This window comes from Elaeis guineensis, chromosome 8, assembly GCF_000442705.2.
Source record: "Elaeis guineensis isolate ETL-2024a chromosome 8, EG11, whole genome shotgun sequence".
Lineage (NCBI taxonomy): Eukaryota > Viridiplantae > Streptophyta > Magnoliopsida > Arecales > Arecaceae > Elaeis > Elaeis guineensis.
In genome coordinates this window covers 1,294,711-1,438,889 of record NC_026000.2, presented here as the reverse complement: position 1 = coordinate 1,438,889, position 144,179 = coordinate 1,294,711, and the positions used below count along the sequence as shown (strand labels likewise).

At 39.3% G+C, this 144,179-nt stretch overlaps 7 protein-coding genes across 10 annotated transcripts; 1 reads left to right on the top strand and 6 right to left on the bottom strand.

The window, feature by feature from the left end:
• Window positions 1-14,116: 14,116 nt before the first annotated feature.
• Window positions 14,117-36,644, bottom strand: LOC105050841 (calcium-transporting ATPase 5, plasma membrane-type). Its single transcript, XM_073261703.1, is given in 34 exon segments — window positions 14,117-14,596; window positions 15,037-15,128; window positions 15,218-15,325; window positions 15,614-15,748; window positions 15,860-15,905; window positions 16,998-17,098; window positions 17,481-17,618; window positions 17,709-17,807; window positions 17,918-18,034; window positions 19,457-19,621; window positions 22,004-22,063; window positions 22,908-23,075; window positions 23,153-23,263; window positions 25,560-25,658; window positions 25,749-25,814; window positions 26,542-26,676; window positions 26,863-26,946; window positions 27,029-27,045; window positions 27,048-27,070; window positions 27,208-27,263; window positions 27,344-27,452; window positions 27,526-27,608; window positions 27,862-27,945; window positions 29,339-29,410; window positions 29,492-29,569; window positions 29,661-29,744; window positions 29,852-29,922; window positions 32,182-32,251; window positions 33,245-33,334; window positions 33,441-33,572; window positions 33,667-33,779; window positions 34,494-34,536; window positions 34,625-34,741; window positions 36,408-36,644. Coding segments are annotated over 34 exon segments (3,189 nt in total). The 5' UTR covers window positions 36,543-36,644; the 3' UTR covers window positions 14,117-14,508.
• Window positions 36,645-41,582: 4,938 nt separating this feature from the next.
• On the bottom strand, window positions 41,583-49,206 carry LOC105050845 (zinc finger CCCH domain-containing protein 40). Its single transcript, XM_019852413.2, is given in 5 exon segments — window positions 41,583-41,973; window positions 41,976-42,547; window positions 43,830-44,053; window positions 47,243-47,512; window positions 49,046-49,206. Coding segments are annotated over 5 exon segments (1,437 nt in total). The 5' UTR covers window positions 49,151-49,206; the 3' UTR covers window positions 41,583-41,707.
• A 5,010-nt stretch (window positions 49,207-54,216) lies between these two features.
• On the bottom strand, window positions 54,217-54,820 carry LOC109506151 (uncharacterized). The gene has a single exon (XM_019852199.3). It carries the CDS (start codon window positions 54,755-54,757, stop codon window positions 54,554-54,556), a length of 204 nt encoding a protein of 67 aa, XP_019707758.1. The 5' UTR covers window positions 54,758-54,820; the 3' UTR covers window positions 54,217-54,553.
• Window positions 54,821-56,231: 1,411 nt separating this feature from the next.
• On the bottom strand, window positions 56,232-65,456 carry LOC105050842 (metal tolerance protein C4). The gene is given in 14 exon segments (XM_073261843.1): window positions 56,232-56,556; window positions 56,636-56,674; window positions 56,677-56,695; window positions 59,016-59,083; window positions 60,416-60,488; window positions 60,565-60,666; window positions 62,611-62,730; window positions 62,965-63,083; window positions 63,171-63,228; window positions 63,362-63,476; window positions 63,757-63,812; window positions 63,973-64,105; window positions 64,695-64,746; window positions 64,865-65,456. Coding segments are annotated over 14 exon segments (1,641 nt in total). The 5' UTR covers window positions 65,427-65,456; the 3' UTR covers window positions 56,232-56,431.
• Window positions 65,457-67,636: 2,180 nt separating this feature from the next.
• LOC105050847 (serrate RNA effector molecule) lies at window positions 67,637-82,799 on the bottom strand. 2 transcript variants are annotated; one of them, XM_010931029.3, is made up of 12 exons: window positions 82,214-82,799; window positions 82,008-82,099; window positions 78,747-78,801; window positions 75,036-75,110; window positions 74,742-74,816; window positions 74,560-74,607; window positions 74,257-74,325; window positions 73,362-74,168; window positions 73,214-73,262; window positions 71,287-71,558; window positions 71,023-71,208; window positions 67,637-68,063 (listed from the first exon to the last, which is right to left on the bottom strand). In XM_010931029.3, exons 1-12 carry the CDS (start codon window positions 82,645-82,647, stop codon window positions 68,003-68,005), a joined length of 2,223 nt encoding a protein of 740 aa, XP_010929331.1. In that variant the 5' UTR covers window positions 82,648-82,799; the 3' UTR covers window positions 67,637-68,002. The 2 variants fall into 2 exon arrangements, 1 of the variants encoding a protein (XP_010929331.1); XR_833110.3 differs by having other exon boundaries at window positions 67,763-68,063; window positions 73,200-73,262; window positions 82,214-82,798.
• Window positions 82,800-90,600: 7,801 nt separating this feature from the next.
• LOC105050848 (protein TRANSPARENT TESTA 9) lies at window positions 90,601-114,431 on the top strand. Of its 3 annotated transcripts, none has more exons than XM_010931031.3 (21): window positions 90,601-90,817; window positions 94,037-94,088; window positions 94,168-94,244; window positions 94,321-94,454; window positions 94,555-94,651; window positions 94,810-94,867; window positions 99,199-99,307; window positions 99,421-99,544; window positions 101,169-101,355; window positions 101,460-101,788; window positions 104,036-104,124; window positions 104,212-104,282; window positions 105,877-105,987; window positions 106,640-106,705; window positions 107,143-107,280; window positions 109,991-110,096; window positions 110,184-110,255; window positions 110,393-110,439; window positions 111,687-111,834; window positions 111,996-112,162; window positions 113,826-114,431. In XM_010931031.3, the coding sequence occupies exons 1-21, from the start codon at window positions 90,765-90,767 to the stop codon at window positions 114,135-114,137; spliced, it is 2,547 nt and encodes an 848-aa protein (XP_010929333.1). In that variant the 5' UTR covers window positions 90,601-90,764; the 3' UTR covers window positions 114,138-114,431. The 3 variants fall into 3 exon arrangements, with proteins under 3 accessions (XP_010929333.1, XP_073117626.1, XP_073117627.1); XM_073261525.1 differs by having other exon boundaries at window positions 90,620-90,817; window positions 104,233-104,282; window positions 113,826-114,369; XM_073261526.1 differs by lacking the exon at window positions 90,601-90,817 and adding an exon at window positions 92,986-93,011 and having other exon boundaries at window positions 113,826-114,369.
• A 20,931-nt stretch (window positions 114,432-135,362) lies between these two features.
• Window positions 135,363-139,327, bottom strand: LOC105050849 (protein SMAX1-LIKE 4). The gene is given in 5 exon segments (XM_010931034.4): window positions 135,363-136,959; window positions 137,047-137,156; window positions 137,159-137,274; window positions 137,918-138,431; window positions 138,434-139,327. Coding segments are annotated over 5 exon segments (2,982 nt in total). The 5' UTR covers window positions 139,185-139,327; the 3' UTR covers window positions 135,363-135,468.
• Window positions 139,328-144,179: the final 4,852 nt, after the last annotated feature.

The following is a 144,179-nucleotide window of genomic DNA, read 5'->3' as shown; positions in this document are numbered from 1 at the left end:
CCTCCTTTGTCGAGTCTAAATAGTCCTAAGGACTTCACCACAACACAGGAGTTCATTAGAAGATGAAACATTTGTGATGAAAAAAATACCAAAATAACTTTTATTTATTTATAATTCATGTACTAATACAAAAGGAGCACAACCGTCAACAGGCTGACGATTGGCTTTGGGACACTATTCTCAACAATCTCCCACTTGGCCTAAAGCCTATCGGTGCAGTATCTAATACCCATCTTCGACTTGTAGTCGTTGAACTCCTTCACCGCAATGGCTTTAGTGAATGGGTCGGCCAGGTTCTCCTTCCCGTCGATCTTCTGAAGGTCGACGTCACCTCGATCCACGATCTCCCGGATGAGATGGTAGCGGCGCAGAATATGCTTCGTCCGCTGGTGTGCCTTTGGTTCCTTCGCCTGAGCAATGGCTCCAGAGCTGTCGCAGTAGAGCAGAACTGGACCAACAAGGGAGGGTGCTACTCCGAGCTCGGTGATGAATTTCCTCAGCCACACCGCTTCTTTGGCAGCATCTGATGCAGCAATATACTCCGCCTCGCATACTGAATCAGCCACAGTGTGCTGCTTGGAACTCTTCCAGCAGACAGCCCCACCATTAAGGGTAAAAATAAATCCTGACACACTCTTGCTATCATCGCGATCAGACTGGAAACTAGAGTCTGTAAACCCTATAAGTCTCAAGTCCGATTCACCATATATAAGCCACTGGTCCTTAGTATTTCTCAAATACTTCAGGATGGTTTTAACAACCTTCCAGTGATTCTCTCCTGGATCAGATTGGTATCTACTCACTACCCCTAGTGAGTATGCCACATCTGGTCGTGTACATGTCATGGCGTACATGATAGATCCCACTGCCGAAGCATATGGAATCCTACCCATACGCTCTCTCTCTTGAGGTGTTGTCGGACAATCCCTCTTCGAGAGAGAAATTCCATGGCCTATCGGTAGATAGCCTTTCTTGGAATTTTTCATGCTGAACCTTTTCAGCATAGTATCAATGTACGTGGACTGGGATAAGCCAAGCAACTTTTTGGATCTATCTCTATAGATCCTCATCCCTAGGATGTAGGAAGCTTCTCCCAGATCCTTCATGGAGAACTGTGACGATAGCCAAATCTTTATTCCCTGTAATGTAGAGACATCATTTCCGATTAAGAGAATGTCATCTACATACAATACAAGAAATACTACTGCTGGACCATTAGCCCACTTATAAATGCAGGTTCTTCTCCGTTCTTAACGAAGCCATACGTTTTGATCGTCCTATCAAAACGTATGTTCCAACTCCGAGATGCCTGCTTAAGTCCATAAATGGACCTCTGTAGCTTGCACACCTTAGACTCATCTGTGGATGTGAACCCTTCAGGTTGTATCATATACACCTCTTCGTCCAGCTCTCCGTTTAGGAAAGCTGTCTTCACATCCATCTGCCAGATTTCATAGTCCAGATGGGCAGCTATCGCAAGCATAATCTGAATGGATTTGAGCATTGCCACAGGAGAAAACGTCTCGTCATAGTCTATACCATAACGTTGACGATATCCCTTAGCAACCAGACGGGCTTTATAGGTCTCCACCTTTCCGTCTGCACCCCTCTTCCTTTTGAAGACCCACTAACACCCTATGGGTTTTACTCCTTCGGGTGGGTCAACCAATGTCCACACATCGTTGACCTTCATGGACTCCATTTCGAATTTCATGGCCTCTAGCCATTTCTCAGAGTCAGGTCTCTGCATTGCATCCATGTAGGTGATCGGATCCTCATCGTTTTCATCAAGTTCGATAGGATCACCATCTCGGACCAAGAAACCATAGTATCTGTCCGGTTGATGTGGTACTCTACCAGACCGCCTTAAGGGTGCACAATCAATGAGCTCCGGATCTGATCTAATCAAATCCGGTTCAGGTTCAGTAACATGTGTCGGTTTTTCCACCTGTCGAACTTCGTCAAGTTCGACTTTAGAGGCAACAGTTCCTTCACTAAGGAACTCCTTTTCTAAAAAGATTGCCTTAAGGCTGACAAACACCTTTTGCTCATCAGCAAGGTAGAAATAATACCCTTTGGTCTCTTTTGGGTACCCTATAAAATTACACTTGTCAGACCTAGATCCAAGCTTGTCTGTAATTAAACGTTTAACATAAGCCGGACACCCCCAAACCCTAAGGTGCGAGAGTACTGGCTTACGTCCTATCCATATCTCATATGGCATTTTGGCTACAGACTTACTCGAAACTCTATTTAGAAGGTAACAAGCCGATTCGAGCGCATATCCCCAGAGGGAGATCGGCAGACCAGCAAACCCCATCATGGATCGAACCATGTCTAACAGGGTCCGATTCCTCCTTTCAGACACACCATTATGCTGTGGTGTTCCAGGAGGAGTCACTGAGAGAGAATCCCATTCTTCCCTAGATACGTCAGAAACTAATTGGAAAGATATTCACCTCCTCGATCAGATCGAATAGTTTTAATACACTTCCCAGTTTGTTTTTCTACCTCATTTCGGAATAGTTTGAACATTTCAAATGATTCCGACTTATGCTTCATTAAATAGACATACCCATACCTAGATAGGTCGTCTGTGAAGGTTATGAAGTAGAAAAATCCACCTCTTGCACTTGAGCTCATGGGTCCACATACATCAGAATGTACCAGACCTAAGAGTTCACTGGCTCGCTCACCTTTTCCAGTAAAAGGTGACTTGGTCATCTTTCCAAGAAGACAGGACTCACAAGTTGGAAGTGATTCACAATCACTAACTTCAAAAATTTCTTCTTGAGCCAACCTGTTTATCCTGTTCTTATTGATATGACCTAGCCTACAGTGCCAAAGGTAGACTTCTGACACATTATCTATTCTAGAGCGTTTACCGAATTTTTGAACCACATTAACAGGCTGTGATAGTAAGTAAATTCCATTATTTAATTGTCCAACAAATATTGTAACACCATTCAAAATGATATTGCAAATATTTCTTTTTATTAAAAAATCATAACCGTACATGGCCAAAAGGCCTACAGAAATAATATTTAATAAAAAACTTGGACAATAGTGACATTCACTCAGAATTACATTACGAGAATTGATTACAAGACTCATGATTCCTAAAGCTAGAACTGGAACTTTGCTTCCATCTCCAACATTCAGGAACCTCTCGCCTTCATCAAATCTTCTACTGACCTGCAGACCCTGCATCGAATTACCAATATGATAAGGGCTTCCGGTATCCAATACCCAGGCAGTAGTATCACAAATCGAAAAGTTGCAAGGAGTTATCATATAATTACCTTGCTTCTTCTTTGGCCTGTTCGGGTCCAGGGAGGCAATGTATTGAGGACAGTTTCTCTTTCAATGCCCGTGCTTCTTGCAAAAGAAGCACTCCGCCTGGCTCTGGTCATGCTTGCGCTTCTTGGTCTGACCCCGTGCTACTGTCCCAGCATGAGATTGCACCTTCTTATTTTTCTTCTTCTTGTTCTTCTTCCCCTTCCCAAAGGGTTGACGACGAGAAGAAGACCCTCCCACTACATTCACCGACTCCTTATGGAGTTGGTGATCCTTCTCAAAGTTCTGCAGCAACTCCAACAATCCGTGGTAGTTTACTGCAGGCTTTGTCATTCGAAAATGAGTAAGGAATGGGAGGAAGGACTTGGGCAAGGAATTAAGGATCGCATCCTTACCGAGCTGCTCGTGCAGAGGAAAGCCCAATTTGCTTAGGCGCTCAATCATCTCGATCATGTACAGTACATGATCAGTGACTGAGGCCCCATCCCTCATCCGAGCATTGAAAATGGCACAACTAGTTTTGTGCCTTTCAACGTCGTCAGGCGTGCCAAAGGAGTCGTTCAACATTTGAAGCATCTCCTGTGGCTGGGCGTTCTCAAACCTTCGGCTGAACTCGTCATTCATTGCTGCCAGCATAATACATCGAATGGTGGTGCGGTCATTGAGCCACTTCAAGTAAGTGTCTCGGATCGCTTTACTAGCGTTCGGAGCTGGCTCCTCAGGTGCTGGATCCGTTACTACATAAAGGATCCGCTCATGCTCAAGGACGATTTTCAATTTTCGATACCAGCTATCGAAATTGGGTCCCATGAGCTTGTCATTATCTAATAATGACCGGAGCGATAGGGTAGTGGCCATAGCTGCTTAAAGGAAAACGAGACCTCTATTAGTACATAAATTAATACTCAAGACTTGGACTTTAGTTTAAAGTTTTTCCCAATATTTTTACGAACTGGTAGCCTCATCCTCCAATTCGAGGAATTACTTTAATTCCTTAATGGGTACTAGAATCCACACAGACTACACACGAGCCCAACTTTGGTTGGTCAACCCATATGCATCTATGGGTAGGTTCTTAACCAGTTGTTTCTCTAAACAACTTCTAGTAATTTATTTTGCCCCAGAACCTAATCAGTAGGCTTTGGCCTCCACTGAAAAGATCTGGTTAGGTCCAACCATTAACATGACTTAATTTAGTGAATCGGACCAATAAATGATCAGGCCCGACTTTGGCCGGCCAATCTAACCACCATCAGAAAGACTCAATCAAATTATCAATTATGAATAATAATTCCATTAGCCAATGAGCACCAGGCCTTTGGGCCTCCAATGATCATTGAACTAATGGACTCATTATCATTCACTTAATGGGAGGCTATGACTTAGTTATCATTATAACTTAATCATTTTAGGGACCTAATAATTTTGAGGATTTTATTAAAGAATAGTAGAGAAGAAATCATCCAGTCAATTTCAATCCTCCCACTGACTTCACCAAGTCAGATTAAAAAAAGATTTAATTAAAGCTGGCATTAGGAGCACCTAAATCAGTCATACTGATTTACCTAATAACATGGGTGAGCTCTAATCACCAAGTGATCTAATCAAAATCTAACTTACCAGATTGGCCAGGTAAGTGAGATCAGTGGTGGGGATTTGCCATTAACTCGTCAATGATCGAATCAATGCGAGTAGCTCCCGCTTAAGAACCACTGGTCAAAACTGCCGAACTTACCTTAGACACCAACCGGTTCATTAGTTTTAATTTTGATCAACTTAGTAAATAGAGCTCCACCGCGTAGCCATGAATTAAGTCCATCTTGGTCTAGTTAAAGACATGGACCCATTCAACTACAACAATTGAAGTTGAGTCTAGAGTATCCTTGACCTAATCTAATTCAACTTTTGATTAGATTTGACCAATTACTCCAATTTGTCCATTTTTTAAACTAACCTTAGGTCTAACCCAATTATGGACCTAATTCATCTAACCCATTGACCCAAAAGTTTATGCAATTGTCTTAGGTCTTAATTCACAATTCTAGACCTACTAGACAACACTTAATTCTTTTAATTAAGTACTTGGGCTGATGGGTCAGGGTTTGGCATTTCGAAAACAATTTTCAAATTTGAAAGATTTTATTTTCTGTTCACCAAATGTGTTAACTCATTTCACAAACGGGTCAGCACATTTCATAAACAGCAATTCTATTGCTCATTTCATAACAGAAAATAACTCAAAATAAATCATAAATTTTCTTTTAGATCTAATCTAACACATTCATGATAAATTTCTTAATTAAGTCCTTTTGCTGCTTCATCGGCATGGGATATAATTGCATCGGCACCTCTACCGCCATAGGAGACCCCATCGAATGGGAAGAGAGGGCCTTTAAACCCTACTTTTCTCCTATGACCGGACGGCCATGGCAACCAACCCAATTAGATTACTTGCTACTTGGATCATGTATATCTAAATATACAAATTTCAAAATTTAAATTTTGAATTTCAAATTTCAAATTTCAAATTTCAAATTTTAAATTTCAAATTTGAGATTTCAACCAAATTTCAAATTTCGAATTTTCAATCTTTGAATTTTAAATTTCAAATTTCAAATTTCAAATTTCAAATTTCGAATTTCAAATTTCAAATTTCAAATTTGAGATTTCAACCAAATTTTAAATTTCAAATTTTGAATTTTGAATTTCAAATTTCAAATTTTGAATTTCAAATTTCAAATTTGAGATTTCAACCAAATTTCAAATTTCAAATTTTGAATTTCAAATTTGAAACTTCTAACAAATTTCAAATTTCAAATTTCAAATCTTTTTGAATTTCGAATTTTGAATTTTAAATTTCAAATTTAAACTTATAGATTACATCTTAATCTACGCATGCATATGTATATCATATTCTAGAACCTGCTCTGATACCAATTGAAGCGAAAATTTAGTGCAGGGGCAAAATTGTAATTTTAAAACTTTTTCAAAATTACTATTTTACAGCGGAATTATTAATTAATCTTATTAATTAATACTAATTAACCCTACACTAGGATCTAAATATGATACAACAGCATGCATTTAAATTTAAATTCAAATTTGAATCAGTAAACGTTTTACAGTACTGTGTTCAGAACACATCACCTTTTGCGGGTAGTCGATCACCGCAATCTGATCACCGTCGGAGGGCTCTGATCGTCACGTCGTAGCCACCCAACTGTTTGGCCTCTGCGGATCGTCCACACGAAGCTCCCGTCTGATCAGCTCCTCACGAATGCTAGTTCGTGATTTCACCCTTTTGATGGCAGATGTTGATCGAACTCCTTCGATCGATGTGTGCCGACTTCTCGGACGCTCTGGATCGTCTGCACAGTTACTTGAGAGGCTGATGGATCTCTCTCTAAAATTTGGTGGACTCACGACACTCGTGGCACACCAATCTCACTTCCCGAACCCTAGGTAGAAACCCTAGGGTACACACCAAAAACCATGCACCCAATTTTCTCTCTTTTCTTTCTTTTTCTCTCGGAAGGTTTTGGACCTTCACCTTGCGCAGAAGCCTTCCTCACGCCCCAAAGTTTCTCTCCTAATTTTTCTACGCACGTCCCACCTTTCTCCTCTTTTTAAAACAACGTCGAACGTGTCTTATCCGCGTGAGAGGATAAAGACAAGAGGTTACACATTTGAATTCAAATCAAATTTGAATTTAAACGAAAACCAACTTATCCCTATCCTTTTGGGCGTGAGAAGAGAAGGGGCGTGGCTCTTTGTGCGTGGAAAAGTTTCACGAGAAACCTTTTCTCGTGTAAGTAATGTGGCGTACAAAATGGATAAGGATGAAAGGGCAAGTGATAAGTTATCCATTCAAATTCAAACATGCTTTGAATTTGAATGGCTAACTAATTAATTTATCCATCCATATGGCGCACAAATGAGGACGTAGGGAAGGGTTTTACGTGAGAAAAATTTCACGAGAAGTTTCTTCTCGTGAATTCAAATGAGTGCAAGGAAGTTGGGTGACGCAGGGAATTTAAAACAAGGTGGTTTGATTCAAATTGAGCCAACCTAGTTTAAAATAGGTTGAGCACAATTAGACCAAATTAAACCCAACATAATTAGGCTTAATTAGGCTTAATAAAATCCTAATCAAATCAGGAATTAACTAAACCTAACCCCTGATCAAATCAGGGACTAAACCACCTTAGCGATTAGGTCAACATTTAACCTAATCGGATCAATCCAAACTGAATCCAATTCAATTGGACTTGATCCAAAAATAATTACTCAATCAAATTGAGTTAATTAGTGATTAAATCACTAATTAAACCTCTCATAAATGTTGAGTCCAAATCCGATGGGCAATCAGGCATCAGAGACCATCGATATGAAACCCTGATCAAAGAGTTCAAATTTCAAATTCGAAATTCGAAATTCAAAATTTTGACCCCGGTACCCAAAATGTGTGGAACTCATGATTAGAGAATCCTAATTCTCAATCATAGAGTTCCAGATAGATAAGACTCATAATCAGCCATCAGATCAGAAAGGAACCTCTAATGTGTGTGACCCCGCAGGTTCGAACCTAAGCCGGTAGCACAGGAACCAATTTCTGTACTAATCGAAGTGACCATCTAGCAATGGTACCCGACGACCGGATAGGTCGAATAATCGCAATCGCAACATTGAGAACCTACGTGAATATGGTTACCGTATAATTCATTCCTTTTGACCCCTGTGTTTAGGATGACTCAGAGTTAAACTGTCAACCCTGATGATATCATCCGAATCGTGCTCAACTCAATTAGTCCTGTGACTCCTCACTAGGACTACCCTGGCCAAGGTTTTGCTAAATTGAAACACGACTGTACACAGCTCCTAAACTGGAGTGGTCAATCCCATCTTGACACACGCACCGACAAGTCAAGTATTTGACTACACCCAGCAACCTTCCGTCACTGAATTAGAAATTCAGGTAGTCCAGTGCCTAAGTGCAGTGAGTTGCTTGCAAGTCACCGTGGCGGTCTCAGGTCGGAGGGACATTTATACCCATATCCCATCGGAGCAAATCTTGACAGCAGAAATAGCTCCGGAGTTGGTCACGTTCAGTGCAGATGTACCATTACATCTCACCTGTATGCCATACCAGTGTCTCCACACTCTTTGGTTATGAGGACAACCAACCCATATGGCACACAACGACTTATGCTCGATAAATATTGTCGTCCTTGGTAACAACGTATCATTTGGTCGCGAACATGTTTAAGGACTAAACGACAAATCCTCCTTTGTCGAGTCTAAATAGTCCTAAGGACTTCACCACAACACAGGAGTTCATTAAAAGATGAAACATTTGTGATGAAAAAATACCAAAATAACTTTTATTTATTTATAATTCATGTACTAATACAAAAGGAGCACAACCGTCAACAGGCTGACGATTGGCTTTGGGACACTATTCCCAACACTAGACAGCCCCGTAAGTAACAAATATCTCAACTAGATAATTCAGATATTATATAATTTTCAAGAATAATGCTGCAAATAAACATAAGAGTATATTTCATGCTGATTTAATACAAATCTAATATTTTTAAATATTCACATATAATACGATTCGATTCAAAACACTCGTAACTCAACAGCCTTGACTATGACCAACGTTTAACGCCCATTGACGGGGTCCACAGAATACCAGCGCACAACCTCCACTGGCAGGGTCCACAAATACCAGCGCACAACCCCCACTGACAGGGTCCACAAACACCAGCGCACAACCCCCACTGGCAGGGTCCACAAATACCAACATATAATCTCCATTGGCGGGGCCCACTGAAACATAGTTAGGCCGAGAGCATAAATCCGATCTATATCAAAACACTTTGTACCACAATATATATCATAATCTTTCATTAAACAGGTGCATAAATCGATATACCATAACATTTCAAAAGCACTTTTCTTACAAAACATAATTTCATAAATCATGCATAATTTCATAGAATAATTATTTATTTTCAAAATAAATATGAAATATCTCGAGAAGATGATTCATTACTTACCTTTCACGGAGCACTGAATGAATAGATCAACTAACTTCTAGTAGATTCTTCCACGCCTATTATCCAAAATTATATTTTTATATTAATTTAATTCAAAATTCAATCTAAACAGATCCCAAATCAAAATCTCACTTAAAATCAGACTCGTCTCTAAACTCGATCAGAATCATCAGATGAAGCCTTCCACTATGCTAATCCTAGAAGAATAACTTTAGAGAGAGAGAAATCCATCAAGAGAGAGAAACAATCTAGAGAGAGAAAATTCTAGAGAGAGAAAGTAGAGAGAGAAAGTCCAATTCCAGAGAGAGAAAATCAGGGTTTAGTCTGAAAGAAGAAAGAGAAGAGAGAGAAACTCTCTCTCACATCAATTTCAATTTTTATTTATTTATTTATTTATTTACTTATTTATTTGTTCATACATATATATATATATATAAATATATTATTATTATTTTTTATTTTTAATTTTTTTTCTTTTCTTTTCTTTTCTTTTTCTTCTTTTCTTTTTCTTCTTTGTTTTTTCTTTTTTTTCTTTCCTTTTCTTTTTCTCTTTTTCCTTCTTTCTCTTTTCTTTTTCTTCTTTTTCTTTTTCTTCTTTTTCTTCTTTTCTTCTTTTCTTGGTTCTTGATCGGCCGTTCGGGCCATGGCCGCCGCGGCGGAGGCCGACGGCCGACGGGGGCCACTCCCCCGGTCACGGAGGAGCGTGGCCGGCGATCAATTCCGATCGCCGGCGCCGGAAAATCCAAAAAAAAAGCTCAAAAACAGGGTCTCTTTCCCGACGGAAAATCGGCGACTCTCATCGCCGGCAGCCACGCACAGGAGCATGGGAGGAAGGAGAAGAAGGAGGGAAAGAAGAAGGAGACTCACCTCAGCCTCCGGAGACCTTGTCGGCGGCAAACACGGCGAGAAATCAAACGGTGTCCGCGGCCTTCAATTGAGAAAAACGGAGAGAAAGAGAGAGGGAGGAGGAAGATGTTGGATCTTAAGGGAGAGGGGGTCTTCTTATAGGGGATCCTAGGACTCCGAGGGGTCCTAGGAGTTCAATTTTGCCTGGGTTTAGCCGGAGAAGAAGACTCCTATCGGGAGTCTTCTTCCCGATTTTAGAATCCTCTATTTTTTTTTGTTTTTTTTTTTTTTTTGGGCTATAACATTCTTCACCCCTAAAAAGAAATTTCGTCCTCGAAATTTTTCATACCTGTCACCATTGTATTGGAAACCTGTGCATTCTGTAGAGTAAGCGCATTCATTCTTCCCTGGTTTTTAGGAATCTGTCCACCATCCTTATGTTGTCCTTCATGAGTTCTTTTGCCAGCTTGATTTTCGGTATTTAGCGGGCAGCTAGCGATTTTATGATCCATCTGACCACATTTGAAACAAGCACCGGTATTCCAATAGCAATCTTTGTCTGTATGATTTTTGCCACATCTGGAGCACGGCTCACCATCAATCTGTTGAGTCTTATTGTCTACTGTTCCCTTGGCTGATCTTTTGATGTTTTTATTATTCTGCCCTTGTATATCATTTGATCTTGCTCTCTTTCTTTGCCTTCTTTCCCTTTCCATGCGTTCTGCATTGACTTCCCTTTCAATTATCAGTGCTTTGTTTACCACATCTGCATAAGTTGTCAATTCATATGGAACCACTTGTTTTCGAATCTCAGTTCTCAGTCCCATCTCAAACTTGTGAACACGTTCTTGCTCACCATCCACTAATCTCGGAGCAAATTTGGCTAACTCTGTAAATTTTGCTTCATATTCAGTCACACTCATACCCTTTTGCTTCAAATAAATAAACTCTTGCTCTTTCTGGATCCTTATACTCCAAAGAAAATACTGATCATAGAATACAATCCGAAACCTTTCTCAGGTAAGTATTTCGTCGTCTTGTTCATGCTTGCGCTGTAGTCGCTGACACCAGTTGTATGCTTCTCCTTGTAGTAAATAAGCTGCATATCGAATCTTTTCTTCATCAAGACACTCTTGGACAGTGAAGGCCTTCTCCATCTCCATTATCCAGTTATCAGCATCCCAAGGTTCAGTAGTCCCCTTGAAAGCTAGAGGAGCAAGCTTTTTAAATTCTGAAATGTTGTTCCGTTGTACTGGTTGCTCTCCATGTTGTGGTGGTGGATGCTGATGTTGTTGTGTATCTCGTTGTATCTGCTGTTGTTCAAACATTTGCTGCTGTATTTGTTGTTGCGCTTGTACCATCCTGATTAGGGTCTGCATTAACTGAGCCATATCTGGTTCTTGACGTGCTCTCGAAGCACTCCCATTAGGATCTACGACTCCCTCCTCCTGAGAGGTGCCACTGGTCAGATGGGGAGTGCTACCATCCCGTGGTTGTGATATCTCTCTTGCAATTCCTTGAGTAGTTCTTGTCATTCTACGGGGAGGCATGGTAACCTTGTAGTAGTAAAACCTTATTAGATTCATTTATCTATTTGTTAGGATGGGTTTATTATGATGCTCATACTTTAACGTCCCAATATTCCTAATGTTTACCCACCTACACTCATACTATGTCAAATTCTATGTGTCATAATTTATCCACTTATGCTCTGATACCATATTAATTGTCACGCCCCCGACCCGAGATTGTGAATCGAGGGTCGCGGCAACCGCCGCATACTCATGAAGAACTCTCTCCATAAGCATGCAAGGCATCTCATCACGATATCAATGCATCACAGCGGAATAAATTCAAATAATTATTATTCAACTTTAATTCAAGTAATTAAATCAAATGTCTTACATCCAATAAAATTTTACTAACAATAAAACAATAGGTCTAAGTTCAATGAAGTTGACAATGCTAAATCTCGCCTCTAAAAGCTCTGTCCCAATATTTCTTCCCACGTTCGAAATTAATTATCTGAATCTGAAAAATAGAAAGAAAGGTAATGAGCTAGACAGCCCAGTAAGTAACAAATATCTCAACTAGATAATTCAGATATTATATAATTTTCAAGAATAATGCTGCAAATAAACATAAGAGTATATTTCATGCTGATTTAATACAAATCTAATATTTTTAAATATTCACATATAATACGATTCGATTCAAAACACTCGTAACTCAACAGCTTTGACTATAACCAACGTTTAACGCCCATTGACGGGGTCCACAGAATACCAGTGCACAACCCCCACTGGCAGGGTCCATAAATACCAGCGCACAACCCCCACTGATAGGGTCCACAAATACCAGCGCACAACCCCCACTGACAGGGTCCACAAATACCAACGTATAATCCCCATTGGCGGGGCCCACTGAAACATAGTTAGGCCGAGAGCATAAATCCGATCTATATCAAAACACTTTGTACCACAATATATATCATAATCTTTCATTAAACAGGTGCATAAATCGATATACGATAACATTTCAAAAGCACTTTTCTTACAAAACATAATTTCATAAATCATGCATAATTTCAGAGAATAATTATTTATTTTCAGAATGAATATGGAATATCTCGAGAAGATGATTCATTACTTACCTTTACGGAGCACTGAATGAATAGATCGACTAACTTCTAGTAGATTCTTCCACGTCTATTATCCAAAATTATATTTTTATATTAATTTAATTCAAAATTCAATCTAAACAGATCCCAAATCAAAATCTCACTTAAAATCAGACTCGTCTCTAAACTCGATCAGAATCATCAGATGAAGCCTTCCACTACGCTAATCCTAGAGGAATAACTTTAGAGAGAGAGAAATCCATCAAGAGAGAGAAACAACATAGAGAGAGAAAATTTTAGAGAGAGAAAGTAGAGAGAGAAAATTCAATTCCAGAGAGAGAAAATCAGGGTTCAGTCTGAAAGAAGAGAGAGAAACTCTCTCTCTCATCAATTTTAATTTTTATTTATTTATTTATTTACTTATTTATTTGTTCATACATATATATATATATATATATATATATATATATATTATTTTTTATTTTTTATTTTTTTTTCTTTTCTTTTCTTTTCTTTTTCTTCTTTTCTTTTTCTTCTTTTTTTTTTTCTTTTTTTTCTTTCCTTTTCTTTTTCTCTTTTTCCTTCTTTCTCTTTTCTTTTTCTTCTTTTTCTTTTTCTTCTTTTCTTGGTTCTTCCCGTGCCGGAATAGAGGACTCTTGGTCCTCCGGCCTTGATCAGCCGTTCGGGCCATGGCCGCCGCGGCGGAGGCCGACGGCCGACGGGGGCCACTCCCCCGATCACGGAGGAGCGTGGCCGGCGATCAATTCCGATCGCCGACGCCGGAAAATCCAAAAAAAAAGCTCAAAAACAGGGTCTCTTTCCCCATGGAAAATCGACGACTCTCGTCGCCGACAGCCGCGCACAGGAGCATGGGAGGAAGGAGAAGAAGGAGGGAAAGAAGAAGGAGACTCACCTCAGCCTCCGGAGACCTCGTCGGCGGCAAACACGACGAGAAATCAAACGGTGTCCGCGGCCTTCGATTGAGAAAAACGGAGAGAAAGAGAGAGGGAGGAGGAAGATGTTGGGTCTCAAGGGAGAGGGGGTCTTCTTATAGGGGATCCTAGGACTCCGAGGGGTCCTAGGAGTTCGATTTTGCCTGGGTTTAGCCGGAGAAGAAGACTCCTATCGGGAGTCTTCTTTCCGGTTTTAGAATCCTCTGTTTTTTTCTGTTTTTTTTTTTTGGGGGGCTATAACAGTAACTATAGGGCAAGCACTGGGTCTTTAAAGTTACTACGCTGACATAATAATAACCAAAACTATAAACGGATAGGAAATCTGTGACTAGCTCTCATGCAAGCAAAAGAAATATATGTTGTATATATTAGACCATGAGATATATTAGATCTCGCCGTACAAAGGAGTTCCACCAGCTTAAGAGCCAAGTAGAACCATTTGTTCAATTAATATACGTATTATAAACAGAGCTATACTCTTCACTGTAAGATGCAAGAACGTGACAACTACGGTTTAGCAAAAATAACGACATTTTGAACAGCTGCATATCAAATATGGTTATCTCGCTGCCTGTCAGCCCTTTCATCCGCAAGATGAAGAAAAGATATGTAAAGCGGAGTGCATTCTTTTTTCTGGAAATATAAGCTGTTTGTGGCCTTGATTTGTTTCATAAACATATAATATGATGATACAAAATCCAGCCATATTTTTGAATCCTGAAATCAGACCTTAGTGTCGATTCCTCCGGCGTCTGAAAATATCCCTGGAAGGAACCTGAGGAACTGGGATGAACTTCCCAAAAAGAGCCAGAGGCCAACTGAGCAAAGAAAAGATGCAAGAATACCGTGAGTACATGTTTAGAAAAATACAGAGATATTAATATATCATGTGCACTCAGTGACAACCAGTTGGTGAACACTGTTGAGGGCCAAGTTTCAATTCATTGAGAATATTAATATGGGCCTTGATATTATATGTTCATTATTTAGTCGATAACCCTTGTTACATTATCTCCATTAAAACAACTAATAAGATTAGGCAAGCCATAATGTTAACAGCGCTAATGCAATGGTGCTCCATTAGATTGTAATCCATGGTTCTATTCATCATTCTGTACAAATGTCTGAATCGTTAAAACACCAAGGTGCTGACTGAAAAGGTGCTGTTGAAAATTTCAATATGCAAAGACTTAAGAAACAAGAGGCATGACAATTGCTTTCAAGATCACCATGTTGCTGAAAGAATAGCTAGGTATACCTTACAAAAGCTATAGCAATTGAAATCAGCCACAGCTTCCAATTGAGCCTGACGGTTGAAGTAAAATGTCCAAAGAACTCGATAATCAAAACCTGCAGCAAGTTGTAACTACTTGATTGGTTGCGAGTACAAAAGAATACTCTGCAAGCTTGAAAAAAATAACTTATATCAGTTTTCTTACCTGAAGTAGAACAGTTATTCCAACTATCCCCATGAAGAGGTGGTTCTTTGTGACTCCATGGAAAACATTCTTTTCATCTGGTTTTCGAGCATTGAACTCATTGAATATCTGATAGGAAAGGTCATAACTATATCATTAAACCTTCAAGAGACAGTAACACAATCTCAGGCTTATGATGAAGCAGACACCAAGAGAATGATTACAGATATAATCCTATTCTAAACAGCTGATTGGACAAGATTGTGTTGGCCACAATTGGCAGTTTGAGCACGATTATAGTGCCATGAAACAAAAGAAGCTGGAGAACATTCAATAAGACATAAGAATAATTAAACATAGTTAAAATGCTTATCCTTATTTGTTTGTTCAACTCTGAAGGAAAACAGCTAGGCTTACCTGGCATAGGACAAATGTATTAAATACAAAGGTATTCTTCACTTTTTCTGCATGTTCTAGAGTATCATCCTTCATATGCAGGATACTCCTGCCACCAAAGTTGAAAGCAAGGAGGATAGCCACTTGATAAAGAGCCTGCACTTGCTCTTGTTCAACAAATCAGTAAACTGAAGTAGGTCCAGTACACATAAAATTCCACCAAAAGAGTGAAGGATGCACAGTTATATTACCAGAACACGGAAATACCTGTATTATTAAATTTCTCCACATGATATTTGTAATGAGAGGCTCCCTGAGGAAAATAGACGAGATGCCATCATATTAATTAAAAAAAATTGATAATAATATCACCATGTATTATCAGAACTAGGATCTACATATGTAAAAGAAATAAAATATACTTCCTCCTGAAATCAGTTCAGAGGCAACTTTTTCTCTGGTCAAAGTATGAGAAGTTATCAATAACTACATCAAAATCAAAAACAGTATGGCTTGGTAAACTAACATAAGTTAATTACCTAAAGACTGTGCAAGTGAAAATCATATCACCCTGTCTAGCCAGAACCATGAAGGACAGATCTTAAAAAAAAGACAAAGAAAAAAAAAAAAAGATATACGTCCTCCTGAAATGATGTCAGAGGCAACTTACTCTCAGGTCAAAGTTATGAGAATTTATCAATAACTACATCAGAGTCAAAACTGATATGGCTGGATTTATTATCATAAGTTTGCAGTTTTTTCTTGGGTAGAAACTGTGCAAGAGAAAAACTCTCCTTTGTGCATTTTTCAAAATGCCGTTTCAAATAGAAGTAACAGGGGAAACTAATGTTGCAATCTGCAAATCATGTATCTTCCTCATACTTTAAGCTATTTAGCCCAAACAAAAAGCAGACAGCTACTGAGATGTACAAGCTATTCCGAACAGCTTTGCAACTGCCTCCCTTATTGTTTTCTGACATAATTCACCATCTACTACTCATATATCAGTGGCTGATGTCATGCTTTCTTCTAGGAATTTTTGTTTGACAATGTCTAAGCATAAATATCAAAGGTTTGGGAGGAGAAGGTGCATGTTAGTCTTGTCTATTAAATGGGATTACATATTTTAGACTATAAAATTATAAATGCATGGTTTCATATTGGTTCAGCGAATACTAAAGGCATTGATGAAGAATATTCCTTGCATAATTCTACACTTTCTCCACCTGTATGGTCCCTTAAAAGGGAATGCATGCAAAGAGACTTGAAACATTGAGCTTGAGGTAGTCCCAAACAGAATAAAAGCATTAGTGTAAATTACTACAGTAGTACTACCTGTCATCTTGTCCATTAAATCACCATATAAAGCCAGCATATTTATAAACAGAACATGAATTTTTCTAACCTTCGACCAACCGGGGATCTGTTCATAAGTCGGTTTGTTGGAGGTTCGGTTGCCAATGCTAGCGCTCCAAGTGTGTCCATGATGAGGTTGACCCAAAGAAGCTGAGATACACATGAAAAGTGAAGCTCAGTACACAACTAGAGAGGGAATGTTTTTGCAAAAACTATTATATTAATTTTTTCCGCCCAGACAAGATGTACCCAAGCAAGTAGCTTTATTAACATTAATGTATATCTGCTGTGGTCTTTTCATCCTTATGAAAGATAAGCTAGGATACAACTCAATTAGCATCAATTTCAGGCAGCATAGCAGCCATTCTGTATAGCGACTCAAGGAGAATATTGACAAGTGAATTATATTTGGGCAAGATAAAAGAAAATTTGAAGTTGGCGTCAGGTTGCATTTTGTTTTGACCTGTTCCTTTAATCTGAACCACCCCATCCCCCAAAAAAGAAAAATAAAGGCAAAGAATCTTATATCAACCTGCACAGCATTTAAGGGTACATTGCCAGATGAAACTGCTGCAACCACATTTATTACAAGGGCTGCAACATTGACTGTTAGCTGGAATTGGATGAATTTCTGAATATTTGAATAGACAGAACGGCCCCACCAGACAACCTGAAACAAAGACAAAATCATACATCTTCTCATCCCATGCAGCAGCTTGAATCCAAGTTAGCACATTTAGCCCTAAGATTCGTGTCCAACCTTTACTACTGATGCAAAATTATCATCCAATATGATGATGTCTGAGCTTTCTTTTGCAACTTCTGTCCCCTGAATTCCCATTGCAAGACCTATATCTGCCTAAAAAACAAGATATACATCTCGAGTATGTTGCATTAACCAAGTAGCAGTCTTAGCGCTAAGGAAATACAATTATAAATCAAACAAAAAGAAATAGAAGACAACCAAACCTCTTGCAATGCAGGAGCATCGTTTGTGCCATCTCCAGTCACAGCAACTATATGACCTTTTTTTCTTAATGCTTGGACAAGTAAAAGTTTGTCATTGGGAGAAGACCTTCCCATTACCTTTACATAAATTTTCACAAATTAATGAATCACTTTTGTGATAATTATGCAGCTACATACATACAATTCATCTATATTTTTCTTGTTGAATGTATGCAAATTATTCGCATGAAGAGCATCAGAGCCAATATATAAACATATACACACCCAAATGCTCATGCATGCGCACACATGAAAACACACACACCCTACTGGAAATATTAATCATATAGGATTAGCAAAGAATGATTCATGAAGCATGACACACAAATTAAGCCTTAATGTTGTTGTTTCATAAATCCTTAATTCTTAAGCCTTATCTCATCTATATGGTGTTAGCTGTATGAAAGTTCATCAACATCCTAAACATTTTATGGCTGACTCCCAAGTTAATGTTGATCATCCAAGAGTTGTGCCAAATACCATGCAAACTTGGATTTTACAAAGCATAACATGGAGCCATAATGATGTGTTGGTTCAGAGAAATGTCCAGTTTATTGCCTGTGCTTGTGCAATATAAGCAACAGAACCAGTGAATCGTGCTACAAAGATTCCTCTCATGCTTGGAATGGAGTCTAAAGTAAGGGAGAAAGACGACAAGTTTTGTTATAGAGAACTATATCATTGAAGCATGAATTTAAGCCAAAATGCCAAAATTGAAGTGCAATAAACTATAAAGAATTAGATGGCTAGGTTTGAGGGTCTAAGTCCTTCAACGTATGCTCTATCTTGTCATGCAACTAAAATAGGAAGTACAGTGGTTTTTGTGGTTATGTAAACAACAGTACCAAATTTACCAAAACTAGCAAACTAAGAAACTTGTTCTAGATGCCATGCAAAAGAAAGAAGCATGCAGCACTCGTAGAGAAAATTAACTAATTCTAGCAGACCTGGAAATTTCTAGATTCTGCACGAATCGTGCTTGAAAGTATCCATACTTGAAGTGTGCACCAAGATAACTTACAAGAAGTTTGAGCCAAGCATACATTATGAGATTGGGCATATGGACCAATTATGCTCTATTGAACTCAAGAGAAGCATAAAATTTTTGAAACAAGTTATCTTTCTAGTATTTATATAATAATAAAGCTTTTCTTGAAATATATGCCCAAAAACTCAGTGCTGCATGGTGCAGTTATTAGTTTGCCTGTGAAAAATGGTGGTTCAAACCAAGGTTTTAGATCCTGGTAGGACCTCCCGCAGGACATCGGGACAGGGTACCATCCTATGTGTTGGAACAAGACAGTCCTACCAGTGTCCCAATCGGGACATCTTAAGATATCTCCTATCCCAAATGCTGGGATGGGGCGAGACGGCGGCATATCCCATTCCATAGGAAAATCGAGACAGTCCCATCCCACGAGATTTAAAACTTCGGTTCAAACAAACAAGTTAAATTGCAAAAAAACACTCTAAATAGGTACCATGGCTGTCTAAACTTACAGTTATCCTCTCAGCAATTTCTTCCCTTTCTGTTTCACACAAGGCACGGAATGCTTTTCCTTCTATAATGGTTGGTTCAGTGGCATTGTCATACATATCAAGTATCCCACACTCCAAAGCTATGGCTTTTGCTGTTTTAATGTTGTCTCCAGTTACCATGCGTACCTATTAATCCATAAGCAATCCTTCAGACATCAATTGATCAAATGGTATAAAATATAGCTGTAAACCAACAACTGAGAATCAATAAGATCTAAGATCTCTAGAAGAACAAAGAAAAACAAAGTTACTCAACAATGGGGAAACCAAAAATGTTGCAGCACAAATCTAGCATGAAACAAATGACCGTTAGATTAGACCCCAATTGTTACAGAATGCTATCATAAATCCATGATAAAGTCACCAAGCACAGATTGCAACCGTCTTCTCTCACCTGAAACTAATTAACAGCTTCTTAAGACATGCAACTTCCTCTTTTCATGCAAGAAATATGGACATGCGAAATTCAGAGACAAAATATTGTTAGCAGAATAGAATGCATTTTTACACCGCAATCTAAAAATACACACACAAAAAGATTACAGATTTAATCTTTTCGTCCTCTACATATGTTTTTCATTTCTTTTTTTTTTACCACATGGTGTGAACTTTTGCAGATGAATAAATGTGCTTGACAAGCATATAGCAAAGGCTAGAGAGAGCATATTTCCAAAGGCATTCCATTTTAAAATTCTGTCCCAGTTTATCTCCATTAGTGACAATGTTTTGCCTTAAAAATAGAATGTTTTCTAATGGGAGTTGTTTATATGTAACCTGGAAGCAGGACACCAAGCTAAACGCTTGGCATGTGCTCAACATAATCCTAATCCATACTAACCTGATCCACCATATTTCCATGATGTTTTCCTTATTTAAACACGAGCAGTTAAAGAGCAAGAGATTCACAAGGATTATGATATAAGTGTCACCGGCAGTGGAGCCAGGAATTTGCTCGAGAGGGGCAACAAGAACAGCCACTGATCAATGAACATGATGGCAAGACAAAGTTTCATAATTTAATGGAGATAAAGTGACGAGAAATCAACATGATGGATACTTTGTGGAGGGAATCTGTACTCATTGCTTTTTGTTGTGCTAATATTCACATTAGAACATTAATGGATTATAAAAGTAACATTAATTTAATGTGTTTTATTTATCATCCTAGTCATAAAAAAACGCAAAATAATTCATAAATGCAATGTATGTTTATTATATTTGCTAGAAACTGTAATGGAGGCCCCAAAAGTTAAAATGTGGATAAAAGCAAAAGGAGAGATGAAAATGGATCCATAGAGGAAAAGACCTCCATCGAGTCACCTCTCTCTCTCTCTCTCCCCCCATCCATCCATCCACCCACACATGAACAGGTAGTGGGATGGCTCTTGAATTTTTGTTCCTTCAATCCATGTAGAAAGTGGTAAGATTTTTGAAAAAACAAACAGGGAAGGATTATTTCTGTTTTATGGTATCTATGTCTAGTCATATATGCTTACCAGATCTACATAGATACCATCAGAAATTAGGGTATGCTTAGATTCTTTTTTAGGAATAATTACTATCAGCAAATTGGCTATGGCTAAGTATAAGAATAGATAAAGACTACCACAATGACTATAAGTACTATTCCCCATTTTTTTGCTACACATCCAACTGTCCATACTTGTTGAAAAACAATTTCCCAGGAATCCATTGCCCCCAATGCTTTCCCTTTGCAGGTTTCATTACTTCAGCCTTGGAAACATAATTCCCTTTCCATGTAGGCAGCACCTAGCCTGCTCCTGTATGGTAATGTGTTCTTATAAAACAATGGGGGCTCGCATTCCAACTAAAATTGGTAGACATGCATAAGAAAAGATGCCAATTGATTGGGCATTGGAAACTCTTAACCACCTTAATCAAATCATGAACTCTGTGTGTGTGCGCGCGCGCACGCGCGCGTGCGTGCGTGCTTGCTTGCATACAGGCTGAACTTGCAAATGTGATAGACCTAACAACAGATAGCCACCGTTTCTTTTGAAGCTTGTCTCCTCAGTGAATACAGCAAGTTGTGATGACTGATTCCTTGCTCAAAAGCATTACAATTATGCAATTGGCATGAGCCTTAACAGATTACAAATGCCTTATGGCATTAATTTACATGAACAATTAAGGACCTTTCTCCCAAGTCTATTTAGTGATTTTAATCAATAACAGAGGATACAAGAATGACCAGATATTCGGCTCATGTGGTATACCATGTTCAAGCAATTGGCATCAACACACCAAATGACCATATGAACTCAAACCTTATTGACAGAAAAGCATAATGGGACAATGGTATTGAAAAGTCATATGGATAGTTAGACATTAATGAATATCATAGAATCAATTTTTTTTATGCATTCTGTCAAATTAAAGAAAAGTTGTCAAAAGGTTCATATGAACAATTTAAACTGGCACATAGCAAAACAAATTTTGCTTGCATTACTTTGTCAGATTTAAAAGAAAACAAATATCAAAGGATACCTTGACACCTGCTTTGGTGCATAATTTCACAGCTTTCATTACCCCTGGACGACAAGGGTCCTACAACCAAAAACACATGTTGAGCCAAAGAGATGAGAAGTGAAACTACTCATTAAGTATAGCAATACAGATGATCATAAGCAATGGAGTCACTACTTGCTCCTGGAACTTAGAGAGGCAATTTTTGGTGTGGTCACCGAGAAAGGATCAACAAGCATCATCTGGTTGTATGGATAGTATATTAATAATTTCTATTGTTGTGCCTGTCTACAATAATAAAATCATACAGATGTAGAATTTTCAAGATTTAACACTCCAACCACAGGTTTGTGGCCTGATAATTTTTGGTGGTCATCAATTAAATTTCGATATAAGCAAAAAAAAAGGTCACTTCATTATGCTATCAGCCAATTTAGCTCACATATTTTTCTGAAAGACATATTCATAGATTGAACAATCCCACTACTCACCAGATGAGTTATCATCAGCAATAATCATCAAGCAACCAAAACCAACTTGGTTCATAAGCGTGCCAACCGATTAAGTTTTGCTGTTATAGACAAACATAAGTTTTAAGAATTTTTGTATTTACTCTAATATTTTCCTATCATTATTATTTTCTCCAAAATAGATATTTGCAGGAGTTTTAGGTCTCATAAAATTTTCTGATTAGTGTCCAGAAATTTTATTATGAAGTTGCCAATTTCTGTTTAAGCTAAAACCACTCCTTAGTTTTCTTGTTGGTTTTTTGGTATGGAATTGAATAATGAACATGTAATGTTAAAGAATGAACTTCAATAACAAAACAGAGACCTACACCGGGCGGTCTTGAAGTAAATAAATAAAGATACCTCAACGAAACTAGAAAATCAACTGGGAGAAAATTAAATTTCTTCAAACAAACCTTTATCCCCACTATACCAAGCAGAATCAATTCATCATCAGGCAACTCCCAGGTGTCTCTCTGTTCCTCATTTGGAACTTTTCCCAGATCATACAGTCTATATGCAAGCGCAACACAGCGTAGGCTAACTGCTGCCATAGCCTCGATTGACTTCTTAAATTCATTCATCTGCAATGGTTTGTGAGAGTTCGGAAACTAACTTATTATTGTGAAAGGGGCATAAGATTAAACTGAATGATTTCTACCTTGTTTGAGGTCATTGGTTGAACCGAACCATCCAGGGCAAGCCAGTTGGAACAACAGGCCAACACTAATTCAGCCGCCCCCTTCCAATGGATGTGAACCCTAGAGTCTGGCTGCAATTGTAAACCAAAAAAAGGAGATATACACAATTAAAATTAAACATTCGATCACATCAACATGCTCAACAATTCAGCAGCTCCCTTCCAATGGACATGAACCAAGAGTCTGGCTGCAATTATAAACAAACATAAGGATACATGCACAACTAAAATTGAATGTTGGATCACACTAGCATACGCAACAATAGCCATTGTACACATGAACACAATTGTGATGATAAACGTAAGGAAATATAAAACCAACTATACACAATTATAAACAAACAACCAGCTAACACTAATTCAGCATCCCCCTTCCAATGGACTTGAACCCTAGAGTCTGCCTGCAGTTACATACAAATAAAAGAAGATATACACCATTAAAATTGAATGTTGAATCACATCAACATACTGAATAATAGCTAAGCTAATTCTATACGTGAACACACATGATGATAAACAAAAGGAAACAAAACATTAAATATCAAATATCAAAGCCATGAGCACATTGGGAGTTGGGAGTATGCTAGGCGGAAGTGAAAGCATAATTAAGTGGTTTTCTTGCCACAAACTTTACAGCTGATTGATGAAATTTCCAGTCTGACTTAAAGAAAAAGCACCATATAACACTTCATGATTGACATGTATTCACTAGTCATTACTGCAGGATAGTCTAATGACTCTAATCAGACATTGACTACCATTCTTTTTAGCTAATTTTTGCAAATTTGAGCTTTAGAATAGGTTAAGGAGTGGAAGCAGTGAGTAATGATTGTTAAGAAGGTATTCCAAGAATTGCAATATCGCAATCGCTAATGAATAATGCCACTAGCAAGGAGAGACTAGAAGAATATAAGATCCACAATAATATCTCATTCAAGCAGTTAGCCAATTAAAATCACATATAGTAACCAAGGTCAGCAAGCCCCGTTCCATCTATTCCAATTTAGACATATGAATTATGAGTCACCCATTTCAATGTGGGTCACATCCAAACAATGAGCCCCCTTAGGTCTTCTGCTATCATTGCTAAATCAAAACCCCTCTCATTGTTGTTGACCTGTCAAGCTTCCATATGCAAGCACATCCCTCTTCTCTGCTACGTTACTTGTTTCTTCATTGGAACACATCCAATATTAGTAGCATGTACCAAATTTGGACATGAGCTTGCATCAATAACTCCATATCCTCTGGCATTCCTCGTTCTTCTAGTGAGATATCAGAAGGCAACAATATGGGATTGTTTGGCAAGAATTTAAAAGATAGACAGACAAAAACCAATGAGGTCATGGAATATCATCTGTGACGTAAATTATAAATGGTAAATAAGGACCGCCGCCGAACTGGAACCAGACCCCATGCCAGCTGGCCAGCAGTATGGTTTAGTACCGATCTGTACCAGTCCGTGCCGGGCCAAACCAACAGGGCAGAGAAGGGTAGAGGGAGAAGAAACAGAGGAAGAGAGAGAGGCGGGGAGAGAAGGAGAGGGTCTCCGGCGGCCACCAGAGGCCATCCGAGCTCTTGCCGAGCTCGATAAGGACGGAGGGAGGGAAGGAGAGAGAGGGGGAGGTCCTTACCAAGTGTCCAAAGGCTGTCAGAGGCCTCAGGATGGACGGCGATGCCGCCGCGACGTCTTCGACGGCCAGCGAGCCCGTATCGAGGGCCTGAGAGTGGCCGAGGCCAGAGGAGGGTGGAGCCCTCCTCCAGTGCAAAACAGGGGTTCGCGCCTATTTCATCTTTTTTTTTTAATCATTTTGGTTGAAGTTGGCAATGTCTGTTTTTTTTTTAAGACAACCTCTTATCGTGGACTTGTCATATTTGAAAGATAAGAAGCGACCAGAAGAACAGAAGCCAGGAGTTAGTCTTTCCAGCTTCTCCTAAACTCCACTTTTTGACTTCTGCTTCTTTGAGAAGCACTTCTTAAATGATGTTACCAAGCACTTACCTTTTTCAGAAAGCACTTTTTTGACCTTAAAAGCCAAAAAAAACCTTTTTAAAAAAACACCAAACACACTCTTAATACAAAAGGACTATGTTCCAGTCCTGACAATTATGTTTAGATAACATTGGCTACTGGATGTCTGAGACTCTAAGTGCTTCGGTGACATCAATATGTGCTGAATCCAAAAGGCCAACTTTTAAAGAGAGAAAAAATTTATCTCAGAATGACATCTCCAGTAGTATTTGCATGATTTCATCATAAATAAATGTCAAGAAAAAACTAAAAGGTTGACCAGGTATAAGTGATGTAGATAAAATTTTATTTCTAATAAAAATAAAATACAAAAGAATTTATATGACATGTCATTACCAGCTGTACTGCAACACCTCCATGCTTTTTCTCTGAGTTGAAAGGAAAGACATGAAGGATTGACGATTTCGATCTCACATCATTGAACTTCATTCCCAGCTATAAAGTTATCATGCCACTTATAATCAGGATTTGATAGGAAAAAAAAAAAATTATGAGAAAAGCAATTAGAATTGCATAAACTTGCACCTTAACCCCCCAAGAAAGGATGGCCTTTTCAGTGGGTGAGCCAGAAACCTCAATAGCTCCACCATCCTATTTAAGAAAAGTATGTTCAATTAAATGTTTCACATGCTACACAATAATCATTTCACTTAAAGGCATATGACAGAAAGGTTACAACAGAAAATAGGAGCCCCACAAAATTTTTAAGTTCAGAACATCATACAAGAAATAAATAAACCTCCTTTACCAAAAAGAAGGCAACAAAGGGATCCGTATAAATCAGATGTATAACAATCAAGAGAACTTTACAACTATATAATCAACAGTGAAATAGTCAAACACCTCAAAGATACAGGACTCAGTGAAATCTCACAAACATCATAACAAGCATTCTATAATATAGCATTGCAAAATCAACAACAATAACTAGGGTACCATTAACAGACACTGAATATGGAGTCCAGACACTTTCTAGGCAGTTTTTCTGACATTGTTCTGTAAAATACGAAGGCTTTATAGTTCTGTTCCAGAAGACATAAACCAAGTGCATGCAAGAACTACTTAGCAGAAAAATATGAAAATGATCATATTGTGTCTAGAATATCACTTGTATATTACCATATTAGTGGTATTAGTTGATTACAAGTTTCCATCTCTGCCTTTTACTATAAAAAGTATCATCAAAGATGTTTAATCACAGGAGAGCCCAATAAATTTAGTTACACAATAAATTGGGTTAATTACAGTTCTTCCTGCCCATCTGAAATAGTAGCCCAAGTTGTAAGATTAACATTTAAACCAGATAAAAGAGGTTTACCTCAGGTTCAAACACATCACCAGTTGTATTCTGAGCAAGGCCTTCAATCAATAGAGGAGATATATTACGCAACTGTTTAACATCATCTGGAGGATCTAACTTCATTCCACCAGCATATGCTTCTACAATAGTCATCTATAACAAAAGAGTAATCCTCATAGAGTTTAAAGCCAAACATGTAAGGCTTACTTCAAGTTCACATGTTGCAAGGATTTTCATCTCATGATCAAATACTTAAGCAATTAAACTTTTGGAAACAGAAAAAAGTATAATTATTATGAAATAACAAAATTGCACCTATAAAAGTGCAAATTGATGTACCTGATTCAGGGTCAGAGTTCCAGTCTTGTCACTGCAGATTGTTGTTGCTGAACCCATGGTTTCACAAGCTGAAAGCCTACGCACCTGTCGTGCAATATTTTAAATCTCATTCAACCTTATAAGTCTAGAAACATCATTTTTATTAAGAAATATGCAAAATACATGCCAGGGCCTTGTCTGCCTCATCTTTCGCATTGAGTATGCAAGGCTGACAAAATGAGAAAAATTTAAAAGTAAATTTACAAAGAGGAAAAAAGTGGGAATGTGAACTTTCAGTTTAAGGAGAAAGTGGACTTCTCAATACAACAAGATAAAATAATCTTAAGGCATACAGCACATCCTTACGTCAGGGTCACAGCCAGTGGAAGCCCTTCAGGCACCGCAACAACCACAATTGTCATCTATCACAAATGAGAGGAACATAAGCCCCGATAACCAAAATATTACACAATACAAGTATACTACATCCACCAATACATACTGCAACAGTGAAGATCTTAATGGCTCCATTTAGTGCATCTCTTACACCTGTCTGTCCCCTTACAAATTGAACAGTTCCATCAGGATTCTGTGTATGCCCAGTGAAGTGCCTGAAAATTTTTTTGAAAAAAATGTAAAAGCATGTAAATAATCCTAAATTAATTACTCAAAAACTCCAATTACCTAGCCAGGAGGACTACAAGAACCGCAGCAGCAACTGTCAGGCCAACTATACCAATGAAAGTAGCAACACCATTCAAGCGCACCTAATTCAGAGCAAAATAACCATGTAAAGCCATAAAATGCATACTCCACTAAGCTATTCAACAACGCGTAGAAGATATCAAACAGCAAAACCATTAAGCGCACCTATTCCAAGAAAAATAACCATGTAAAGTCATAAAAGGCACAATTCCACTTAGCTATTCACACAACTCACAGAAGATATCATGCACCAAAAGAAAAAAAATAAGCTTTCTACAAAAAAGAACTCATTCCACCAAACCAGGAAAAACAAACCTGCAAAGGAGTTTCTTCACCATTATCCTCGGAAATACTGGCCATCAATAGACCCCATTCAGTATTGACTCCGACAGAGGTTACCTGGATGCAGTTCAAAAAAGGAACAAAAGACTGAAGTGAATAATGTAGTACAAGACATGCCCCCCAATAAAATGAACACATAATGATTTTCCCATAGAATAACAATGTCATTTTTTAGAATCTTGTCAAAACATTACAACATAGTTACCTAATGGCAAGATAACAAACCTGGTCCCATTCATATGGAATAAGCATATATATCCAACTTCACCATTGGCTATAACCAAACCCATTTCCTTTGAAATGGTAACTGTGTTATAAAATCCCAGCTCAAAATTCCAGTCCATCCATTTTGATATTCCCTCCCGATGTAGCCACTTAAACAGAATCCAACACCTTTAACACCAATGTTTCACAATTCCAGATCATCTTAGATGGTTCCCTTCCCCACACCCCCCAAAACCCTTCAGTGCCAGTTCTATTCTTTTGGATACAATTCTTCAAGTGGATTAAAGTTTCAAACAATTCTTAAGACCAAAAGTAGTGTTCCTCTCCTTAACAAACCTATTTATGGTTCTGAATTGGCTAAAATCTCATTATGTAAAGAAAGATTTGATTTTTGTTTTTTTACTACATAAGAAGGCTGAATCTTGAAAGCATCAACCTTGCTTCAAACATGATATCAACTACTACGATTTGATTATACTGAATAATCCAATTACAGAAATAACTAGTTATGAACACATGGTTTGATTTAGGATGTCAATATACATGTAAAGTCTACATTAGTTAATTTATAAACTTATTATTATTCTTTGACCTTCTTTTTATAAATATACTAATAGAATATAAATGTAATTTTCATGAACAGAGTACTCAGTTGAGTAAAATACAGGGACTTTCTTTCCAGGGACAAAACAAAGCAGCCTGCACAACTGATCTGACAAATTTACATGTTTTTAGTAAGGAATGCCCCTTGGAAGCAAGAACAAGACAATGGAATAACCAACAAATTCTTGAATTGAGTATATAAGCTGAAAATCTCAGTAATCTTTAAATGTGTCTTGTTCATCTCTAAAAATAAATATCAAGTTTAAGCACTTTCTGCTGCAGCCATCTTGACCAGCTATATTCATTGCATGAATTTTAATGTATTTCCGATGTTGAGTGTTGATACTTCAGAACTCGTGTATGTGCATGTTGATAATTCAGAACTCATGTATATGCATGCTAAGTCTAGCGCACAAAAATGGTATTCAAGTTTCTAACAACGTGACAATATATTTGAGAAAAAAGAAGGCAGTTTCATGGCTATTGGTTGGTCAGATGGTTTTAAGAAAAATTCAAAACTACCACCGTTTACAACTTTAAGTCTTAGCATACGAAAATGCATATGTTTCTAAGCCAAAGTGATAGGATATATGGCAAACATCAGCATATGTAAAACACTCACCAACATGGTACCATAGCCATCAGCAACCTTACAACCAGACATCAAAAATGGGGCCTTTTGATCTTTGTGAACCTGAAGCAAAGAATCATATTACCATTACTAAATCCATTTTGACATAAAGATCAAGATAGGAAAAAGAATACAAAAACCTACATTCTTGGCTTCTCCGGTCATACTAGATTCATCAATGGCGAGAGAATGGCCAGAAATTAAAATGCCATCAGCAGGAACCTGAAAAACAAATTAGAGTAGCCCAACAAGTTTGAATATGAAAGATGGAGAGGTGAATCTTAGTCTAACTAATATTACTTTCACTAGCTACCTGATCTCCAATTTTAAGAGGAATAACATCACCAACTACAAGATCAAATATTGAAACTTCCATTCTTCTACCACCTCTGATTACCTAGGTATCCCACAGAATAGATATTTAAATGGTTTCAACAAGCAAGCCCCACATTAAGAAAACAAAAAGCAAACTGCAGGAAAAAAAAATCTTGCGATGATGCTCACCTCCAAATGTATGTTCTGCTTCTCCTGGTTCAGATTTTGGAATTGAAGATTTTGTTTATAGTCGCTGATAGCTAAAACATGGGAAGAAAAAAATAAGGTAAAAAGGTTGTGCTTAATAGATGTAAATTAAAGCTGCATGATTAACATCCACCAATTCCAAGCCTAAATAAACTAAGTTCACATACGAATAGTACATTGAATCTTATCTTTGAAAAGGAAAGAAAGAAAGAGAAATACCACGATCCAAAAGCTACTGGTAATCCTGACAATTTTGTTTAGTCTACCAGCAAATAATAATACTCCATCCATAATATCACCTTACATTAATCTATTTAAGGATCAGAACATGTAAGACATACATCATTAGCAAAGAATTTAGAAATAAGTAGCTTTAGAAAGGTTAAACAAATCTAGGCTGCAAAGCATATGTTCAATCTTGTTTTGAGAGGATAGAGGTGGCTTGACAGGTGACTAGAAAACCCACATGGCTTGAAAGAAGCATAAGAGTAATTTCTTTCAGATGCATCCAATCAACCATACAATGAAGCAAAAGATGACCAAGCATTTTCTCAGCTTGCAAAAACAAAGTAGAAAAGTGAGGGAAGATGTCATCCAAACTGATTTAATAAGTTTTCTCATGTGCCAGGATAACCATAAAAGGCACTACATGCTCCACAATTCAGGCAATTAGCTTTTCTTCCCGTAGTTATGAGAACTGTATTGTGCCAGCTGGCCAGACCAGAAACCCAGCAAACTGGACCTAGGTCAGATTCAGTTCAATATTTGAATCATATCTGCAATCAACCTGGGTTTCAACCATTGAAACACACCAAACCCAGCCAGATTGCACTCGACCTTGCAGTTTTGAGTGACCTGCATGATCCTTTTATCTTGAAAAAAAAAAAAGAAAAAATCCCCGGTAAAAATTATTGTAAAACAGGTGAGAGAACTGGATCAAACTCCTGACCTAGTGTAACAGGCTAACTCTCCCAACCAATGAGATACATTGCTGAGTTGAGTCATGATCCTTATTCTCATAACAATTTTAAATTTTTTTTTTCAATGTCTTTGGTCTGACCGATTAACCAGGCAGTTGGACTGGTGACCAGGTGGTTGGACTGGTGACCCAGCCCTTGGTTGTCAAGTGTCCGAATGTTTACTATGTTTTCTCGAATGTTAACTCGAGACATGGCATGGTTGTCAAGTGTCCGAAAGAGTCAGACTTGGATCTTAAAAAAAAAATACTAGGTCATGTCCATATTATATGCATATGTTTACAAATATGTACAGACACTTGTGTCCAATGAATTGTTTGTTAAACCAGTTGCTGCCTTTCTTTAAGAGAGACAGAGAGAGTGGAACAATTGCTTTTCATTAATGTGTAGAATTCATAGAACTTTTGCTAAATGTTATGTTAGAGTGAAAACTTCTGAGTGCCAAAAGTTGATACATAGCTATGATGATATTGCAGTTTGCTGATCTGGTCAAGGAATGTTATGAAGCATCTAGGTTCCAAGTGCCTGGACATGGCAAAATCTAGATTCTGCAATTTTGGGTAACATTGCTTTTCCTATTTTATTTTGGTTGCTGATGGTTTCTATTGCTGCTGAACTCCGAGCTCGAGCTGAGGTCAGTTGGGCCGAAGGGAACTAAGGTCAGTGAGGTCACCGAAGTGCCTAAGTCAACTGCTGACCTGCAAAGAAGTCCACTTGCTGAAGTTTTTCTAGTGGGGGACTCTTGAGAGAGCTCTCATTCTCTCACTCTCCTCTCTTCCATTGTTCATTGAATTCCGGTTGACTGCTGCGGGCCATTAACGCCATGTTCTAGTCATTGTGCGCATCGCGGAAATAGCCACCGACCTCCCTCTGTAAATAGAGAGAGGCAGGGACCCTGGGGTAAGCCTCTCAACCCTCTCAAGAGGTCATATTCGCTCACTCTTCTCTCTTCCACTGTTCATTGAATTCCAGCCAACCTGAGTGTCAGAGTTCCCCATTGGAAAAACTCCAGCAAGTAGACTTCTTTACAGGTTCAGCAGTCAACTCAGGAGCTTCGGCGACCTCACCGACCTCACACTTCACTTGGGCCCAACTGACCTCAGCTCGAGCTCGGAGTTCAGCAGCAAAAGTTTCCAACCAAAAACTAGTTTGTGATACCTTAACAATAATAGAATATAGAACATAAGGACTACATAATGGCATCTTGACAGAATAAGATGCATATGGCTGCAAAGCTTTTTCATCAAGTATAAAAGGAGGGAAGTTTCGACACATACAAACAAAAATGAACAAAACAAGTATATTGGAGATAGGTAAAAAAATTCAAGGCCATACCTGTAACAAGTACAACAACAATAACGGCAAAGGCAATGCTACCACCATCATACCATCCTTCATGTAAACCCTAAGATGATAGACAGAAGCACATGAAAACTTGGGGAAGAAAAAATCTGAAGTCAACATATACCATAGATTCATTCATTGCGACCTTTTTTTCAAACACAAAATGGTTGAAGAAAAGTCCATAATATAGAAAGCACTCAGTATCTTATAACAATCCATATATTCAAGTTTTTAGCACAAATAATTTCAATTATGTTCGTTAAAAGAAGTTCTTCAGAATAAAGAAGTAAAGAAGATAGCATTTGGTTGTTGATTAAAATAGTATAGAGTAAAAAGGATGTCATTAAGGTTACAAAGATAGAACCCAGCAAGGAACATCATGCAGAGGGAAAAGAAAACTGCTATAAGAGAGACCTCAACATCACAAAAATAATCATCAAGAATCTATCATCCTTGAAAAGATGACCAGCTTGATAATTCCCAGATGGAGGGATCCGCAGTGATAGTTTTCTTACTTACATATAATGAAATCACATTTGTCATAGAAGAGAGCTGTTGAGCACTTAAAATATTGAAAGCTTAACATTTTTCAGTTTAAACAATGCGACACATTGTCCTCAGTTTGATTATAAGAATTAAACCAAAAGGAAAAAGACTCATAAATCTATAGTCGTGGCCCAAAAAACATGCCTCATGGAGACTAGAAGGGAAAGCTGAAAAGAAAAGATCTCAGAATATGAAGTAAACAAGTAATAACTCTAAGAAATCTAGTGTTAGCAAGAGAATAAAACCGGCTGTCAGGTTCCGAAATTCCAACAAACCTGACAGACCACTTTAGCAGGCACATTTTGAGGTAGCTAATAAAAGTCTTGGAAATGTTTAAAATCCAATTAGACATGATCTATGCAACAATTTTACACACATAGCAAAACAATAGGGAAGAAAAAGGTGACCTAGATGGTCTTTCTTTTAATTCATAGAACAAATATTCAAATTGTCTCAGAACATCTGGAAATATAGTTACAGAATAAACAAACACCAATCTAAAACTTACCTCTGTCTGTATGCCCAGTGCCAGAGATATAACTGCAGCTACCATCAAGATAATAAGGGTTAAATCTTGGTAGGCTTCCCATATGAAAACCTACAAGCATCAAATGAGGAGGAATAAAATTCAATGGAATGTGAATCCTCTGAAAGGAGGGATGTTTGAAAAATAAAATAATGACTGAAGCTAGGTTAAATCATACCAAAAAATTTCTTCCTTTCTTATGAGGATATGTGTTCGCCCCAAATGTATTCCTTCTATGCAATAATTCCGCATCATCTCCACTAATTCCCTTGTCAATATTGGTCTTCAGCACATCTGACAGCCCTTTAACCTGAGGACACAAATTTTTGCACACCTTTTCTATAGTCAATAGATAACACAACGAAATGTAAAGAGTGAAAATATAAAATCTAAAAGGTACTTGCCCCCCCATATTCTTGTAGAGCGGAAAAACTATGATCCCTATTCATCGCAGTGAGCTGCTCCACTCCAATTTGAAAACCACCAGCAGCAGCTATTGTCTTTCCTCCAATGGTATCTGTTCATCAGATGCAAAAGCATGCATAAAAACATACAAATCAACTTAAAGTTCATGAGCATTATACAAGACAAACATAATAAAGAAAAAAGGCAACAAGAAATTCGGACAACTATAAAACAATGCAATGGCATGATATTTTAACTTTAAAAAGTTAATCAAGACCCATCATTTTAATATCTTAACAAAACAAATGAAGAGGAAAAAAAGACATGATACTCAGATCAAATTAAAGCAGTCTGAGTAGTGCAAAAGTAAAAAAGAAAGAAACAATTAAAGAGGAACAGAAAATAGAAATAGAAAGTGAAATAATAATAGAATAATGAATTCCTAGACCACTTCTGTCACATAAAAATTACACAATCAAGCATTCGTACAAGCATAGGTAAGTGAAATTTGAACCGTTCAAGGTCCTATAAGGTAATTTATCTGGTCAACTTACAAAAGTAACACCAATACTAAGACATTCGTAATTCAAAATGATATCAAATATAATCAAATCAGCAGTTCCTTAACAATGGGATAAGGAATATATTGGTAAAAGAAAGATCAGTAAATACCCTCAAATAAATTCAAGATACAACGAGAAAGTCCAGGACAATGACATGATATAGGTAATTAGACTTCCCAAATTCATTGGCAATGCAAATTCCATTTTACTTCGAAAAGAACAACAAATCATTAATCAAGCAAAAGAATTCAAGAATAGAATACCTGGTGGCTCTCTTTCCCCAGCCTCTTTAAAGAGATATGCTGCCTAAAAGAGTCAAATTTAGGATGAATGCGAACTATCCCAGATTATGCAAAATTCAGGAGTCAGGACCAATTGCTGATGAAATTAATACCCGTATGACTTGAGCATGTGCCCGAATTTTCCTCCTTATATGTTCTTTTTCTTCATCCCTTTTTAGATCCAGTGTGTATCTAAATCGACGAGAAGCATTCAACACGAGGGCAGCTTGCTGCCACAAAAGAAAATAACCATATAATTAATTAATATAATCCACAAGACATCTCATCCATTTGAGGTTTTAACAAGACATAATTGAAAAAATAGGCAATATTTTTTCTAGGCTTAAATATCATATATCAGATAAATTAAAAAGATCAAACATACAGAAGCTTGTCTATTGATGTGAAAATGAGAAAGACAAATATGCTCACCTAAGATGACCAATCTATTTACCATTAGATGGACTACTATATTCTACTCAGATGTCAGAACCTTTGGCATGAACATAGAGATGAAAATACCAATGACTGTAAAGAGTAGCAGCATAATAAAAATCAAAATAACTACGGTATTAGGTTAAACAACATCTCCCCATGTTGGGGGTGGGAAGGATGAATTATCAAGAACACAGTGATATAGACAGAAGTAGACGTGCATAGTAATCTAAATCCTACATTGCATTATCTCAAGCAAACCTGCATAATTATTCTTGCATGATTAGAAATATGCCTATGATCCAGTCTAGATAGGACCTGCTTTGACCTTTACAGCAGAGACCAGCAAGCAGACTAGATGTATCTAGAACATTAGGTGATGCTCAAGATGACTCAAGTTTCTGTTGACTTTGCTAGATATAGTAGAAGGTGGAACTACAACATGCAATGTTTGCGAATGAAAATGGTTAATATTGGATATTTTCAAAATATTACAACCATAAATACAAAACATCGAACATGCCTACCAAACCTAGTAATAACAAAACTCTTCATCTTAGCCAAGAGATGCTCAATAATTCTCAATATTTTCACCAAAAGCATTCTCTCAACTTTATACCACCTCAATGAAAATAAAAGAAAATAGTTTGTGGAGCTGTTGGAAACTTCTGCAAATAATCTTGATTTCCTGTGACTATTTTGCACTATTCTTTCCACAGTCTTTCCTATGAATCCAAATTTTTCCATTTTCTTAATCTATTTTTCTAATTTTTGATAATTTATGATCGAATAGTTTCTTGATATTTCCCCTAACTACTGCCGTATTATACTCTTTTTCCCTCGGCAAATAATCCCAAATTCAGTTGACATCCTTTGTTCAACCAGTTCTTCTGCCATTTCCATTTAACTTCTATTAAATTTTCTAAGGAGGCCTAATTTATCATGCTCTGTCGCAGTCCATCTGCACACATAAAGGGCATTCTCAATCTCAAGGTTTTGCGCCATAAATGTGAAGAACCTTCTCTCCGAATTCCAATGGAAATAACACATTCACTATGTTCTCTATCTGTTGCAAATAACGATCTTCAATATGAAGGTTAATGCAGCTCCTCTCGGTAGCCACCATTCAGTTCTCGTTCGTGAACCACTCCTTGCCTTAGAATTGTTCACGACAACATAAGAATAAGCCCTCCCTAGCATCTAATCTTTTAGCACGTACGCCTTCTCCAAACCAGGACCGGTGAATCAAGACTACAAAGGCCAACATATAATGCAATGAATTCCTTCTCAGTCCTTTTTAATCGAACTCCTTGTCGGTTCGTACTTGTCTCAGTCTCCAGAATCAAGAAGAAATCTCCAACTTCATCAAGGATCTAATTGCGGGGAAATCCATATACACAGCACGCAATCACATCTACGTCTCAATCAAAGCAATGTGCGAGAGAAGGGAAGAGAATATACCCTCCATCCGCAGAGGCGCTCGACGGGGGCGTTCTTGGCCGGGATATCGAAGGCATCGCTGGATGAGCGGACCTCGCTGCCCCCGCACTCCTCGTCGTACTGCCGGAGGTACCGTTCCGGCGATCGGAGCTCCATCCTATCGTCCTACTGCAGGAGAGATGACATCGAGCCCGCCGAATCTGGGCCGCCCGATCAGCATCAGACGTTCGTCTCATATCCCCGACAAGAATTCAAGAAAGAGAGATAGAGGGGAGAGAGAGGCGACCGCGTGTCGTTTATACAGAGTCTCACCTTTAGGGGTGTGGTGGGGGTGGTTGTGGGGGGCGGGGGGCGGTGGTGTGGCGGCGGGAAGTGGAGGCGAGGGTGGGCGGAGGAAACGCCTTCCTTCTTGTCCCCTTCCTCCCTCTTTCCTTCGTCTCTTTCTCTTTCCTCTTCTCTTCTCTTCTTTCTTTTAACACAATCTCTATCTCTCTCTGTCTCTCTCTCTCTCTCTCTCGATTGAGGATGTCTTTTTCTTCATCTTCCCCGAGCTCTCTCTCTCTCTCATCGCGGAGTCTTAGGAGCGAGGGTGGAAGTTTCGCTGCAACTTCCCGCTAACACCAGGACCAGCGAGAACGATGGTAGGTTTATTGGCACCCGCGCAATGCCGTTGCATGTTCGGAGGTGGCGCATAAAATTAGTCCTGTGCGGAAACTGTCATCTGCCGTACGTCCCTTTAATAGACGGGCTGCTTGAAAGCTCGCGTATTGTCTGTCGTTCCCGTGAGGGGAGAAAGTTAATGGCTTGCATGATTATACGGGCGGGAAGTTGCGCCCTCCCGACATTTTGAATTGGATGGATCTGATTGAGAAATAAGAGCTAACGTGCTCCAGTCAAGATGAGAAAAAAATATAGTAGGTAGGAGGTTTCTTCCGTCTCCTGAGGTAACGTTCGTTTTTGTCGTGGGTTTCTCGTGGAACGAAATGGGTTGTGAACGTTCGCTTTTGATAAGCCAACCCAGGTCAACTGCAACATGGACTCGGCTGTGGCCGACGTCTAATTCATGTGCGAGCATAATAATAGTGGTTCCTTAGTCTCCATCGTGGAGGAATTTCTGCATGGACTTCATCTATCACATGAAGTTAATAAAAAAATATGATATCAATATTTTGAATTAAAAAATATTGCAACCATCTCAATAGTAATGTGCTAAGATAGTTGAGCAGTATCATGGTCCGCATTAGAATTTAACACGGAGGGGCTTGGGGAAAAACCGACATCGCAATGAAAAGAGTGGCCTTACATATGCTCATAGAAACCTGCATGCCCTAATTGTTGAAGACATTTAGGTTTGATCTTAGTCATCTTGATTTTTGCCATACTTTATCTGGTGCATTCAAATTCTTATAAACCTGGAAAACAAACAAGAAATAATTTAATATTATGGCCAAAGGTCCACAACTCGTGACCTCCACCAAAGAGAGAACGGTGATAACTTGTATTGACAGTTAGAAATTAAACAGGAGATACTAGACCACATTATTCCAAAGTTGTTTTTTCTGAAAAAAAATGAACGCTAATCCTGAGTGAAGCTACCAATTAAAATAGCACCAAGTTTTCTATATCTATCAGTCCCATGCTGCACTCCAGGCAATGTCTTCTTGTTCTCCACAATGTTGCCCAGCGAATTATATTTTTTGACGTCAATAGCCTTCCATGGTGCAGCACGGAAGCCCGCGTCAATGGAAAGTCAATCTGGAGGTCTAGAGTTCTACGCTCTTTTGATCGGTTAACAACTTCTATATTCTTTTTCATCCTTTATGAGCTTTCCGAGCAGCTTCGTTGATTCACCTTCTTTCCACGGGGCTACTGCAAGTGCCAATATTCTGTTCTTGTACAGAATGTCACGGTATCGAAACTTGTACATTTGGATAACAAATCCTACATTCGGAATATTTCAAGCACAGAACAAAGGAGATAATAGATTCGTATATTTAACGCATCTTGGATTGGACTAGACATTGAAGTTAAATGACAGAGTCGGAAGCAACGGAGAAGTTGCCAAGAGAGCAATAATTGGCAGAATTAGCATCACTTGCCGGTGGAAGCAAGGTCAAGTCTATGATATATTATAGTCTAATTTCATACAATTCAGGACAGATCATATCTAGAATCGGAAATATCTCATATGCTTGTTGCAAATCTAGTGGCAAATGATTCCGCGACCATTGTTGCATGTTTCTGTCTGGGTCATTAAAGTGGATTCCAGACTTTAACATGAGAGGCCGAGAGCAATTTGGATGGCTATCCTTCTCACCGGGGAAGAGGGTGCCGACGGCTACAAAAACTAGTATTCTAATTATGATCAGGAGAGCCTGTGGATGACGATTTATGTAGGTCACGTCACGCGACAGCGTGAGTGATAGCTTGGATGCAACGTCTCAAGCAGCGTCTGTCGGTGGGGTATTGTGTTTGTCATATCCAATAACGACGGATTATTATGGTTGTTACTTGTGGGGTCCAAATACGATTTTAGGATTTTGGCTCGAGTTTATGGTTGTCAGGTCTTTATACATGTGCACCAAATATAATTATCCAATAAATAGTTTGCAATCCGATGATCACACCTCTTTATTAGTAACCAGAGATTTTGATTTGAGTTTTGAATATAATTGTTGGATGGTGCTTTTTCAACAATCTGATTATAGATAATTATAAGTATGTGGGTGGATCAACTCTTCCTTTCTCTCTCTCCAAAGAAAATATTATTGTCATTGTATTACAAAGTGGCAGAAATATGGTTACGTGCATTGTTATTAACCTTTTTCATTAGTCTTACCGGGAAAAAAAAAACACTTTTTCATCTGTCGTCCAATTGAAATATTTCACTTCAAGTCCAATTCTATTCAAATAACAATATTTATTTATACAAGAAATGCCATAATTAAACAATACCACTAGTTGTTTTATCATTATTGCTCACTGTTTCTTATTATAATAGCCATAGTTATAGCATCCACTTTTTATTAAAAAAATCCACTCAACGTCATTTTCTAAGCAAAAAGGTGCTCTTAATTTTCTTATCTTTATGGGGGCAGGAAAAAAAAAACCATCTTCATGATTTCTCAGCTAGTTTGCCCCTTTGAATATATTGGGTACAAATATAATCCAAAAGCACAAACATTTTTTTATTGAGATATTAAATTGTAATTTGCATTTCATTTGAGAACAATTAATAATGATTAGAAGTTAATTTGATAACTTCTCACATAAATATTTATTATTCAAAGATTCAAAAGTATGTGTTTCAAAGGCCAAATAATTATCTAGTTAATAAACATGCCTAAAGTAATGCCTAGTGAATGACGGAGTGATATCCAGAGGATTGTTCTAATAAATAATTAATTTAGCATATATACTTTACATTAATCCTTGAAAAATGAGCTAATGGCTTTAAAATCAATAACAAACCATCCAATCTAAACCATTAAACATAATTTATATTATAAAAGATATCTAAAATTAAAATTTATATATTTCAGCCGTCTTTAATTTGTGTATTTAGTTAGTATAAAAATGAATATATCAATCACACTAGTATTGTAAAACACATGATATAGCACATAAATTTAAAATTTACTTTATAGATCATGATCCATACATTGTGAAACATAAATCGGTTAAAATTTACTAGAATTTGATTTTTATATTATTGTAAATATAGTACCATGTGACTTATATAACACATGGTATATAATATAATACATCATAATATATGATATATATGTGAGTCCCAAAACAATCCTAAGGTTAGTTTGGTGTGAGATTAGATGGTTTAGAATCGAACAGCAATAATTTGAACGAAGATATACCGTCTCCATATCAAACCCTATACTAATACTATTCTATCACAATATTCGTATGCCATATAAGATATGATAACAAAATGTATTGTGTCAATGCAGTAAGAGACTATATACTCATTCAATACCGCAATGATACCATATGGTTGATATGTTATTACATTACAATATCGATTAGTACAACGAATCTTGATTTAAACCATCAAATATTATTTATCATCTTCAAACTGTTTAATACTAAAATTTTTGTGATTTGGGGACCTATAACCTATATCACCAATGGATTGCTGTGTTATCTAAATAGTACATTTTCAACTGCTAGATGTATAAATAGAAACAAAGGAGTCATCACCAAACACAGTCATCCGACATAGCGCACAAGTAAGATTAGTTTCCATCCAGTGGTCTGATTTAGAGCACGTGCAATATCAAGAGAAAATATTCGTTGCAACAGTGATACCACGTCACCGTAATAATAAACTAATCATCAGTCGGAAATAAATGAAATACACAGGATAGTATAAATATAATTCATAAAAATTAATAAAATATATGATAATTGATGAAATATAAAGGCTGTTATTAGTTTATTATAATTTTAACATTATATCACCGTCGCAACCAATATTTTTTTCCAATATCAGCCAACTCATCTGTGACCTGGTTGCCCAAGCAGAATGTGTGAGAGGCCAAGGGATTTAGCAACAATTCAAGGGAACCATGCTCACAGTGGTGTTCAGACCTGTACCTCGAGCTCATTCTTCTCCATGATTTCTACCACCGCTAATCTCGGTTGTAGAATATTCTGATACTGGGCATTATTTAGCAAAGGTAGCCATTAACGCAATATGAACAAAAACGAGGATTTATAGTCATGAATTTTGGGAAGGCCTTAACAGCAAAACTACAATACAAAATCATCAGCAGCACCCTTTCGTTGCAGTATTAACAATATAGAATTATAGCCAGGCAAAGATATCCTGCAATCACGAATGATCTATGGACACCGGACAGGCTCTCGAGAATGACCTACGGGACACTGGGCAGGCTCTTCAAGTACCAGCTTTAACAGCCAAGGAAATTTGAAACGTGGTAGCTCCGAAAATCATGCCACCGAACATCCGCTGCATTTGGCTCACCCTTGCGGTGCAAATGCACCATGGTTCAGATATACGCTCGTCAAGCTTACTGCACTTCGAACAGGAATTTTGCTTCCATGGGTATTTTTACGTGGAAGGGTCCTCCAGACTAACTGGCAATAATATCTCTGGATAGCGAATATAAACAGCCCACAACATCGTTCACCATAATCCTCCCAAATATGATGATCTCATAGAGAAACAGCCAGAACTTAGATTTTGTCATCCATATATAATTCAATATTGCAGAAAGCCTGAATCTATGGATAGCAAAGAGCACGAGTTCAAGGAAAAGAAGAAACACAGCCAAAAAAGGATCTCAGCCCTGAGAAGATGACCCAGATGCACCTGGAGGATACTGTTGCATTGCAGGTGGTGCAGGTGGAGGTGGGGGTGGAGCCATCATTGACTGGTAAGGAGGATACTGTTGTTGATAAGGTGGCCGTGGTGGGGCCATGTACCCATATGGTGGATAATATTGTGGGTACTGGCTCTGAAGATGTGGCGGCAAGACAGGGTATGCTTGCCCTGAGCTATTCGGAGCTCGCAGCAGTCCCTGCTGCTGTGGCTGCTTCTCTGATCCCCCTTGCTATCACTTGCTTCCTGAGACGGGACCAGAGCACCCATTCTCTGGGGATCCATTGAGGGGTAAAAGGTTCGCTCCACCGGGGGTGGTGCTGGAATGTTGAAGTAGTGCAGTGGTGGCTGCTGCTGGTCCTGTGTGCCTGGTGGTTGAGGCTGCTGGTTACTTTGCTGCTGGGATATAACAGCCCTTGGAAGCATCCCTCCATGTGCCATGAGCCCCTGCCTTGCAGCCTCATCATCCGGCACCTCTCCCTCTGGTTTGGATGCCTGTGGCTTTCCCCACATCAGCTTCAGACGCAATCCTTTAATGACCAGCTTGTTAGCGAGCTCCTCTGCAGCCTTTTCAGCTCCTTCTCTTGTTGTGTATGTCACGAAGGCACATGCTCGTTGGAGCACCATCCTGATTGACTCAATCTCACCATGAGCATAGAAGTGATCCCTCAGATCCTGCTCGGTGATTCGAGCATCAAGGCCCCCGACATATAGGGTCTTTATACTCTCATCTTCTGGGGCGGTAAGAGATGGCATCTCACCTGCCTTGCTTAAGAGCTTCAGAGCAACTGGGTCATTCACTCTACAAAAAAGAGATGCCATCATTATTAGAGAACAGTACTTCAACGAAAAAATAACAATAAAGAAAAATTTTACAAAGTATTCACCGGCAAATAATTAACCATGATCGAATGAAGAGATGCACAACACTTGCAGACTGAATTACCGAAATCCAGATTCGGATGCTAATATTAGGTCTTTGTTGAGTCGGTGCCACCTCTATAATATCTTGAAGCCCACTAGAATTCGATACATAAAATAAATTTACTTTAACCCAAACTCTAATAGTGCCAATGAGGCAATACCAGATCATTAAAGCTTCATCAATACTTCTAGTTTACTGTGTCCCTCACAATCCAGATTTTCAGCACAAACAGAATGAGTACGAAATTACCAGCATTTCTAAGGACCCAGTATTCCTAAATCAGTTCTTTTATTGGGCACAGTTGGTACTCTTGAAAATGGATTACAGAAAATTAAGAACTGAGGGGCTTGCATGATTTTGTTAATGACCAATATGCTGGCCAAATGTCACATCTTGTATCATCATAAATTCATAGTGAAAACGAATATCAGGGTACAAGGACCCAAAAAGCATGGCTAGCAGGAGACACTTGCAGACTCAAGCTCATAGCAATGATTATTGTGATGTATCATTGGCATTCACATAATGCTAATTAGAAACAGGGCGTGAATGGAACGCATAAGCAAGTACAATATATGACCTGAATCAAAGATGAGGAACTTAAACGACAGAACATATTATTAGAGGGAAGGTCAGAGGGTTGGGGGTGAAGGTATGCAAAAACCCTCTAATGCAAGAAACTGATCAGAAAGAATGCTCAAGTTTCATATAACATTTTAAATAGTATCACTGTTCCTAGGATGTGACTTAGCACCGCACAGAACATATTATTAGAGGGAAGGTCAGAGGGTTGGGGGTGAAGGTATGCAAAAACCTCTAATGCAAGAAACTGATCAGAAAAAATGCTCAAGTTTCATATAACATTTTAAATAGTATCCACTGTTCCTAGGATGTGAGTTAGCACCGCAGCTCCATTGATCAACAGACAAACTTTTCAGTGGACATTAAAACATGGCAAATAACCTTAATGGTTTGTGTCAGAACTCAGAAGCTTATTGCAGATTCCAAGGCACCCATTGAGAGCATTCGAATAAGATCCAGCTATTAGCAGAAGCCAGGTTTATGTGCACCATATTGATTCCCTGACATTTTTCTCTCTATTGCATACTGATTAAACCTACATCACTAACAAAAAGGTATGCTCAGCTGTCATACATACCCATAGTACCGATCTTTTATGTTCTGCTGAGATAATTCACCAGTTACAGGCATCTCATGCCGATATGGACATTCAGCACCACGTGTGCATTCACCACGTGCATAAAAGCTACAGACATGTGCCCGATTTCTTTTGTAATAAGGTGTCGTCCTTTGAAGCTTTAAAATGGTGTCATTTGGACGCACCTTTCCATACGAAGACTCATAATCTATGCCAGCTCTAGCCTGCGATAGGTATAATTAACACAGATAATATGTCAACAGATGTCCATTTGCAGCAAATAAAGGAAAAGGAGAGATGACACTCTGACTGGTTGTTTAAAAAGAAGCCCATATGCATACTACATGAGAGAAGATTATATATATAACAGATGTCAGTGGTACCAATTACAGTTAATTTTTATTTTATTACATAAGGAAGCATCATGGACCTATCACCATAGTATCACACTACTCAGAGCATATGAAAACGTGAGCATTACTTGGACAAGGTGCATGATGCTTGAATCAGAAAGCGTAGAATAAATGAGAACTTAATTTTAAAACTTCACAATTTTGGAAGATGAGAGGTCCTCAGACAGAGGATCGTAAGAAATTTAAGATAAGGTCCAACAAAGGATACTATGCCAATTGATTCATAGCAAGTTTGAGGCATAAGAAAACAACAGATATTTTCATCAAAATAACATGCAATACCCAATCCTTATCTCCATCTCGCACTAGTCTGAAGCAAGGATTTGAATGTTGGTGGCACAAGGTATGCTGGCAGGTGGCAGAAATGGCACATGCCTGGCCATGCCAAAACAGATAAAGGAATTGAAAAGTGCTTTTTTAATAAAAAATAAGAAAAAGCTAGGTTGGTGACATGTCCATCCATGACAGGGTGCTAGTACTGGCCCAGCAATGGCCAACATTTGAAATCATAATGTTAAGTGGAGCCAAGATATAATTAACAAGTCAAATTTTTCCCATTTTGGTGTTGGTTCAATTTTTCATTGGAAACTCAGGCACCTAATGGACCTCAGAAAATTGTCAAACAAGTCAAGAAGGCCAGGATTTCTTTAACTTTCAATCAAGCAGCTTTGGATCATTCTTGCTTATAAGCCCTCTTTGTTAAAAGCTTTAAAACTTGGAACATAGAATTGTCACATCACCTGCAGTAGTCAAAAAATCCAATATCAAATCCTGTTGCTCTTTTCTCCTACTCCCTTCTATTCTTTCCTTTTGCTCTATTTGGAGGATAAGTAAACATTTACATTTGATTTTCACATTTTATGGTACCCTGAAGGCTTAGAGTGTTCAAGTAATGCTCATAGATAAGTACTGCTTTATACTTCTGAAATTTCCCTAAAGTCGGTTGCTAGAGATGTGCTCTCGGGTGTACTTTCTTTAGCTAATATTTTCACTTCAGAGACTTTAACTTGATTTAAAAAATCCCTCACCATCCCATGCCACAAAATTTCTCTAGTTATCTCAGCATAAGGCATGATAGGCAAAAGATTGTTCTTTAATCAGCATATGACATACCTCTGAAGATAATGATTGATTTTTAGGTTTCTTTAGCAAAATTCAGAGTTTTATTGACTTTTGTCACCAAACTGGGTATCATCAAAATCATATATCCAGGTTTTCATCTCGACCAATACTGAGCACCCCCTGATACAATATATATTAAAATCTCAGCCCTAATATCTCGGCCAACGTAAACCAATAATATCTGAGATATCGGCCAGTATTTTTAATCATTTTTTATTTTTCAAATCAGTTTTCTTAACTAGTAAATGACGAAATTATTGCTCAATATACTCGATAACCTCAGTTTTACTACATCAGAGCCAATAATATCAATAGCTTGGTCCAAGAATATCAGCCAAGATATTGGAATATCTTGGTTCCCTCCAAATTTTCATGTTTACCATGTTGGGCTGAGATAAACTAAAATCTATGTTCATTTCAGCTTTGGTCACTCAATGAGATAGCTGATATCTCAGGATTTAAAAACCTTGTTGTAGATGTAAATTTGTGGTTTTTGTGATGCTTTGATTCACTGCTGTGGGAGGTATGGTCAAGCTTACTTCGAGTAAAATTTGCCAAAATATCTTTTCCTGACTATGTGGTATACTAAAAGTTTCATCTTCTTAATTTTAGGCCCTTTAAGGAGAGGAAAATTTTAGACTCCACTGACTATGCTTAGCATGTCACAATCTATGAAACTGCACAGTCATAGGGTAATTGTCTGTAAAGAGCATAGAGCAAGTGAATGAGAGTAGTGATGTTTGATTGATTGAACATCACTTTCATCATGCAACTATCTAATTTGGGGTCACTGGGAACTGTTTGGCATGGAGACAATTAAACTATAGAATACAAACAATCTCATGAATAAATTGAAAAAAAAGGTCCAAGTTCTCTCATAGAGAATACAACTCTTGAATCAAAAAAAGGATCCCCTAAATCTAGAAGGGAAGATATTGGAAGAAAAATTCTAAAATTCAGTAAAACACTTGACCCTTTTATAAAGTGCCTTTTTAAGGACCGGAGTCTTCATTTTTGTTGATTTAATCCTACCTACATATCTCAATCAAAAAAAGAAAAAGAAAAAGAAAAGAAAAGTCAAACTAATTAAAGTTTCATTTACATATCCCAAGATAACAAGAGCGCAAATAGGACAACACCAACCATGCTTAATACCTAGCAAATTCTTTTGCGATGCACTGATCCAACACAGAGAGAGAGAGAGAGAGAGAGACACACACACACACACAGAGAGAAACTATGCTAGGCAAAACAAAAAGAAAAGGTGTAACCACAAAATAAGATAAACACTCTCCTAGGGTAGTCAGGAGGATAGACGATAAATTCCAATCAGGACCAACCAATCTTGCTTAGACATGTGATAGGGGTATTCTATCCAACTGTCTAGAAGAATCCAACACTCAAAATTTCTAACAATCAGACAGAGGGATACATCTATAATTTATATATGTATGTGCAAATATGTGTTGATGCATGTATATCATGAATAATGAACTAGAGCAATGCTTCTAAAGTTCATAAAATTTGATAAAACTGTAGCTAATTGTTAGAATTAAAAATTTTCATTGTAAAAATAAACACATAATGATGACAGCACTATAATTTGTGGTGTGAATTGTCAAAGAGTGTCATGAAGGTCCCAAGAGTCCAGCACATCAAAAAACCCAAAATTCAGTGTGTCAAAGTAACACCGAATGTATGCTTTGGTTAATCTTGATAGTGATCTACACCTTATCTGAAAAGATGATGAACAATTAAAGAATAAACAAAAGAAAACGTCTTAGCAGTGAAATGATGCATAAGGATGAGATACTAGTTAATAATAAAGGTATAAAGCAAGTTAGCAAAAGACTAATTAAAGGCTTTTCACCAACACACCCTGCGGTCATGCTCTTCTGCAAAGTACTCCCTATTCACATCGCTCTTCGGGATAGCGTCATTGGAATTGATAGCCAAGGCAGTGTCCCGAACCTGAACAGGCAACCCATACTCAAGATCCAAGAGGCAGACCTGGCACACATTTTTCAGTTTACAGCATGTCTGGCAGACCTCTGTCTTTTTGTATCTTGCATCACGACCTGGCCTCCATCTGAAAACTGTAAATGGCCGTGTACAGATCTTACACTCCTTGTCATAATCTGCCCTTGTCTGTTAAATCCAAGCAAAGAGACCAGAAAAGCCATTACCCAGTTCCGCAATGAATAACTCAGTATATGAAACAAATGATCATGGCATAAGAGATGTCCCATCACCAATCATGCAAGGACAATCATCCACAAGATTCAGGTTCACACAATAAAAAGATTTTCACCCTCTGTAGCCCGAACAAGAATACCACATTCATAGACCAAAGGATGCAAATTTCTAAGCCGCACAAGCAGAAAGCTACAATTAGGATTATCTCCATCAAACCTAAACCAGTTCTCAGCACTTAAATAAGCCATCAACAAAGATCAAGTCCAGGTCCAGAATTATAAACCTATGAAAATAAATTTTTGAGCGGTAGAACTTTAACTGGAATAAAAAGGACAAAATCCTGAGTTTATTCTGACGAGAATTCTACACCCAATTAGCCAATACGTTTCTTTGTTATTCTAACTAATGGAGTTCAATTCTGAGAGTTAAAATAAATCTAAACGCAGGAGGAAATAAAAGTTTTAGCAAATAAAGAAGTTTAATGACTGTTTCTCTTAATTTGTATGACTGATTTATTTCTACTAATACCTCTCCTTTCCTACTCCCCCCAAAAAAAAATTGCAACAATAACCTAAACCCCTAATCACCATTCCAACTGGAATAAGTTTCCAAGAAAATTTGAACTTCTTTAGATTCAGGTTAACCAACTTCGTCCTATATTACTCTTATCTGAGAGAATTCTTCGCAGCTACAAGGAAACCAAACTTAAGCAGAAACTAGAAGATTAAAAAATATGTAGTTTCAATCCTCATGTATGGTTAGGGTTTCAGCTCGTGTCGATCATTGCATGCAAATACTATGAGAGAAAGAGCTTCTGACTCAATCACCAATCCTACGAAACAAACCTTGCAGAGATATCAGTGTTATTTAAGAAAAATGTAATTTTGCAGGGCCCAGAATTCACAGTCCAAGAAACAAAACACTCAGTTTTCAGTAAAATAATGAATGGAAAACATTTGTGAGCGTCAAAAAGAAACCCAAACTAAGCACAAACAACTAAAAGGCGTAAAAATTGAGCCAATAATTTTAGAGCTTCTCCTCTTTGTCTAGAAAGTTTTAGGGCTTCCGATGGTTCCTTCTTGTCTTTCTGAGAACATGGCACGAAAAAATACAACTCAGTCACAGATCTAATAGAACAAAACTTTACAGATCTGACCTTTATCTTTTTAAAAAAAAGAGGGCGAGAGAGAGTGAGATGAATAACACTAGGTTTATCCAGACTCAGATTGCCTAATCCTCCCATGCCTCATCTATGCGTCATTAGAACCCTTTCTATTTCCTGCCTACCAGAACCCCAATTCAGAGAAGGAATCATTAAATTTCCCAGAGCATAAGAAAAGTACGACTAGGTTTCCTTCTATTTTTGCATCCATAGCTCAGATTTCTAACAAAAACCTCGTTCGAATCCTCATCCGAAGGAAGAGAGTTCGAGAGAGAAGAGAAGATAAGAGACGAAGGGATCTTTAGGGATGGAAGAAGGTCTACCATCCGAACGTAAGGATTGTCGCCGAGGCAAGACTCGCAGATGATGGGAAAGTCGGAGCGCTCCCATCCGTCGGCCTGCGCGTCTCTCAGCAGCCGATGCGCCATTGTCGACGACGGAAGAAAACAGAGGAGAAAGAGAGAGGAAAAAAACAAAGAGATGTATATTTGTACTAATATACCATTGGAACTTCGACCCGGCTCCACGGCACCCATGTCAAAACGGGCTATGGAAAATACGCTTGTGGCCCATTTCATCTCATTTCTCGCCGCCCGCAGAAGTTGGGTGTCGGGCATAATACCAACGTGCTCAAAAATATAATTTTAAAATTATATTAATTAAAATAAATAATAAAATAATTTTAATCTAATTTTATTTATATCTTTTCAAACTTAAAATGTGTCAAATTAATTTTTTAAATTTTTAAAATATTTTAATATAATTTTAATATTCACTTATCAGCAAATGATGTTAATTTTCATTTTAATGGATGAAAATATTCTTGCTGGTACAAAGAGGATTATCGATAAAAAAAAATAGAGATGGAAGAAGCTGTCATGGAGGGAAGAGCAGAGTTGTGGAGGTCGACGTAGAGGAAAAAAGCGACATCAAATGCCTCATAGATGGATTTGAGGAGGAGGAAGAGAAGAGATTAGGAGAAAAAAGAAGAGAAAGGAGGGGTCATCAGCGAAGAAGAAACTAAGGTGAAGAAAGAAAGCTTATGGGTGAGCTTAAAAGAGGAGGAAGACGAGAAGGAGAAATGGATGAGGAGAAAAAAGATGAGGAAAAAAGAGGGATTGCCAATAAGAAAGGATAAAGTAGAGGGAGCGGTCATAGATGGGTTTGGAGAAAGAGGAATAGGAAAAGTGGATGAAAAGAAAGAAAAAGGGAAAAGAGGGGTTGTGGGCAGGCATGGAGGAGGAAGATGATGAAAGAAGTGGGTGAGGAGGAGGAGAGGTTGCCGATGAGGAAGAGACGGAGATGCAGAGAGCCATCATGGAGAGAGACATAGGCAGGCTTGGAGGAGGAGGAGGAAAAGTGGGAGTGGAGGGGAAAGAAGGGGTCACCGACGAGGTAAGTGGAGATAGAGAGCCACCATGAAGGGAGAGGGCCCATAGGCGGGCTTGGAGAAGGAGGAAGAGGAGAAATAAATAATGAGAAAAAGGAGGGAGAATGAGGAGTCACCGATGAGAAATGGATGGAGGTAGAGGGAGCCATGGTAGAGAAAGAAGGCTCATGGGTAGATTTGGAGGAGAAGGACAACGAGGAGAAGAAAGAGATGAGAATAAATAGGAGAATGAGGAGGGAGGAGAGACGTTAACACCGAAGATGGAAAAGGAGAGCAATCGAAGCAAAAGAAAGAGAAAGGAGATGGGGATAAGGATAGTTTAGTAATTTTATACAATAATGATATCATGTGATGGTCATATGATATCATACTGTTAGCGGAGATAAACAATAGAACCATATTAGAATATCTCGAAAACTTAAAGGATTAGTTTGATATTTTTTAAAGTCGAGAAGGTGTAAGCAAAATTAGACTAAAATTGAGGAGATGTTCTTGTAATTTGTCTTACTAATTAAGAACAAGAAGATTTTGAATAGGATTGTAACTTAAATGAGTTATCCCAAGTTTGACTCCTGAAACACGGTTGAACCTAACAAATTGTTCGAGCGAGATGAGACCAATCTATACCTAACCTCAATAACATTTGGGTTGGATGATGTAAAGCAAACCAAATTTTTCATTAGGAAAGAAAATATCAAGCTCTCAATTCCTTCATTTTGCTTATGTATTTGTTTATTGGGTTCTCTATGCTATAATTGTAGATATATCAGATATGCTTAAATACGAATACATATTGCTCTGCTATTAATAGAAAGATAAACTTTCTAATTTTTTCTATGATGTTTTTTTATTATTTTTCATAAGAAAGATGGAAAAAATCCTAATCATCCATTAGTAAAAGGAGTTAAGATAATTTTTTTTAGTAGGTTAAGAAATCGATTGCTCCTTTTTCATCTTTTTTCTAAAAGATTCTCTCCCTGCCACCCGCCTTCCTGCTGTCGCTTGTTGTTCGGCCTTGTTCAACTTGGCCGCACCCATCCTTCTCCTCCATCTTCAACACACCACTCGTCCTCCAAATTCTATGGCAAGGGTCTAGCAATTGGATTGAAAAGGGAGATGTTCAAAAAGAACTCCTAATCTTTGACATATTTATGGTCCTCCATCGTTCATCTCAACATGAAAATAATTACAAATTTTAGAAATTACTGCACAAACCACATGGCTAGCTATAGACAATTACTAATAGATTAATCTTGACCATCCATATTGGATCAATCAAAGATATTTGTTAGAAGATGATTTTGTTAAAAGATGATTTTACCCTTTGGAGCACCATAGAAAAACCTTGAACTTCATCTATCTGATTACAAGCATTTGGACATGCATACTAGGGTGAAAACCCCTTAGAGGATGTTAATTTGAGTGGGCACCAAATCAAACAATCTGAAAGAGTTTAGAGAACTTTGAGAGCTGTGAAGTGGGTGATCCAATGGTTGATCTATCCTAAACAAGGCAAATCCTTCGTTCACCCCAAACATGCAACCCCAACCGCATGTACTAAAGCTACGTCTTCCAATGAGTCCGTGTGATATGGAGCAGTTTTGGGTCCCAGGTAGGCATGGATTCCTAATAAAGTGATCAGGGGTAAGAATGTTCTTAGTGGCAGGGATACATATGGTTCAGTGATACGCTGCTGGGGCTGGGCAAGTGAGCCAATTTTTTAGAATCTGTTTGGTTGGAGATAATTTTATATAAAAAAATAAATTTTATATTAAATTATTATATTTGATATAAAAAATAAAAAAAAATGATAAATAAATTGATAGATTCATATTTATTTTTCAAAAAAAAAAGATAAAATAAATATTATAGAAGATTGATATTTAATAAATTTCTGAATGATAGTAATCCATGCTCGACAAAAATATTCTCAATAAAACCTGCATATATAATCAATAAATTTGTTTCGATGTTTTTTCAAATTTATTCAATAAAAAATTTTATAAAAAATTAAAATAGAGAAGACGTTATATAAAAAGCTATATGATTATAGTCATTATATAAATATTAATCGAAGATGACAATACTATTTTAATATTAAAAAATTATTTTATATCAAAAGATATATTTATAAATTTAGTTATATTTTTATATAGATTTACTTCTAATCAAACATAGTAATATTTTTCTAGTGTTATTTTTTTGAATAATTATTTTTTATAATAAAAATTATTTTTTCGTAATTATTTTTTTTAATAAATAATTTTTAGATATTATCATCAACCAAATGGACCAGAGAAATTTGGAATATCATAAACCACCGTAAGAAATTACAACCACCTTGACAATAGTCCCATGGTAGCCCCCTTTCCAGGTGGGATTGGCTGTTACAATGGTTTTAACAGCAGTTTTTATTTAAATTTATCTCAAACAAAATTATTTTCCGTTGCATAATGAAATATATTGAAAATGTATCACCTTCAGTGTTATAATATTATAATCAACATTGCTATAAGCCATGAATTAATTCTTAAACGTCTAGATCCCGTACAACCCAGCGCATTCAAAGTGTCAAGTTGGTGGATTCTTGGCGCATTTGGGAGGAATATAGCTTTAGACAAGTCAAGATGATTATAATCCTGAAAAATATAAGGACGGAGGACAAGAAGAACTCTGTTCCATCCATCGTGATTGCCTAATTGGTGTAGATAGTTTGGAATAAAGATCTTCCTTGGAAGGTTGGGCAGCGGATATGTGGTCCAACTTAGAATGTAGATTGATTCGTTATCCTCAAGGGGTCTATTTTTTATTATTTACGTCTTCCGTTTTTACCTCGGAAATGCCAAAAATCTAAGCACGCTAACGGGCCGGATCCAAGCAGAGGTTATGTCGGCCCGACCCGAAATACTGGCTTAATACAACCCGAACCCGTTGATGACGATGCGGTCATGGGATAGCGCGTGCTGTTCCCGCGCGAGTATTGCTTGATCAGGACGGCCGCCGGAACCACAGAAGCCACGGAAGACGTTAGCTTATCTGCGTTCCTGCGAACACCGCAAACAACTAAAGTGCTTCTACGGTCCAGATCCTGTTGGATGTGTTAGATCCTTCGCTCCCAGTTGGAAACCCTTGAAAACGTCGGACCTCGGCGTCCCTCCGGCCAACTGCCAGCCCCCGTCGCCATTTCCAATCCATAGGGATCGAGCGTTTTGCTTCCACTTCGACTCTACGGTTGGTTCGCTCGTCTACGCTTTTTCCTTTTACCCTTTCCCCGCGGAGGGACGAAGAGACAGATGGCGGAGGGAGAGACGAAGGCGGTGATCCGGGAGGAGGAGTGCGCGTTGGCCAAGAAGACAGCGCTCGAGGCCAAGAAGAAGAAGAAGAAGGGCCGCGACAACCGCAAGCTAATCTTCACCAGAGCCCAGGAGCTCGCGTCCCAGGTGCTGCAACCCCCTAATGTTTCTTCTCTTCCTCTTTCTTTATATATGCTGATTGGTGAGAAGCTGGCATCGGTTTTATGAATATTCCAACTTGGGAAAATTATGATTTTTTTAGGTACCCAAATTTGAAGAATGTCGAGAAGCTGATATGCAAGAGGGGATATGGGAAGCTAAACAAGCAGAGGATTCCTGTGTCAGATAACTCGATCTTGGAAGAGGTTTGGTGCTTGATGATGTTATGATTTCTTTGATATCTCTCTCTCTTTATATATAGGGGGCTGTCGTTCGTGGATGCTGATGTGTTATAATATTGTTGGATTGCAGGGCCTGGGGAAGTATGGGATTATCCGCATAGAGGATCTTGTTCGTGAAATCATGACCGTGGGGGGCCACACTTGGAAGGAAGCAAACAACTTCTTATTTGAAAATTCCTCTGATTAATTCATGCTTATCTGAAATCACCATGGGCCACTTTCCTCGAGCAGGTAATCTTCTCAAGCAAAAATCCACGAAAACAAAATAGCTACGGCATGCGTTCTTACGAGGATCCTATCCCCCCTCTCTCTCTCGCTACAACTTACAAATACCATATCAAATTTAACACCCTGGCTAAATCAAATCAAATCAAACCATAACAACATTTTTTTTGTTTGCGATGAGGAAATAAAAGGAAAGAAGGGCTTTAATTCATCATCATATAATTGCAAAAGGAAACAGAGGTTTCTGACCCCAACCATAAGAAAACCCCTTCCGGCCTCTCCTCATCGAAACCCCTTTGGGCTTCCCCCTCCTCTTATCCAAACAAGTTGAGGAAAAAAAAAAAACCAAAAACAAAAACAAAGTAAAAATTCACACCTATACCAATCATCATAACATGACCATCGTAAATTACAAACAACCAAAAGGTATTCACATACACACACGCACACTAAGCTCACAAGAGAGATGGTGATTCCTTCTGCTGATAACAATCTAACTTTGAAGTTTCCAATATTCGAGCTCTAGGGATAGGCGACCAAACGGCGAGCACATAGAGTGCAGTAGAACTTCCTCTTGGCCTTGAAGCAGAGGGGAAGGAAGCAGAGCCTCCACGCGCTCTCGACGTCGGTGGCCATCACCACCCCACCGCAATAGGGGCAGTTCCCGGGCGCCTGCTGGCTCCCCAAAACCCTCTCCTCCTCGTCGCACACGAACACCAAGCACATCCCTCCTCTGCTTTCTTCTTCTCTCCTTTTTGGCGCAAGTCTAAAGTGGTAGCGGTGGGCTTACGCGGCCCTCGGGCTTATATCGACAGGGTTGAGGCCGGGGGAAGGTTCCAGGGACGCCTTGTTTTGTCCTGTTCTACAATTCTAGGGTACACGTGGCCGGAAAATATCTATTTTTTTAATTATTATACTACCACGTGGACCAAGGACAACGCTTTCAGACGTGGATCACTCAAACAAAAGGAAGAAGAAAAAAAAAAAAACTTATGTCTTTACATTTTCAGTTCTCCTCTATCTCACATGGGAAAAAAAAAAACTTATGTTTTTATATTTTCAGTTCTCTTTTAAAAATAGTTGGTTAATATATTAGTGGCCAAATAGTGCATGATGGTTAAGTATGTGTTATAAACATAATAAAGTTTTTATAATTATAAAGCTACATATCATGATAATGATGGTAAGTCATAAACTGCAGTCTTAACCTTATAAGAATCCTCAATTCACAGACCGGGTGGTAACAGTTTAACCTTGGGAACGAGAAATTATTCATTAGAACAGTTTTGCTACTTATATCTTGAATCAACCAATAAAAAATCGCCATAACAGTTTAACGCTTGCCAACTATCTTAAGCCTGTGTTGGGCCAATAGCTCACCAAGACACCCACGTCGGAAGTCTCAAAACATCCCCTTCAGAAAGCGTCCGCTTTTTCCAAAGTAGAATGCCTCCAACTTGTCGGAAGTAGAATTCCGCGAGTTATGATACCGAAGTGTCGCGTGGCGGCGCATAGCAGTAGCTTCCAGAAGGTTCTAGGAATTGGTGGCCGTCCGATATCCGGGTCGGCTACAGCCAGGCTTATCCGACCGTGCGTTCCATGCGGCTGCCGCGACGACAGCCGTTGGAGGACCCGCCTTGAGGAAGGCACGACAATGTATCTAACCCTTCCTTGAGAAACAAATTTAAAGACGATTTTTTTTTTTTTATGATCCATCGCCCTCTGACAACTTGCTAATAATATCATTAATAAAATATTAATTAGTTGAAGTAATATATTAGTAGATTAGTATTAATTAAAAAAAAAGAAAAACTTCAATTATAGAATTTACAATTTGAGGAAAAATATCGTGTGTATGGATACATTGACGACGACAACAAAAACCTAAGCCCATATCTTTTTAAAAATTTTCTGGAATAGAACCCAGCCTTTAAAACCATATTTGCAGGGGCCAATATACAACAAATCCATTTTTATTTGGAAGGTGCATCACGTACCAGCAACGAAGTAAAAGTTTTGGCCTTCCAGTCCATGCCTTTAAAAAGCAAAACATACAAATGACATCAACTTACAATTCTGAAGGAAAAATTTGTAAACAAAGAGGCAAGACATCCATGTTTGTCGAGTAAAAAGTTGTGGAGTAAATATATTTCCTCCATGAATCCAAGCTACTTTAATGGTTGAACTCACTTCGCAATGATTCCCATAACCCCAGAAATTATATTTTCCTTCATAAATGATCACAGCTTCCTGCTCTGCTGAAAACAGTTTACAGCTTCCAATGTATCAAGAAATGGCTTCCAAGGAATAAAACTGAAGCCTCTGGAACACAGCTTATAATTTCGCGAACAATCAATCAAAAGGAAATGGTCAGACTACATTAGGCGCGCAAATTGGAAATTATATCGACATCCCTTCCGGATTGTGTGCTTCAATGTCAACATGTCTGATCCCTGGGACAATCTTCTGAATCTCTGTTTCAAGCCGATCCACCTCATAGCCAAGAGCTTCAACAACGTCCTCACCTTCCATAAACAAATTATTATAGTCCATTTTAAGAAAGATGTAAGATATGCATGTAAAGCATACCCATGTTACACATACCATAACTAGCCATGACTTTGAGGAGTGCACAATCATCTCGCTTTTTGCAGCCTCCCGAAACTGTTAAGCATCAGCGAGTGTTAGTAATCAGTATAACTTTCTCAATATATCTATATACTGAAATGAAATCCTTTCTAACGAATGCTCAAGAGATGATAACTTTGTCTTCTTCAAAAATTGTAGCAATTCCAGGTGTCCAGTTACAAGATCTATAAAATGAGGATGCACCCAAGAAAGAATTATATCACAGAGAAAAAAAAATTTGGCTGGCAAGAGCCGGTAATTGCTGCACCTGGATCGGTTTTGCCCTCCATGCTGGTAGAGGGTTATGTGTAGAAGCAGTCGGGCGAGTTTCATGACTTGATGAGGAAAAAGAACACAATTTACTGACCGTACTAACAGAACTGAATGCTCAACAACAAGATTACCAAGAAAATAGAAGAAACAAAAGGGAAAAAAAATGGTTTTGGCATCTCATGGATTCATGGCAGTAACAGTGAAGGAGCTAGATTCAAGCAACAAGATCAAGAATGAGATGCCGAAGAGAAAAATGCCAGTAGCTGTATATTAATTATCAAATGCTGGACAAATGTCTGTTTTGCAAATCTTATGCATTTTCACTGTCTGCTGAGAATAAGGTTAAAGCACTTGGTTCTTCCCATTCCAGCAAGGGCTACAGTCCAATCTGGTTTTGTTTCAGATCAAAAAATTATGGTTTCTAAAAGAAACATAAATAAACTTCAAAAACATAGATAACAATAGATCAGCATCAAAAGCACGTGAACAGAAGAGAAGTGAGCGAACAATACTTTTGGTGGTCATTTCTTGAAAAATATCTGAAACAGAAGAACAAGATATTTTCATATGTGAACGGTGTGAGTTGTCTTGCCAAACAGCATGCATTTTGACAAGATTATTTTGATAAAATCAAACAAATTACCATCTGCTTACTTAAAGTTAAGCTAGCATAAGATCCAATTCGAACTTGCCATGTCGAGTTGAACCTTTCCCCCTTTTCAAGGTGTTCGTGCTTGTGGCTCCACTCTAATAGGGTTTTCTTTTAAAACAACACGTCCACACACACAAAGCAAGACAATCTTGCCTGATATATAAACAGGTAAAATTTTAAAAGGAATATGCCTCAAATCAACCATCCATTGAACATGACTTGTACAAGCCTTCATTCAGTTGGACTAAGATCCACGTAGGTTTCCTCCACAACTGATGATAGTTCCTATATTTTCTCCATTAGATGTTTACAACAAGGCCATCCAACCAAAACTACGTCACAGTCAAAACATATTGTTTCTAGTGAAACCCTAAACCATGCTTCAGGTTTATGGTATGATTAAATTGGAACGATGTAGCGCAGAGACAGAGGAAGAGGAATGGGAAATATATCAGAAAGGGAGAGTAATGGGAAATATATCAGAAAGAGATGGCTAAGCAAAAAAGGGCAAGTCACTAATCATAAAAACTTAAAGAAATTCAGATTTGCTGAATTAACATAGATGTTAGTTGTGATAAAGATAAGTGCCAAAAAAAATGTTTTCATGTACTGATTTTAAGACCTAAGTTATCTAATTCAAAAGCACCTAAACACATTATTTAGGAGACACTGCAGCTATAATTAGTTGCCCCAGAATCTGAGCATCATTGAACAACGATGAGCAAATACAAACAACAGGAGCACATTGGTTTGGCATTGTCATGATAACTAGAAAATAAATCCAGATCTTTATAGATACAGAACATAGCTTTACAGAAATGAAATCATAATTGCTGCAAAGTGCGATCCCATCTACTTGAGGTTAACCTCACAACTCCTTACAATTCACTGCTTCTAAGTCTATCAAACATTTTACTTATTGTTTTTTCAAAAGTCACAAGTTATTTTCAGATTATTGTAGGTTATCTCATCCTCTTTCATGACTCTTTGCTAGGATTCCATGACCCTCTCCTTGGCACACCTCCTTGTATACTGTTGCTACAGATTTATGATATATTAATTCTTTGCCATTTCATCTTGGTATGACATCAAGGCCTCCTCCATATCCCTAACCATGATAGTCAGCACCACACACATCCTATGAAATTATAGTCCAGCATGCTATTCCATATGACTCTGAAGACCTCAGCATTGCCCTGTAGAAATTCTACTGATCTAAAACCATGCAGCATGCACAGAACAACCAAAGGCACCCTATTATTTTTGTCAGCCTCGCTGTAGTTGTACTATCCAAGGCTTTTGCACTTTATGAGGCAAAAAAATACTGAAACCAGCTCAAAGAAAGATGGAAAGTAAACCGATGCATACTAGGTACCTATGCAGAGAACTAGCACAAGAATACAGCAACATTCATCTAGAATAATAACATGCCTGTTTTGCCCATTCTTCGCGTCCAGTTCTTTCCAAATAATTTTGCACCACCATTACGCCATTGAAATCTGTCACAACCAACATCACAACTAAGGTTGACAGTCAAGTTGTAAGAAATAAGAAGACTGATGTAAACTAATTGCTAGTATTGTCAGCAAAAGGTTCATCAACTTATCTAGCTGGAGTTTCGAACTGCACCACTAACAGGATGAAAGTTCAGAAAAAAGGAAATGCTTCTCTTCAAAAAGGGAATTGAACATAAATTAGGTCCTCATTCAAACTACCCCGCAAGATGTCCCCAAAGGGTTATACGCAAGCAGATTTATTTATTTTATTGGAAAAAAGAACCCTAAGCTGCTTCCTTGCTGGATAAACAAGTAGTAGATGAAAAAAATAACAATCGAGCACTTATCTCCCAAGAAGGAACTTGAAAAAGTAAGCCTCATTTTCTTATTTGAATTGAGGAAGGTAAAAGTATATGAACCTAATCAAAATGGAATATTCTAAAATAAATAGCACAATTATTCATGAATTGGGCCAATTACTTGCTTATATAAAAAAAACAAAGGATCTTGCTGATAGGACAGTCACAATCAGGAATCAAATAGAACTAGGACAAATCACAAAAGACAAGTAAAAAATAGTTCTAACTCATCATGATAAAAAATCAGAATCACGGAAACATATTTTTGCAGATATTTAAAAGAAAATGAGATATCCTACCAAAAAGATGGAACATTTTTTCTACTTCATTTTTTACTCAAGATATTGCTGGTGCCCCATTAACTCAGACAAAATTATTCCTAGCGAAATGGGGCCTAAGTTTCGCCATTTGGTAGAACATTCGTTCATGTCCCTCCATCTGTACATTCTAGTTTTCTCTCCTCCAAATATTAAAAGGAATGATTCCTGACTAGGTTCCATAGGCACGTTGGCCCGCATGACCCCAAAATGTAACCGAGTTGCCAGAGCAGAATGTATAAAGCTACAAGCACGTCCAGGAGTGTTGGTGAAGGTCCAAAATCTCCTGCAAGCTTACCATCATAATGTACAAGCTTTTAAAATGTTAGAGCTGTTTCCATCTAGTAACCATGAAGCTTGTGAGAATTCAGATGCAGTGATCTTACTCTAGAAGAAGTCATATAAACACTTCAACCCATTGAATTAAGGATTTCCAAACCAGTCTACGAACATCAAACCATTAACTAGTATTTAATGTATAGAAATCTATAGAAATTACCCACCACTCACCGCCTCCAAGTTTCTTGTATCTACCTAGAAGAGACCTCAATTGTGAATTTAGACATACAATGATATTAATCTGGTCTTGGAAAATACTTAAAATCTATCGTTGTAAAATAATTCTGTATTATGCATAATTATAAGTATGAGAAAATTACCTATTTCTGCTTTGAATCTAAAAAATCCAGGCCCAATTACCTCGCTTTTGCAATCATACAAGGCATCTACAACCTGTCACAAATTAATGCAGAATTACAAAATCCAAACATGTAAGGCATATCTAAAACTACTGAGGTATTGTGTTCACCGGATCGGATTTCAAAAACTGAAGTACCCTTTCCATGTCATGATCATCAATTGCCCTACCAATTAAAGCATGCCTATTCCTCTGAATGAGAAATATAGCAACCTGCAACAGGAAAACATAATTGTAGTTGCACTACCTTGAGGCATATATTGCAAAGGAATATCAAGATAACTATAACAGATGCTAAAAATGATGAAAATTTGTTACTGTTTTAACTAGCATTTGCACATAAAACCTCCATATAACAATTAATTTGATGCCACTCATCAAAACTTCTCCATTAAAACTTACAATTCCAATCTGATTTTCAAATGTTTATAAAATTTAAAAAAAAAATTGACGGCAACAAAAATACAAGAACAGGCACAAAGTTCATTGTTCATACTTCACATATTATTCCATCAAAATCATTCCTTGTGAAGTTTACAATAGTATTTTATTTGATAAAAATAGCAAACAAGACAAATTATATTCAATTTTATTCACAAGTTTGCAAATATTATCTCCTTTTATCAAACTCTTAATTTATTTTTTCCGTCCCTCCATTCTTCTCTAATATTTTATCAAACTCTTAATTTTATCAAACTCTTAATTTATTTTTTCCGTCCCTCCATTCTTCTCTAACATTTTTCTTTCGATTACTTATTAGTTTTTGACCTTGTCAAACTAATCCTGCATCGTGATATTGTAACTATGCATTACAAGATGTGTCAGCTCAGCATTTGGGATATCTTGCAGAGCCCCACCTGTACCCATCATGTCTATTGACTCATTTGTGAATAAAGAAAGATAATTTGGTCAAGCAAGTTCAATCCCCTTCGTTGGAAGCATCAATTCATCTATCTTTTTTCCTCTCCTTTTTTTTTCTTTTTTTTTTTTTGTGGAGGTGCCAAACGGTGGGGTTGGGGGGGGGGTGTGGAGTTTATTAGTCCATTGGTATTTGGTAATAGCTGCGGTTTTCCTTATTATATAAGTGAAGATGTTTAGAAATGATGAGACTTTCCATATCACCATTTCTTACTAGTACTACAAGTTTAACCCTGTCGCTTTTCCTCATAGGATTTAAAAAGGTATTGTCCCACCAAATGCAGTTTTGGACTATGAAGCAGTCAAAGATTGTGGTTTGCTGAACTGGAGGTAATAATTTTTCTAAACTAACTGGAATCATTTAAGTTGGTACGAGCTAAAAGGAGCTTTTGCATCATCTAAACAATTGGATTTCCTATACCAAATCCTCTATGAGGTTATATAAATAGTTTTGTGATTTACAGCCTCCCTTTCTTTCCGATTTTCTCAATTTCTCTTATATGTTTATCACCCAGCACACTTTTATAAAGTTTTGAGTACTCTCAGATTGGTTCGCACATCAATAGTTGTTGCACGTCCTAAGCATCGTCTACCAGCATGACACCTAGCACCAGAATTTGACCCCCTAACTTCCCAAAATAACTCAATCAGCTGCCCTACAACCAGCCCATGGTTCACCATATTGTAATAGATTGATTGCAAAGGGAAACAAGCTAGAAGTTATATTATAGCTTATCCTCAAATCCAAAATTGGTGTACAAACTCCAAATCAAGAGGAGGAGGAGGGGGTGAGGGGTGCAAGCTCAAAAGAGATCATAGTTGCATAATCAAATGATGTAAACCTTAAACTCTATTAGCACACTATCGAAGCATATCAACAAGGTACAACCAGCTCCTACGAGCTAGGAATAACGAAGCCTATCCACTAGGAGAAAAGGATGAATTTTGCCATATTGCTTAACTTCTCTGGTCATTATATAATTTTTTTATATGCTTCAAACAATTACCTTAACAATAAGATTTTGTCCCTATATACTATCCATCTCAAATGTTGCCTTTATCAACCAACAAATATGATGTTGGAAATGTAATATAAACAGGTATCATATAATCAATCCAAATAGACCAAAAAGGCATTTGTTCATAAATAGTTGTCAATTGCTAGCATTCACCAATAATATTAATTACTCTAAAAATAATAATCAAGATTCAAAATTGAGGCTAAGAAAAATAGCATACCATTCCAAGTAAACTACCAACTATCATGGAACCGATTGGGTCATAAATTGCATTTCCTGTTGTATTAACAGCCACCAATGAAGCTGCGGCAATAGCAAGACCTGTAACAGCAGCACCATCCTGCATAACAAGGACTAGTTGAAAGACCAGAAGATGAACTGCGGCATGATCATATCATGGCCAAACGCATATAGAACACATAATAAACGGACATTAAATAACTTAGCCATATATGAATGATGCTAAGTTGCCAAATTGCGAGCAAACAATGGCTGCAGTAACTAGCATTTTCATGGAAAATATGTATACTTGAAAATTGTACATATATTACAGCTATTTGCAGCATAGACTAACCTCTGTCATAACAGCAACTGATGTTGGATCATGCCCACGCCAAACATAGTCCCACACCTTCATTTCTTCTGCAGCTGCGCCTTTCTTGACAGCATTTATGGCAACAAGCAGAGAAGCACCTGGGAAAGTCATCAACTTATATTATTCGACCAAACCGATGAACACAAATAACCAAAGAACACAATTTTCAATGCACTGAGGCATACCTTCAATCAGGAACGATCCGCCAATAACTAAAGCAGCATAATAAATATTTTCCGGAGGCTGTTCAAGAAATCAATGCTCATAAATGACCAGAGATATTTAAAATTTTGACAGAGCAATGTAAATGAAAATAAGAAAATCATGAATGACTTTAATCAGACGCAATTATCTAAGCCAGGCAGACATGATATACATGAGAGCTCCATAGATTCTGAAATCCATGCACAATCGTTGCACCAGAGCCCAGGCAAAAGATGCCAACAGCAGATATCAAAGACCAGACAAATCTTTCCTTTGAATAACCATAACTGCAGAAGAACAGACAAGATTATTATCAAAAAAAAAAATCAACAGCTCCAACAATTTAATGATGAAAATCCCTATTCGTTAGCTTGGTTAGTCTAAAATTTCGTTCTTAATCACTGGATCCAAAACATGACCAGGAAAATGAAAACTGAGGCCTTTCATTGCTTTTCAGTGTTGGCAATGCAATAAGGCAGATTTTGATTGAGGGGTAATCAAGTGGCTGGCAAAAAAATAAAAGAAAAGAATGTTACTTCGTATACAATGAAAAGGGGGTAAACCTACGGGTGCAGAGCATCTGGAGCACGCATGGAGCTATTCAATCCATAAGCAAGAAGAACCTATAATATCAACAGGAGTCAGTTCCTTGACCTGAATTCTCAAAAGCATAAGTTAGAAGCAAGGTTTGTGGAGATAATTTGGATGCATGCATAGAAAACAGTTGCAAGCAATCAAATGACAGCTAAACAAGAAAGAGAGTGCCTGAAAAGCGAAAAATACTTGGTTTGCAAAATCTGCAACTGAGTGCACCACTTCAGCCAACATAACATGGCTGGAAGTTGCGAGCCACACCCCAAACTTGAGTGAGAAGACCAGAAAGTTGCACCATAATGCAGTTGTAACCGCTCGTTGGCTGAAATAAGCATCCCATTTCAAGTTAGCCAACTAACAGGAGATGCCCTAATGCATGATATACAGGTGCTGCAATCCATGAATCCATATAAAGAAGATATTATGAACTGGAAGCTATGAGATTGAAAAGTCGCGAGCAGATGTATCTTATCACTCAGAACATTTTATGGTCTCATTTCTTATCTGAGTTTGCGAAATTATGATAGACAAAAGTAATTTGGGCAAAACATTATAACACCAAAATTGTGCGCTACTTCCATCCCATTCTCCTTTAGTTATATGTGAAGTAGACATGGTCTTTTTAATGGCCATATCTAGCAAGCTTATGTCCAGTTTATTGTAAAATCTATATGAAAGAATGATAGACATCGCTAATGGTGTGTCAGAAGGAAGAACTTGGGGAGGCAAGTGCCTCTTTCTGAAGTGTTGCAATCATCAGTTGGAGTTGATGACTAAAACATTACTCACGGTCGAAAGGCAACAACTATTTCCGCACTGCTAATCCCTTTTTGAGGAACTCCACAAAAATAATTTTGCCTGGAAAGCATGCCGATAAAAAAATAAAAAAGAAATGCAAATTATGGCATTACCTGGTGTCATCAAATTCGGTCCTTTTAACCTTTGCAACTCTAAGAGAATAAGCTGCAAAGCCCAAAATTTAATTAGATTAAAGAAACACACAAGCAAAGAATACCTATGTTTGAGAGAAAGAGAGAGAGAGAGATTTTGATGGTAAGAGGTGGGACGAGGAGAACCCAACTGCGAACGAATGAAAGTAGAGCAGCAGAAGAACCGATCCCAGAAGGTCTCGCCGAAGAGGAAAAATCCCTAGAACAAGCTTTCGAAAGGACAAGTGATGAATCGAGAGCCCTAAAGAAGCGAGCGCCGGCGGCGGAGGTGAAGAGCAGAAACCCACAAGGCGGAGCTTTGTCCTCTCGTCCAGAGGGTGGGTGGAGAAAGGGAGAAGAGAAGGCGAAGGGCGCGAGGATGGACTCGGAGGCGGCGGAGGGAGGAAAGGGCGATCGTCGGGAAGAAAGGAGGAGGGAGTCGCGAAGGCGGCGCGCTACCCAGCGAGATGTACGCATCAAAGGAATCGCCGCCGCTGCCGCTGCCGTCGCAGCACAGCTTCCATCAAAGTCCCGAACAGAAGGGAGCGAGCGGAAGGGTGATGGGGTAGAGAGAGCTCTGGGGGAAATGTGAAGAGGGAAAGAAATGAAGACTGAAGAGATCCATTTTTTTAATAAACAAGTGACGAGATTTTTAGCCAGGGGAACATGCCGTTCGGCAGTTGCCTGCTGCCCTCGGCCCCGTCTAATAATCATGTATCATCAATTGTATTCATAGTATCAAAGTGTGCCTGCTGTGAAAATTAGCGCATTGGACAAGTTTACATGATAGAAATTGACTAGAACCATGACATGCAAAAAAAAAAAATTGGATACTTTATAAAGGGGATTTTTATACTGCAATCAATTAAAAATTAATTTTAAAAAAATTAAAAATTTTGTTTAATTTTTTAGATCCTGATTTTATAAGTCAATTGATTTAGTTGATACTTGTTTCTGTGGATCGCAAGTGCCGACCCTGAATCCGATAGTATAATTTTGGACATCATTTTTTTATTTTTATAATTAATCATATCAAAAATTTAAAAAAATTTTGAAAATTTTTAATTTTTCTTGAATTTTAATTTAATACAATCAAATCATTAAATTTTTTAATTTTTTTTAATTTAAATTTATCTATGAATTCTATTTGGTTGCCGTGATGAAGTGGTCATATAATATTACATGACTTAGTGATGAGGCAAAGAGGATGATATAGAAAAGCTTTTGCCTTTCATTTTCATCTTTTTAGTTAGGATTTCAACTTCTATTTCCATCCAAATTCTAACTCTTCTCAATAGTGTTTCTCCTGGATCACAAGCAACAGTCCATTGATAATAGTAGAAAAAGAAAGGAAGAAAAAATTCGATTATGTAAGAAAAGATAATTCTAGTGATTCGAGCTAAGTATTTTTATTTTTTTTTTCATTTTTATCTATCTATTTCTTTGTTTCTTAAGATCATAGTTTCTGATTTGAGGAAAAAAATTGAATGATTTTGATTTGGAGGAATAGTACGTATTTAACTATTAATCATTAATTTTTTTCTTTTTTTCTTTTGCTTTCACCTACAAAAAGTTCAAAAAATTAAATTGATACGAATTTTTATGGTCTCTTTTCTTTTTTAGGGTTCTTCATCTGTTATCTTGGATTTCCTTATTTAAAAAAAAAAAAGATGAGAGAAATATTTGTAATGAATTTCTACATCATGCGCTCTGAATATTATCACATAAGTTATTAAGTTAAAAAAAAAAAAATCAACTTTCAAAAGCCCCGGGATAACGGATTAAAACCCATTATCATGTTTTCTTATCTTTGTTTTTCTGATTCTTAATTATTTAATTCTATTATTTGTGTTTTGAGTGAGAAGAAAGAAGGATTTCGATTTATAAAGATTAAAAATATGATAATAATTAATTTTTTACTTCTTCATTTCTTTTTTTTTTTATTTTTTTTTTCTCATCCTCGCTGCTTGCTCCCAAGAGAATGATTTTTATCATCCTTGCTGCTTTTGCTCCCAAGAGAACGACGAATCAACAACCTTTAACAAGCCATATCATAGTACGGAGCACACCATCTCGACAGCCAAATGGAATTCATTATCAAATTGAAAAAATTTAAAAATTTAATAACTAAATAAAAATTCAGAAAGAAATTAAAAATTTTCTAAATAATTCAAAATTTCTGATGTGATTATTTTTTTTTTTTGGTAAGCTATTAATCATTTCTTTTTTTAATAGGTAGCGCTAATAAAGTTCCTTTGGGGTTTGAACTTGCACCACCAGCAGGCGTACACGATAACACGATAGAGAATGAACAAAGGGCACTACAGCACAACGGAGAATGAACAAGCCCTATTAGTGACTCATGTCCGAAACATGTCACAGCCTCACGGAAAGCCCTATGACCTTGTTAGTTGGGATGTAATATCCTAGTTTCTCCTGAACTGACCTTCTGTGCCCGAGATTCATTCAACTATTTTCCATTGGACTTAGAACAATACACATATTTACCAAAAAAACCAAAAGAATCATACACATAAGAAACAAAGATGCCCATATGCCTGGTAGGTTGGGGTGAGCAAAGAACTCAGGTGCTTGAATCCGCTCATCAGCCTTATAACATATACGCACAAATATACGAAGGAAACTGGCGCACAAACTGGCTTACAGTATACCCTCCAGCATGGAACCATCCTGTTGAACAGAGAACGCAGGTCCAGTTAATTAAGAGATTCAGCATATCCACAGAAGCTTTCCCAAGAACACCATATTTTCCTAATCTCAGGCATCCATCCTCATGGTTCTGTCCATAAGCTTATATATGTGGATTCAAACATGTGAGTTGCAAGATCACAGCAAACCATCGAGCCAAAACTCGAAGTGCATGCAACGAGGCACCAAGGTCTTCAATCACAACTCACCAAAAAAAATTTCAAATCACAAATTCATTTCATGCGTGGTAACTTAAATTCTGGAATTCTGTACTCAAAACCACAATGTTTCAAGCCTTCAGCGTCATTGGAAACTGACGTACATGATCTGAAAATTGGATATATCATAATCCATATGCACACATCATGCGTCCTGATCAAATTCTATTGATTGATGTCACCTCTTCCTGCAACAAACTAGAACATGACCAAAAGGTCTCGCATAGCTGTGACTATGGTACAAATGTATGATCAATTCATCGAACGAACCAACTCAATTGCAATTAGACCACAGGTATGCTTTTGAGCCTATATTCCAATCATGATATAAATATCCTTCCAAAGTATAACAGGAAATGGAGTCTACAAGCTCCTGTAGTCTATAACAGTCACTTCATCCTCTGGGGCGTCAAGGTCTTGGTAACTGCAACAAGAAGACAAAATCAGATGCATGCATGCAGAATAAAGCAGGTATTCAAATAGCGCACATATGCGCGGAAAAATGCTTGCAAAGTATATGATGCTGAAATAAATACTACAACAGCATCATAGTTATAGAAGCAGGGGAATATTAAAGAATGGTTCAAACTACATGATTGCTGTTATTCAGGAATACGAAAGCATCTTAGTATTTTAGAAACATCACCATCATCTATGTTCAATTAAGTACCAAAATAAATAACTGAATACATTATGACAAAAATACAATAATATAATTATGTTAAGATAAATCAGTAACCAGAATTAAGAGTAATTGCTGCATCTTATGAATGCAAAGCCAAAACATTAATAAACGATGCATACCTTAGTTTCAGGTAAGAACTTGCTGTTAAAAAATAGGGAGCAAAAGTATGCACTTGTACCAACTGGTACGGCATACCATGCTTCATACAAATATATACCCAGGTATAACCATAACCATCAAGTATTGACACAACTATTTGGTCAGCTTATAAAAATTAGTCCACCATGCTTTCCCACTAGGGCCCCTCCATTGTTAATTTAAGCGTTTTCACTTCCTTCTTGCAACTTCCGGACACAGAGGACCACATGGCATTTACAAATATTAAATTTGAATCAACTTCAAAATTGAACATGCTTTTGCAATATGTTGTCGACCTAATGACAACCCTCACCTTTTTATCCAGGCTTAAGACTGGCACCTGGCCAAACACAAACCATCTCAACCAAATATCAAAAATGAATAGACAGCAACGCAATACAAATATATGAACTTAAAAAAAGTAAGATATATACATGTAGTAGACCACGATTTGTAAACCAGTTACAACTGCCACTGATTATGAGAGAAAAGTTGCTTCCATGGAAAAATAGCTGGAAGTATTTAGAGTTCTCTTGCATAATTGCAACCAAACCTGTTTGCTGTCTGCTTTACCGATCCACATTAGCCAATCAATCTCAGGATTCCTCTGAAGCTATTGTAAGCTTTTTAAAGCCCCCCAGACAATTGTTTGTCTTCCATTCTTCTTACAAAAGTTTTCACAAATTCTAGTACTTTTCCTTAATTCTTCATTGCACATGCCCATACCATCTCACTTAGCCCTCAATTGATGCAGCTCCCACAATATGCTCGTTCATCCCTTGTACAATATATTCATTCTAGATTTATGACACAACAAATTCATCGTTCTGACTTTTTGTTACATTATTGTGCCTTTTTAGACCCTCTTTATTGATCAACATCCTGAACCGGACAATATTGTGGATCTCATTGCCATTTTATAGAATCTCTCCCAGAACTACGAAGGTATATATCAATTATACAATGCCAGAAAGCACCTTCTCCACTTCAATTTATTGCATCCATCTTCATCAAACATTCTTTCTGCATAATAGTCCTAGCTAAAAAACAAACAAACAAACACCATCATGATTTTTGTCCATCAATTTTGACTTGGTCTTCAATTTCATTTTCATTTTCACTACAATTACATCCCATAGTACTGATTTTTAAACCCGTGTTCAAAGACTTCCCTTCAAAAATCCAATTAGCATCTATCCTTGTCCTCTTCTCATTAAGCAGCACCATATCATCTACAAATAGCATACACAATGGTTCATCCTCCCAAATATTAGTAGTAAATCCATCTGTAACTAGTGCCAACATATATGGGCTTAAAGCTGATCCATGGTATAAGACCACAACAGAAATTACACCAGTTGCATCACTGTTACTTCTAGCACTCCTTAATCCTTATCGCTCCTATCATTAATTATCATACACTCCTTATTGCTAACACTCCTCATTGCTCCTATCATACATACATACATACATATATATTTATATGCATGCATATACAGTTGAAATTATTAAGACATATTTATTGTTTATGCACATCTCTTTGAGAGACCACCAAATTTCATTTCTTGGTACCCCATAATAAGCTCTCGTCTGAGTTATCGAAGACCATGAGACAAGCCCATGTCTTTTTCCGATATTTTTTCGGTAATGTTTAATAACCATGTCGAGTGTTGAAATGTCCAACAAAGTCTGTTTGCTCCAATCTTCCCAAATAAAGTATTGTTCCAACTTTCAACCTTCAGAATATTATTTCTAAGTTCTGCAACATGCAGGAAAGCAACAGATGATGGCCTAGAAAGATAACTTAAGCAGACCTGATGAATACAAGTCTTCATATAAATCCTTATTATTCTAGAAACCAACTTTCAATAAAGCCTACAAAGATTTCCTTCTTTAGAAAGTCGAAATAAGATATTGCTAGACCTGTTCACTTGAAAATTTAACATGATCTATTTCACATTAGTACAACTACTATCTAAATTAATACCATCAAAGATGCTTTTGTGTTGGGCCTGGAAGAAACAAAATAAACGAGGAAAAGATAAATGGTCTTTACATCCACCCTTTCTTGTCAATACTTTCAAAATACAATCATACAGTCTACAAACATATGGCAAGAAATGGATGCACCACAGAGGTTATATTCTTTTGTCTATGTGGAGCTGACTACCCTATCAAAAACCACAACAAAATCTAATAATCTTAGCTGGAAGTTCCCATATCTATTAATTAGTCTTGGAACCTTTACTAAAAATAGTTATTGCTACCACATCCACACGCATTCTCGGCAGGGATTGCCCAACTGACCCAAACCAAGCAGTTCTGCCCACACTGAACTAAACCAAGCAGTACACCCTCTACTACCAGTTCGGCAAACCTTGTTTCTTGTGATTGACTACCACAAGTTGCAGTCCTGCAAAAGTTAGAAGCTCATTTGTCTAGGGTAAAAATGGGAAATGCATCTTATATCATTATGAACCCATCCCAAGCCTCGATATGTGGTTAATTACAAGTATAGAATCAAATGCAGGCTATTATATTTTTATTAAGCAGCACTAACCTCCGAATACGACGAGGATCATGTCGAAATGCTGGAGGTACAGCAAGAATTGGTGCTGACCCAGGACCAAGCCTTCCTTTCCTACCACGAGGGCCACCATTTGCTTCAAATGAAGATGGACCACCCTGCTCTCTCAACATACGCATGGCAACTTCTGGTGGGGCAGGAACAAAAGGTCCCAATGGACTACAAAAGATATTGGATGATAAGTGTGAAGAAAACATTGGGTCGGTACACAGGGAACTCCACAAACTCTTTACTTACCCAGCACCAGGTACAGGCATCAATACTGGTGGAGGAGGGGGCATATCTGCAGGAAAAGGACCTCCATGCAAACCTTGTCCACCAAATGCATCATACATTGTTTCATCATGATTCCCCCCTTCAGACCCACCATTTGCATCATGAGATGGTGAGTGATCAGTCCTATCATACCTATCGTCATTTCTATTAGCCCTGTCATGCTCCCTACGATTGCCACGTTCATCTCTAAGACGGTTATCTGAAAGCAGCCTGTATCTTGGTGCCTTGACCTTCTGCAAAAAAGTGCAGTAATACAGCAAGGATAAGTGCCCCGGCACAGACAATTACAAGAAACAGATATTTGGTACACTCCATGCATGAGCATGTTATAGCTGTAAGCATTATTCCTTTTAATGTACATGTATGTGCATACAGGCCACAAAGAGGAAATAAATAAAGAACAAAGTATAACCACAGATAATTCGATGAATTATATTTCAGAAGGCCATGAAAATAAAAAAGAAAAAACAAAGAAAAATACAGACTAAAACTGCAAACACCAAATTGGATTATTGAGAGAGAGAGAGAGAGAGAGAGAGAGAACAAAACCAGAGAAATATACATAAGCCTTAAGTTTCAACAAGTGACATGATATAGGTCAGCTTTTTACCAAATGATGAAATTCCACAAGCAATACAACAATTTTTTCTCTTAATAAAACGACAATGTTCTGCACAAATTGACAGTTTACAACAAAAGAAAGAAAGTGGCATTTAATAACAAGGGACAGCAAAACAATCAGAATGAGACAGACCAGGGGTTGCAAAAAGGTATTAAATATCAAAATTCATAATTATCAAATAGAATGCTTTAGATCAAGGTTTTACATTCCAGCGGGACGAGGGGTATCCCGGCCATCCCATCTCGTTCCTATAAGAAAATGGGACCAAGGACAGGGTCGGGACTCTGAAACCCATCTAGACAGAGAGAGAAGAAGAAAAAGGAAAGAAAAAAAAATGTAGAAAAGTGAAAGGAAAAAAAGAAGAAAACTGAAAGAAAGAAAGAAAGAAAAAGAGAAGAAAACGAAAGGAGGCAAGAAGAAAAAGGGAAAAAGAAAGAAAGAGACAAGGAAAGAAAGAAAAAGCAAAAGAAAAAGAAAGAAGAAAAGAAAGAAAGAAAAGAATTAGGAGAGAGAGAGATGGAAGATATCTACTAGATCACATGATCAGGTCTGTTGTCGAAACAGGACGGGACAACGGAACATCCCGTTCCATGGGGAAAACGAGACACCTCCATCCCACGGGATTTAAAACCTCGCTTTAGAGTTTAGATATACATCCCTTCTCCCTAACGCTTGATAACAGCTGTCAGTTGTTGTCAGAACACACACTTCTAAATGCTGTTCCGAGTGCGCAGACATTTTAAGTCCATCATATACCATAAGTTGCTACTTCAGAAATGTAAAAATTTTGCTTCTCCATAGTGTCTGGTAATTTTCATATTGCACTACTGAGGTCTCTAAACTCCAAATACAGCAAACTCAGACAGCTTGTGCACAGTCAATACAAAGAAACATAAAAATGTTCAAACAGCTCAAATTTTGATTATAATATCATGAATCTAAATATGTTAGAAATAAATATAAGATATGTCAAAAAAAAAAAAAAGTCATCAACCATTTCTTGCTGTTTGTCCCAAAAGAAAACATGTAACTAGAACAACTAGAGGAAGAAGATATATTTGAAAATTTTGCACCCAACCAGATGCACCAGAAGCAAGTTAGGTTGCAAATGTAACATGCTGTTACCAGCACCTTGGAGGCATCTTAAGTATTTTTGACCATTGCGGCTCAGCTAAACAAAATGCAAGCACCTCCCTAGTAACTGTATAAGGAATGAAGTACATGCTTGTTTGCGGAAAGCAATGTTACTCACAAAAGGAGTCCTACCAGTGCAGATTGCTGCATGACGGGCGTTCCACCAGGCGCATTTGGATCACTGCATTGGACAAAGAAACAAATGACTTTAGCATATTGTTCTTATAGAATCGGATCATAATTTTCTAGTTTTGTTACAGGATGCTATCCGTTAACATACTTCATATAATTTTGAAAATACAGATCTTCCCGAACTTTTGAGGTCAGCTCCATCACAAGGTCAGGGTGTTTGAGTCTAAGATGTTTATGAACAAACTCAGCAGCATGGAAAAGCTTTGTGCAGCCCTTGGCTCCACAACCATACTTCCAACCATATTTTTCATCTCTTATTTTCCGCACATAAGGATCTAGAGCCTCGACTGCTGCTGCATCAATTTTATCCTTGGCTGTCAAAATTTCTAGGGGATCCTGACCTTGCAGTCTCTTCTGCCAGAATGCATCAAGTTTCTTCTCCCAATCAGCTCCACTCGTATTAGATCCATCAAAGCTCTTACTGTCAGCTCTCACATGCCGAAGGCCCTTGGCCTCATTTATCTCAGACATGCCGTAGTAATCTACGCCATGGATGCGCCACAAATAAGTGATTAGGGTATCCAACAGCTCAACACCCTCAAGACCCTTGACAGTAGTCAATCCTCGTATTATTATAATTGGCCCCATAGATCCACCATGGGATTTCTCTCCATCCAGTTTATCATGATCACTACTGGACAGAACATTGTCCTCGATACCCTTCTCTGTGTCAAGTTTATGGACAAGTGCCTGAGCTTGTTCTATGTCAACTTGAATTCTTCGAAGTTCAGAACTAACTGGGTGGGCTTTGGGAGCTGCTGAAAGCGGATTGTTTTCTTTTGCTGGGCCCCTACCATGCCTCCTCCTTTTGCCACTAGAGTCCATTTCATCCTCAGAGTTTGGATCGCTACCATTTCCAGATTGGGTTACTACTGCAGCTGTTGCACCTGGACCCCTGCATGCACAAGGAGATAAGCAGAAAACGGTCAAACCAAGAAACTAAATGTGCAACCAAAACCTAGGACTGCAGAGAAACATCTTACAGGTCAAGCGTTCCACTCTGCAAATCAAGCAAGAATTCCTTCGCAATAGATCTTGCATGTTCATTCCGCCTGCAGAAATAACATGAAAGATTGCATAAATAAAATAGAATGCAGTAATGACTGATGATACAAGTTAGCATACAGAATATAGCATGGGTACAACCAAGCAAAGAATGTGCAAGAGCACATACAAAAGAAAGGGGTAGAGATGATTTAGTAGGACTTTAACTATATCATCTTCCAACGAACAATGAATGCTCCAATTACTAGATTAAATCTCAGACATGCATGCCAACAACTAACCTTTCAATAACGGACACCAAGTTGGTCGGATGATATTTGTCCTTCAGCCTACACCCAAATAAGTCAAGACACATTAAGTAATACTACTTCAAAAGACGTTCAAATTGAAAACATGAGCCCGATAGATAGAAATCTGCAACCATAACTAGGGGAAAAAATATTATGAATAAAAGTAACAGTACCATTCTTCCTCCTTGTGAGTGTCGAAATAAGTACGTTTCTGAGTAGAAATGTACTCTGATCTGTACTCTTCGTACCTACACAATCACAGCAAAGCTTGAGTATATAATTAATAAAAATAATATTTCTTTACATCATCAGACTACTAATAAAAATAATGCCTTCCTTACATCATCAGACTACTTGGAACAATAGCCAATCCCATCAAAAAACTAAATAAAACAATTAAGAGTGTACAAATCCAAATGCTCATATTAAATTTTTAGATAATAACAGCCATGCTCTATTTTATATACCTGCGCTCAGCTTCAGCTGGTAAAATATCATCTTCAAGCTCTTGGATGAACTGCTTGTAGGACATCAAGCCTTCCCTGGAAGAAACCGTAATAAATAATGTTACTCATTAAGAATATATTGATTATAATGCACCCCAGTTGAGTTCGAAAACATGCAAAACGAACTCCTGATGAATTCCAACTTTCAACCAAATTCAAATGGCAGGGCCAAATAACCTCCACAAGCCAAACATGGAAATTAGATAGAAAATGGAAAAATAACAACAACAAATTTGACAGAAGTGCATGTATAATCCTTGAATAGAATTTAATATAAAAGATCATAAATCTCTAAACAGAGCTCATGCCACATGGAATTTGAAGAAGTCCAGCACAATAAAAAGAGTTCTATACAAGTAAACCAAGATCCCAATTGCTAATGTGATATTGGGTAAAAAAATCATGAATAAGCTAAAAGTGATATTTAGATCCAAACGTATGAAAAGAGATGGAAACAAGTTCTAGGACATCTAGAGGCTCTAAATGACTCTAAGCACATTCGATATCACAGCAACAAGGTATCAAAGGAGAGGAATGCTAATTTTGAGACAGGTTCAAAGAAGATGGAGAGCAATACCAGCAGCAGGCCTGTCCAGCAAAAATGATGAAGGAAGAACAGAGAAAACAAAGAACAAGAATAAAAAATGAGGTGGCAGAAGATTAAAAGAAGAGGATGAAAAGGATCAAATCATTTCCAGAGTAAAATTCAGGGTTTGATTAGCAAAGATATATCTGATGCTGAAGCAGTTAGATGTTGCCTTAAAGAGCATGCATTGGATCACCGATTGCCATTGATCCACGTCCACCAACCTCACAAACACCCAAAGATTATCCTATCTCAAACACCCAACTTTTGTGAAGAACACAAACTTGAGTTCAGTGACCACTTTGATGAGTCTAGCCATCCCAAGCATGATCCAAGAATCACTTCCGCAAGGGTTGGATCTTTTCACTCTTATCATGAATTCTCTAAAACTTGCTCGTCTTCTTCAGGCTTCAAGAACATCAATACAATCTTCCTTCCATTATAACAAAAGGCAAAAGTGGTGGTTATGACTTCTTGCACCCAACTGATAAACCATATAGCCATGGTTGTCTGAAGAGGATGTGAACAGCAAACATAAAATAAGCATCATAAAACATTTCAATTTAAATAATTTTCTGAACAGGAAACTAGACCATGCACCTATGCCTAGCCCCCATCTTTTGAATGTTGCCGAACAACATAATTAAATAGGTTGGCCTCAAAAATCAAAGATCCAGTATTTGATCAGGTTTCTGAACCTTCCGTATCACCCTCTCTCTCTCTCTCTCTCTGTGCTACACATGTGACCTTTGTCACGATAAAATCTTTGGAGGATAAACCAATATAGACTATAGATTATTTGCATTTTCAGAATTTATGATTTATGAATAGTTTTGCTATGGCATTTCTAGATGGACAGAAAACATAGGAGAAGAATGGAGAGTGATGATAAAAGGTACCAGGAACGATAGAGAGGATTAGAAATAATTTTCCAAAGGAAAAATAATTTTACCATTAATTGCAAAATGTTCTCTTATGGGGTGAAAAGATATGCCCTCCAAAAGCTTGCTCTTGGAAATATAGTAGCATCCAGATTTTTCACATCCACCAAGCTGATGGACTGTGCTCATCCGCTTCAAAGAAGGCTTATACATTCAAGTTGATTCAACTTTCTGCTTTTCAGGGTAAAAAGATGCCAAAAAAAGGGTTGGGGGGGTGGAGGGGGAGCAAAAAAGGGATAGAATAGAAGCAGCCAAAAAAACAAGAGTCCCATACTTATTGCCTCTTTTATACAACAATAAATTTATTAAAGAATTGGTTGCAATCAGAAAGTATGATCCTAAACAGAGGGGAACGGAGGAAAAGGATTCATATAGGTAAACTTGGAGAACCAAAAGTTGATAAACCAATATATTTAATGACAAAGAAAAATTTGACGGATGGACACTTTTAACAATCCATGTATGAAGGTCAAGATGCATATAAAGTTTCAGACTAAACGGAAGTTCTTTTGTTCGTAGAAAAATATAATGAAACACTATTTTAACAATCTTGCTATCTGATAAAATAATTACTTAATCAGCACGGTTCTTAGTTACTACTTCTTTGGCAAGTGTCTTTAGAAAATGTTTTATAGATTTATTGGATAGAATGAAGAGAAGCCAAAAAGAAGAGTCTTATACAATGTTTGCTATACCGTGCTGAACCGGCCAGTACACCCCGTCTCGTACCGGACCGACGGAGAACCGGCATGATTCGACCTGTAAAATCGGTACACCGGCGATACCGAAGAAAAAAGAACAGAAAGTGAGAAAGAGAAAGAGAGAGGAGGAGAGGGAGGGAGGTGGGAGCCGCCGGAGGCCGATGGTGGCCGGCTGCGGCCGTCGGAGGGCTTCCAAATCCCGTATCACCCGATAGGACTTTCAAGAGAGCAAGAAAGAGAGAGAGAGCGTTCGGAGGGGGGACGGAGAACCTACCGGACAGATGGTGCCTCCATTGCGAGGCTTCCGGTGGCCGGCGAGCCGACACCGATGGCCTGAGGACGGTCGAGCGGGCGGAGCCCCTCTACGGCTCCACCCCCTTCTTTTTCGAAACAGATGACGTCTGTTTCAATTTTTTATTTTATTTTAAACTTATGAAGTCGGCAACTAGGTTACTGACTTAAGAATTTTTTTTTTTAAAAAAAATCATTTGCCGACAAATCGTTTGCCGACTTCACTTAAAACCATGTTTTTTAAAAAAATTTGCGAAACAGGGGCGATGCCCCTGTTTCACGCCTGTGGGCCCGCGCGCGTGGACTGCACCCTCCGGCGGCCACGGTGGCCAGTCGGAGGCCGTCCAGCGGCCCCGCCGGCTCCTTCCCCTCCCTCTTTTTTTTTTCTTCCTCTTTCTCTCTCTCTATTAATCTCTTTTTTTTCTTCTGATTTGGGTCGTCGGTTCGGTATGGTATGAAACCATACCGAACCATACCGCCAGCCGGCCGAAACGGCCGACGGTACCGGTTCAGCATACCTTGGTCTTATATTTACCGCCTCTTTCATAGATCATTAAAATTTATAAAAAGAAAGTTTGGTTGCAAGGTAAAACTTGGAGGAACAAAAAGTTGATACACCAATGCTAATTAATAAATGCTTTTAATAATCCACGTATGAATGTCAAGAGGCATATTAAGGTGAAGACTCGATAGAAGTGTGTTTTTTTTTTTTTTGTAGAAAACATAATGTGACACTATCTTAACATAATCTTGCTAAATGATCAAACAGTGACTTAACCAACATACTTAATAGTTAATAACTCTAGGCACATCATTTTAAATGGCATAGATATGTCAGAGCAATAATAAGACTAGGCAGGGGAGAGTCAATCACGTCCTTTCTTCAGCGTATAGACTAACCAAAACTGTAGACCAACAAAGACCTTACATGCTAAGATAATCATGAAACAAATGTGTATGCAAAGCAGTTTCAAAAGAAAACTATCCAATGCATCAATAACAAGGAAAAAGAACATCAATTTAAACAAATAACTAAGATATTAAACAACTAGCAGAAAGAAGGAAAGGGGGAAACGTTAATCAGATCCGTCATACTGGACCATGACAGAAGCTGAAACAGGTTTCACAATATAAGACATGGCATGTTACAAACCTTTGAATGACCTCTGCTCCATCACCAAAACCACCACGTCCTGAATCAGGCCAATCTGAAGATTATTTTATTTAGGAAGGAAAAAGATGAGAATGAGAAATTATTCAAGATAAGCAGAAATAACAAGAGAAATGCTGATGATGATCCCTAATACAGAACATTTCTCAAGCTTAAAATAGATATTCAATTATTCTAATCTATAATTTATAAGCTTGCAAAGGAACTTTTACCAGCATTACAGTAAATAATTGAACTGATGATACCTTTCCAATAAAGAGGGTCAAAAGAGTGAGCGATGGAAGGTAACAAAACCAATAAAAAAGTAAGAACAAATATTTCCTGGATGAACAATTCAACAGTCCAAAACCCTAAGTGCGAAAAAAGAAAGGAAGGAAAATAATTAATATAGTTCATGGGTTCCCTCCTAATACAGGAGTTCCATCAGCTTCAGATTTAAATAACAAAGGCATGCTACACTATGCATGAATGTATAACTTATCTTTTACCATTTACTTGACTAAATGATTAATAATTATATTTCAAACCATTAACGATCTGTATACCTTAGCAACCAATTCAGCTTCAAAACAGTAATTCCAAAATTTTGGAGTTGGTGGGTTCCTGTGCAACTGTCCAAACATAGTAACTCTAGAAGAAAAATGATGTTCAAAAAGAAAAACATACCAATAGTAACTTCAGCATTTTTAAATCCAAAATACAAATGCTGTAAACAGACATAACATATCACATCCAAAATTACAATATTCATTATTTATCCTTTTCAATGCTCCAGCTAAGAGATCACAGATTCACAAGAAGAGTAGTTTACAAAGAAAGCAGTAGCCTATTGATGAAATGAACTTAATGGATTGTCAGACTGATCATATTTAATTTTCTAGGAAATTTAAATATTTATATAGCCCTAACCTCCCCAAGTAAAATATAAGTTATCAGTAAACACAAGCAAAGCTGAATGGCGCCTGAAAAGTTCAAAAGATGATTGAAAAGGGAAATTTGAGAATCTGATATGGGAGGGGGAAGAAAAAAATGAAGGCTCTTTAGATCACCAATCATGCCATGTCTTTTTTTATCTTTTTTAACTTAAATACAGAATGTCATAGAAACCTGCGAGGCAAGACAAGCAGCCACATCTGAGTAAACATATTTATCTTAACAAAAGAAATTACAATTCCATGATGCAATAGCATCAAAATCTTAGCAGCAATCCAAGAGAGGGAAAGGGAGAATGAATAACAATTATTGGTACTTGGTAGAAAACATAAACAAAGTACATCAATAGTCAAAAATCTTACCTTATGGGCTTGTAATTTCTTTTTAGAGTTGATCAAAAAAAGTTGGTGGATAACATACAATTTGTCAAGTTAATAGCAACAATAATGCAGTTATAGAACTTCTATGAGAAGAAAAATGAGTTTGATTGATGAGATCTCATCCTTTTAAAATGTGTATATTGCATCTTTAAAACTCAATCATTTTTTATGAGGATCTTATTTCTAAGACCTGTTCTATTTGCAGATTTTTAAGAATGTTTGAGTTTCCTATCACCTGATCCCTTCTAATGAAGGTGGTGGGATTCTAGTGTTTGGCTAATGTTCTTTTCCCACTTGCTCCTTCGGCTTTCTTACATCTTGCATGTATTGTTCATTACAACAGTTTTCATCTCAGCCAAGATATAGGTTTTATCATATGGTTTTCATCTCAGAAAAGACACAGGTTTTGTCATATGGTTTTCATCTTGTCCAAGATATCAGTTTGTATCATTATTGGGCAGTCACCAATATGATAAAACCTATATCTCGGCCCATACTATATTGGCCGTTATAAACCAATACATTCTATGTATCAGCTGCTGTGATATCAAAGTACCGGTTGAGATATCCTAATAGGATATACCTTTTTAGAATCCTAAACTTGTATCTTAGTTTATTACACATTCAGATTATAGTCTTAAGATGTAGGTGTTAATCAGGGTTTACTATATTAATTAGGATCCAGAAATCTCAATCCCTATAACACTAGCCGAGATCTTGGAAATCTCACTTCTTTCTTATTTCTTCAATTTCCTATTTAAGTCAACATAAACCAAGAAATGTGGTCCATCTCGGTATCAGACAGCTTCTAGCATGGCTGAAACCTAGTAACTAAAAACCTTGACTACAATGCAAGGTGCAAATTGTTGATTCTAGGGTACGACAATATCAAAGAGGATATATCAAACTCGCATATCCAATGACTCGTGGTATTTGCAATGTCTTCCTAGTTATATTGTCGTGAATCTTTTAGATAAACCTCTTAAAGAATTGGAAGGCCTAGTATATTGTGATGTGATTTGATCAAAAATTTCATTTCACGGATTTGGATCCATCCCCTAGCAAGGTTGTGAGAGCTTAAACAAGGAAAGCATATGATAACCCATGCAGACATTTGTTCAATTCCACATCAGGTAAACTTTGGAAAGCTCTTAGATGCTTAAGCAAGGCCAAAGAACCTAACTGATAATTTGGGCTCACGCTTTTTCGGATGAGGTACTATTTTACTACATCACCTTGGTAAATGTTCGCCCTTCTCGTCATTTTTTAGCTGCATTTGGATGGGAAATATGTTAGCTTAGAGTAAATTGGTTGACTTGCTTTCCTAACCCACCTTACTTCAAAATAAACTTGTTTATCATATAGAGTGCAATAGTTTACTCCGAGTTTGACGGAAAAGTAACAATACAAACTTCTACAACATGCACATTCTGTCCTTGAAATAAATTGGTGGTTCTTTTAGCATTTGGCCAGTTATAATGGAATAAGTGGGTTAAAGGAGACTGTAATTCCATTTAACTCACATTCAACCTGCAATCAAATGCAGCCTTGATGTATATTTTAACAACCACTAATACATGCATTAACAGCAACTCTGTCTGGACACCGTGAGTGGCCTGGGAAGAGAATGATAACTGGAGAATTAGAATGTAAGAGGAAAATAATGACAGTTAAGATGATGGAACAAAGCTAAAGGGAAAGAGTGGTGGATGAGATGAAAAGCAGGGCAAGGGAGCAGTGGAGCAAGGGAGCAGTGGAATCTAAAGTTGCATGTAATTTGAAGAGGCACTGAAGGCGATGTTCAGACAATCCACACATTCAGTAATGCCTTGTTCTGCTTGATTCTTTCTTTTACATTTCAAATATGGTGTATCAGAAAACCACATTCAGGTTGTGAACAGCTAGTGGACGGAACCGTGTCGATAATCACCTGATAGACGATTCATGTAACGGCCATGAGGCCTTTCATCGGCATACCCACCTCTGCCTCGATCATACCCTCCACCATAATCATAGCCGTACCTACAAGCATAAGCAGGGTATCAGCAACAGAAAACAATCTTTCATGATGATATCGATAACAAGAACGAATCTTCATACACAAAATTGACGATTTAAGAACCAATTTATGCCCACCTTCTATCGTCTGATCCATAGCCTCCTCTAGGACTACCCCGACGCCGGTCGTATCCACCGTCCTCCCTCCGAGACCGCTTAAAGGGCCCAGGCGGAGGGGACCGGCGGGGAGGAGAGTGCCTGCGGTGACCGAAAGGCGGCGGGCTGGGGCTGCTCCGCCTCCGATACTCCCGATCCCTCTCCCCCCTCGAAGGCCCGAGCGGCGGAGGCGGCGGGAGCGGAGGCGACCGGTTCCTGACGTCGTGGTAATCGTCCCGCCGGTTCGGAGGCCGGTCGTCCCTCTCGTCCCTCCTCTCCCTCGAATCCCTGTCCCTTCTTCTCGGGGGGGGCGGCGGCGGTGGTGGAGATCCATCGGTCGGGCTCTCTCGGCTCTCCAGCGGGCGGTCCCGGCGGCGATCTAGGGCTTCGGCAGGCATGTCGATCACCTCCGCCATGGGGAAAGAGATCGAAGTCTCGGGAAACCCAATATATCGACAAGAAACCCTAGAAATCGGATAGAACACGGCGAAGCTCCGAGAGTCGATAGGGAGAATATAAGAGTCGAGCGGCGATGAGAGATGAGGGAGAGGATGAGATCGGGGGAAGAAAGGTGATTATGGCCTTTTTTTTGTCTGTTAAATAGACGAGGCCGCGACAAGCCGGTTCAATTCACAGGGAACCGTTGGATACGTGGATCTGATCAAGAGGTCCATCGTGCGGTTTGTGGGCATTCACAGGTTCGCAGGAACCTGCGACCTAAACCGCCTCCGTAGGCGAGAAGGCGTGTAACATGAGGGTTCATGGATCGAGCGGCAGGCGCCGCGTGATCGTGAAAGGTTGTTTATCTACGGATGATTATTTTGACTGCAGAGCGATCATGTAAAGCCTAATGACAGATGAGACGATAAAATTATCTCAAAGTCCCTGAGATGAATCGAATATTTTTTGAAAAAAAAAAAATTTCTTTTTTGCTCCACCAACGTTTTGTAATCCTCCTCCCTCCATCCTAAAAAAAAGAACCATCATTTCTTTCTCTAAAATTTAAAGTCACTAATACTAATATTTTATTATTATTGAATATGGTTGAGTTGCTCGCTTTGACAGTGAATCCTTGTTTTTTTCGTTATAATGATAATAATGACATGAATCCTCATGACTTTTACAAAAAAAAAAATAGAAAGAGAAAAATATTAGTGCTTGAACAAATCACAAAAGATAGAAAAACTTTTTTTATATATATAGACTGAGACTCATATTAAATCTTATCATTTACTAAATAAAGATGATATAAATGATTTCAATTTCCTTTCCTCTTCTTAATCAGAGGTTTTTTGAGTATTATGATGGCATTTCTAAAAAAAGAAGAATTATAAAGTAATCATCATAGCGTATGATATTATACATATATCTCAGTTTTTATGATAAAAATTTTTCAGCATATTATCATTTGGCCTATGAGATATTGCCAATAGCCTAATCATCGTCAAAAGAACATATTGGTGTTAAAGAGAACAGCAGATAACGAAAGTTTAGTATATTTCTTTCATACTCTTACTCTATTTTTAACTCATTTGATGGGATTTTTTACCCTATTACCATTGTTTTTAAAATAATTTATCGAAATAATATTCTTTAAAAAGAATTTACCAAATTACTGCTTCAAAAAAAATCATTCTATGATAGAGCGACTTTAGGTGCCATCTGGAGCCATATGAGAGTATGAGTCAGCTAACAAAATCAAGGAGTCAGCCAAAAAAAATCACCTTATGGAAGGATGACTTTCATAGTTGCCTTATCACATGGCGACCATATGAGTCACCCTCCCAGAAGGAGACTGTGAAAGTCGCCCTTCGGACTTTTAAGGGATTTAGGCAAAAAAAAAAAATCACCCCCTCCTCCCCACAGTTGTCTACAGGCGATCCCCTCCTCCCCACTACCGGCTCTCCACAGTTGGTCCCTCCTTCCCACTCCCAGCCCTCCACAGTCGATCCCTCCTTCCCACTCCCAACCCTCCACAATCCTCCCTCCACGGTCCCCCTCCTCCCCACACGATCTCCCTCTCAGTCCCTTCCTCCTCCCTACGCAATCTCTCCCTCTTGGTCCCCCCTCGTGCGATCCCCACTGCTCGATGCCCCCTCCTCCCCACATGATCTCTCCCTCAAGGTCCCCCCTCCTCACCACATGAATCCCATCGTCCATCTCGATCCCCAGTGCAAATGCCCCTATCGCTCCTCTCAGTCCTCGACGCAAACACCCCTGCCTCAGTCCCCTGCGACTGTCCCCCTCCTCTCTGGTGACCATCCCTGCTCTTGACGTGAGAACCTCGGTCCCCTCCTCCTCCCAGCGTACCTCCTCGTACTGCCGTCGGCACTCAAAAGTAATTTTTTTTATTTTTATAAATTATTTTTATATTTAAATTATAAATTTATTTTTATAATATTTATTTATAATTTTATAACGGAAGGTAATTTGTACAGAGGATAATTTGTTTGATTGGTTTGCCCAAAATCCCTTGGATTCGTGGCCCATTAAGTAAATTTTGCATTACATAGAACTTAGACCCATCTTTTGATCAATGTACATATTCTAAAACATCCGCACTTTTTTTTTGTACGAATGAGAGCATTATGTACATTGGTCAATTAATTATCTAGTTTTGACAGTTTGAGAATTATAATTAATTATATAGATAATTATGGTAATCAACCGATATGCAATAGAGATCGAAAAAAATTTTGGACAGTATTTTTCTTTAATTCTCCTCATATATTTTTCAGTTGTATGAGGAGAACTGAGAAAAAATACTGTCAAAATTTTTTTCAGCCCTTATTACACATCGGTTGATTACCATAATTACCTATAGAATTAATATAATTTCTAAATGAGATATGACCTAACTTTATCTAGTAGACAGCAATATGATGTATTTATTATGTAAGTCATTTGAAATATTAAGTACTTCCTCTTAGTGAACATCTGTTTATATGTTCATGCAGCTACTTCACACAATAATTTTCAATAAAATAGATCCAAGTCTTGTCATTGTTATCTTTCATTGGGATGGAAGCATCAGTCATAATGCTAACGGTGTATATTATGATGATGGAAGGATCCAGATGACCACGATAGATCGAAATGCAACATATTTAGAATTTGTGCGAGTCTGCTATACTGTCACCGGATGGAACCTCAATCACTATGAAATTTTTCTATTATATAGATTTCTGAGGCATACCGTTAGACAGTATTTGGCTGTACCTATTGAAGATGATCAGAACACTAACATCATTTTGAGCATCCCATCAGAGGGAATTTTTTGAGCTGTTAAAATTTTTATTGAGCCGACAGTCGTAGGAGTTTCAGATGGTGATGAACAGTATGTTAGTGTGTCTCAGACTGCATTTGCCCTACTTATCAGTCGGAGATGGATGGTTCTCTATTTGATGCAGCTCCAAAGGCTGATGAAGTTGGATATCAGTACGAAGGCATCCATATATGTACCATTGGTGGACCAGCAACATTCATAACTAGTAGTCCTCAGTACATGATAGGTACGGAGTCTGCATATCAATATTCATATAATACCATATTTGCTGATACGGGTGTCGGTCCTAGTTATGTGGTAGCTACCGTAGAGCATGTAGAGCATGATCCTGTATCACTTAATCAGCCACATACAACACATGTCGGACTAGAAGGATTGGGAACTATAATGACTGAGATAACTTTATCTGAAAATGAAGCTGCTGTTAGTTATGATCTAACTCTACTGATGATGAAGACGAAGATGATGATGCAAAGGCTGATGGCAGTGATAGTGGAGAATCTAGTGTAGAAAAAGATGTCCTACCACATGAGGCACCCTTTATTCCTGAATTCGAGCTAGTTGATACATTCGACGATGAGGCTGCATCCCATGGAGCTTTGCTGCCAAAACATCTATTATTTGATGGGAATGAAGAGCTAAAAAAAAGAATGATATTTGGATCGAAAGAACAAGTCTAACGTATCGTGAAATAATATGTCATTCATCCCCACCATCCTTTCAAAGTCATCGAGTCATATAGAGTTAAATGGAGCATCGTGTGTAAATAGTCTGATATTTGTAGTTGGCATCTCCGTACATTTTTTCGGATCAAGATGCAGCGATGGAAGATTACAGTATATAAAAGGCCACATATATACTTGAATACAGATGTGATGCGAGATCATCCATAGCTTGATGCACGTATGATTGCCGATGTCATTAGAGGATTAGTTAGAGCAGAGATATCCATATCTATATCAGCCTGTCAGGCTTATGTACATGATGCATGGCAGTGTGAGGCATCTTATAGAAAGACATGGATAGCTAAACATATTATTATGGGTGAGCTGTTTGGAGATTTAACAGAGTCCTATAATGCATTGGATCCTTGGCTAGCTATAGTTTATTGTGCCAATGAAGGGATCGTGGTAGATTTTGCAAAATTTCTTACAACAGATGTAAATACAGAGATGTTCCATCGAGTTTTTTGGACATTTGGTCCATGTATTTAGGGCTTCTAGTTTTGTCACTCACTGATTAGTATTGATACAACGCGTTTGTACAGTCGATATAAGGGTACTCTCATGATAACTGTGAGAAAAGATAGAAATGGAAGTATCTATCCTCTAGCATTTGTCATTTATGAAGGTGAGAACCGTAGTAGTTGGTCATGATATTTATGACGTTTGCACTGTTATGTGGCACGTGATCATATAGGGATTGACATAATTTCAGATCGGCATAAAAAAATATTAGTTGCTATTTTAGATCAATCTGTTGGATGGACAGCACCATATGAATGTCATAAATTATGTCTTCGACATATTGAGGCTAACTTAAATAGTCAATTTCTTGGTGCTACGTTTTTAGCTTATTTCCATCAAACTGCAAAGCAAAATCAATCCTGAAAGTTTAATCGAAGCATGCAATATATTGAGAAAACATGGCTCAGTTGTTTCCAATATCTCAAAACATATCTACTTGATGATCTAAGTAAATGGGTGCTGGTACATGATACAGGTGGATGCAGGTATGAAATAATGAATATCAATCTATCTGAAAGCTTCAATAAGGTGTTGAAGGGGGCTCGCTCATTGCCTATTACTATTCTTGTTCGTCTTTCCTTCGAATATTTATTGAAGTGGTTCAGTATTAGATCTGCAATTGCAACATAAAGAAGAGAGGCCGACAGAATATTCACAGATAAGATTAGACGAAAGTTAAATACACGGCAGCTGAAGTCTAGGGAGCATTGTGTGATTAAGTACAATAACCAATCAGATTTGTATGAGATTCGATTGAGGTGAAGGCATTACAGTCCCAACGAACCTAATTATACACACACAATCGACTTAGGGGCAGGCACATGCACATATAGAAAGTGATAGTTATTGTATTATCCATGCTCGCACTTGTTTGCTGTTTGTGCTAGCGAGAGCTTAGATTGGAAGCAGTTCGTTAATAACTGTTATACTATTGCATATTATGAGCAGTTATATGCATTTACCTTCCATCCTCCAAAGAGTCTACATTATTGATCTGAGTGGACTGCATCGAGACTGATACCACATTCATCCATAAAAAGACAAGAAAAAGGATGTCCACAGTTAAAGAAGATTCGTAATGATATGGATGTAATAGAGCATTAAAATATTGTACGGTGTGGATTATGCAAGAAAATAGGGCATAATCGATGTAGATATCCCCAACGACACTGATTTATCAGATTCAGGACATCCCATAGCAGTTTGATACCAGCCAAAGACTTCATCGTATTGATCGACAAAGAGAGCTCGTATTGATTGACGTATCAGACATGCAGAGTACATCGATATTTGGGATACACGTCGAGATCACATTGTTTATGGTGATCCCATTTTGAGAGGCCGTTCATATACCGATGATTATATGACTTAGTTTTTTAGCATTACAGTGCGAGTCATTGGACAGCCTCGGTATGCATTTCCCGGATACAAAGGCGAGAATTCTGCTGTGCGTCTTTTGGTAAGACTACGAAAATTAATTTATATTATTTATGTTATATTTTTATTTTATATTTTATAGTATATTGACTGCTTTATTTTTATTTTGTAGACTGATTCTATGTCGGATCTTATGTTGGACGCTCGTCGTGCTTTATCTACGATTGATGAGGACGAATGGATTCGGATACTGCGTGAGATAGAGAGAACAAGTTTCAAAACATTGGTGGCGATTGGTGTTGATCCATATAGCTGTGTGCCTTGGTATGGAGCTGCCGATGCGTCAGATATGAGATATACGCCATCACCATATGTTCCACATATGCCATCACCGCATATTCTGCAGATGTCATCACTAGATGCTGCACAGATGCCACCACCTTTTGATCCACAGATGACAGCACCTTCTTCTTCCTATATTCCTCTGATGACATCACCGGATACCAGTTGGCTACATGAATATGATACTTTCTTTTCAGGCCCATCCGTTTATCCAGATGAGAGGGTTGAGCGGATCGCTCAGTCCGTAGATGATCCGACAGCATCAGTTATTCCTGAGCAGCATGACCAGCAGACCTGTTCCACTGATATAGGGGAAGAGCCATCACAGCAGGAGCAGGAGCAGCCGTTGAGGACCTTCCTGAGAAGGTCCAAGCGACACGGGCATCACGACATCCTTGTGGGACTTAGTCTTTTTTAGATTTATACTTAATATTTTTGAAACTTTTATTGTACTATTTTTTGTATGCTTGATATTTTTATTTTATTTAATATTATTAAATATTAAATTTATTTTATATTATTTAATTTCAAATGATCGGATATTATGCTTTGTGGATATGGATACACATAGTCTAATGTGTCTCAGAACATTAGGAGAGAAAAAGTTATGCTAAAAGAACTATAAAAATTATAACATAAATAATAATAATATATTGGATAATTTAATTATGAGATGAATCGGATCGTACTAGTACATCTTGATCTGGTACGGACACGAACAGCTACGTACGGTGCGGTATAAGAAAAAAAATTAATTAATTTAAAATAGAGAAAGTAATTCAAATAATATTTTTTATTTAAATTAAAATTAAAATTTTTATTTTTTTAAATTTAAAATTATAATTTTTATTTTTTTTTCTCATTTTTTCTCATTTTTTATGGTATTTTTCTTTTTTTAATTTTTTAAGATTTTTTTATTATATTTTTTTAAAAAAATTAATTTTAAATGAGGAAAATAATTCGAATCTATATTTTTTTTTTGAATTAACATTTGAATTTTTATTTTTCAAAATTTAAAATTATAATTTTTATTTTTTCTCATTTTTTACTTCTTTGTTTGGAATATTTAAAAAAATAATTTGAAATGGGGAAAGTAATTTGAAATGATATTTTTTATTTTAATTAAAATTAAAAATTTTATTTTTTTAAATTAAAAATTATAATTTTTTTATTTTTTTTATTTTTTTAAATATTTTACTTTTTTATGATATTTTTTTAATTTTTTATTTTTTTGACATATTTTTTTAAAAAATTAATTTGAAATGGGGAAAGTAATTTGAAATGATGGTTTTTATTTGAATTAAAATTAAAATTTTTATTTTTTTAAATTTAAAATTATAATTTTTATTTTTTTCATTTTTTTATGGTATTTTTTATTTTTTAAGTTTTTAAGTTTTTTTTGAGATATTTTTTTAAAAAATTAATTTTTAATGGATAAAATAATTTAAAATTATCTTTTTTATTTGAATTAAAATTAAAATTTTTATTTTTTAAAATTCATTCAAAATTATAATTTTTATTTTTTCTTATTTTTTTATGATATTTTTTTAAAAAATAATTTGAAAAGGAGATTATAATTTAAAATGATGATTTTTATTTGAATTAAAATTAAAATTTTTATTTTTTTAAAATTTAGAATTATAATTTTTATTTCTTTTTATTTTTTATGATATTTTTAATTTTTTTACATCAATTTTATATAGATATATTTTAAAAAGATAATTTAAAACGAGGATACAGATAATTTTTATTTTTATCAAAATCAAAATTTTTATTTTTTTATAAATTTAAATTTTTTATATTTATTTATTTTTATTGTTTTTCTTTTTTTTTAAAAAAAATTAAAACCCGACCGGTTCACCGGCGTCCGGACGGTCTAGCCTATTTGATTCAGACGAACCGACTCGATGGCTTCTCGCGGGCAAGGCTGACGGCAGATCACTGAACTTTCCGTGCTATACATATACCGACTTTGTTATATCATCACCACCATTATATATATTTTTAATTGAGATCTTTTAAATTATTTTTAATCGTCCCGTGTCGGATCGGAAAGATCCACCCGATCTGTTCTCCTCCGACAGCGAAGGAGGGGAGGAGTGGGCGGCGAAGAAAACCGGCAGAGGAAAGCAAACAGGAAGAGAAAAAGAAAAAGAGGACAGATGGGAGGGAGAAACCGATAGAAGGCAAGTTAAAGATTCCGCTTTGGTCGGCGGATGCGATGGTTCTTTGGTGGGATTCGGGCATCGTGTGATCCGTCGGAGCTCGGATCGCGCTCACGATGTGGTTTTCTTTCTGGCGATCCAGAAATCGTTTCTCCTTGGAAGAGCTCCGGTATGTCGTCACCCTCACCCTTTTCTCTTTAGGGTTTCTTAGTTTTCCAAGATTTCTTCCGGGAATTCTCGAGTTGGAACTTGTTGTTAATTTCGTGCTGTTTGATCTAGAATCTCTTAACCTTGAAAGAATTGGGTCTTTTCTTCGCGGTTCGTTTTAAAAGACTTCTCGTTCTTCTGGTCTCGACTTCACTGAAATATGGTGGATTGTATGTATTTTAGGGAAAGAAATCCAAGAAAGGGAAAGAAAGCTTGATATGGTGGTGTGGATGTATGAAAAAAATTACCACAAAAAAAAAAAGGGGTGAAATCTTGATGGCAAGAAGAGGATTTTTTAGACCAACCACAATACGTATTTTTGCTGTTTGGTCTAGAATCACTTAACGTAGAAATGATTGGCTGCTTTCTGCATGTTTCATCTTAATTGTTGCAAAGTTGTTCGTCTGGTTTCTGATTCACTGGAACACGGTGGACTGTATTGTAGGAAAAAAAAATCGAAGAAGGCAAAAATCTTGAAAGCTAGAATAAGAGGTTTAAACCGTATAGAATCTTTAGTCGTGCTATCCAGTCCAGAATCTCAAAATTTTAGAAGGTTTGGGTGTTTCCTTACGTTTTTAATTGTAAAACCAGTTTTTCTGATTTTCCACCTTCATTGGAATATGGTGGAATTTATGCATTTCAGCACCTTCGAACTTTATTTATCCCTTTCTGGGGATTGATCCGAGACAATGTTCAGAGAACAATGAAGATACCTAATCATTAAATAGTCAATTGATTCTTCTACAGATAAAAAGGAAAGTAAAAGAACAGGAAGAAAAATAGAATTTCGGCCATGCTATTGTTTGTGGAGAGGGTCATCTTTGCATTTGTTCAGACTTCAGAGTAAACTTGAAGAAAGAATGGGAAGCTCTCAGGCTTTAGAAAATCTCACCATGGTGATATCTCAGACTACCCTCTTTAGCATCCGGGACTGCAAAGCCTCAGGAAGGGATCACTCCATCGCTGAAGGGTTCCCATTTTCAATGAAGAGACATATTCGAACTTATTAGGTATGTGCGCTTGTACAGATCCCAGGTTGGATTGATACAAAACCACAAGTAGATTTCGAGAAGATGATACTGTTGGAAAATAAGAATTATCCATCGCAGTTAAGCTCTAAGTTACAAAACGGAGGGCTTGGATTTGTTTTGTAGGATTGGAAAGAGGAGGCAGGTTTCCATGATTACCTGTAGAACTGCTATCGAAGAATGTGAAGATTTTTGATTAACAAAGATTTCAGATCTATGAGAGAAAGATACTGTTGAAACCTGAAACTACATACATAGGGCAAACTTATTCATTGAGGACTCCTTTATGGTTATTTTATGTAAATTGTTGGATTCAGATTGGAGTGGTTTTGGATGGTTTCATACACAGCTCTCTAGTGTTGGTAGGCCCTAGAGAATTTCTGTCGCAACCAGCAGGTTGTGAACCTTTTTTTTTTATTGGGTGATGGCAGTGGTTGCAGAAGGTTTGGGATTTCAGCCTTGGAGAGCCTTGAACTGCTCCAACCCTGACAAAATTTTGTTCAAGGACAATGTTTATGCTTTTTCTTTTTGAAAAAACAAATTCACAGTTCTGGATTCATTGCAGACAAGTTTTGAATGATTTGACCCAAACTTTCGAGACTGCCCATAGGCTCTGAAGAATTTCTACTGGATGATAAGCTGTAAACATTTCTTTTTCTTCTCTTTCTCTCTCTCTCTCTCTCTATCTATCTCTCTCTTTTCGGCACAATGACTTTTTGAGTGGTCAAAAGACAATGGTTAACGTTTGACAGTTCTTGTCTTCGCGGTAGTGTGAAGACTTGAACCTCTCCCACCCTGCCCAAGAATTTAATATGCAACTCAGATCATTGGAACTAGCTTTGACTAGATGGTTGTTTGAGATCTAGTTACTTCATCAAAAGGCATGGTTAAACTTTGTCAATCATTAAAATGACAAAGTAGTGCATATCTTACAAGTGCCATTTTTACTGAAAAGGTACCCTTTCAAGAGCATGAAGAAATGGTGAAGTCTGAAGGTCATTTATCCAAACTACATCAACTGTTGTACTGAAGGGATTGACAAACTCAACATCATGGCTTTCAACTGATCCTTACTGGCTTTCTCCATGACTCAAGGGAAGATATTCATGACTACAGCATGAAGAAAGGGTGAAAATATGCAGAGCATTAACTATTGCTATAAAATTGGGATTTAGAATCATTATGCAGTAACATTTATAATGGAGGAAACTTCTAGAAACTTCTTAATAGAAGATCTATAATCTATTAAGAATTTGCAAAGGCAACTTCAAAAATTTGAAGAAAACTACTATTAAGAGGACTGTAAGATAGAAGTTCAAATGGAGGTTTTCTTATTTTGTTGATATACATATAACAAAATCATGTAGTAATAGTAAATGGCAGGAGATGATACTTCTTAGAAAATCATTTTTTTTTAAATAAATAAAGGCTAATTTTGGTGACCTTCCTAGTGTTTTAAATCACTATTGCATCCTGTGGAAGTTTGTTGATCATTAATCATGATATGATGGAAGGATGTTATCAAGGCCATCTTCATCCTCGGCTAGATCTCCCTGAAATTTTTGGAGGCCTAACCTGCATGGCCTCTCCTTGTTTCAACGAGCAAAGGAAAGCTGAACTCTAATGATCCTACCAACTCATGCATTGGCTAAGGTATTGCCATGCTTCATAAACATCATTAGGCTGCTTGATATGTGTTGGCACTTCTTTAGTTTGCTTCCATAGTCTTGACCACCCTGCGACATGTCTGGATATGGACATGTTAGTGCGGTATTGTACTACTAGAACAGCTGGTCAGCTACACAATTGTATGGCCATTTGCCATGCTGATATCCTTTGATAAATGATCCAGGTTGAGCTTATTTACTGGATATTGTTTTACAGTTTTTGTAGACATATTTATGGATTGCTTCGCTGGCTCTGATCCCTTGAGCTAAAACATGCAAACGTTTCTTCTCAATTTTCAATTCAGTACCCAAACACTTCATGATTACTATGCATGTTTTGTTGCAGCAATTTCTACATGCCAATATTCTTTTCTTGACATAATTGATCAGTAATTGCTCACACTTCCATGCCATAACAGAGCGCATTAGGTTTCCTTCCTTCTATTATCAAACTTATACTAAATAACCTATATCATGCCAATGCAGATATCTAACAGATCAGCTGCAGAAGGTTCAAATTGTGAATGAAGTTAACAAGGTGAATGATCATTTGATATGGTTTCTATTTTCCGAGCTTTGTCTATGGATCTTTAAATTTCCAAAGGTCTTTTGTGAAGGATTTTGTAATTGAAGCATTGAGATCAATTGCGGAACTAGTGACATATGGTGATCAGCATGATCCATCATTTTTTGAGTAAGTTCTTTAAGCTGCCTTAGTTTTTGTTTTTCTACAACACCTATTTATTATAACATGCTGCTGATTTTTTCAGATTCTTCATGGAGAAACAGATAATGGGTGAATTTGCACGCATATTGAGGATTAGTAGACCAGCAAAAGTTGCACTTCAGTTGCTACAGACGATGAGCATTATGATCCAGAATTTAAGAAGTGAACATGCAATTTGTGAGTGTAATAAATGGTCAACTGCTGCTATCAACAGGCAGAGATAGTATTCACTATTCTATAATTTTTGTATGTGATATGGTTCTCATGTATGATGCAGACTATATTTTCAGTAATGAACACATTAACGTCCTCATAACATATTCCTTTGACTTTCAAAATGAAGAGCTTCTGTCATACTACATATCCTTTCTAAGGTTTGTACATGCCTTTATCAATTCGTCATGTTTCTTAATACCCACACAGCCTCACGCACCCACCCCCCAAAATAAACCATTTTTTTCTTTTTTTTAATATAAAAAAGTTTTTGTTATTTAGTTGCTCATGGAGTTTCATTTGTTTTGGTCTCTTGAAGGGCTATAAGTGGAAAGCTGAACGAGAATACAATCTCATTGCTCGTGAAGACTCAAAACGTACGAACCTGACATGCTTTTGTCTGATCACTCAGAGCATCATCATATTGCTGTCTTCCAATTCTTTACTATCAAGTTGTTAAATCTTGTTTTTCCACTTCAGAAACAGTATAAAAATTGCATTTTTAATAAAAATTAGTATAGTTTGTAAGACACATGTTCATGCATATACAAATACCCATAAGGCTCATAAGACAGAAATGTGATATAAATATGTGTATATATGTTTCTGTATGCTGAAATCTTTACATCGTGCTTTACTCTTGAGATTTAAACATTAGCATGGAGTGTGGTGATCAAACATGATGGGTCTACTAATTGTAGAAATAAGCTTGTGCTTTCTAGGAGTATGACATTCAAATATGAGGTTCACAACCCATGCTGTTGAGTGATTGTGAGATGGGATGCTTAAAGTGCTTATGGAATATTGATTGATCTGTATCTACCGGTCCGACAATGTCAACCCTCTAAGGAAGGCTTCACTGTCATGCAATCATGCTTTTGTATTAGAAAAACCAGATCAATTTAAGAGTAGCTGTATTTTGGAGGTGCTAAGTGAGGAGCTTGTTGAGAGATGTTTGATTATTTGTGATCAATTGTTCCATGGAGGAATGCATCCATTGAGGACTGTAAGAACATATCTTGGATATGCAATTTGATGCATATCATTGCTACCAAGTTAGCTTGCTGGTGAAGAGAAAGTAATTTATCTTCTTTGTGAAGTCCATTCACACTTTTGTTACTAGCAGGGCTTCGAAGGCTGGTGTGTTGAAAGTAGATACTTGTCATCATTTTTGAGAGTTCTGTGGAGTAAGCAAGTCTTTGATAGGCATTTATCCTGATGGGGTCATGATATATGAAAATCATCCAGAAATGATGACAAAGCTTTGGAAACATAGTTACGATCTTTTTGAAAAAGTGGCAAACTATTCGTAAATTGAGAGTCAACTGAATCATTTTGTATACTATTTGGTGGTTTGTGAACAGAACATGGACATTATGTGTTATTTGTGAATCTCGCATACAAATTGCGAGTCAACTATTTGGCACTAAGTTTATTAAAAAACCACTTTGCTACTCATGGGATGGTGGATACGGCTAGGTTTGGTGAAGCATGAATAATAAATTAAGGATGGGAGGATCCAATACAGCCTAAATCTGAGGGGGAAGCATAGTGAAATAAGGAGATCTCCACAAATATGTGGCTAAGATGGGTTTGCACAAAATATTTTAATATCATCAAAAGAGAAGCAAAGTAGATTGGTCCAAACTCCAACATTTTAGTGTCCCAATTGTATTAAAATATGTAGGATTTGAAAATTTTTCCCTCTCAGCCTCTTTTCTCAAAGGACTTTTGGATTCTCTTTTATACATCTAAATTCTCAACTCCCTGTACTTTTTTGTTTCCAACTTAATTTGAAGATTGTAAATCTTTACTGTTAAATCTCTTTTTCTGATTTGAGTAAAGCCTAACAATTTAAAATTTTGGACATACTTGAAGACATATATTAAGTGAAAAAAATTATGTTTCTTTCATTTTTTATACATAAAACTGTACCTTGATCTTTATATATTTAATTTAAAATTGTGGACATCCTTGAAGACATGCAAATATATAAAGTAATTTATGTTTCTGTCATTTTTATAAATAAATAATTGTCCTTTGATATTTGTTTAAAAATAAATCCCCTAATTTCTCCCAAACTTTGTCCAAATTTGCCCTTTTCCAAATTCTGCAATTTTCAAACTTGCCAAATTGTTCTTGAATGCCTAGCTTGTTATTATGTTTGAAAATAAACATCCCCGTCTTAGGAGGATGAAACCACTGCAATTCCTTTCCCTAGATTTGCGAAATGAGTTTTTGTAGTTTGGTATTCTTTTTCTTCTAGAGGTGAATCATTCTGATTTGGATCTAGTGATAGAAGAAAAATGACCATCCTAAAATTTAGAATAATATGCATGGTGCCCATTTTATTTTAGTTAAAATCATACCATGTTTGCTAGGAATTGGCTTTGCATGAAGTAAATTATTAGAAAAAGGGACACCAAGCCTGGTCAAGGTTGTTGCAAGAACGCATAATGATATTCCAAGGAAACCTTTCTTTTCTTTTTCCCCTTTCAAATTCAACTACTTTGTGTAGATTTCTAGTGATGAATTGATATTTTATATACATTTGGGTTGTGTTTGTAGTTTGTCTGAAACATCAAATGCTGCTAGCCCTTTTAAATTAGCTTTCTATTTCTTAGAAAGTTCATTGTCCACATAATATACCATATCATCATTAAAAACATAGTACCATATCAGCAATTTTAAAACACAACATAATCTTAACAAAAAATTGTTATGATAAACAAGTCTTAAAAGAAAAGTCTGGTCATATGTTTGTCAACATGCATTGCTACATATTTACATTTATCATAATATATGATTGATTATCTGTTATAGAAACAGATCCTCATTTGTACTAGGTTGATGCATATCAATCATTGGCCCATCGAGATATGAATCATATGTTAGGCCAGTGAGTTTGGGTGTTGATGTTAATGGCTATCAGATACAGAAAAAAGAAGGATTTTGGGAATTTGACCAAGATTACAATGGGGTGCAGGCTATTCTGAGGCTGCATTTGAGTGCTGTAGCTTTTGGCTTGTACAGTTTCCTACATAAAAGTGGATTCTTTATGTTTTATTGGAAACACATCCTTTGATTTGTTTTGGATCTTTACTTTTGTCTTCTTATTTTTGATGTGCAGTAGATGTAGGAAGGACAAAGTCTATTGTCATTTGTCATAGCAATTGGATTGAGTTGTCATGGTTGTTTTCAACAAACTCTTGATGGTGCTACTGAAAGGATAAGAGCTTGAATTTTATGTATGTGATTATGCTTATAAGCATCATACTTAGGGATGAAGCCATGTTATGGTGGGGTGGGGGTTGCGGGTATAGTGTAGGGAAGGCTCTGTCGAAAGTTGAGAATCCTGACTAGTAGATCACTATGTGACAGGACATGTACCCCCAGGTCTCACTATTGTTCCCCCCCTAAAAGCTTATTCAGCTCAAACATGAAGCCCCCCCCCCCTCCAACCAAATGCACAAGCACTTCCGTGGTTGCTTGGCCTATTTCTAGCTCTCTACAATAGGCCTTATCTCTTGTAGAGTTGGGTTTGGATTCCTGCACAGGATTTGTATAGATGTTTGGTTTGAATAAATATGAATTCTACTAAGTAATGTGGCTGTCTCTTGGTTAGTTTTCTACTTCTTTTGGTGGCTCATTACCCTTAATTTCTAGGTCTTGGCAAAGCTCTAACTAGAAAACCAAATAAAATGTGATATGTTAATTTTTATAGTAGAATTATACCAAAAAATAATCAAAAGCATGTAGAGTGGTGTGCGGCTTTAGGCACTAAACCAGGTTTCTAATACCTGCACTGTAGAGTCTTTCTCACTCAAGAATCTGTGCTGTATCTCCTTATTCAGAGCCAAATTCTCCAAAGCCAAATTCTTGTAATTCTATGCTAGAGTTATTGATAGTGCTGTGGCAAAGCGTACCATCTCTTCTCTTTGTTCAAATCTACACTTTTTGCAAAGTGTGGTTGGATCTCCTGTAAGTCCTTTTTATCTTTTTTAAATATTTTTTTGAAAATGTCAAGTTTTTATTATGTAGATGTTAAGATATGGGTATTATTGTATTTTCAAACATATATTAGTAAATCAGATTTCATACATTGTTAGGCATTGGTTTAAACTTTATGTTAGTCGAAAATGTGTCAAAGATTACAGCCTATAATCATCTTTATGCCTTGTCCCTCTCCCCAACCCACCCACACACACAAAATTCGTAGCTCCGCTCTTGAAGGCATTCGGCCCTTGCAGATGGGGCTTGAGCCTGTATAGGCAGGGATGTAAGAGAACCTATTCGAAGTTGGAACATGGATTCAAAAAAGCCTTTTTTTGGGGAGTTAGTTCATTACTAGAAACATCGTTGAGTACAAAAAGTTGTGATATAGATCACTCTTTGTTTTATCATAGTCATAATTTATGGACTTCACTGCATGCATGATTGACAGTTCCACTGCTTGCATAACTGGCACTTCCATTAGGCCACTGCATGTGTGTGTCATTTTTCTTTTCTGGGGATAGTTTTTCAGGATTATGGTTTTGGTTCATTCCGTAATGAGCATGGATATTTGAATGACCATCTGGCTTTATGAAAACAAGAAGTTTTAACCGTACATTTATATAATGTGTTCTACTTTGCTGGATAGATGTTGAATATGTGTTTTCCTTCTTTTTTTTTTCAATATAGATAATTTCTTTTTTCCTGCACTCAGGAGGAGGTAGTTTCCTTTCCACTCTATGATGAGGCCATACGGTTTGCTTTCCATGAAGAAACTATGGTCCGTATTGCAGTTCGTGCATTGACCCTTAATGTCTATCATGGTAAGTTGATAAGGTATCATTTATTGTTAATATTCTTTTTTTGACTTTTCCCTTTCTTCTACATAATGATCATGTATCTAATTGTTTCCCTTTTGTTTACTGTCCTGTTTCAGTTGGAGATGAATGTGTTAACAGATATGTTTCACATGGCCCATTATCAGATTATTTTTCGAATATGGTTAAATATTTCTGGAAGCAATGTGTCAACTTGGATGAATTGGTTTCTCAAGCGGCTAGGTGAGACTAAGGCTATTAATTTGTTAGAAGTGTTGGGAAAATTTTATGCTTTTGTATTGAATGACCATTTTCATTAATAAAATCACACAACTTAAAGATAACACTAGCATGAACTGAAAACTTTGATGCAACGTGCGTCGAATCATCCCGAATTGGATAATTCAGGGCATTCCGAGCCGTACCGGTTGCAAATCGGGATGGTTCGGCCTTTCGAATTGGAACACCAGACGAGGGAGAGGGAAAGAGAGGAAGAGAGAGAGAAGAGGGGAGGGAAAGAGGGGCCGACGGCGGCACATCGAGGCTGCCGGAGGGCTGCGGAGGTCTCCGTAGCTCCGTGTCACCCGATAGAGTTTTTAATTGAGAGAGAGAGAGAGAGTGGGAGCGAGAGTACCGAAGGGAGGGATAGTCGGCGGAGAGGCCGCTAGAGGGTGCCGGATGGCCGCCATGGCCATCGGACGGCGGAAAAGCTGCATACGGAGCCGCGGCCCTCTTGTTTCATGCTTGCTGAGCCACGGGCCATGATTCCGCTGTTTGGTGGCCATGGCGGTCAGCTAAAGGCCCTCCAGCGGCCTCTCTGCTAGTTTCCTCATTCTCATTTTCTTTCCCTTCTCTCTCTGTCTCTATCTCTTTCTCTTTCAGCCACGATTTGACGGAGGAAGCAGAGGCTTTAGCAGCCCTCCGAGCACTCCGATGGCCCGTCTGTGGCCATTGCCGGTGTCTCCTTCGGCCATCCTCTCCATCCCTTCCACCTTCTCCCTCCCCCTTCATCCCCTCCTCTTTCTCTCTTTTCCTTTTTCCTGGTTTCTTTTTTCGCTGCTGTGTCGATTCGCACTGGCCCGATTTGGTATAGATCTTTACTGGCTCATACCGCCAACTGGTTGGCACGGATCTCGATATTGGCTCCACGGATCTTGCTTTTATGGCTTTAGTAACTTTTGATCTCTTGCACTCTCTTTCCCATTTTTGTGAACATGCCAATTTGCTCTCTGTATTCTCTAAGAATGGGTGATTTGCACCACTTCCTGCTCCTCTCTCCCACCCCTCAGTTCCTCTTTTTTCCCTGAAACAATCTTTTTTGGTCAGTAAACAGTTTCTTCCCAAACAGATCATCCCATTTACTTCTTTCACTTCATCTTTGTCAATCAACTAGTTCCTTCATCTGCAGCTGCCTCTACCTTCAGTCGCCAGTATACTGCCTCTGCCATCTCCTACTTCTGTTCCCTCTTTGCGGTTTTTGTCTACCCCTCCTAGAACACCTGTGTCACCCAGTCATCCCTCTTCATCCTCAATTCTAGCAGATGGACAAAAGTCTGTTGCATTGAGAATCGTGTGGTGGATGGGGGAGGAGGTGAGGTTGGGAAGGGTGAAAAGTCTGTGACAGAGGAAAGAGATGTTTTCATCTGTAAAGGAAAGTCTTATGGTTGCTGATCATTTGCTCTTACTTTTGCATATTTGATAGGATTAGGTGGCTCACATGTCTTTCATTCAACAAATGCAGATTTTTGCACACACACAAAATATTTCGAAGAGGGATAATTTTTTGCTCATACTAGGTCCTGTTGTTCATAATATATTCTGTTCATTATGTCTTGAAACTAATAAGCATCATTACCTTTTGGGACAGGAACCCAGACTCGTCTGATACAGCCTCCTGCATTATTTCTGCTGTGGATGAAATTGAGGACAACTTGTACTATTTTAGTGATGTTATATCAGCTGGGGTTCCTGATCTTGGAAGATTAATAACTGATAATATGCTGCAGCTTTTGGTTTTTCCGCTGCTTCTGCCATCACTGGAAAAGCGAAGTAGTGTAAGTGCTACTAATTTACCTTCATCAGTCAAATCACATCAGTCCTATTAGTGAGTGTCTGAGCAATGATTTACTTATGATAGTTTGTTGCTTTGCTGCTCCAGGGTGCACAAATAGGCATCACCACCTCCTTATATTTACTTTGCTGTATCTTACATATTTTTAAAACCAAGGATTTGGCAAGTTCTATTGCTGCCACACTTTTCTACCCACCAGAGGTTTTTGTTACAAAATTTGAATCGCCGCCCAATGGTTATGTCCCTGAGCATAGAGTCTCTAAAGAACTCCAGCAGCATGATCCTTATTCTCTTGGTGCTCAACAAAATACAGAAGACTCAGGAGTTTCTATGCTAGATTCTTCTGGTTCTGCTCAGTATTTTTTGCCAAATCATTGTCCCTCACAAAATATTTGTGGTTCGCAATGTACCTTGAGGTAACTTCATTGATCAGATTGCATCTTCAATTATGATTATTGTGAAAAAACTTATCATTTTCTGTGGGCATTCAATTTTGTTGTCTAAACTTTTGTGATGGTAAGATATCATTATTGAAAATAAATAATGTACTCAATGATAAAAGAAGAAACATCAAAGTGGAAGTGGTCCAATGCATGCATTAGTTTGCTAAGTCATTGGCAAATTTAAGAAAATGAAGGAAACTAAGAAGCCTTTGAATATTTGCCTCTATAATTGCAAAATGCATGGAATTCTGAAATTCTCTACGGTTCCCTTCTACCCAAGCGATAGCGTTGTATAATCATGTCCGAAATCTAGCTTTCAAGCTTCCCTGGAATGAGTCATTACTCCACTTGTTCTGCATTTTTCTTCAAGTTTTGATATCAATTGAGCAGGATATAAGCAACACAGTTTCACACCCATTATTCATTAACCCCAGTTACATGTCTTTTAATTTGAAACCAAACATCACATGTTGTTCTTTTGGACATAGATTTTTTATCACTCAATTAAAGCTTTTATTGGGCTCACAGCTGGTTTCTTTTTGATTATTCTCTAATTTTTTTTCCAGTTCTCATTAGAAATATGACAAGATATTTTCTTTGAAGTATGGAGAATTAAATATTGTCTTCCCTACATGTTTTCTTGCTTTGTGGATGGCTATTTAAATGCTAATCACTCTTATGTAGTAGCACAGAAGTCAGTGGCTCCCAAATTATAAATTTCCAGAGATCTACTTATCTTGATAATACTCACGCAGAAACTGTTGCAAGTGGAACATTTTATTTATAAAATTATCTTCTATGGTCCTTCCTGTTCTTGGTTGTAATACCTATCCTTTAAACCAATCCTTTCTTCCATAAACTCCAGAGAGCTACAGCAGTGATCATCTAGCCATTTGGGTTGTTGTGATATCTTGGCCACCTTTTGTTGTTTTCTTGTAGCTTGTATTTTACTGTTCCAATGACATTCACATCATTTTGTAGGATACCTTCTTGTAGCTTTTTCATTTATAGAGTGTTCGCTTCTTTCTTAGCTTAGCTTATCCATTGTCAAGGGTGCTAGGCTTTGGAGACATAAGGTTAAATGAAAATGTAGGGAGAAATTGAACTTGAAAATCGACTTCACCATGTGGATTTCACAACCTTTTATTGCTATTTGAAATGATAAGAGAGAATGGTACCATCATTAAATATCTTATTGTTGCCGTTTGATATTCTAAATGAAAATCAAGGAGTGAATGTGCAGCAGACGTACTATCTACCTACAAAAGCTATTCTTAGTAAGATACTGCAATAGGGTAGAATCGTAGCTCGATACATTTATGCTATCTTGTACAGCCTCACACAATAGAAGAATGCATGAGAGGAAAATACATTGACGATGACCTTATAGTCATTTGCTACTCGAATCAATAAAAAAGGGAATCTGCCATTAGATGTGGATGTAATTTTTCTTTTATAATTGTTGTACATATGATTAGCTAGAATTTGCATATCCGAGAATTATTTTGGGCCTCATTGAAAACATGGTAGCTTGGTAAAGGGATCTTTTGAATACTACACACTTAGTCTTTCTTCCCTAAATATGCTCCTTGTAACTACATGGTTAATGGATCTTTTGAATACTATAGAATCTTTTTCTTCTCCAAATATGTTCTTTGTAACCAAAATTTTAAATCTTATGGGATGGGGCTGACCTCATTTTTCCATGGAATGGCACATGTTGCCGTCTGGCCCCATTCTGACACTCGGCACAGGGGATGTCCCAAGACATGCCGATCGAGATGCTAGGATGATGGCGGGACAGTTTTGTGCCCTCATATGGGATGGTACCCCATCTCAATGTCTTGCACGATATCCTGCTGGAACTTGAATTCTTGCTTGTAACTACAGTCTTTTCTTCCCCAAATATGCTCCTTATAACTAGTTATTTGTTCGTGTACTAGATATACAAGTATACAACTGAGTTACTAGATATACAAGTATACAACTGAGTTCCATCTTTTGGTGTAGTGGTTGTTTGCCTGTTTTGGATCAGTCACTGAACTACTGTTGGTATGTTTTCTAGGAGTTGTGAGTATAAATAATTCTGTTCTAAATTCCTTTGATCATCATAGAATCTAATTTCTGCCTTCGACAATAGTCATTCTGGACACAACTAGAATTACTTCTCATATCATTTCCTGCCTTTCCTGATCATATAGTCATATTTGTACATTCCAGGGAGGTATTGCTATCATATTTCACTGGTGGAAATGACTTACAAGTTTTGGGTTCTTTGAGTTTACTAGCGACCTTGCTGCAAACAAAAGGTCAACTTAGAACTGTTTCATTTATTTTCTTGTGCTGCTTAGCTATCTTGATGCATTATTTATTGACATCTATGCCATAATCTAAAGAACTAGATGAATCACTTCTAGATGGACTTGGAATTCTTCCTCAAAGAAAGAAACATAAGAAGCTCTTGCTAGTAAGTGGTTTCGGTCTTTCCTTGCAGCTTCTCTTGTTTCTTGAATTTTTATTTTTATCTTATTCTCAGTTGGTTAGATGGTATCGTACTAGAAGTTCAAATGTCATATTCTGCTTGAGCTACTGAGTTGTTACACTAATGAAACCAATGTTTCATGTGTCAGTGCAAGTATGAGTGCTGGTCACCAGTTGGCATGACATGGCACGTGACATGGCACATGCCATGTCAGTGCACTTAGCAGGTGCCAAGCCACGCTGAAACAAAAAAGTATTAAAAAAGATTATTTCAAGAAAATATTTTTTAAATTAAAACATGAAACATAATTTAATGGGTGCCATGCACCCCCCTTTTTCTTCTGGTGTCTGTACTTTCCTGGGGTGCTGCATGCTGGCTGGCGTGGGCCATCTCCTAAAGCCTTGAATTAGACATAGAAGTCACCAAATATTCCACACAGCATGAAAGATTTGTCTATCTCACACTAAGCATGTCCTACTTTAGAAACTTCAGAAGTGAAGCTTAATTGTCAAATGTTGTGACTTGCTGTCTTGAGCTGGTGCATTCCTTTTGATGCATCAATTAAGTTCTGTTTTTTTTTTGGGTTTTTGGTAATGAATCATGGAAAGGGATGTGGGAAATGGATACAACACTGTATCAATATGCTGACAAGGCAACTCTTGAAAAAGTAGGAAAGGATATGCCTATGATGCGGTTAGACACACACATGTAAAATATCATCCATAAAGCACAGTGGGTTGTTAATAAGATATTTCATACTCAACACTATAGCATTAAGATCCATGGAATCTATCATGTACTCATCATGTAAAACCATAAACAATAATCCGTGCCTATACAGTGTATCAATTTCACAAACTCCAGAATTATTCATCGTTTAAAGGTTCACACTCATTTAAAAAGAAAAGAAAAGAAAGAAAGAAAAGAAGAAAGAAAATATGGCCTGTCCCTCATTGTTAGAGGCATTGGGAAGCTCTTGGGTGTATCCAAGAAGTATCCGAAGCCTTATTTTAATTTTAAAGCGTAGGATACATAAGCATCCTTGAATTGTCTAACAAGTATTGGTATACCATACACACTGTACACATTGATACAGATGTGGCATGCAATTCAAACTTTCAAATTATCTGCGCTTCCTAGATGAAAATGGACTAGACAAGCAGTCTTTTTTTTTTTTTAATTTATTTTTTAAAAAGCATATAAAGGACAATTGCTGTCCATCAGAATTTAAAATTTTGGGCTTTCCTTTATATATCTAAAGCTCGAAGTGTTCTCATGAAAACGAAAAATTTCTACGTTCTTTTTTCAGTGATGATTATGATGAAAATTCATCATTGTAATGAACTGGTGTCATACCGTTGCCATTTGTTGTCATGTATGTGTTTGGGTATGTGGCAGGATTGCATCCAATTTGATGAACCTATCACATATTTGTCAAGAAAAGTCTATTGTTTCTTGTCATGAAAACAAGCTCCTTATTTCTGAAGAAGGAAAAATAACTTTGCTTTCCAATGCCATTTTATCTTATATTATCCTGAAAGTTGTAATTGTCTCTATGACATTTGTGGTTTGCCTGCAGCAAGCTTTAGTAGGTGAGGACTCGGGTGAGGAGCAGCTCTTTTCTTCAGAGTACAATATGATGAAAGATAGCATCAGTACTGAACTTGATAGATACCTGCACAAACTTGTGGTATTCATTTTGTCTTTATCCAAATTCCTCTTGCTTCTCCTTTCTCTAATATTATTTCTGGTTGCAGTGCAGTCTCATCAGATTCCGTCAGTGTCTTATTCTTTCTGCCTAAGTTCCTTTATGATTTTTAATGACGCGTATATTTTGCTAATGAATTTCTTCTACTCTCTACAGTTGAGCCCATTTTTTTCTTCATTTGTCTTCCATGGTAGACGGTCTAAGGTTGCTTGAGTTGATAAACTGATTTCTTGTTATTAATATCGAAATAGGTTTGGTCAAGCAAGGATAATAATATCTAGTGGTAGCACCTCTGATAGCTGAGGTATTATTAGAATGACCCGAAAACCCCAAATCCAAGCTTAATACACAAGGGGCTATATCACTATTTCTCTGCTAGCAGAGAGAGGTATTATTACAACCACAATTTGGACCAAGAAGAACATCAAATCAAACTATCTTTGTCACAATGTAATTACAAGATTATTGTGTATGTTTTGTTAATTGATGCATTGTGGTTTGAAAACGTGTTCATGCCTCTATCAGGCTCTGAGATACCTGTCGATTAAGAATTAAATTCTCTATGCTGCATTATCATTTTGGGCCTTACCTGTGTTTAGAGTTTAATTAAGCTTGTTTTTTTTCCCTTTTATAGGATCAGTTTGGGCTATTGAATCATCATGCAGAATGGAGGATTAACTCTCAACTACACAGATCTCAGGTCTACTTGTTATGCTTTCTTGACTCTTGCTTTTTTACTTGGTTTTTCCGACAATGATTTCAATATTGGGAAGCTGTTCTGATCATCTCAAATCGGAAAAAGGAACAGAGAGAAACTGAAAATTTCTCATCTGTTTGTAGAAAAATCAAATATAAGTACCTAATATGCAGTAAAAGTTTATTTTATTTTTATTTTTATATTTATCATTAATGATCAATCTGCAATGCATTGGGCTAAAGTTGTGCTTGTCTTGGAACTGCAGGTTCATCTATTTGACTCCCCCCTTTTCTTTTCCTTTCCTTTCCTAACTATAGTGTTGGAAGCATTCTATTATCATTTTAAACTAAACAGCATATCATTACAGAGTAAAATATATGTCTGCAACTTTAGAGTGCAAGACAATCACCATTTATATAATGGTTATTTATGTTCTGTAGGTGCTCGATGCATTAGTCAGTCTTTTCTGCAGGTCTGATGTATCTGCAGATATACTATGGACTGGTGGTTGGCTTTTACGGCAGCTACTTCCGCACGGGGAGGAAGAATTCACCTCTCTTCATCTTAAACGACTAAGGGTAAACTTCTAATGAGTTGTTTTGCTTTTTTTCTTTTTGTGTTTTCACTTGTATGCTTTTGGATCATCACTCAGTTCAACTCAACTGGGCTAAGACTTAATCCCAAACAAATTGATGTCGGGTACATGAATTCTTCTCCTCCATTCTGCTTTGTTTAGGGATACATGCTTTTGGATCATTGTTGAAGCTAAATCTTGGTGGGATTTAACCACATTTGCATCTATTTTTACATCAACCCAAAAAGTTTTGCATTTTATGCCATCTAATAAAATGCTAATAGAATGAACAAGGAAACCTTTGCAGTTTCTGTTGACTTGTAAAGTGCTAAATATTGCTTTCATCCATTTATGATAATGAATGATATTATTGCCATGTCATAAAGTTTTGGTCACTATAATGTTACTGTAACTATTTTTATTATCTTATCCAAGATTCGCGAACTTGGTATTGGAGCCTATGCTGGCTAGCTGGCATATGGGTTGGTACGAGTTTGTACTAGACTGGATTGGCACGAACTGACACAAACAAAGAGAACTGGGAGGAGGAAAAGAGAGAAAAAGAGAGAGATATAGAGAGAGGGGGGAAGATAGAAAAGAAGGGAGGGGAAGATGTCGGAGAGGCTGCCGGATGGCCTTCGGCGTCCGTCGTGGCCGTTGGACGGCGTACTTCATGTCTGTGGCGCTGCAAACGTGAAACATGGGCAATGTCCCTATTTTACGATTTTTTTTTAAAAAAAATCGTGAAAACGGTGAAATCGGCTGGCAAATCCATTATCGACTTCACTATTCATTGGTGTTTTTAGAAAAACATAATGAAGGAACAAAGGCGGTCATCCTTGTTCCATGGCCGTGCTCTGCCTATGCGGTTTCCACCACTCGGTGGCCACGGTGGCCATCTGGCAAACTCTAGCAGCCCCTTTGTCGGCTGTGCCTCTCTTCAGTATGTCGTTCTGTCTCTCTCTCTCTTTCGCTCATTTAAAAGTCCTATCAGACGACATTGAGCCGCGGAGGCTTTCACGGCCCTCTGACAGCCGCAGCGGGCCACTGCCGGCCTCTGGCAGCGTTGTGTTCCCTCTCCCTCTCCTCCTCTCTCTCTCTCTCTCTTCCTCTTTTTTCCTCTCCCTCCTTTGGTGTACCGTTCTCCTTGGTCGAACCGTCCCAATTCTCCATCGGTCCGGCTTGGTATGGGGTGTACCGGTCAGTTCGGACCGGTATGGAATTCACTGATCTTATCAATTTATAGACTGCTTCCACTTACAATCTATATTTGTCAACTACTTTTAATTACATGTGCAGCTTTTTAAGGAGCAAGTTTAACATGTTAATGGCTTTCATAAGGTGAATAAACTAGATGGAGCTCGGATGGTTACTTTTTGGCAAGCTGCAAAATTTTGGCAGCAACTTCTTTGCAAGAGATGTTTGATTAAATAAAGTAGACTAAACTTGCAGATAGATAGGCCTGTTCTGTGAAACAAAAGTAAGACCGATTAATTTCTAGATGGCAAAATCCATCCACATGATGCTTGGGAAGGCAATAAATAGCCAAGGGCTTGGTATTATATTGAATACTCCGTTAGGTTGGAAAAGGAAACATGGTTATAGCTAGACAGTGCTATAAGCTAAACTCCTGTAAGCTGCTTGGAATGATCAGAGAGGAGTTATTCGATGCCACAAGATAAATGCTCTGACTAGGTGGCTGCCTTCTGCTGGATTTCTCTAGATAGGTGGTTAATAGTCAAATTTGATGGTGTGGTTGATCCAAAAAAAATAGGAGAGCTGGAGGTTGGTTGGGTGATTTGCAGTTAGTTCTGTGAAATGCAGCTTGCTGGAGAGAAGTACTTCATCTTTCTGATTGGTTTTCCTATTTAAATTGAAGATGCTTGGTGGGGCTTAAAATGTGCTTTACAATGTTGTGTCTATATAATGGATATTAGCTTTCCAGCAGTCTGCTTTATTGGGGAGCTATAAAGGTTGATAATTTCTATATTTTGATGGGAGCGTATCACTAGAGTCAGAAGGGGTTTCAAGCTCTAAATTTTGAAATAAACTAAGTAACCAGCATGTTGGATATCCATGGAAAATTTCATGGTTGCATGATTTGGAAAATGAATTTTCTTAGTGGTCCGGCCAAACTTGTTAAGCTAGATGAAAATATGATAGTAATGAATGGGGGAGAATGTAAACCAGAAATGGGGAGGCAGGACTGTGGGAGAATGTAATGTTAGGTTTAACCTCACACATATAATGAGATAATAAATAACCATGCCATGAAATGGGGTTCAACCAGCTTTGATCATGAAAAAATTGATGCTGGGAAATTGTGATTTGTTTCTTTATTTTCGATATTAATTTTGGGGGATTTTGTAGCATTTTTTATTTTTTAAAAAAAGCTACAACAACTATTTTATTTTAAATTACTTAATTATATTGGTACTCTCATTCTGGAATGGTTATGCACAAAGGTGAAGATAGCAACCGATCTTCCCAATTTGTGAACTTCTTCAGTTCATGTGGAAGGAGCAAACTACAAACTTTCACTTAGTTGCAGTTATCCATTTTGCTGGCTTCACATGCCAACCTCTTGATGTCCATTTGTACTCGTGTGGTAGTATTATTATGTGCAAATTTTGGTATTATATCTGACATGGAACAGTTTCTGGTTCAGTTGTACATGCAATGCATTCATGATATAGAAAGCTTGCTGTATACAGGATTCACACAAGTACTCCACTGCTAGCCTTTTGTCAGAAACTAAAGGAACGTGGTGCGATCTGCTGATAACTGTCCTTAAAGATGAATGGAAGAATTGCAAGAGAGGTACCATAGAATCTTGCTGGGAATTATTGACTGATGCATGCTTATGTTGATTTGGCTAATACTTGGTCTGCATAACTTTGAAATCAGCAATTGAGGCTTCGTTACTGCCAAAAAACCCGAAATCCATACTTCTGCCATCCAAAGCATTCTCTTGTGGAGGTTAGATCTATAAGTCATTTATGTTCACTTCAGATTTTGGATTACATTCTTTGCTGATAGCCAGGTCTGCTTGACAATTTATTTCAAAGAGAATGCTTACCATGATGGATCTTAATATCAGCTTGATAGTATTCCAGGTGAATCCTCTTTTGCTGCTGGTGAAAGAATGTGTGAGATGGTCAAGGTTGGTCACTTCTTTTTTTTTTTTTTTAATTTTTTGGTGGGCCCCTCTTATTTGGAGAACTTTTATCCCCTTCTCAGTGGTGCGAGAAAGCACCATCCAAAGTTCTAAAGCATATTGTTTTCCAATGAAATATTATCTTTTAATAATAAGTTTTTAGAAATTTTCTTTTTACTACCCGTGGAGTCGCAGACCCGATGTAAAAGCTTTGTTTCGGGTTCCATGTAGCATTCTAGAGAAATCACAATCATTCATGCACCCTTGCATGTGCATTGCATCGGCCAAAGAGTGGTTGGTATACCCATGAGAGCAAGTGCATCAAAGCATTTATTTTTACACAATTGTAATGTGTGGATGTGAGGAGCCTTGGTCCAAAGGTATGGTTGCTCCGTTGTGATTTGGGTGTCATGTGTTCAAAACATGGAAGAAGCCTCTCCACATGCAGGGGTAAGGTACATACATCTGGCCCTCCTCAAGCCCCGCAATGGCGGGAGCCTTGTGCATTGGCTGCCCCTTTTTTTGTGAATGTATGTATGTGTGCTTGCATATGCTCATATTTTTATGGGTGGGTGTTGGACCTGAGAACCACGGCTTGGTAAGTGCATACAAACAACTGTTCATACCACTGTTGCCAAATTGAGAAACAGGGCAAGAAAGGAGCCTGGAAACATTGCAGTTGTCAACGTTGTAGTTAGTAATCCAACAATAGCGGGGCATGAATAAGTTAATGAGAGCAAAATGTTATCAAACATTTCTAGATGAAGTCCTCAAGTGGTTACGATGTTAGCATATTTACATCAGCTTCTTTCTATCCCATTTGTTCAAGGTTGAGTATAATCCTATCCTTTTTTTTTTGGGGGGGGGGTGGGGGGTGTATAATCCACAGAGAGAATAAGGAAGAATTTTAGTCGCATTCTTCCATCAATATTGGCTGCCACCAATGGTTGGCCTTCTGTGACATGGGCTTTGTTGTAAAATGGCTGGCTGGTAAGAGATTAAAGGGGGGGGAAGACATTTTGATGGAAAGAAAAAGGAAGGGTATTAAATTACAATTATAATGGCAAAAGACGTCTATAAAATAAAAACTTTATCATGTTAGTGGCATACTGGTTATTATAATTTGAGAAGGTGGATTATCTCCCACATTTTTAAGCATTTTTGTGGGTAAATTGTTCATAATATACAAACATGTACTTGCAGTCCCTTTTTCATGCATCTGGTATTAATGAATCCAGTAATAATATTTTCAGGTTTTTGTACTTCATCGCCAGCTTCTAGTTTTGTCATTTGGAGGAACTTTAGCTGACCTATCCCCTGTACATTCTCCTGTATCTTCCCAAGCAAAAACTGCTGGGTTGGATGTTCTAGTACCAAAACCTGGCCACGAAATTAACTTAGGTAAGATATGTGATTACTTCGTTTTCATTTCACATTCTGCTTAAAATTGGTATTACTAGTATGGAGTTACCATTGCCATAGGAGGTCCATATGTTAAATTTTACGCCAAGTTGTTGAACCATAACCCCCCTTTTTTTGGTTGTTGTTGATGATGATTGCAGTCAATGCAGTACCATGTAGAATAGCATTTGAGAGAGGGAAAGAACGCCACCTCTGCTTTTTAGTGCTTTTAATGGGAACATCTGGGTGGATTCTCCTTGCAGAAGAATTACCACTTAAGCAGCAATGTGGAATTGTTCGTGTCACAGCACCCTTGGCCGGCTCAAATGTATGTATATGATGTTAATCATGAAATCTGATCTGGTTTTCTCATGTCTTACCTGAAAATCCACTGTCCTATCAGTTTGCCATTTTTTCAGTCCATCCAAATTACCCTACGGATAAGCTTTTGAAATGACTCTCATGAAAGAACACCAGCCACAATCTTCCAGACTGGCTTTCTTTTGTGATTCTTACTTTATTGACTCGCTATTTGATTTTTCCCCTAATTTTTTTAAGACTTCATAATTTAGGTAGAGTTTATTAGAACTTGGTGTAACACTAATCATTATGCACATAATGAATGTTAAAGATTTTCCTATGCTTCTAATTTAGAGCATAGAATGCACTGCCTCACTGATGGGTTGCATTCCTTAATTTTTGCAGTGCAGTAGCTAATTTCTCGTTCAAGCAGTGGCATTATTTTGTTTACTTCAAATTTCAACAATTCCCTGTCTCTTGGTTCTGCTCAATTCATGTTTTAAAATTTTTCATAATACTGTCTTCACTGTGATCTTTGTTCTTGTAGCTAATTTCTCGTACAAGCAGTGGCATTTTTTTTGTTTACTTCAAATATCAACAATTCCCTTACTCTTGGTTCTGCTCAATTCATGTTTTAAAATTTTTCAAAATACTGTCCTTACTGTGATGTGTATTCTTGCATGACCTTCATTTTCACTTTTTGATGCGACTTTCTTTCCAATTTGCCCAAATGATTCCTTGACCCTTGAAAGCTGATGGGATTGAAGAAGCTGACCCTTACTCTGGAGAAGGAACAAAAACAAAAGCATTTATGCCACAAATTTAAAGAATTGAAGATCAAACTCCTCAAAAACCAGTGCACAAGTACAGTATAGGATTTGATGAAGTGAACACACAGTTTCATGTTATCTTTTGATGCTTTGCATGATTCTACAAGAGGTTTCGTAATTCATTATCCCTTTGCCAACACAAGAAATAATGTTGGATGATCCAACACAAGCAAAAGCTGTTAGGGGTTAGAAAATTAATTATCCACCCAGTGTCCGCTGGGAGGTCCCATGCTCCAAAATCCACCTATCCATCATTGATATGCTAAGAACTCAAATGTAACCAAGCAAGCAACAAGTTGTGATACTGTTTTTCTCAATCCATTAATTGCCTATGTACGCTAGGAGGCATGACCATTATAACGTTCACTTTCATTAACACTTGTTTCATCGACAATTTGAATAACTTTGGAAACTATACTGTAGAATTAACTCTTGAACAAGCGTCAAGCCAGAATGTAATCTCAGTCCCTTGCCAACCACAATTCGGATATCCTTTTGAGTGAAATTTCATGAACACAATCCTACTACCTGGATTTATAGTTAATTAGTTAACCTTTTATTATTGTGTTATGCTCCACCGACCTCCCAACTTATGATATGAAGTATGATGTCTAGGTACTGCTCTGACTAGTTGCTGCATACAAGTTAATAACTTCACTAGGATGCCTCCTGACAAATGCTGCCCCTTTATTTGCTCCCTTGTTCAAACAAGCATGCTTAATGTTGAAAGATCTTTCTAGTTGAGATGAAATATGCAGACGCATAGTCTTCTTTGGGGGCTTTTTCAATAAAGTTTTTTGAGTTAGAGATAGTAAGTAGTGAAATGGTGCTGACTTGTTCCTTGTTTTCATCATTCATCAGCCCAGAGTAGATGAAAAGCATTCAAAGTGGTTGCATTTATGCATTCGCCCATCGACTTTACCCTTTTTGGACCCTGCAAAGTATGATGCCTTCAGTAAAGGGAAGGCAAAGATTTTAGTTGATGGGAGATGGACACTAGCTTTCAGGGATGAGCAAGCTTGCAAGACAGCTAAGTCTATGATAATAGAAGGGATAAATATGCTACACAGAGAAGTGGAGGAGAGACTGAAGCCATTGCTTGAACTTGATATACCTGGACATGCCCCAGATCCTTGTAATCCTCTGGAGGCGCCTACAGCAGAAGTTGGTTAATGATTCTTTATAGGTGCCAACTGGTGGAATTGTGAAATAACAGCAGCTTTTCAGCATCGGGAGTTGTGTCTGGCATCATGTACAAGTACTCACCAACATCAGTATAATGTCGGCGGTGTAGTTCTCCTAAGTCACCATTTTAACATACAAAATGTAGAGTTTGAGCCATTTGAGTGCAGCTCAATGTCATTCTTTGTACATTAGTTGTATCAGCTTTCTTGTTCTCCTGTAATCTATGTTCTAATATTCATTCTTTAACTGGTCATAAAGCAAAAAGTTGCGGCATTCACTCTTTGTATTATGGAGTAACGTGGATGATACTACTTGGTGGTGGTTCTAAGTTCTCACACAACTTTAGGATTATCAATCTTGGCTCAGGATCATATATGATGTATGTTATTTGATTGGTGTATGCAAAAATTGAAAAAGAGATAAAAAAGAGGTGCAGCTGAACATAGTCCAGCTATTAGCATCGAAGGCTTGTCTGAATCGATTTGGGCTCAGTCTGTGTATCTCACTCTGTTGCATGAAAAGTTATATGATTAAAGAAAGCTACTGTTTTTAAATCGTTGACGTTTTCCCATCTTTTTTTTAAGGTTTTCCTGTTAAGCTTTTCAAATCTTTCTGCACAGCCTTAGAGGGGGTTGAACATGAGTTTAGAAGAAAACCAGCGCCTGTGGAAGCTAGGTAATTTCTAACAATGGGCAATGAGCACCAGTTGTTGAAATATTTTCTGTGGTTATTAAGAATGTAATTTTTGCCACCCAAATGTCAGGGATAACCACTGTAGTGATGGTTTTATGTTTATTATTATTATTATTTTTAAAAAAATTGAAGTCTTGTAGTTGTCAACTTGCTTTTTATGTCAAAGTTATGCTTAAAAGTTTATTTGCATACAAGGGAGGATGCACGGCATATCCCCTGTACGTAGTCCATTGAGCAGATTAGGTATGTGGAAGTTAGAATCTCTTCAATTACATGCTGAGTTCGTTGACAACAGCAACGATAATAATAGCATTTCAATCATTGCTGGTTAGTTATATTTGGGAAAAAATTTAAAGCTGATTTGTAGTGTGCGCGTATATATTCTTTGTTTTTCTTGTTGGCTGGTGTCTTTCTTCCAACGCTTACGACAGCAAGTTAAATATTTCTGTGAAAACCAGGTCTTCCGTTCTGTTTGAACGGAAGTTTGCGGGGTTGTGACGGAGAACGATGGTCAGACGTACGGATTATGGTCCCATGCGCACTTGGAGCAACTCGCGTGGCACGAGCATGGAGATAACACCTGGCACAGGATATCCAATAAACGCTGGGCAAATTATTAACGGAGCCAAGTAAGAAACTCTACTTTTATGCTGATTTCAGTCAACTGTTTTGCAGCCAAAAACATCTTTGACGCAAGGATGTTTGTCAAGTGCATACTTACTGGTTCGTGATTGAATGGTCTAAATCAACCATCCATGGCTTTGAATGGATGAACGCCTTCTTAGATTCGAAAGCCATTTAATTAGCTATCATTAGTCTAATAGTACATGAGAAAGGTAGAAAGCCTCTCTTTTCTCTGGCTTTCGCCCAGCTTTGTAGCAGGTGGATAGGGAGAGTGGAAAAATACCACTCCCTTGGGTTCTTGCCATTATTAATGGGGGCAATAGCCAAGCCCCAAAGTTGCGTGGACTACTAACTCCCGATTTTACTTTAAAAGTTAGATTAGTATATGTTGCGGTCAATCTCCTCATCGTCTGATCGTCAGGAACAAGCACCTGCAAGAGAAGTCCACACTAACCGGAGATGCCTCCGGCGGGGACCCTCTGACGATCAAGTCAGAGAGGAGACTAGGCAACAGTAGAAAAGAATCAGGGGCTCAGCGGGAGAGAGAGAGCTCAAGGGCTTCGAAAAAATCTCCTCCAACACTGTTGCCTTCTCCCTTTTATAGTAGAGCGCGGCGTGGTCCCGCTATTAATGGCGCAGACAACTGGGGAGTTGTCAAATCACCGGAGGCTGTCAGAGTCGCCGCGGACTGACAAGTCGCCGTGGGCTGTCAAATCACTGGGGCTGACCTATGTCCTTGGCAGGACGATGCCCCCAAGGCGGTCACGTCGCATATCCTTGTCAGGACAGCAGCCCATAGCAGTCGTACGGCGTTTGGGGAGCTGACCGACCATACGTCGGCATTCGGCTGTGGGACGTCGGGTGAAGATCCGGGGACACCGTCGGCTGGTCTGGCGCATTGCGGGAGTCGGACGTTGGCTGTCACCCCCGCCCGACAGTGAGTCGATAATCTGGGCTCCGTCGCTCGACTAGTCGGGAACAGAATGGGTCTGCCCGACCGACATACCTTCGATCGGATAATGTCGGCGGCTACTGTTGGCAGTCGTCAGTCGGTGCGGTCGGTAGAGTCGGGCGTCGGTCGGACAGGCCCGAGGGTGAGTCGGCATAAAAGGGGTCGGTCGGTATATCCCAACAGTTGCCTCCCCACTCCTGAGTCGGATGTCGTGCTGGCCAGTGTTTCCGCATGGGCAACGGCTTCGGACGAAAGGAGTGGATATCCATCACATCATGCTCTGACTCTGACGATCGTACCAATGATCGGTCCGGCGTCAGACGTCCCATTGGTGTCAGACATCCCATTGAGAACAGGAACCGCCATTTCCGTCGTCTCCTCGGGAACGCAAACCGCCGTCGGTTAGTGAATCATGAGATGCGGTTTTTCCGTCACGTGGCAGGGGGCCATTGGGCCAAACCCGTTCAGGCGGATGGAGGCGACGTGGCTTGATCTGGGGCAGGTGCGTCGAATCGTCGAACCGAGGAAAGGCCCAGATGCTGCCATGTGTCAGAATTCGGGAGACCCTCGTTGGGCATGCTCTCATCCCGACCGTCGAGGGGCACTATATATATAGGGTCAACTGTATCCAAAACTCCACTTTTCACAGCCCTGTTGTCGAGACTCTGGTCGAGTGGTCCCCCAGTTTCAAGTTTCAGATAGTTGTGCCTGTCTCTCTCCTCGGGAAGCTTTCTTCGAGATTTTTGTCTCCTTGCATTTTTTGCTTCCTTCGCTTCCTTTGGACTTTCTTTCTTCTTCTTCTTCTTCATCCTCCGACTTCGGTTCTAGCATAATGGCTAGAACCTCTCCATAAGGAAGTCAGTCGGGGAACCCGACCGACGACTCATGGTCGACCCCGGAGGTGGAGGTTTTTTCACTTTCGGGGGCAAGCGTCGATCGGCTCAGAGAGCAATACAGTATCCCGAAGCAGTTCGAGCTCTTCGCCCCTGAGGCTGAGGGTCGGGTTAACAACCCGCCTCCGGGCCAGGTGGCCTTCTATATCGAGGACCTTCGGACAGGTCTTCATTTTTCGATTCCGGAGTTCGTCCGGAACGTCTTGGATTACTACGGGCTCTATTCGGTGCAACTGGCACCGAACTCAGTTCGGCTGGTAATCAGTTTCACCTTGCTGTGTCGGTTTTTGCCGACTTATCCTCGTATTTCCCTCTTTCGGGTATTCTTTGTCCTCCGACCCCACCTGAAGGCCTGAGGGTGGTGGTTCTTCAACCCTCGGAAGGGTCTCTCGTTCATCACTGGTCTTCCATCGTCAATCCACGGATGGAAGAACAAGTTTTTTTTTGCTTCTTCTCCACTTTCTTGGGGGTTTCCTTCCCGCTGGGGGGACCCCTGGACTCAGTTGAATGAGAACAGTTGGGTGGAGGATGGGGATCGAGAGGATTTTCACCGACTGAAGGATATCTCGGTGCCGAAGCAGAGGGAGCTCGTCACCGAGCAAGCTCTGTACGACGCCAGCCTAAGCTCGATTCTTCGTTTAGGTACATCTCGGTCTGTCGTTTTTTATCTTTTTTCTCTGTCTTTGGACTGGTGCTAATCTCATGTTAAAATTGCAGGCATACCGCCGAGGGTGAGGCTGACGGATGCCAACATTCGGCAATATGCGGCGAGGAAGAGGTCGGCGCATGGAGCCGAATCATTGCGGCCTCCCAAGAGGCCTCAGATAGCATCGTCGAGCGACCCTGCGGCGACGGGAGCGTAGCCCGACTCCGAACGTGCGTCAGGCCATGAGCACTGATTGCACTGTCGGTGCCAACGATGCCTCCCGAAGCATCGTCCGAGGAACGGGCGGCCGAGGGAGCAGTCGAAGGTGTGCCGGCTGCACAGCCCACAGAAGAAGTTCGGACTGAAACACGCGAGCCCGAACGACCTGCATCGACGGTCGTCGCGGCCTCGGGAGGGATCCAGTCGAGCTCGAGCCTCCCATCTTTTCCTGACTTCAGGGCCTGGGCGGTCGAACGAGGGAAGGCCCTGATGGCGCCAGGCGATGACAGAAGGTTGGCCGGTCGTGCCGCATCATCCGACGTCCAACTTCCCGAAGGAGCGTCGGCCCTGGCCAACCATGATTTGGCCAGGATGTTATGTCAGGCGACCATCCTCCTGGCCGACCGGGAGATCATGAAGAATCGGCGGGTGTCCGACATGCTTTCTTCCTTCTACCCGACCATGATCCAAGTGAGCTTCTCTCCTTCACTTTTCATTTTCATCGTTGTCTTCTATCAGTTCGGTCTTCTGACGATCGGCCTGTTATTTGCAGCTGATCTACAACATGTCCGAGCTGGAGGTCGGGTATCGAAGGTTCGGTGATCTCCGGGCGGCCTGGAAGAATAGGGCCGAGACCGCCGAGGCCGAGAAGGCGACAATGGTTGAGCAGCTGAAGCAGTCGGTCGATCGTGAGGCCCGGCTCGAGGAGGAGATCTCCCGCCTTACCGATGCCCGGCTGCCTCGGGGGCCGAACTACAGTCGGCTCGCGAGGAAGTCAAATGAAAGTCCCGTATCGCTCGCCGGCTGCGGTGTGAGCGGGATGGTTGCGTCGGTGAGCTCAAAGCCGAGCGCGAGCAACTCCGGGTGAGTCTGGGGAATCTCGTCAAGGTCGAAGAGAATTTGTCCACCGCTCAAGCCGATGCAGACATAGCGAGGGCGGAGGCAGAGTCGGCGAAAGAGGCAATGAGTCGGGCCATGGAGGACTTCCGCAGCTCCGACGAATATCGGGAGGAGCTCTTGGAGAGCGGTTTTGCCTCGTACCAAGTGGGGTACGAGGATGCCCGGGGTGCAGTCCAGGGTCAGTATCCGGAGCTTGACCTCAGCAGCGTCGTTCCCCCAGGGTCGGAGGGCCAAGTCACAGGAGAGGTGGCCGATCCGGCGTCGGGAGATCACACTGTCGTGGAGGAAGCCATTCCGGATCAGGTTACCGAAGGTGAGGCGGCTCCGACCCCCGATGCCACTCCGGCCCGAGCGGCCACGCCGATCGCCCCCAAACTTCTTTCGGTTGAAGAAGTTGACTCCGACGAGTAGTCGGAGCATCTTTTGTTTTCGCTTTTACTTAGTGTACTTGTAATTGGGCTTCGGCCCAATTTTGTAAATTCAGTTTATACTTGAATGAAATTGAAAACTTTTCAACTTTTTCTTTTTCTTTATGTATCTGACGGTGATCAGATTGCGGTGATCGACTACCCGCAAAAGGTGATGTGTTCTGAATACAGTACTGTAAAACATTTACTGATTCAAATTTGAATTTCAAATTTAAATGCATGCTGTTGTATCATATTTAGATCCTAGTGTAGGGTTAATTAGTATTAATTAATGAGATTAATTAATAATTCCGCGATAAAATAGTAATTTTGAAAAAGTTTTAAAATTACCATTTTGCCCCTGCACTAAATTTTTGCTTCAAATGGTATCAGAGCCCATTGATATGAAACCCTGATCAAAGAGTTCAAATTTCAAATTCAAAATTTGAAATTCAAAATTTTGACCCCGGTACCCAAAATGTGTAGAACTCATGATTAGAGAATCCTAATTCTCAATCATAGAGTCCCAGATAGATAAGACTCATAATCAGCCATCAGATCAGAAAGGAACCTCTAATGTGTGTGACCCCGCAGGTTCGAACCTAAGCCGGTAGCACAGGAACCAATTTCTGTACTAATCGAAGTGACCATCTAGCAATGGTACCTGACGATCGGATAGGTCGAATAATCGCAATCGCAACATTTAGAACCTACATGAATATGGTTACCGTATAATTCATCCATTTTGACCCCTGTGTTTAGGACGACTCAGGGTTAAACTGTCAACCCTGATGATATCATCCGAATCGTGCTCAACTCAATTAGTCCTGTGACTCCTCACTAGGATTACCCTGGCCAAGGTTTTGCTAAATTGAAACACGACTGTACACAGCTCCTAAACTGGAGTGGTCAATCCCATCTTGACACACGCACCGACAAGTCAAGTACTTGACTACACCCAGCAGCCTTCCGTCACTGAATTAGAAATTCAGGTAGTCCAGTGCCTAAGTGCAGTGAGTTGCTTGCAAGTCACCGTGGCGGTCTCAGGTCGGAGGGACATTTATACCCATATCCCATCGGAGCAAATCTTGACAGCAGAAATAGCTCCAGAGTTGGTCACGTTCAGTGCAGATGTACCATTACATCTCACCTGTATGCCATACCAGTGTCTCCACACTTTTTGGTTATGAGGACAACCAACCCATATGGCACACAACGACCTATGCTCGATAAACGTTATCGTCCTTGGTAACAACGTATCATTTGGTCGCGAACATGTTTAAGGACTAAGCGACAAATCCTCCTTTGTCGAGTCTAAATAGTCCTAAGGACTTCACCACAACACAGGAGTTCATTAGAAGATGAAACATTTGTGATGAAAAAAAAATATCAAAATAATTTTTATTTATTTATAATTCATGTACTAATACAAAAAGGAGCACAACCGTCAACAGACTGACGATTGGCTTTGGGACACTATTCCCAACAATCTCCCACTTGGCCTAAAGCCTATCGGTGCAGTATCTAATACCCATCTTCGACTTGTAGTCGTTGAACTCCTTCACCGCAATGGCTTTAGTGAATGGGTTGGCCAGGTTCTCCTTCCTGTCGATCTTCTGAAGATCGACGTCACCTCGATCCACGATCTCCCGGATGAGATGGTAGCGGCGCAGAATATGCTTTGTCCGCTGGTGTGCCTTTGGTTCCTTCGCCTGAGCAATGGCTCCAGAGCTGTCGCAGTAGAGCAGAACTGGACCAACAAGGGAGGGTGCTACTCCGAGCTCGATGATGAATTTTCTCAGCCACACCGCTTCTTTGGCAGCATCTGATGCAGCAATATACTCCGCCTCGCATACTGAATCAGCCACAGTGTGCTGCTTGGAACTCTTCCAGCAGACAGCCCCACCATAAAGGGTAAAAATAAATCCTGACACACTCTTGCTATCATCGCGATCAGAATGGAAACTAGAGTCTGTAAACCCTATAAGTCTCAAGTCCGATTCACCATATATAAGCCACTGGTCCTTAGTATTTCTCAAATACTTCAGGATAGTTTTAACAACCTTCCAGTGATTCTCTCCTGGATCAGATTGGTATCTACTCACTACCCCTAGTGAGTATGCCACATTTGGTCGTGTACATGTCATGGCGTACATGATAGATCCCACTGCCGAAGCATATGGAATCCTACCCATACGCTCTCTCTCTTGAGGTGTTGTCGGACAATCCCTCTTCGAGAGAGAAATTCCATGGCCTATCGGTAGATAGCCTTTCTTGAAATTTTCCATGCTGAACCTTTTCAGCATAGTATCAATGTACGTGGACTGGGATAAGCCAAGCAACTTTTTGGATCTATCCCTATAGATCCTCATCCCTAAGATGTAGGAAGCTTCTCCCAGATCCTTCATGGAGAACTGTGACGATAGCCAAATCTTTATTCCCTGTAATGCAGGGACATCATTCCCGATTAAGAGAATGTCATCCACATACAATACAAGAAATACTACTACGGGACCATTAGCCCACTTATAAATGCAGGGCTCTTCTCCGTTCTTCGCGTAGCCATGAATTAAGTCCATCTTGGTCTAGTTAAAGACATGGACCCATTCAACTACAACTATTGAAGTTGAAGGAGTTCAACGACTACAAGTCGAAGATGGGTATTAGATACTGCACCGATAGGCTTTAGGCCAAGTGGGAGATTGTTGGGAATAGTGTCCCAAAACCAATCGTCAGCCTGTTGACGGTTGTGCTCCTTTTTGTATTAGTACATGAATTATAAATAAATAAAAATTATTTTGGTATTTTTTCATCACAAATGTTTCATCTTCTAATGAACTCCTGTGTTGTGGTGAAGTCCTTAGGACTATTTAGACTCGACAAAGGAGGATTTGTTGCTTAGTCCTTAAACATGTTCGCGACCAAATGATACGTTGTTACCAAGGACGACAACGTTTATCGAGCATAGGTCGTTATGTGCCATATGGGTTGGTTGTCCTCATAACCAAAGAGTGTGGAGACACTGGTATGGCATACAGATGAGATGTAATGGTACATCTGCACTGAACGTGACCAACTCCGGAGCTATTTCTGTTGTCAAGATTTGCTCCGATGGGATATGGATATAAATGTCCCTCCGACCTGAGACCGCCACGGTGACTTGCAAGCAACTCACTGCACTTAGGCACTGGACTACCTGAATTTTTAATTCAGTGACGGAAGGTTGCTGGGTGTAGTCAAGTACTTAACTTGTCGGTGCGTGTGTCAAGATGGGATTGACCACTCCAGTTTAGGAGCTGTGTACAGTCGTGTTTCAATTTAGCAAAACCTTGGCCAGGGTAGTCCTAGTGAGGAGTCACAGGACTAATTGAGTTGAGCACGATTCGGATGATATCATCAGGGTTGACAGTTTAACCCTGAGTCATCCTAAACACAGGGGTCAAAAGGGATGAATTATATGGTAACCATATTCACGTAGGTTCTGAATGTTGCGATTGCGATTATTCAACCTATCCGATCATCGGGTACCATTGCTAGATGGTCACTTCGATTAGTACAGGAATTGGTTCCTGTGCTACCGGCTTAGGTTCGAACCTGCGGGGTCACACACATTAGAGGTTCCTTTCTGATCTGATGGCTGATTATGAGTCTTATCTATCTAGAACTCTATGATTGAGAATTAGGATTCTCTAATCATGAGTTCCACACATTTTGGGTACCGGGGTCAAAATTTTGAATTTCAAATTTTGAATTTGAAATTTGAACTCTTTGATCAGGGTTTCATATCGATGGTCTCTGATGCCTGATTGCCCATCGGATTTGGACTCAATATTTATGAGAAGTTTAATTAGTGATTTAATCACTAATTAACTCAATTTGATTGAGTAATTATTTTTGGATCAAGTCCAATTGAATTGGATTCAGTTTGGATTGACCCGATTAGGTTAAATGTTGACCTAATCGCTAAGGTGGTTTAGTCCCTGGTTTGATCAGGGGTTAGGTTTAGTTAATTCCTGATTTGATTAGGATTTTATTGAACCTAATTAAGCCTAATTATGTTGGGTTTAATCTAGTCTAATTGTGCTTAACCTATTTTAAACTAGATTGGCTCAATTTGAATCAAACCACCTTGTTTTAAATTTCTGCGACACCCAACTTCCTTGCACCCATTTGAATTCACGAGAAGAAACTTCTCGTGAAATTTTTCTCATGCAAAACCCTTCTCCACACCCTCATTTGTGTGCCATATGGATGGATAAAATAATTAGTTAGCAATTCAAATTCAAAGTATGTTTGAATTTGAATGGATAACTTATCACTTGCCCTTTCATCCTTATCCATTTTGTGCGCCACATTACTTACACAAGAAAAGGTTTCTCGTGAAATATTTTTGATGCACAAAGAGCCACACCCCTTCTCTTCTCACGCCCAAAAGGATAGGGATAAGTTGGTTTTCGTTTGAATTCAAATTTGATTTGAATTCAAATGTGTAACCTCTTGTCTTTATCCTCTCACGCGGATAAGACACGTTCGACGTTGTTTTAAAAAGAGGAGAAAGGTAGGACGTGCGTAGAAATTTTAGGAGAGAAACTTTGGGGTGTGAGGAAGGCTTCTGCGCAAGGTGAAGGTCCAAAACCTTTCGAGAGAAAAAGAAAGAAAAGAGAGAAAATTGGGCGCAGGGTTTTTGGTGTGTACCCTAGGGTTTCTACCTAGGGTTCGGGAAGTGAGATTGGTGTGCCACGAGTGTCGTGAGTCCACCAAATTTCAGGAAGAGATCCATCAGCCTCTCAAGCAACTGTGCAGACGATCCGAAGCATCCGAGAAGTTGGCACACATCGATCGAAGAAGTTCGATCAACATCTACCATCAAAAGGATGAAATCACGAACTAGCATTCGTGAGGAGCTGATCAGACGGGAGCTCCGTGTGGACGATCCGCAGAGGTCAGATATTTATGTGGCTGCAACATGACGATCAGAGCCCCCCGACGGTGATCAGATTACGGTGATCGACAACCCGCAAAAGGTGATGTGTTCTGAACACAGTACTGTAAAATGTTTACTGATTGAAATTTGAATTTCAAATTTAAATGCATGCTGTTGTATCATATTTAGATCCTAGTGTAGAGTTAATTAGTATTAATTAATTAATGAGATTAATTAATAATTCTGCTGTAAAATAGTAATTTTGAAAAAAATTTAAAATTACCATTTTGCCCCTGCACTAAATTTTCGCTTCACGCGCGCCACGGTAAAGGCAGAGCGAGCTTCGATTTTAGATCGGCATTCTGACTATCGTACGACCCGACAGTCGAGAGTCTAAGTCGAGTGTCCGTTGCCCAGACCTGAGTCGGGCATGTTTGTCGAGTCGGATGTCGACTGACCTTCGGGCGTAGCTCTTTGACCCGATCATCCCGTAGAGTCTGATAGTCGAATAGTGTCTGACGCATTCAGTTAAGATAATGATGACATATCGATCATCCATTGCCCGATTCTTTATCGGGCGTATACGTCATGACGTGTGATAAACAGTGGTAAGCCAAATACCCTTCGACCGATCGTGACCTGGTCGGTTTGTCGCGAACGCGACGTTGGTCATGTTGGCATTTTGCCTTTCTTGGCTAGAGCCAAGCCGGCAAGTTAGCCAGTCTTCTTGCTCGAGAGTTGATTGTGGAAGGAGCATGGCTTCAACTTAGGGGGGTTTCATCGCCATCGCCGGCCTTCCACCAACGTAGATATATCGGTTCTCGTAAGAGTCCGACGCATCATCGATGATCGGGCCGCAGATTTCCAACGAAACGTTGGGCCCAAGTCGGGGCGTCAGGGCTCGTACTACTGGTGAGCGCCGGCCCACAATCGGAGAGCTGAAATTTTATACTCCGGGGTTTTGAAACTGAGTTTGTATTCCGAACAAGGGCACATAGGGTTCACTGGTAGTACAATCTCAAGTTGTCGGCATTCCAAGTCTGGGGAATGGCCATTACTTCTAGAGTCTCCAGTCGGTAGGCTCCCGGCCTGTAGGTGTCCGCTATCTTGTAGGGTCCTTCCCAGTTCGGAGATAATTTTCCTTGGTCCAGAGGCTTCGAAACTTCCGCCTTCCTTAAGACCAGGTCTCTGAGCCTGAAAAACTTCGGCTTAACCTTAGCATTATAGTATCGTGCCACTCTTTGTCGGTAGGAAGCCATGCGGAGTTGAGCCTCGTGTCGGAGTTCGGGTAGGAGGTCCAAGTCGGCTCTCCGACACTCAGAGTTGCCCAGCTCACAGTACTGCTCAACTCTAGTCGATGGTAGCCCGATCTCGAGTGGAATCATCGCCTCCGTCCCATAGGCCAAGCTGAAAGGAGATTCTCCGATCGGAGCACGGGGTGTCGTTCGGTACGCCCACAGGACGGAATTCAATTCCTCGACCCAGAGGCCTTTGGCTTCATTCAGTCGGATCTTCAGTCCATGCAGAACGGTTCGGTTGGTTACTTCGACCTCGCCGTTGGACTGTGGATGCCTGACCGAGGTTAGCCTGTGCGCGATATGAAATCTCGCACAGAACTCTCGAAAGTCTCGATTGTCGAATTGTCGTCCATTGTCAGTGATAATAGTGTGCAGTAGTCCGAACCTGAAGATGATGGACTTCTGGACGAAGTCTTCCATCTTTCGCTCGATGATTTGCGCCAGAGATTCGGCTTCCACCCACTTAGTGAAGTAGTCGATCGCGACGACTATGAACTTTCTTTGGCCAGACACCGGAGGGAAAGGATCGAGTATGTCGATTCCCCACTAGGCGAAGGGCCATGGGGCGACAATGGGAGTGATTTGGTTGGTGGGTCGGTGTTGTATGTTAGCGTACCTCTGACACGGCTCACACCTCCGAACCAACTCAGCCGCATCCTTTTTCATGGTGGGCCAGTAGTAACCTTGCTGTAGGACCTTGTAGGCTAAGGATTTGCCCCCCAAGTGATTTTCGTAGATCCCTTCATGCACCTCTCTGAGTGCGTAGTCCGCGTCAGTTGGTCTCAAGCACCTCAGCAAGGGAAGGGAGAACGACCTTTTGTAGAGTCGGTCGTCCATCATCACATATTGGGAGGCCGCCCACCGGAGTCGTTTGGCTTCTGCGGGGTCTTCAGGGCTGGTCCCGACGGTCAGATACTGAACGATCGGATCCATCCAGTTCGGCTCAATCGCCAGTTGCAGCACCTCCTCGGTCCCGTCGATGCTCAATTGCTCGAGACTCTCCACAAGTGTCCGGCTCAAAGTGTCGTAGGCAGACGTCGCAAGCCTGGAGAGTGCGTCGGCCCGAGCGTTCTTTGACCTGAAAATGTGGGAGATCTCGAAATACTTGAGGTCTGCCACGAGATCTCTCACCTTCTGAAAATATTTTGCCATGGTCGGATCCCGCGCCTCGAATTTACCTTTGACTTGTCCCACGATCAGCTGGGAGTCGGAGAAGACTCTGAGGCTGTCGATCCCGAGCTCCTTCACTACTCTTAAGCCAGCGAGGAGCGCTTCATACTCAGCTTGATTATTGGAGGCTTTGAAGTCGAATCGGAGGGCATACTCGGTAACCACTCCCTTCGAGTTGGTGAGCAGGAACGCGGCCCCGCTCCCTCGAGCATTGGAAGCTCCGTCGATGTGCAATACCCAGGTGGACCCGGGGTCACGTTCAGAGGTTGCAGCCTCTTTGGAGCTCCCGCCTTCTGATTTCTAGTTGGTTGTCGGGCACTCCACAATAAAGTCGGCCAAAACCTGGGCTTTCAAAGCAGGTCGTGGTCGGTACTGAATGTCGAACTCACTCAGCTTCACCGCCCATTTTGCCAGTCATCCCGATGTATCAGGGGGACGCAAGATCGCCCTCAGGGGCTGGTCGGTGAGGACTACGATAGTGTGCGCTTGGAAATACGGACGGAGTCGTTGTGCAGACACAATTAAGGCGAATATCATTTTCTCCATCTTTGAATACCGAGCTTCAGCTTCGTAGAGCACTTTGTTGGTGTAGTATATGGACTGATGAATTTGGCTCTCGTTCTTCCGGATGAGCACCGAGCTAACCGCCTCTGGGGAGGTTGCCAAGTAGAGGTACAGCATTTTTCCGACTTCTGGCTTTACAAGCAGTGTCGGGGAGGCCAAATATCTCTTCAGATCCTCGAAGGCCTGCTGGCACTCGTCCGGCCAAGAGAAGTCCTTCGCCTGCCTCAGGGTTTTGAAGAACGGGAGGCATCTCTCAGCTGACCAAGAGATGAATCGACTGAGCACGATGATCCTTCCGTTAAGCTGCTGTATCTCCTTTTTGGTGTCCGGATGCCGCATGTCGATGATCGCCTTTATCTTCTCGGGGTTGGTCTCAATTCTTCGTTGAGAAACGAAGAACCCGAAGAACTTTCCCGAATTCACCCCGAAGGCGCACTTAGTTGGATTCAGCCTCATCTGGTGTTGTCGAAGAGTGCGAAAAGTTTCTTTAAGATCTTGGATATGATCTGAAGTCTGTGCACTCTTCACTAGCATGTTGTCCACGTACACTTCCATGTTGCGCCTGATTTGATCTTTGAAGATCTTATTGACGAGTCGCTGGTAGGTGGTTCCGATATTTTTCAGTCCGAAAGGCATTACTCTGTAGCAGTAAAGGCCCTTAGCGGTCACGAAGGCTGTATGCTCCTCATCTTCGGATGCCATCCGGATCTGATTGTATCCGACAAAGGCGTCCATGAAGCTGAGCAGTCGATGGCTGGACGTCGCGTCTATCAGCTGATCGATTTTTGGGAGTGGGAAGCTGTCCTTCGGACAGGCACGATTCAGATCGGTATAGTCGATGCAGATCCTCCACCTCTCGTTGGCTTTTTTCACCATGACAACATTGGCGAGCCAGTCGGGGTACGTGGTTTCTCTGATGAAGCCCCCTCGAGTAGCTTATCCACTTCCTCGTCGATGGCCTTCTGTCTTTCGGGAGCAAAAAATCACTTCTTCTGCCTCACTGGCCTCATTCAAGGGTCAATGTTGAGTCGGTGAGTCATCATCTCTGGGGGGATGCCGGACATATCCACTGCCGACCAAACGAATACGTCGGCATTGACCTTTAACAGCTCTATTAGCTGTCGTTGCTCAGGGTCGGATAATTGGGATCCGACCCAGACCACTCATTCGGGATTCTCCACTATCGGGATGGAAACCAGCTGTTCGGCCGGTTCACCCCGTTCTTCCTCTCCCCATTGGTCCAACTTGTCGACCGTCAGGGAGTCCTTCATTTCATTGCTTCGAGCAGAGATTTGGAAGCATCGCCGAGCGAGCTGTTGATCTCCGTGCATCTTTTCGATTTCTTTTTTGGTCGGAAACCGAACCAGCAGATGGTAGGTCGAGACTATCGCTCTGAGGGTGTTTAGTCCGGATCTTCCAAGTATGGCATTGTAGGCCGAAGGTCTTTGGACGATCGCAAAGGTTAGGTGGACGGTGCTTTATCGTGGTTCGATTCCGGTTGTCACGGGAAGAATAATTTCTCCTTCCACCATGACAGCATCTCCAGTGAAACCTACTAGGGGTGCAGAGACTTTCTCGAGCCGATCAGCCGACAGTCGCATTCGGGAGAAGGTCAGTAGAACAAAATATTAGTCGAACTTTCATTATTAACAAGGATCCTTCTTACATCATAATTTGCTATTATTGTCGAGACAACAACAGCATCGTCATGGAGAGTTTGGATTCCCCAAGCATCTTCATCTGTAAAAGTAATTACATTATCTTGGCGCAGCTTCTTCGTTGACTCCCCTCCAGAAGTCGTCCCCCGATCCAGTCATTTTGAGATCATGTTGATGACCCCGGCCATGGGTTGGTTGTTTGCTGCCTCTTCAGTCGGTTGGGGTCGTCGGTCGGGGATGGGTCGAGTCGGCGGGTTCCTTCAAAATTTTTTGAGATACCCTCGGCGTATGAGGACCTTGATTTCATCCTTGAGTTGGATGCACTGTTCGGTGTTGTGGCCGTGGCCCCGATGAAATCGACAGTATTTTCGCTAGTCGAGGCCCTTTGCCTTCAAAGGTGGAGGCCGTCGCAGATATTCCTCTCCTTCGATCTTCATCAAAATCTGCCCATGAGGAGCAGAGAGAGGAGTATAGGAGTCATACCTGCGACGCATCAGCCTCGGACTCCGCCGTCGGGGCGATCTCGGGCTCTGTCGCTGGGGTGAGACCTGTTTGTCGGTCGGGGGCCTGCTAGGCTCGGCAGGAGCCCGACCTTTCCTTCGCTTCTCCTTCGGGCCCTTGTCTCAGTCAGGCACTAGTCGGAAGCTCTTTCGTCTGCGCGCATGTATTTGTACGCGCGCTCCAGCAGTTCGGCATATGTCCGAGGGAGGGTCTTGTCCAAGGAGTATGTAAATCGGGACCCCTTCAGCCCCCTCTTCATGGCTGAGATAGCCATGTCTTCGTTGAGGTCTCGAATCTCAAGCGTGGCCGCGTTGAATCACGTCACGAAGTATCGGAGTATCTCATTTTCTTCTTGCTTGAGGGAGAAAAGGCTGTCCGAGGTTCGTGACGGCTTCCGGCTGAAATGGGCCACGAAAGCATGCTCGAGCTACCCGAAGGAGTGGATGCTTCCTGAGCGGAGGCCGGAGTACCAGGCCCTGGTAGCTTTGCGAAGTGTGGCGGGAAAGCCGATGCAGAGGAGGGCATCGGTTGCCCCTTGGATCGTCATGAGAGCCTTGTAGCTCTCCAGATGGTCAACTGGATCGGTGGAGCCGTCGTAAGGCTCTACATGAGGCATCTTGAACCGACTAGGAATCGGCTCGTCGAGGATGAGTCAGGAGAGATGTTGGATGGTTTGAAAGTCGACGTCGTTCGAAGACTTCTGTCCGTCTACCTGGAGCTAGGCAAGCCGACGGTCAATTTCTTCGAACCTACGTTCGTAGTCGTCGATCTGTCGGTGTTGGGAGACCCCAGGGGTCGAGTCTCCCGATGAATCTGAGAGGGAGGCGGATGGTATCCGCGGCCGCTTCTCCTTCCTCGCTCGATCCAGCTGGGAAGGAGAAGGTCGCCAAGACTGGTGGGTGTCACGCCGTGGCTGCCTCTCCCCTTCTCGATGGGAGTGCTGAGATGGCTACTCCTGAGGAGGAGACAGAGACCGACGCGGGCGTCGACGACTGCTCCTGGACGGCATCGAGTGCACTGCCGGTTGCCCCACCGACGAGTGCGGCAACCGGGTTGGTTGTTGTTGAAGGCTCTTGACTGCATCCGTCAGCACAATCATCTGCCGCACAATCGTCGCGATCTGCACCTCCGTGGTCACCACAGGATGCGGAGAGCTGGGTTCCACCATGGAGGGTGGAGGAGAGGTCTCTTTCCGATGGGAAGAGTGCCTCACCGATCCGGTGGCTCTCGATCGTTGAGCCCTGTTTCTTGTCATCTAGAAAGGATTTTTCAAGCTCTGTGGAGGTCGTGATCCCCCCTTCCTGGTGCACCAAACCTGTTGTGGCCAATTCCCTCGTCGCCTGGTCGTCGGGAACGAGCACCTACAAGAGAAGTCCACACTGACCGGAGATACCTCCGGCGGGGACCCTTCGACGGTCAATCAGAGAGGAGACTAGGTAACAGTAGAAAAGAATCAGGGGCTCAGCGGGAGAGAGAGAGAGAGCTCAGGGGCTTTGAAAAAACCTCCTCCAACACTGTTGCCTTCCTCCTTTTATAATAGAGCGCGGCGTGGTCCCGCCATTAATGGCGCAGACAACTGGAGAGTTGTCAAATCATCGGAGGTTGTCAGAGTTGCCACAGACTGACAAGTCGCCGTAGGCTATCAAATCACTGGGGCTGACCTATGTCCTTGGCAGGACGATGCCCCCAGGGCGGTCACGTCGTATGTCCTTGTCAGGACAGCAGCCCATAGCAGTCGTACTGCGTTTGGGGGAGCTGACTGACCATACGTCGGCATTCGGCTGCGGGACGTCGGGTGAAGACCCGGGGACACCGTCGGCTGGTCTGGCACATTGCAGGAGTCGGACGTCGGCTGCCACCCCCGCCCGACAGTGAGTCGGTAATCTGGACTCTACCGCTCGGCTAGTCGGGAACAGAATGGGTCTGTCCGACCGACATATCTTTGGTCGGATAATGTCGGCGGCTACTGTCGGTAGTCGTCGGTCGATGCGGTCGGTACAGTTGGGCATCGATCGGACAGATCTGAGGATGAGTCGACGTAAAAAAGATCGGTCGGTATATCCCAACAGTATATATTCTCTTTCCTCTAGTATTTTTGTCAAACTGTCCATGTCACGGTTTGGTTTAGTCCTCCATAGACATGCTACTTAGTGGTCAATAATTGCGTCCGGTTACAATGAAAGTTTGCTGTGGCAATGATGACCAATTAGCTTAAACGACAATCTTAGCACTAGGAATTCTAGTGGAGAAAGCTAGTTAGAGGCTTAAATCCCTTAAAAGACTGTTTCTACTTTCTAGTCTGTGACCTATGAGGGGCCAATGATGGAGTGCAGTTTAAATGTCACAATCTAGTTCTTGTATTTCATAAAATGATAAGATGTGAAGTTGAATTCTGTGCAAGACCGGCACGGCAACCTTATAATAATATTAACATGCTCATGCTATCATGTTTGTGGAACATGTGTTTGCACGAACAAGATAATATTTCTGCCATTTTTTGTGCACCAACCCCATATACCACTTAGCCGAAAAATGGAAAAAAAAATCTCTGAAATCCCACAACTTTGGTTGGTTAAATCTTAGTGGGAAGAACTTATATATGGTTCTCTGTGTAGTGCTCTTGGTAATAATTGACTCACCAGCATTTGATTAGAATATGAGTCCCTCTCTATCAGTACGAAAAGGAGTATTGTTCCCCAGAGATGAGGACAGCCAATGGGATGGAAATGATGGGATTAGTAATAATAACTTCATCTTTTGTTAGTTACTCTACTGAAGAGTGGAAAGGCTGAGTTGAGTATTTTTTAGGCATCAAAGTTAGATCATGAATGCTCGCCAGTCCGTGTGCCCTGAAAGGCCCACATTTGCCGTCGGATGCAATGATGTTCTCTCTTGTGTGCGTGTCCTTTGAATGCTCTCTTCATGAATGGGGCTTAGGTCAAAGCAATGATATGAAACATAAAAGATTCTTTGCCTTTTCTGATGAATAAAGGTGCCATGGATTCTGCATTATTTGAAGTAGAAATGGGTGGCGAAAGGTGGATGGATAAAGCTCCTGGGCAGCTTGCTTTGAGTGAGTTCCACGTCCCTCATTTTTCAAAAGCCTATACCTTTTTTTTTTTTTCTTTTGGGTTTTGCAAATTCTCATAATAGAAGGGCTATTTATTTATTTATTTATTTATTGATATCCTTTGTACTTATTTAAGTTGGTACAGGATGGTCTTCATAGCAACGGGTACTACTTTGTGGCGCTGTTTGTTTCAAATTTAGCTTAATAAACTTCCTAGCATCATTCTAAGCTGGGAGATTTTGAACTGTTTCCATTTCTTCTACTTCGGAAATGTATTTTATGGCATCCAATTATTCCTCAAAGAAGACGAGAGGTATTTGCAACAATAAGGCTGCTAATTGGGTTGAAAGAACAGGAAATAAGTGGCTGACACTTGAGAGCAAAGGGAGCATGAACTAGAAAAGCACTTTTGAGAAAACCTTATATTGAGTTTCTGAAATTGTGATCACTTCTAATTTGGATGAACAGGCAGACATGGTTACGTCATCCATTTTGTTTTTCTATCTTCATAGAGATCATAAAACTAGAAGCAACCCAATCACCCAAGTCCATCCATTGTATAAAATTAAATACCTCTTTATTGAACCAGGAAAGTCTAGGAAGACTACACCACTCTACATAGAAATTAAATTAATTGTACAAGCGAGAAGGCATATATGAATTTTAAAATCTAAAATAGAAAGATAAACTAAGAACTAGGAACTAACTAATAGCTTACCTTGCTATTAAATACACCTGCCATTGACCCAAATTCAGCTCCGAATCAAATATTCTCTAGTGGAGGTTGGGGCCATATGGTCACGCCTAGGAGAGGTAGATGCTCCAACTCCTGTTTATTTTAGTAAAAAAAAAAAAAAAAAAACCAACCCTGCCATTGACCATCAAAGGAGGCATTGATCCACTTGAATTTGCCAAAATCGCCACTGCTGATCCCCGGATCCACTAGAGGTGCATAGAATTCACTGTACAAAAAGAATTTAAAGGGCAAACACGACTTAATGTATATTCAATTTTTTTTTTTAACCAATATATAAATAACTAATACTTTTTTTTTTTTGTTTTGTTGATAGAAATGGATCCTATAAAGACCAGCCTCCAGCTTTTATTCCGAAAGCGAAAATATTTACAGCAGAGTGGAACATAACTTTCAAGGAGATAGAGGGAAGAGAAGAATTACAAGCGGGGATAGAACCAGGATGACATTACATTGAAGGTCAAAAGGCTACCAATTTGTTCCATTGCAACTCATGGTCATCAGGCTTGTTGGTAGAAAGGCATTTCCAATTGTGATAGTTCATCAGGATTTTGAGAAGAGTGGAGGGGATATAGAGGATGACCCATTCAAAAAAATCCTCGAGTTTTGCTCTCTCTAAAATCCAGCACATGTGGCTGCTAAAAGTTGATCTTCAATAGAATGAATCAGCCATTGTTGGTCTTTGAGTCTCTATTTTGATCAAAGATCCAATGAACAGATACTCTTCGAAAAACAAATGGTTGACAGTTTCAGGGTTGTTGCAAAAAGGACCAAAGATTCAACGAACCAGATACTCTTCGAAAAATAAATGATTGATAGTTTCAGAGTTGTTGCTAAATGGAGAACATCTCATATTCCCTTGCCAACTTTTTTTAGATAACACATTCCCAATTTGAAGTTTGTTATGCAGAGCTAGCCACAAGAAAAAATAAGTCTTCTCTGAAATAGCAGCTCTCCAAATAATCTTTTAGAAAGGACATCGAATATCACTATTGTTCAAAAATGAGTAAAAAGATTCAACCCGAAAAGCACCCACTAGGCTTTAACTTTTAAATCAGAGTATCAGCAAACCAAATGGGCCTTACAAGAGAGAATCTCATTCATTTCTGGAAGTTGGTCTCATCTCTGGTTAATGGATCTCCCAACCTATGCCAAAATGAGCTACTTGCAGCATTCATCTTAATTGCTCTGCCATAGCAACGAGCAAAAATGAAGCACAGAGAAGGAGAGTCAATCCTCCCAAAACCAGATGTTCTGCCATTCCTAATTTGAAAGAGAGGCAATTCTAGAAAGCACTGTTTTGTGACATCCATCCAAATTGCTAACATTCTTGAAAGGAATTTCTTTGATCTCATGCCAAACTTGCATCTCTTACCGCAAGCTCTTCAAATTTTCCTGAACTATAGGTTTTCTGGGCCCTTTGAGATATTTTCAAACCCACTTGGCAAGCTAGAAAAAATTCATTTGTTTCAAATTTTTAATTCCCAAGCCTGCTTGATCCTTAGATCTACAAATCTAATCCCAATTTGGTTACCAAACAGTAGAATGATTCACAGTATCTTTATCTTTCCACGAGAAGGCTCTCTTAATTTTGTGGATTTTATTAATGATCTATTTTGATAATTTGAAAATGAATATATAATAAGAAGGTAAAGTAGATAGTACCAATTGACCAAAGTTAATTGAGCACCTCAAGAGAGTAATTTGCCTTTTCAAGAAGCTAATCTTGTATTGATTTTTTCAATGCATGGCCTCGAACAACTCTCCAAGACCCTTTGTGATAGTAGTAGACTTAGATATTTGAAAAGAAAGACTTCCTTCGAACGATTCTCTGGTTAGCAAAAATAAAAACTTCCGAATTAATGACCGGCCAAAGAGCTTTTTGTCTTACAATATTATTATTATTGCTATTATTACTACTATTATTATTATATGAAAAGGGACTAGTCATTTAAAATAGAAAAATATCCAAAAAAAAAAAAATACAAAGTGGCAATTTGGCCATTTCATTTTTTCACATGGAAGGGAGACGGGCGGATTGGGGCTTCAATCCACATGAATTCTGCTGGGGAGGACAGAACCCTGAAAACCGAACTCCCACACGTTTCCCTCCTTGCCCTCGACACCCAACCTCACCTTCCCGCTCTTTTTGACCGTTGCCAAGCTCATTTGAAAAACCTGTCTCACCCACTTGTCCAACAAGCTCTCCAGGAATGAACCAGAGGCGATGATCAGCTCCTCCACTGCCATCTGATCCACGCACAACTGCCCCGTCCCTTCTTCACTGCCCACCACCTCCTCGAATGCCTGGTGGAGCTTCAACAGGAGGCTCTCCGACAGCCGGCAGAACCGGTCGGGGCTTGCATTCATGGTGAAACGAGTTGTCATTGATTCAAGAAGCTCATATGGGAGATTCGGATCGCCAGTTTCTGTCTCGTCTGTCAGATCACTGGGAACACCATCCTCTTCGTTATCCCTCTGGTCCACCTCCTCCTCCTGAGCGCAGAGGTTTAGGTCAAGGCTGCTCTCCTCTGTCCTAGATTTCTTCGATTTGTCTGGCAATTCCCTCTCAGGCCTCCTTTTCAGATCATGGGGAGTATTGGCTTCTTCAACCGACAACCTCATCTTCAGGGCACCATCAGGATTCTCATCAGCATTGTCGAACTTGGTAGAGCTCGATGTTGTTAGAATGTAGAAACCATTAGCCAGGCCAGCCTCTCTACCGAACGCATCCCTGGAGAATCCATTTTTGATGCCTTCAGCAATCAATTTTATGCTGTTGGGGTGTGCTCGATCGATGCCTTCAACAAGGACTGCATGTTTTTGGTCCTTCTTGGAGGCCTCTGTGAAGATATCGGTGCGTGAGCTACCTCTGCCCAATGTACTCATGTTAATGTGGATTAGCCTATCACTGGATCCACAAAATATCTCAGCAACTATCCTTGCTAGTCTTCTCTTTCCAATGTGATCATTCCCTTCTATCAGTAGCCAAGTCCCCTTCTTCTCACTTGATCTGCAATCATGCAGTGCTTCGATGATTGAAGGAATGGTTCCGGATTGCCAGGGGATGTTCTCTTCCAGTAGCCGGCTTAACTCTTGTGGGTCTGCCATCTCTCCTCTTCTTTGGTTTTTCGATGTTGCTGAATCTGAGAACAGAGGGCTGCCCAAAGCCAGAGTAGTCCTGACCTCCTGGTTTGCTGGCTTCTTCACAAAATTCAAACTCACTTCAGAAGGCCAATTATTTGAGGCATCTCTCTCCTGCCAGCTCCCAGTTCCATTTGCAATTTGGGGTGTAAAGCTGGCACTTCCATAAATTGCATTTTCGGGCAAGGATGTTGAATGCGACTCGACGAAGGATTTGTTTTGGTTGTGAGGTAAGCTTGTAGACCACCATGGATATGATGAAGCATGAGTGCAGCTCTTTCCAACGAATCCTTGAGTGAAAGAGGGTGGATACAAATGAGCCTGGTTATGTTGGCCATGATGAAGACTTAGGCAAAATCTGTTCCATTTCCTCCTCAATTCAGGCAATGCATCCTGAAATCAATGCAAAGCAGGTGTTACTCATAAAGTCAAGGTCTCAAGTGAAACCATTGTGGTAGAGATAAAAATCTTGCTTTTTACCTCGTGATGACTGTCTGGTTTATGTGGTTGCAGCCAAATTGGCAAGTGGTTTGAGCCATTGCTAGTGTCCCTCTTTTCTGACTTGAAAACTGATGCTTCCTTCTCAAATTGGAAGCGCATTCGGCACAGCATATGAGCTTTTTCTCTTCCTCGTTAGAGTTAAAAGTCTTCAATTCTAGCATTTGGAGAGGATGCTGACCGAGTTTTGTCATCCTCCAATCTAGACCGCTACAGAGCATGAACAGTTAGCAAAAAAGGAGATCAAGTAAGCTAATTAATGGAGTCTCATGTAATATCTTTCTGTTTTCAGATCTGGTATTTCTTCTTTAATATAATTATTGAATAATACCAAAAAGTAGGGTGATTTTCTTTTTCTTTTTTCTTTTTTTTGGCTGGGGGTTCATAATCGAAAGACTACGGTGATACAAGTGGAGGAAAAGAAAAATAAACATGCAAGACAGCAACAGCTCTAATGATGTCTCATTTTAACTCTTTGAGAATATCATCAGAATTGAAAGGAATATGAAAGGGAGATATAGTTATAACTCGCAGCTTATCATGTGGAACATAAATATATGTCACTGTGTTTCTAAGAGTGGAACTATGTAGCAATGGCGGGTTACAGCCAAAGAAAGGAAAAAGAAAAGGACTCTACCCACGAAGCCTTTCTGAGGTGATCCTAATCCCAAATCATGTAAAAAAATCCAAGAACAAGTAAAAGGAACCAAACAACATCGTTCCCTGCATCTTTCATTAAAAGGGAAAGAAGAAAAAACACACGCAACTCCCTTTCGTAGAAACAACAAAGTTGACACTTGGAAATCAGCATTTGTAATGAAAGAGATAAGAAGCTCTTGGTTGGTGGACTAACCTTTGTGCTTGGAGGCTCAGTGCAAGCCCACCCGAGGGAACCACCACTGCCTGGAGCGCCCACTGCGTTTCAAGGGATGGCTGCCTCCTCTGGCACCTCATGTAAGTCTGGTAGCTGGCAGTGGCCAACAGCCACACCTTGTTGGTCACAGCACCACCACCATTGCCATTGCTGCTCCTAAGCTCTGATAACAATCTCCCCATCTCTCTTATCATGTGCTCCACTGGCCTGAAGCCCAGTCCATCTTTGGTTTCCTCATCCACAGCCCATCTCAAGTCCCCTGCATAGATGATCACACCCCCACCAACTCTATCTGAAGCTAAGGAGAATATCCTTCTCCTTAGGTCATCCACCTTCATGTCCACCTCTTCCCTGCTCATGAGCCTAAGGTGAACGTAAGATAGATGGAGTTTGATGAAGCGTGCGGATTTGAGCTCATCAGGGACCTCCCTTCTCTCCACCCTGCCCATAAACTCAGCTACGAGTCCTTCTGTTATGGAAACAGAGTCCCCACCACCACTGCGTTGTTCCTCCTCCCCTGTTTCCTAATCATCACCTCCAGAACCACCCTCAGGTCCTCTTTTTGGGAGGATGGATATACTGCGTTTATCTCGGAAGGTGGCTTCAAGAACTGGGACTGCCACAAGCTTCCCTGGCTTAAGATCTCCTTGTGTGACTCGAAGAAAAAGGGAGGAGAGGAGTGGGCTAAAACAGAGCTTCCTTCTTCTAAGTTGTTCTTGACACAGGTGCTGGAGAAACCAGCCTCTCTCATCACCCTGCTAACACTAGGGTCATCTAAAATAGAGATGATGAGCTGCTCTAACTCCACTTTGATGGCTAAAAGAGGCTGCTGCTGCTGCTGCTGGGGCTGTTGCTGCTGGAGCTCAATGCAACCCCTCCTCTGGTGAGCCTGAGCCCTCTTGAGGGCAGCAATGAGGGCATTTGACAGAGAAGGCTGTGAGTGGAACAAGGAAGCAGAGGAAGAGGGGGGAGGGGTCGTAGGGAGCCTGTTGAGGGCCACATTGAAGCAGAGCTCGAGAGCCCTACACTGAAGTGGGTGGGAGGCAGGGTGATGGGGGTGGGCCTTGAGGCAAGCTCTTCTTAGAAGGTTAGAAGAGGAGGAGGAGGAACTCAGAAGGGTGGCAGCCACATGGAGAGGGGTCACCTGGGCATGGCCTCTTCTCCTGGCCAAGTTGAGGGAGAGCTTGAGAACTGAGGCAGCCTCTGCTGTGAGGGCCTGCTGGACCGTGCAAGCTCCTGTGCGCATTACTTTGTCCCTAATGCCACCCCCACCGCCCCAAAATTGTAGCTCTGTTGAGTTCCTATGGCAATTCCTAACAGAGCTTTCCTCTACTTTTTTTTTTTTTTTCTTTACTAGTTTTTAGTTTCTTTTTCCTCCAAACTTGGTAACACCACTCTCTTCAACTTGGTTTGAGGGGAGGAGTAGTGATTACCACTTGTTGAGAGGAAGGGAATGGAGGTTTGGAAGTGGAAGGGGTGAGAGAAGTGAGAAGGGGGAGCTTTATACAGATAGGTTAGCTTCGTTCTTCTTATAAGCTTTATCGCTTTCCCTCTGTGTCTGTTTGTCCACGTTATTTTTTTCGCCCTGCTGTGGATGTTGCTGTCGCTTTCTCTTTCCACTGCTAGAGTTGCTTTCTCTTTCTGTGCCTTTCTTTTTTTTTTTTTTTTCTTTGTTCATATTTAACTTCAATACTTTTTTGTTCTCTTGTTGTTTGATGTTGATATATCACGATAATTTGAATCTATTGATGAGAAATTAATGGAAGGACAAAGAGAATGTTTGCTTTGCTACCCTATCGGTCCACACGAAAAAGCATGCGTTATGTAGACTCTTCATACGTGAAGCACTGAAGCAGAGACATCACACTCGAACAATAGAGATTTCCCTTCCAGAGCCTACGGAAGAATCTAAAGCCATAACACATGAAGCACATGGTGTAGGATGCCAGCCATTGTATAGTATTTTACAAAGCTTACCGAGTCCTCTTCAGGAGGGCATTGTGGATTACTAGTTCTCCTTGCACGAAGCCGAGATATTGAAAAGCTGCTGAAGAAGATCTTCTCATTTTACAAGAAGATCATGCAAATATACTACTATCTTACAGAGTGTTATCAGAAATATAATCGTGGTAGAGCACTTTTTTTTTTTTAATTTTTTTTAGAGGCATGCTTTCAGAAAGGTAGCAGAAATGGGACCCGCAGTTCAAATGAGTTCAGAGGCCTTCCCTCCTTTACCATATCATTCTTTGAACGCCAGACAAAGCCATCAGAAATTTCAAAAGAAAACAAAAGGGAAAGCAGAAAAGAGGTAGAAAAAGAAAGGTTCGAAGTGTGGCTAAAGCAGCAGGGAATTTTCTTTTAACTTTAGACACATACATGTTTTTAATAACTTTACACATGTCTATATTTATATTTACATACATACATACATACATACATATGAGTGCTATCTCGTTGTCTCAAAAGAAAAAGACATACCCGTACCAATCCTCGTAAGAGACTCTGTTATATTCCCTTTCTCTCCCTCCCACCACCTCTCCCACCAAGGTATCCAAAAAGCAAGCTTATGTCTGCTCCTCTGCATTATACTAGCTTTGGTTCTTTTCGGACCCTTCAAAAGTCATGTAATCTCTAAACTCCATCCATCCTAAACCAACTTCCTTTCTTAAACCTTGCACTTGGTTATTTATCATTTTGATTATTTGTTGCTGTATTGCCAACAGTTGTTAGGTCATTTGGTTGTCACCTTTTCTCAAGGGCTTGTTTCTGGAGGAGTTTAATGATTGCAACCATTGTGGCGATATTTTACTACCATATTGCTGAAAAATAAGATTGTTTGTTAGTTACTGTATTAGCCACCCCTAATCATTTTCGAAAGGATGAGGTGCCTGTATATTTATAATGCATGTATATTTTTTCTTTTAGGTCTTTTAATTGCCACAGCAGTGTTTCAACACCATGAAAAGGCAACATGTTAAAAGAATAATCTGCCACGATTTTTCATCTTTAATAATTTTTTCATTTAGAGTCTTTACATCTAATGTTTTTGAAAAAGAACACTTGATATTACATTATACTTTTATGGATTTGGAATAAAATGGTTTTTTTTTTTTGTCCCTGAATTTCTTGGAATTGCTAGCCATGGAGATGATAGAAGTTTTTATGTAGTCAGCACTTAGGAACAGATTAATTGCATGTTGCTAAGATATTAAACAGGCCTTTTCTGAAAAAAGATAGGGAAGGTCGGCATACCAATTACATCCCTGTATCATCTTTTACAAGTACAACATGTATTTTTGTGCATGCATATGCCTTGTTATGAATGCACACTTGTTATGAATGTACTATTTGTCTAATCCTGCATTGTCTTTTAATTCTATCATGGTTAATGCATTCTTATAATATTTTATACATCCATTAATAGGAGGTATGTTGGGATAAACTCGCACACAAACACAAATAATAATGCCACTGGTACAAATGGATACCAGAATCGTACCTTCAACGCAGAACGAAAGAAAAAATATAGGGAAGAAGAAGAAGAACACACAGATTTACGTGGTTCGGAGATCAAAAAGATACTCCTACGTCCACGGGCGGAGGCGAAAAATTTTCACTATGTAAGAATCAATAGTACATCAAAAGAGAAGCTTACTAATCTCTCTCTCTTTCTCTCCTTTTAATTCTTTCTCTCGTGAAAAATATATTAGCAGAATGAGAGGAAGAATATCTCTTGAAAGAATCAAAAAAGAAGGAAATCCCGTTGCATTGCCAAAAGAGAGACCCGCGTGTGGGGAAAGAAAATCTCGCTGAAAAGGAAATCCCGCTGCATTGCCAAAAGAGAGGCCCCACCAAAATCGTGGGCAGAAACGGAAAGGGGAGACTGCTCTGTTGGCCGAGTCAACCTGACAACCAAAATCGTGGGCAGAAACGGAAAGGGGAGACTGCTCTGTTGGCCGAGTCAACCTGACAAATCTCCACCTTTGGCTTGGTCAATACGAATGTTCTCCACAATGTTGATCGATCTCCTCAAACTTAAATTCTCACAAAAATAATAGTAGAAAATTCTCATCTCCTCCAAAATCCCGAAGGATATCCTCAAGTGCTGTAGACTCCAACCAAGTCCAAGCAATGTTTGAACTTAGCCACTGGAAGAGGTTTTGTCAGCATGTCAGCTGGATTGTCTTCAGTACCAATTTTCTTCACAACAATATTGCCCTGTGCAATGACTTCTCGAATGAAATGGTACCTTGCATCAATGTGCTTCGTTCTCTCATGAAACATTTGATCTTTAGTGAGATGAATAGCACTCTGACTATCACAATATATAATAGTCTCTTTCTGTTCCAAACTAAGTTCTCCAAATAAGCCTCTTAACCACATAGCTTCCTTCACTGCCTCTCTTGCTGCCATAAACTCTGCTTCTGTAGTAGATAATGCAACTGTAGGCTGAAGTATAGCTTTCCAACTAACAGCACAACCACCAACTGAGAAAACATAACCAGTAAGAGATCTCCTTCTATCAAGATCTCCTGCAAAGTCTGAATCAACATATCCAGACAAAACATCACCGTTCCTGCCAAACTCCAAACAAGTGTTAACAGTACCTTTCAAATACCTGAAAATCCATTTCACTGCCTGCCAATGTACTTTACCAGGATTTGACATATATCTACTCACAACACTGATTGCTTGTGAAATATCTGGTCTGGTACAGACCATAGCATACATCAAAGAGCCAACTACATTGGAGTATGGAACACGTGACATATACACCTTTTCATCTGTGGACTGAGGTGATAAAGAAGCTGAAAGTTTGAAGTGAGCAGCAAGTGGTGTAGAAACTGATTTGGCATCCCACATGTCAAACCTCTGAAGAACTTTCTGAACATAACTGGTCTGTGTCAAAAATAATTTACCTGCACCTCTGTTCCTCTGGATCTCCATCCCAAGAATTTTCTTTGCTGCTCCTAAGTCTTTCATTTCAAACTCACTGCTGAGTAAAGCTTTCAGCTGATTGATCTCAAAAATATATGCTGCTGCAATCAACATATCATCAACATATAACAACAGATAAATAACAGAATTACCTGACAGTTTTCTGAAGTAGACACAACTGTCAAAACTGCTCCTAGAGTATCCATGTTGTGTCATAAAGGTATCAAATCTCCTATACCATTGTCTAGGAGATTGCTTCAAACCATATAATGATTTTTTTAGTAAACAAACATGGTCCTCTTTTTCTTCAACTTGAAAACCTTCAGGTTGCTGCATATAAATCTACTCTTCAAGTTCACCATGTAGAAAGGCTGTTTTTACATCCATTTGCTCTAACTCCAAGTTATGAGAAGCAACTAATGCTAGTAAAACACGAATAGAACTATGTTTCACAACAGGTGAGAAGATATCATTATAATCAATACCTTCTACTTGACTGTAGCCCTTTGCAACCAACCGTGCCTTGAATCTAGCATCTTCAACACCTGGAGTACGTTCTTTCTTCTTGAAGACCCATTTGCAGCCAACTATCTTCTTTCCTTTAGGAGCCTTCACTAACTCCCAAGTTTTATTTCTCAGGAGAGACTCAATCTCTTCCTGCATAGCAACTATCCACTGAGCTGAATCCTCACGAGATATAGCCTCTGAATACCCAAAAGGCTCATTAGCATCAAGTGTTTCCTCTGCAATTGATAATGCATAAGCAACCATATCTGCATATCTCTGAGGTAGTCTAATATCTCTTCTCTGCCTATCTCTAGCTAGAGAAAACTGCTGTATTTGTGGAGTTTCCTCTACCTGAGCTGAATCTGTCATCTGCTGTTGTTGCTGGGAAGAATGCTTCACAATAGTAGAACCACCGCTTTCAAACTCCACCTGTTTCATGCTATTACCTGAAGGACCTGCATCAGATGAAACAACTTTCTCCTCTCTAGGAGATAACATTGCAGATTCATCAAAAATAATATTTCTCTCAATCAAAAATTTAGGAGATTTAGGATCAGGACACCAAAATCTGTATCCTTTCACCCCTGATGCATAACCAAGAAAAATGCACTTTTTAGCTTTTGGATTTAATTTACCATCATTAACATGAACATAAGCAGGACATCCAAAAATTTTCAAATCAGAATAATCAGGAGGATCACCTGACCACATCTCTTCTGGAGTCTTGCATGCAATGGCTGTAGCTGGAGAACGGTTCACTAAATAACAAGCTGTAGACACTGCCTCTGCCCAAAAG

Bases quoted from the DNA above. Each gene is read 5' to 3' on its own strand.
- LOC109506151 (XM_019852199.3), bottom strand. From the start codon at position 54,757: ATGTGCTTGGTGTTCGTGTGCGACGAGGAGGAGAGGGTTTTGGGGAGC.
- LOC105050847 (XM_010931029.3), bottom strand. From the start codon at position 82,647: ATGGCGGAGGTGATCGACATGCCTGCCGAAGCCCTAGATCGCCGCCGG. The intron at 75,111-78,746 runs GTTTGTAACATG...GGTTTCTTCCAG, and splicing joins GGAGCAGAGGTCATTCAAAG to GGAAGGCTTGATGTCCTACA. The intron at 71,559-73,213 runs GTAGGACTCCTT...ACTTTTTTGCAG, and splicing joins TCATGCAGCAATCTGCACTG to AAGGTCAAGGCACCAAGATA.
- LOC105050848 (XM_010931031.3), top strand. From the start codon at position 90,765: ATGTGGTTTTCTTTCTGGCGATCCAGAAATCGTTTCTCCTTGGAAGAG. The intron at 94,089-94,167 runs GTGAATGATCAT...TCTTTTGTGAAG, and splicing joins TTGTGAATGAAGTTAACAAG to GATTTTGTAATTGAAGCATT. The intron at 110,097-110,183 runs GTACCATAGAAT...CTTTGAAATCAG, and splicing joins ATGGAAGAATTGCAAGAGAG to CAATTGAGGCTTCGTTACTG.